This window comes from Stegodyphus dumicola, chromosome 2 (genome assembly GCF_044657685.1).
Source record: "Stegodyphus dumicola isolate Sdum_Otavi_A_Nest chromosome 2, ASM4465768v1".
Classification (NCBI taxonomy): domain Eukaryota; kingdom Metazoa; phylum Arthropoda; class Arachnida; order Araneae; family Eresidae; genus Stegodyphus; species Stegodyphus dumicola.
Genome location: NC_140769.1, coordinates 19,277,229 through 19,421,407, shown reverse-complemented (window position 1 = coordinate 19,421,407; position 144,179 = coordinate 19,277,229). Strand labels below are relative to the sequence as shown.

Here is a 144,179-nt window from a genome sequence, read left to right as displayed (position 1 = left end):
TCCTTTTTTTAGCGGAAAATAAATTCCCATGACCTCCTTTACACGATTTCCAAGTTTGATAACATTTGATCCAGTAGTTTTCCTTTTATGACCGTTTCAACTTTAATTATAACCACTCTGTATATTAATTTGAAGCTATGCGTTATATGTATACCATGCGTAAAATTTTCGCTTTTATGGAAAAATAAAAAATCGAAGCAAATATACTTAGTATAATGGACCAAAACTGAAAACATTTCCCCTCCCTCCAAAAATAAAATATTGAAATTTCGACCTTGAATTTATTGGGTTATCGAAATATTTAATTTGACTTATCTTCTAAGTCCTAGTTCCGACAACAATTCCGTCAAAAATTCCGAATTACTTAAGCTGAAGTAAAAGATTTAGTATATATTCACTGTATGTTAATAAAGTAATCAGAGTGTAATAAAAATAGATTATAGAATTTACGCTGATTCAACTTTTTGTCTGACTGCACAACTTGTAACGGAAGACAAGGTTTGTAGAGATCTGTTTTTGACATGCCTCTAAAAGTAGATGTCATATTAATTTTGTCTCTTCAATGTCAAAAAACTTTCCTTTGAGAGGCAACTTTAGTTTTTGGGAAAGAAAAAAATCACAAGAAGACAAATTTGAAGAACATGCAGGACGATTGAGTACACATACTTATTTTCGGAACACAAGCGGTTCTCCGACTGGTTATTAAATAATGAAAAGATGCATTGTCATGCAATACAGAAGATTTGGAATACGTTTTCTGGCTGAATAACGTAAGATTAAAAGTCATCTGCTTAATTCACATCCATTTACAAGTCAACTACTCGGGCAATTGCACAATCTTTTTGATCCTGAGCTTGTAAGACAAACCTAATATCACTGGATTTAAACACTTCTTTAATCTTCCGAGAACATTCCTTCTTTAGTTCATATTCCAAGAATATTAAGTGAATACAATTATTGCCCAAGAAATTGAATATTCATTTGCACTACGGCTTGGTAGTTTACTAACGAGTTAACAAAACTTAAATTCTGCTTTTTGTGTCTAAGAATACAACAATATTTTAAATATTTACAAATAAAATATTAAATTGGAGATTTAATTGGAGCCTTATCAGTTGCCTAGCATTTGAAGTTTGTTAAATACTAATTGTTTGTTGCGAAGTCTAACCCAGGCTGCATGGTTGGTTTTCGTAGTTTTCTAGGTTCTCTTTACAAAGGTTCTCTATGAAAGCATCTGAATCAAATAGCTCCCATGTTCTTTCTATGTTCAAATAACCAACTAACCTAGTTTAAGCGCGATTTCCAAGTGAAGTTACTAGTAAAATCCGAATACTCATTAAAAATCATGTAGCTAGCCAATCGGGAGTAACATGAAAGATATGGCGCCAATAATTGAATTGTTGTTACGGTACGCTGTTTCTAAACTTAGATGGTCATTCCTTAATCAAACAGCCCACCAACGGCCGAGCGGTAAAGACGCTGAACACTGGTAGTTCAGTCCGAGGTTCGAATCCCGTGAACGGGCTGGCCGCATGGGCGGTTTCGTGGTTTTCCCCATGTGTAACGTGTATACGAGCCAGTTTTCCTTAAAAATTCTTCCACGAAGGCATCCCTCCCTTTAGGCAGATAGCCCTCGTGTGCTTTGCCATAATTAAATAATACAATCCAATCCTTAATTAAATATAATTGATTTGTAAATTCTACTAGAACTGACGGTAAGAATTGAAGTGGAAATAAGTAATATGGTGTGCAATCTTGATTAATATAAAACTAAAAATATTTGCATAGAAAAATGTTTGCATTCAGACAGAAAGTTTTTTGAAATATTTGCAATTACTTTATAAGAAGGATTTATTAATAACCGTAATAGTTACTTATTATATTACTGATGATTAGGATTCAGTTCTTGACAATTACATTCTAAATTAGAATTTTAAGGATATAATGAAAACACGCTGTCACAAGAATACATTTTTAGGATAAAAAATGAGTTGATTTTTTATGTTTAAAAACTTCTTAAATTCATTTAATAAACATAGTCCCTCTGTGTTAATTGAATCCAGAACGTTGGTGGCGTTTATAGTATAATTATTCTTAGTTGTCCACAGAATCTGCTGACTTATCCTGCCATTAAGTAGCTGCAGATCATTTCTACATAACCATTGAACTTCCATTAATTCAGTCTCTAGAGGGTTGTATGTTTATATCATAATTTGACTTTTATAAAAAATGATTATTCTAAATCTTATGTTTCTATAAAAATATACTGTGCTTAAAAAATATGGATGATAGTATCATCCGCTCTTTCAGCCACTTCAAAAGCAACAGTTTGTTTAGAAATAAATTATGCAGTTAATGTCATAAAATTCAAATAAACATCAAACGAAAATTCTCAGTTTTAGACAATTCGATTTAAACGAAGTAAAGTAGCAGACGATAAAACGCCGAAGGTAAAAATTTACTCTTATTAGAAAAAAAAAAAAAAAAAAAAAAAAAGATAGAGAGAAATAAAAAAAAAATAGTTAAAAATTTGAATAATATCATCTATAATTAAAAAAAATAGCTTTTCATATAGTATTAATAAATATTTATTACGCATCCTTGAGAGAAAAAATGTCATAGAATTAATTTTACTTGAAATTTAAGATTAAAAATAGCTGTGGCAATTCACTGTGACAAAAATCCATAGACCACATTTGGCGTTATTATCGTTCAAAAAAAAGATGCCAAATTTCAAAATGCGAAAATATGTAAATTCGTGTATATCTTAGAAAATTTTGAATAAAAAAAATCTAATTTTTTGCAGATATGCTTAAAAATACACCTACTTTAAGATGATGGTAAAAATTTTATAGGTTATAATTCAAAAATTTTTTTGAAAAATTTATAAAAATTATTTAAAAATAGAAATTTAAAAAATAAAACACAAAAAATGGATAAATTTTATTTGGAATGAACCTAAATTTTGAAATGTGAGAGAAAAAATCAAAAAAGTTTAATAAAAAAAGAGATATTAATAAATATTTGCCAAATTCAATTAACATTGAGGAGCTAAAATTTTGAGAGCTAATATTTTAAAAACTACTCGCACGATTTTTACAAAATTTGGTATTCTGGCATAATTTGAGTCGTAGAATCGAAATATGGAAAAAAATTGGTATGTTGTTTCAGAAAAAGTCCGATTTTGTGTCAAAATACCTATGTTAGAATAGTGCTGTATATAAATCTAATATATATTTTAAGTCACGCTTTCGAGACATGAAGAACGCAATTTGAATTTTGTGAATCGCCCCAGTAGAACGGGATATAGCACTGTCCCATTTTTTTTTAGTCCAAAGGGATTTGAATCCCGAAGGACTATTAGTTTCGTTTTGGCATTTTGCGTCGGACTCATAAATGTCGGTTCACTTTTCCAACTGTTGCCACAAAATGTTAGAGTCCTGCATTATATTTGAAGAAATTAAATAATGAAAAATCTGCATAAATGTATGTATATTTCTCGTATTATGATAAAACAACGGTACATAGAGTCATCGAATTTTGAATAACGTAATCCTCCAACGAATATGAGCATGTGGAAGACCAAATTTGAAATTTGAAATTTGTTTTATGATCGATTTCCTATTTTTTAAAACTTTGACGAATTTTTGATTAACAAACTCGAGGATTTCAAAGCGAGCAATGGCAACGTTGTGCAGAAAAAACATTTTTATCCCCAGCGCGTGAGTCTCTGTATCGGAAATTCTAAAGATATGCTCGTTTTAAAACTATTTTGCGATATTGCTGTTGCACTGGATCTTATGGTTTAAGTGCGAGGAACATGATATTTAATAAAGAAAGGTAACACACAAAATGTTAAAAAACGCCCCTGTGGACGTAATTTAAAATCTGAAACATTTCAGTTTTTTTTTTTTTTTTTTTTTTTTTTTTTTTGAGCAGTGTGCCTTTCTACCTTCAGTTTTTGCGAGCTTCCGCATTCAGTTTAGGCATAACGTACATTAAAGCAATACGTTGTTAAATCCCAAGTAATAATTCTAGTTAATCCCATTTCTGAAATGGGACTTAACTTTCTTTCTTTTAACTTTTCTTTAAGAAATATTCTTCATTTATGTTAATAAAACTTTATTATCGCATTACTTACATATCACTGAGATGATATAACTGAAAATACAAATTACTATGCGCACTTCAAAAAAACTACCCTTCAAACATTACCGTTCAAAAATATTCTGTTGTTGCCACTCGGGAAAACATATTTAAAAAAAACATTTTTTTAGATCATAAGAAAAGATCATAAGATGAACCAAAATAACCCTTTATGTATGATGGGATTACAATGGAATTTTATACTGTAAATTGTTGCCACCAAATCAGACAATAAATTCAAAAGTGTTATTCACAAATGAGAGTTTTAAAGGTAGAAATTGAAATAAAGTACCGAGAGCTGACCAACTGTCAAGGTATTATCTTCCGTCATGGTAATACTAAGCTCTGCATTCCGATGAATGTCAGAAAAAGGTTACTGATTAAAAGCTGAGATGCTGTGTGTCCCCCCCCCATGTTCAATAGACATTGATCTCTTGGATTTCTATCTCTTCAGGTCACTTCTAAATTTTCTGAAAGGTCAAAAGTTTATTTTTTATTTTTATTTTTATTTATTTATTTGAACATTGTGAAATAGCAAAGTGCTAACCTTTTTACGAATAAATACAATGTAGTTTAAAAAAAAAAAAAGAATTTTTTCCCTGCCGCAGAGATAGCAAAAGATCATAGAACAAAATGGTGATTATGTGATTCAATGGAAATGTGATGTTTCTGCATTGCTTCATTTGCATTTATTATAAAAAATTTGCAGAACTTTCCAGCTGACCTATATATACAAGCATCTAAATTATTATACTTCAAACACATAAAATTATGAGCTCAAACAGAGCTAGCTGAAAGCTGTTTTGACATAATTATACGCCACTTGCACTACTGTACGCAGAAATGGTTCCACTACTGCAGGCTTTTGTTCACCAGTCATATGCCGCTTTACATAATTCAGTTGTTCTTCATCAAGACCCAGAAGCTCTTTTTCTGCATCGAGTTCCTGTAACAAATATCAAAATTCACAAATTCTGTAGTAAGTATTTTTTATGATTCTAAATTTAATTTATATTACATTATAAATGACTGTACACTAGACGCTAGTTAATTTCATTTGAAAATCAGCAAGGACTAGATTAAGTTCTGGATCAGAAATGTTTCTAAAATGTATCCAAACTCCTGTTTAAGAATTTATAAGGTTATAGGTAGTCTAATACTAGAACTTTAATCCTGCGACGTTAACTAAAGAGGTACTGAGTTATCGCAATGTCTAAAATTGCATAACGAGAATTACAACGGTTTTTAAATAATCTTTTATTGAACTGTACTTTTAACATAAAACGCCACCCCTCGTGCTACACATAACCACTGCTTACTGCAATGTAAATTTAATAAAAAGAGTCATATCAATTTAAATATTGCTCAGTATTTTAAGATTACATAATTAAGTACCAAACTACAAGATGGCTCAGATAATTTAATGGCGCTTAAATTTTCAAATATCGGCTGCAGGGAAATGCAAAGCCGAGACATATAAGGTTTAGTTGATTATGGCAAAGTACACTAGGGCTGTCTGTCTAAGGAGATGGATGCCTTCGTGGAGGACTCTCTATGGGAAACTGGCTCGTGGAAAACCGCGAAAACGCTACGCAGCCAGCCCGTTCGCCTACAGTCGAACTCAGATCGGAACTATCACTACTGCAGTGATTTTACCCCCAACCGGTGGTGGGCCCCGAGATAGTTACATTTAGATCATCAGTTACATAGTCTATAAGCATGTGAGTAGCAAAAGGTCTGATAAAATTATCTTCTGGAATGGTTTGGTAACTAAGAACACCTGAAAAATTTGCAACGTTGCAACTAAGTCCAATTTTGAAGAAACGTTTATTGAGTTTAGTAATGTGGTCAAATGATAAGGTTGATTTTCAAGTCATCGTGAATCAGTTTCTTCTGATCTGGTAATGGGCATTTACAGTTCTTCTCAGAATCTTCTTCTATCCACTTGATTGTATTTCTTGTGGAAGACTGCCTTTGATGCTGAGGGCCAGGCTGCAGATGCATAGCCCAGAATTGTCTTTATAATGCATATTTTGTTGAGAGACAGTCCAGAGTAATTTCTAAGAAGTACAGAAAGCTGCTATTTTACAATCACAGGCTGCTAGCCTTTAAATTAAGTTTACGATGTGATTGAAACAATATCCTAATTCCAATTAACAAACAAATGAGGTCAGTATGGATAGCTAACTTTCTTAAATACTTACCGAGCGTAGCAAAATCTCTCGGCAGCTCTTACAGAGCTTTGCAAGCAATTTACACAGGGAAATTGACAGAATCAAGGAAAAGGTTTCAATACATTCACGATTAAGATTAAACTCTTCTTTTAATTGCGCCGTTTGACATTCAAATTGCCTAATCCTGTGTTCTGAGCGAACATCGTGATGAGCCAAGGACGAGACACGCGAGAAGCCAATATCATGACGAGCCATGGGATAGAAATTAACGAAAACTACTTATTAGTAAATCTTAAAGCATAATTGTGACAATCTATTATAGCCTTAGTGTAAACCAATTGATCGATAGCATAAGCTTTGAACAATCTTGCTGTTAATTTTATTGAATTCCTCTTATGTAGTAATATTGTTGCGAATATGTACAACTTTTCCAAAGCTACAGTTAATAGATTAGGAATCCAGAATCATTCAGCGATGCATGTGGAATTATACAGTTTAATGGAATTATCGCATTCCCAGTGCATTTTCTCATTCTATAAGGGGATTAGCACATCTAGTTGGCAATTGGAAGAAAATTGGTTCTTAGTATCGTCACAAGACTGCAATTTGTTTTTGTATGTGTTCCTATCTCGGAAATACTGATATACTGTACACACTATGTATCACAGCAATGACTTGCTAGAGTAGGCAATGTGACAACAGGAAGGCGGGATAACTTTCACATAAGGCAGGATGACTTTCAATATACAGGGTGTTCCGTAAATGTTGCGACAAACTTCTGGGAGAGGTAGAGCACATCATGAGGATTAAGAATTGCATAGGAACCAAAGCCCAGAAATATCACTGTACGTCGCCAGAGTTGATTTAAGTGGAAAGTGAGGACTGCCTCATTCGAGTGGTAATTCACGCCTGCAACGCATATTTCAGACGTTCATCAATCTATCTTATATCGTCAATCATAACTATCTATATATTGTGCCATCAAAAAGGCAGGTCTTCCCATATACAACTTTTTCATTCCTACAAATTTCCTCAAGGACTTATGAAGACCATAAGACTGACTGACCCTCACGGTTAAATTTCCTCAAGGACTTATGACTTGATGTATATCACCCTGAAAAGCGTTATAAATCAAATCCGATTAACCAGTGGTGGATTCACCGATTTACAAATTAACAGGGTTTTGTCTAAAGAAAAACTTTCTATTAAATAACGATGGGAAAAATAACTACCACAAGCTATCAGAATAAAGCAAAATTTCTACATTAATTACATAAATGAGAAGCAAATGTCTAGAATAACACCAGTGATCACAGATTGTTAGTATGCAAATAGTGATGTGCTGTCGCCAGTAGCGCGATAAACAGTGTAATCTGCACACCCTGCAAAGTTAATTGTGTAACTAGCTTTCTAACTGACTCTTACTTTTCTCACTCCTTCAGGAAAAGTCAGTGATACGATAATCTCTATTGTAATATAGATATACTATTGTAATTCGTTAGTATTACAAATATATATCTTTCGATATATATTTGTAATACTAACGAATATTAATCTACACTGGTGTGCAAAACTTAAACAACAGCAGGGTTTTTTGCCATAACTCCACGAGAAATCAATTGAGAGACATGAAATGCAGAAATGAAGGAGAGTATTATGTACGTAAAGGAGGACGAAAGCATCGGAGCTGAAAAAGGAATACAATGCATACAGTATGAAATCAAACAAAAACAAGCTTTATTGAACGCATAGTATCGTGACTCATGATTGTCTATCCAAGAGGAAGAACAACAAGCAGATGTTCCTTAATATGGGATATGCCATCCCCTCACTACAATGGTTGCTTCGTACCGTCTCCGCATACTCGGAACCAGCTGGTGCAACATTTCTTCTGGTGCCCATTCCTCAATCAGCATCTGTTTGAGTTTTTGGGTGTTCTCCAGAGGGTGTAAGATACAATGCGTTTTCCCAAAGCATCCCACACATGTTCGATGGGATTTAAATCTGGGGAGTACGCTGGCCAATCCATTCTAGTGATATCTTCACTTTCCAGTAGCTCCTCAACAGCAAGAGTCCGATGTGGCCGTGCATTGTCATTCATAAAAATTAAGCCGGGCCAATGGCACCTCGGAACAGACGCACATGGGGAAGGAGTACTCACAATAGGTTCCTTAATATGGGATATGCCCTCCCCTCACTGCAATGGTTGCTTCGCACCGTCTCCGCATCCCCGGTTACAGACCCTCTGTCGAAAACGTGGAGCTCAGTTCGCCCGTTCAGCATAATACCTCTCCAGACAAGAACTCCAGGACTACCGTTACGGTGCCTTTCCTTGATGTTACTGGGATAAAACCGTATCCCGACCTCTCTCCAAATCAACACGCGTTGAGAATCGCTCCTGGTACTGAACCGACTCTCATCCGTACACGAGGACACGACTCCATTGATCAGTTGTTCAGATTTTGTGCTCTCTGCACCACTGCAAACGGTGGCGTCGGTGGCCAACTTTCAATGGGAGGCAGCGTTTACAACGGCGGGCGAATAGCCCCCTTTGTGAAGGCGTCTGGCCACAGTAAACCGCGACACTTGTCGCCCCGTTGCTGTGCAGAGTTGCTAAGAAATGGCGCTTGCTGACTGCTGTCGGCCTCTTTTCGCCTGCAGTACGATATATCGGTCATTCCCTGCAGTTGTCGTCCTCGGGCGGCCACCACCAACCTTTCTAGCAGCTGTATCTGTGGTTTGGTACGCTTTCCAAGCGCGCGAAACGACACTTTTTTTGATTCCGAACTCAGCAGCTACACTGGTGACAGTACGCCCCTCCTCCAGCTTTCCGATCATTCCTCCACGTGTGAAGTCGTCCAGGTGATTTCTTCTAGCCATATTTCACGAACTAATTCACTGGCACTTGCAGCGAATATGTTGAATTGCGTCTACGTCCTTCGTTTTATTCTACTGTTTAGCTACGCGCGCCGACATCACGCTTTTTGTGTATGCTCACGTAGCCTCTGACGTTTCGTTCCTGATATTTGCATACGCATGACGTTTCTACTGACTTACGTGTTCATTGTACTGATCTCCAGACCTCCTTTTCTGCAATTTCATGGCTATCTGCTAAATTTTTGCATTGTTGCTTAAGTTTTGCACTCCAGTTTATATTCATGTATTAATAAAATGTTTTTAGAATCTTACAATTTCTGTCTACAAACTCTTTTGGATTACATTTTTGAATTAAATCATTTTGCTCTCTACATTTATTAATTTGTTGTGAAATAGAGAGGCTAAAAAAAGATTTACAACAAAAAATTACAAGATGTGACAACAACAACAACACACACACACTAAAAAAACGATACTGGTTCAATAAATCACTGTACTTAAAGAATCAGTTCTCCGTGCCAATATCACCTTCAAAGTAGTTCCCTTCAGCATTCACACACGTCTGCATTCGGTGCTGCCATTGCTGGTAACAGTTCTGGAACGAGGTTTTTGGAAGGCCCTGCAGGAGATTCTCCGTTTTTGCCTGAACCTCTTCAAATGAGTAAAATGGGTTCCCTTTAAGTAAGATTTAACTTTAGGAAATAAAAAAAAATCGCATGGAGCCAAATCAGGTGATCCATCACAGTAATGTTTTTGCTGGTCAGAAACTGCTTAACAAATAGGGCCGGGTGAGCGGGTGCATTGTCCTGGTGCAACAGCCATCCATCATTCTACAACTGTGGCCTTTCGTTTCCTAATTTTTTCACGAAGTACTTCAATTTAGTGGTATTGATTAACAGTCTGACCACTGGAAACACATTCAATCATGACAAACGCCCAAGGGAGCGCCCAGCATGATCATCATCTTCCACACTGTCCCTTCTTCCCGAAAACCACTTATGCCATTCAAACACACGTGCATGAGACAAAGTTTCATCTCCGTAAGCCTAGTTAACATTTGCAATGTTTCCTCCGTGGCTGATTTCTTAAGTTTCACAAGAAACTTGATTTGCTGTTCGGTTTTTACATTAGACATATTTCCGGGAGAATGCAGTTACGCGTGTTCACTCAATGACGCAGTACTCCCCACTGGCGTGGTCGATTATGCCGAAACTGGTCGCATGGATAAAGGAGGTGTGTGGCATGACGTCACCAAAACAGTTGTTGCGAACTCCACTTTGTTTTCAAGCTACACACTTAATCTCCTTTTTTTTTTTTTTTTTTTTTTTTTTTTTTTTTTTTTTTTGCTGACAGCTGTTCGAGAATAAATTAATTCACTACAAAACAACACTTGGAAATTATTGATTTAGCAACAGGAAGAAAACAATAGGGTGTAAAGGGTCTTTCAAAACCAAGCTTAATGCAGAAGGGAAAACTGAAAGATACAAAGCCAGATCAATCGCAAAAGGAGTTAGCCAGAAGTTTGTATCAGACTATGATGAAACCTTTGCTCCTGTAGTAAAATACATAACTCTACGAGCTTTCCTACGTGCAGCTTCTTATAAAAACATGTCTGTTAGACATTTCGATGTCAAAACAGCTTTCTTTCACGGAGAACTAAAAGAAGAAATTTACATGACTCAACCTGAAGGATACTCAAAGCTGGAAATGAAAATAAAGTTTCCAAGTTGAAGAAACCTATATGTGGTTTAAAACAAGCCGCTAGAGCTTGGAATATAAAAATTGGAAAAATACTTCTAAACATATCATTTAAACAAAGAAAAGAAGACCCATGCTTGTTTTTCAAAACCATCAATGGAAATTCACATATATATTATATGTAGATGATATGATTATAGGAAGTGAAAGAGAAGACGATGTAATGGAAACAATCCACCAACTAAACGCTAAATTCGAAATGAAAAACCTAGGAGAAATCACGTACTATCTAGGCATAAACATCGAAAGATCTGAAGATGGAGCTTTTGCCATAAACCGAAAGAATAAAATTGAAGAAATAGTTAAAAAATTTGGACTTCAAACATATACGCCAATGAAAACATACTACTGCAAATTAGAAACTGAAGATTATTTTCTAGAGGATAATACAGAATATAGACAAGCAGTAGGGGCATTATTATACATTGCAACAATCAGCATACCAGATATAGCATGCGCCGTCAATCTATTAAGAAACGAAAAATCTCGGAATGTAGATTGGTTATACAGTCAAGAAAGTCATTCGATACTTTATACTATACAACTAAACACTTTAAGTTGATCTTTAAGAACTTATATTAACTGCATATTCAGACTATTATTGTATATTGTATGGCATAACTTTTAAAGCGACTAATATTGTATGGCATAACTTTTAAAGCGGAGGTTCCCAACTTTTTTTTGGTTGACACTGCATTATTTCCAATTCCAGACCACCATTTCAGACTACACAGGATCTTGACTGAAACAGATACAGGTAGAAGCTAGGCCAGCACCTCTGTAAGATTGAGTAGGATAGATATAAAATGAGTAAATAAGATATTGCGGTACCTAGCTAATTTTTAACCTTCCGCCGCAATTTACATTTTACAGATTGGGCAAATAACAGAACAACAAGAAAATCCATTAGCGGATGCATACTCAAACTAGGAAATAACTGCATTTGATGGAGCAGCAAGTCAAAACTGCATCGCACTGTCTTCAACTGAAGCAGAAGATATTGCAGCAGCTAACAAAGCACAAGAAGCAGAATGGCTGTTAAATTTGCTTAAAGATCTAGGACTGAAACAAAATCTGCCGATTACTATGTACGAAACTAACAAGTCACATGCTCACAGATGGGGAACTCACAGATGGGAAAAAATAGCTCCAGAACAAAACATATAGATGTCAAATACCACTACTTGCGTGAACTTCAACAAAACGGGATCCTGAGCCTAGACTGCTGCAGAAGTTCCGACATGATTGCGGATCTACTCACCAAACCACTAAACAAGCCTGTATTCGAGAAACTTCCAGAATCGCTGCAAATGGCGATGATGCCCATCAAGTAGGGCTGTTGGTATGCAAATAGTGATGGACTGTCACCAGTAGCGCGATAAACAATGTAATCTAGACACCCTGCAAAGGAATTAATTGTGTAACTCGCTTTCTGCCTGACTTTTCTCACTCCTTCAGGAAAGGACACTAATCTGATACTCTCTGTTATAAAACCCCCTTTCGATATATATTTGTAATACTAACGAATCTTAATCTGATTTTAAGTATTAATAAAATGTGTTCATGATCTTACAATTTCCGTCTACAACCTCTTTTGGATTACACGTTTCAATTAGCTATGATCTCGCTGATGCTGCGTTGGATACAAGGTAAGAGGAATCATTTTGTTCTCTAACTTTTTTTTTTAAATTTGTTGTGAAATAGTGAGGCTGCAAAAAATGTTTTACAACATAGATGATGTCAAAATAAGAACTGCTTTAATTCACAAGAGAACGTAGTTACATGTGATCCGGAATATATTAAATTGCTAAATCATCCGCTGAAAAAATAATTTAACCTTAAAATAAGTGTAAATCCATTAATTTTCTGTTTTCTATTGACCTCTGTCAAAAAAAAAAAAAAAGAGTAAGATAAATAAGTACTTTTTTTTTTCAAGTGTATTGTTCTTGCTTTCAATGCTCCTTTATTTTACTTAACCTAACGAATCTATTATCCAAATTAAATTTAAAAATTCCGCTAAACTGTTAAATGGTCTTTTTGTTGTCGATTACGATATGTTTTTTTTTCCCTCTCCGCTTAAATTTGCTGTTGGTTTAATCCTGATTTTGAAACATATATATTACATAAACATAGATATTACCCCGGATAATCGGGAATCCATTGCGTTCACTGAGAGTTAAGTCGAAAGGCAACATCTTTCGACTGGGTGATAAAACACTAACGTCCTCGTCTGATCTCAGCCTAACAAAAATAAGCAATTAAAATGAATTTTAAATTACCTGGTGATTTCCATATCCGCAGAGATATCCATTAAGTCGTGCATCTCTTGTTGATGTTACTGGATTTTCAAGAGGAAGGCTGTTATAAAATGTTCTATGGTAAGTACGAAGAAAATATTTCTGGTGATAGCTGCAAAAGAAAAAATGCATTTTAAACTTTTTTTAAGTTTCTTTTAACAAGAAAAGTTTAAAGGATTTCCTGATTATTATCTATATCTTTAGAAATACAGTGAAATACGAAATGATTGGTTTTATAAATAAGGAAATATCGCTATCTACTTTCGTTTTGTTATGGTTTGTTTTGTTTTTGTTACTTTCGTTTTGTTTTCGTTTTGTTATCTACTTTCGTTTATCGCTATCTACTTTCGTTAAGTAAGTGTGTAAGTGGATAATACGTTTAGCTGGTAACCGGAAGAATTAAAATTCGAACTCCAGAGACGGCAAATTCTTTTCATATTTCCTGTTGTCACAGAAACCTACTGTTCTTTATGCTAGTGCCCGAACTAAAATTGCGGTGCTCAATAACGCATCGTCATTTGGACTTAGTCAAATAAGAGATGCACCTCTCCTCAAGTCGCACTTTAAGTGGGAAAAAATGCAAAGAATTAGCGGATCACCTGTGCGCCTTCCGTGGTGTAATTGCACATCGAGGTGGCAACTAGAAGATCCGCAGTTCGAATAAAGAGGCAAGCACAAATTTTTCAAATTTAGAATAATGTAAATAGTCTTGAAAAACCTGATGTTCTGCCCATGTAAAATATTTTCTTCTGCATCCCCATTTAGTCATTAGTATACAGTTACTTCGCCTGGTGCAAAAGAGATGATTTTCTCAACGATTGAGCTGGAAGTGCGTTTAGTAGTTTAAGCATCAGGACATGGCCATACAAGACTCGAACTTGAGATTCAGCACTAATAGTGCGGTAATGAGCATCGAACTGGTGCTATCTATCTGTAAATTGCCATTAGCAACTTCAAAGAGAGCATTCTCTGATAGCAAATAATTCTAACTTTCAACTGTAAATGTGACTTCTAAAAAATTTCTATTACGGCAACGACACATGCACAATAACGATCTTAAGCAGGTGCATATTTTGCTTAATCGTTAATCCAGCTGTGCTTGTACTTACTCCGGCTTGTAAAAAGAATGTTGGAATCTATTTGCTGGTTTTAAATAATATTCTTTCCAAAATTAACCTTGCACAAATATTTTCCAGATTCGTTATTGAAATAATATTGTATGGCATAACTTTTAAAGCGGAGGTTCCCAACTTTTTTTTTCGTTGACACTGCATTATTTCCAATTCCAGACCACCATTTCAGACTACACAGGATCTTGACTGAAACAGATACAGGTAGAAGCTAGGCCAGCACCTCTGTAAGATTGAGTAGGATAGATATAAAATGAGTAAATAAGATATTGCGGTACCTAGCTAATTTTTAACCTTCCGCCGCAATTTACATTTTCAGAACACTTCAGGAGTGGCGGTGTCTAAGTGTCTCACACTCCTCTTTACCTGCCACTAACCTCTCAAGAGGATTTCGGTTCTCTGTGTGTTTAGAGTGCACCCTTACCACACGAATACTATACGTTTACAAACTTCCATGTCTTCTGAGGGATTCGAAAGTGGGCTCTACGGTACGGCAGTTAGCATCACTTACCACTATCCCATCTGGACTGCTCTCGGTTGAAGCAAGTAGGCACAGATAAAAGCTAGGCCAGCATCTGTGTAGTACCACAAGTTATTGAGGTATTAATGAACTGTAAAGTTTCCGCCCTCCCTTTTTAAGAGAGAACAACCCGGGGACTGTCCATTGGTCTCCAACCTATCGCTATAACTGTGCAGCTCTGCCCCAGTTTTGAGGGAGAACAGCCAGTAGGCTGTACAAGTGTTTTCCCATCCTTCTTTCTCCTTCCAATAACTTCTCGAGAGAAATTTCAGCTCGCCGTCTACTTTGAGTGCCCCCTTGCTGCTCAATCACTATACGCTCACGAACATCCATGCCTTTTCCGGGGCTCGAAGCTGGACCTATCGGTAGGTCAGTCAGGGTCACTAAACTTTATACAGGCTGGGCGGCGATTAAAACAAGCAGTAAATAAATAAATAAATAAATAACGTTTTGTGTCTCTTCAATAATTAGATATATTATACTACAACCATCAGCTACATGGACAAACATATCAAGGCCACTGAAAAATAAGTTATACGTTGTGGATAATAAAATCACTATGATGCATAATTGGATGCAAATTAGAGACTTCTCTAAAGAGTAATATATAACGGTCTCAAAGATGAATCAGTGTTATCTATATTACGAATATTACGATAACCGGAAAGCTATAAATCTTGAAACCCTGAATCTTGAAAAAGTTAGGAAATAAGAAAATTTTGAGCCCTTTCCATTATTCAAGGTTTATGAATTTAAAAAAATCGTTAGATGTTTCATTCAAAACTTTGAAAAGATCATGTTTTACCAGGTCTGTCCTGACGTCGAATAAAAATATTCATTAAAAAAACTGTGCTGTTAAATATGTTTTTCAGTAAACTCAGATTTAAAACTTTGTAAAATTATAAATGTTTAAAATTAAGTAAAATATTTTTCCTTTTATTATCAAATGAAAAATTCGAGATATTAGGATTCGGTTTTAAGAAAATGTAACATTCATCTCACTTCTACATTTATATCTAAGTACTGCTGTGTTTAAAAGTTCGGTTGATATGTATTAACTAAACTTACTCTTCAGCTTCGTGAAATATATTTAAAGGAAGAATTTGAGTTGCAACTGGTTTCCCAAGCTCTTTTTCTTTCAGTGCTTTGCTTTTTTCCGCAAATATCTTTTGTTGATCATTTAAATAAAATATTGCTGACATATACTGGCGTTTCTGGCAGCTGCATGGATCATGAAATATCCAGAAAAGTTGAAGGAGATCTTCGAAGGAAATTGCAGAACTATCATATTCCACTTCAATGGCTTCTGTGTGATCATTCCTGTAAAAGAAATATAATTTCAAATAGTATTATAACATATTCGATTTATAAAAGCTGGAAAATTTTGTGAGTGTATCAAACACAGTCCAGCAACCAATAATATGCAATGCATTTCGTAAGATCGAAGTTCAAAAAAATTGCGCAACTGATGTCAAATTTTTATTGTACTGAAACAAACACAAAGTTTCTATTTTTACTCCACAGTTCACAAATATTATGTGTGTTGATCTTTGCTGATACGGTGGATATCTATAAGATTTCTTTCAGGTAAACTGTTTAGTTCCCTATGTTCAGGTACCGTTTTGTTTTGGCAATATGTCGCAATCGACATCAGCGATACGGTTGCGGAGACTATGAAGATTAAGGGAGAATGAGCTATAAAGAAAATATCTTGCCTTCCCTCCAAAAGTTCACATGGGATTAAATCTGAGGACTAGTGTGGCCACTTCATTAACCTGTTATTTTCTCCTGCTTTTCACATTAGAGGCAAATTTTGATTGAGATATAATTATAATTGGTCTCTACCACAGATTTTGATCCCGATATTCTTCTTGCACTTGGTCGCTGGTTAATTTTGATAGAGATATGGTAATGCTCTTTGTGATAGTGAACCGGATAACTTTTTTTTTTTTTTTAAATAATCATCACCATTTTCATTCAACTGTGGCATCAGCCCGTTTATCAGTGTGCCAGCAATGACAAATATCTACCGTGTCAACAAAGGAAGATACAATTCAACGTTTGTTAAACAAATATAAGAAAAAGAAAAAAGAAAAAAAAAACTTCATAAAAGTATTTTTATTTTATTGCGTAAAATTTGATTGTCCGTTACATCGCTTATTAGTTCTAACTTCTTCAAACGTTTCACAGACTTTTGGACAACCCTGTATTATGAGAACATCGTGGTCTGCATTCCCACAAATAAAAAAGATCTTAACTTTAAAACCCAAGATTTCTTTAGATGGTTCTTAAGACTACTCTCTTCTTATTCAATAAAAAAGTTAAGGAAAAGTTGAGCCTAAGGGGCCTAACCGCAATTCTAACGCAACAAAATTTTACTGAAGTGAGGATAATTTGAAAACAAAAATTAATGACTAGTATAAAACAGAAGGCGCCGCTGCTATCTATATGCTAGAAACTGGAAATGAAATAAGAGTTTCTCACTTGCTATCAAGGTCATATTAATATATATAGCTTGTTTTAAGCAAGAGGTAAATAACACTGAATGGCGCGTCATGTTACTTTGCTGATTAACATAACTGCTGCCATTGAAAGAAGCTTTCATGAATAATATGAGTACAGATAATAGATATTGCTATTTTGTAATAACCTTGAATGGAAACAATAAAGCGCTTAGGGAAAAATTGCAACTCTCAGAAAGCTCTCACCACAGGGGAGGGGCTAGATCGTTTGCGGAAATAGCATTATATAGTAGCCTCCGTTAATTATTTTACCAATAAAAAGTTTCGATGCCGAATGATACTTTTTCTTAATCTTAAAAACGTCCTACTTCATGAAAAAATTTGTTTTTGTGCAGTATAATGAATACAAAATAGTAACCTTGATCTAAAATAGCACCTTTGAACATGTTTTCGGAAGCTGTTTGGTTTATAAATAAAAATTTCAATTAAAAAAATATAATATATTATTTATTCAGTTATATAGCAGTTATTTTGTGCTATTGCTTCATATCTAGTATCCCCCTCAGCAGAGTCTCCCTTATTGTATTTGACCTCCTGCACGGAAATATTTTCGACGGAAGCCAAAACTGGCAGAATATTTTACAGAAGATGCTTTCTGGTGTTCCCAAAATGTCTTCATTTTTCCCTGCGGCACACCTCTCTGTTTAGCACCCTGGGTGGTGGTTCTACTTGCTTCCCTTTAGATGTTACACTCCCTTAGAATATTAATGTAAGTCACGAATATATTAATGTAGATCGCGAAATAATACAATGATTGCTAATTATTATTTTAATGTAAATCACGACATTTATTGCGGAATTGTAAGCGTAAATCCTAGCCTCGAAAGTTTCCCTACTTTTTACTATTTACCCCATTACATGTTTAGGAACATTATCTTCTTCCTTCTCGAGATAAAATTACCCATTTAGTTTTAATACTTGAAAAGGTAAGTAGAATAAATTGAATGAAACTAGATTTATACCATGCTAATTTATATGCCTGAAAATATATATTACGCGCATAAGAACATTTATCTAATCCTCCAAACTTTTTTAATATTAGTAAAGTTGTTATATTTTACAAATTCAGAGCAGTAGTGATAACTAGGATAATAATTTAACAGCGAGGCAAAACAAAATTCACAGGGCTGTCTTTGGGAGAGTAGGTGAAATTCCTTAAATTTTCGCAACTTCGAATTTAGGTTAGTTTGGTAAATTATTTCCAAGCAAGCGATACTTATCTGCTTAAGGGGAAAGATGCCTTCGGGGAGAACTTTCTAATGAAAACTGGTTCATATCCAAGCTGCACACGTAAGAAATCCACAAAAACACCCACGCAGCAGCCCGTTCAGCGACTGCGGCCTGAGATTTATTGTAAAATTCCGCGGATTTACATTTTCGGGAGGGTGGGGGGGGTGTATCACAAGCGAAGCAATAACACGAGTAATTAGTACTGAATGAACATTATTTTGCATATTTTTAATTGGAATTCTAACTAATCAAATTCTGGAAACGTAATTAAAAATTGCTTTTTTTAGATCAAGTTTATCATTCAACTCAACGGTTTTCTTATACATTATAACCATACACATACAGATTTCTAGAAGTATTCCTGAAGTGCAGCAAAATATGAGGGAATTCAAAGTTTTAGTTTAAAATTTAGAACTACTCGTAGATTATACTTTGCAATATATTTTTGCCGACATTCTAACGGTAAATAGACTAAATAAAAAAATAAATAAACTATTGTGGTAGAAGTTATAAAATAATACGAAAAAACCTGAAATTATGGTAAAATCTGACAGTACGAAATTTTAGAAAACCTCCCAACGCTAACAAATTACTGAAATTTCTGATGCGGAAAATCCGTAAACATGCTATCATATGTGTCTACTTCTTCACACCATTTTGTAAAGAATATGCGTTATTTAAACTGACTTACTTTCTACCACAGAAACGACCTGGATTGAGAGCGGCTAAAATTTTGGAAACTGATTACCTAATGTATTCTTAATACCGGTTTCAGAAAAAGGCAGAAGTCATTCGAAAGGAAGATTACAGAGCTCACAATCATCCGATAAAACTCCTTTGAGAAGTTATTGATTCAACTGACATTTATCCTATGCACGCGGACGATATTTTCAGTACGTTCAGAGGTTCTTACGGTTACTCTTACGGTTACTATTCTGAGATGATTTTTTTTTTAATTATCAGAATTTTTATCTACAGATTGCACTTTATAATTAAGCAGAACATTTAAAAGATTAAATCTTATCATTAATATTATTATTTAGCATGAAACATAAGGGGAAAATATCATAAAATTTATTTACATGCAAAACGTAGTAATTCAAAAACAAATCAATGTACTCGTATTAACATCTTATAAATATGATAGTAATTATAATGACTTTCTGCAAGGAACTTGTAATTTCTATTATTAAGATATTATTATGTTAGAAGCTATATTACGCAAAATACAATTATATAAAAAAATCTTATAAATTTGACATGAAACCTGAATTATACCTATTTTCAACTTTCAATTAACCGGAAGACTGGGAAGGAAGTTCACGATTGCTTCAAGATCATGCTTAATCAGAGGGCGACTAGAAAAACGCAAGAAAAATTTCTAGCCCAGTATCATAATTAATTAGCCTACCAGCGGCCGAGCGGAAAAAGTCGCTAAATACTGGTAGTTCGGTCCAGCGTTCAACTCCCGATGAAGGGGCTGGCTACACTGGCGTTTTACTGGTTTTCCTCATGGGAAAAGTGGATACAAGCCAGTGTCCCATAAAAAATACTCTAATCCCCCGTTTCTGTGCAGTACCTAATGGCGGAGCACGTAATAATATATATATATATATATAAATTCTTCTATTAATTATGATATATATATATATAATTAATAGAAGAATAACATTAACAATTTATCTTCATGCACCAGCTTAATTTGGAGAAGTAGTTCATTTGATCATGTCAGTTAAATAAGCATTCGGAACAAAGGAAAACATTACCAATAACGGAAGAAGAAACATAATTTAGAATAAAAAAGTAAGTTATAACTGATATGTTGTGCATTTAACACAACTAAGGCGTTTAAGTACACTATCCTCTATTCAGCACAGATTTATAAAATAATTATAAGTTAGAATAACTATGAAATCTTTATTTAACAAGTTAGAGAGTTTGCCTTAACTCAACCACAAGTCAAAATTAACAATCTTCACAAACACTTAAAGTGATGAAAAAAGAAATTGCAAGAGTCTCATTTCTAAGTTTTTAAATATTTTGAAGCTTACCTATTAGACAATATTATCACGAGTATATCCCAAAAATGAATGTAACATGGCTGAAAAAGAATGAAGCGCAAGTACTATGCAAGTAGAGGACAGAAAACCACAGTATATGTTGCTGTATTGATTTTTTTTCTGAATCCATTTGAAATTAACAAAATTCAAGGTGAGTTTTCCCTTTCCAATATAATTATGACCCAAAAAGCATCTGGAGAATTAGAATTAATAGAGATGCAAGAAGATCAAGCTCTACAATTAAAATATAAATCGACGCCGATGACTGAATTTTGGAAATTTGTACCAGATTCGAAGTATCCTGAATTAAAAAAGGCTGCTTGTCGAATTATTTCAATATTCGAAACAACGCACTTATGTGAATCCTTTTATTCCAATTTAAAATTCGTGAAATCCAAACACCGATCAGTATTAACTAACCAGCATCTCAAAGAATTACTGAGAAGTGCTGTCACCAATTATTCACCAAATTTAAAAAAATTATCAAGAAAAGTAAAATAAATGCGTTTAATTTTTAATATTTAAATTCAATGCACATATTTTGCACTTTTATTTATATGATTTTAATAAATACAGATTCTGTAAAAAAATGTTTTTAATAACTTTTTTGCATACGTTTTAAATACGTATTTAATTGCGGCTCGCGAAAAATTTCAAATTTTGAAAAATGGCTCGGATTATTAAGGAGCTTGGCCACCCCTGGTATAGAATATGAACAAAAATAATATATCAAATAAAGAGTTATGTGATAATAGCTGTCAGGAATAGGTAGATTGAATTTACAAATGTATATGTTGCTTTTAAATTATCACTGTTTACGGAAAGATGATTTGATTAATGCAAGTACAGAATCTCTTTAACGCTTCTGCATCAAAACATAGGTAGAATCCTTTCTCGGCAATGTGTATCGTTTGGCTCCCGTTTGTTTTTGGCGCTGACGAGTTTCATTATGCAAAAGTGACTCTAATTTATTCTAACAATAATATCAAACAGCAATATTTTTAAGAATATTTACAAGTCACTGAATTCAAATTCGAGGGAAAACTTTTATTTATTTATTTATTTATTTATTTATCACAGCAATTTTTGCACCGTTCATTTCCTTCCTCCTCCCCCCTTTGTTCTTTAACTGGAAGTGCACAACGAAGAACAGCGTCCGGCTAGGAATGGAGGTCCACAGTTCGAAATTCCGACGAGGGCACCGTTGATTTCTCTTGTTTCCTGCATTCGAAAGATTTCTACATGGTTCTACAAGTAACGCCCAAATTAAAAATTTGATGCACGATAACTCGCCGTCACTAGGGTTTTGATTGGGTCCCTTGCTACCCTGTAGCCTTTTAAGTGACAAAAGATGTAAGGTATTTTTTCCCTCCTTACCGCTTGCGTTCGTGGTGTAATTAGAAGTACGTCCGGCCAGGAATTCGAACCCGGTGATGGCACTGCTCATGTTTTTTGCTCCGAAACAAACTTAATGACTGTTCAAGGTATTCCTTCCGCCTTCTTAGCATGTCTTCGTAGTGTAGTAGTCAGCACACTGGGTGCGCATTCCAGAGGTCCATGGTTCGATTCCCGGTGAGGGCATTGCTCATTTTTCATCTGTCCGCCTTCGAAATAACCAAATGTCTCTACAGTGGCGCCCGAACTAAAAGGGTGGTGGGTGATGATTATCTACACCCAGGATTTGGCGATTGGGTCCCCTAAAAACCCCAGTCGCCCTTTAAAAGGGGGGAGTATATAAGATATTTCTCCCGCCTTCGTAGTGTAGTGGTCAGCAAGCTGGGCGCGTATTCCAAATGTCCGTGGTTCTTCCTGGAGAGGGCGTTGCTCATTTTCCATCACTCCTGCTTCCAAAATACCTAATATCTTTACAACTGTTTTCGGAAATGAACACATTATATGCATTTAATTTTTTTTTAATAGCGCAAAAATCCGCAACCAGATTAATCTGCCCTCTTTTAATCGGGAGTCGAATGCATGTAAATTAAAAATTAATTAGCGTCTTTCTACGAATGTAGTTTATTTCATTTATATATATATGTTAAATATAGTATTCTTTAGTTTAGCTTTTTAAGTTATGATATTTCAGGCAGAGAAAGAGATATCACAAAAGTATGCATTCTGAGAAAAAGGGAAAAATAACTTTCAGTATATTTTTTACTATTGATAATACTTTACTAAAAGGTAGCTGTAGTTTTAGTGACTTCATATTCTTTCCTGCATGGAATTATTAGCTCAAAGGCGAAATTTGTCTAAAAGTGCTATTAATTTCGTTTTGGCATTTTGCGTTGATTAACTGTAAACGGCGAATCACTTTTTAAATTGTTGCCACCAAATATTAGAGCCATGTATTGTATTCAAAGAAATTAAATAATGAAGAATCTGCATAAATGTATGTATGTTTCTCGCATTGTTATAAAACAACGGTATTTAGAGCCATATGGGCATCTGGAAGCCCAAATTTGGAATTTTGAATTTTTTTTTGTTATCTATTTCATATTTTGTAATGCATTTATGAGTTTTTGATTAAGAAACTCAACAAAGATTTCAAAGTGAGCAATGGCAGCACCCTACGAAGGGGGAGGGAAGTTATCTCCAGCGCGCAAGACTGTATATCGGAAATTTTAAAGATATGCTCTTTTAAATATTTTGCGATATTGCCGTTGAATTGAATTTTATAGTTTAAGTGCGAAGAACGTGGTATTTAACAAATAAATATAACACACAAATCGTTAAAAAACGCTCCCTTGGACGTAATATGAATATTTGAAAGTTTTCAGATTTTTTTTATTAAAATTTTATGTTTAATTTTTTTTTTTTTTTTTTCTTGTTTCCTTGACTTCTTGAATAATTTAAAACATTTTCCCTCTACCTTTTCTAAATAAGAGGAAAATGACGTTTGGAATTTCAGCAATGACTGCTGTCTAAATATTTCGTGTAAAAATTCCAGAAGTAATTTTTGACTTTGCTAGCATAAATGGTTCCCAAGAATCAGCTTCGGATCCAGCATATTCGAAACATAACATAGTTGATGCTACATAAAGATACTAATAATTGAAAAAAATATTATTATCAATTCCAAACTAATCAGGGAAGTTTAAACAGGTTGCAGATTAAGCAGGTGCTTTCTGAAAAATGTTTAGTTTGCTTATAAGGGAATGGCAGAGAAATTACTATCGCGAACCATTGTAGAAGTACACTATCTCAGAAAATACCAAAATGGAGCAGAAAAATTAGTATAATAACCAAGGATGTCTATTCTAACCTCCTTGATAATAACAGCAGTGGTAGCAGACGACCCTGTCAGATTAACGCTGCCAAAAAATGAAACACTGTAATTAACTTTTTCACAGGAGCTTGAACTCAATAACATTGTTGAATTCTATTGCGAATTTTATTCGTTAATGTCACATATAACTTCCTTTATAATGGTGTTTATTCTTCTGTTATTCACCGCGCTTTAAAAAAAAATACTGATTTAATTTACGTAAACAAATGAACTTACCGTCTGGATTAAACTGCTTGAAAATGCAAGACGGTTGTTAATAGACTTTTTGTATTGATTGGGATATCTTAAACTACCCTCGAAATAACCATAGTGTTGAGTTAACTGCAGATTTCAACTGCCCCTTCTAAACAAGAGTTTACTTTCTATCTTTGTTTTGTTATTGTTTGTGAAGTATAGTCAGCCCTAAACGACAGACTGTGTTGCCTATATCTGTCCTCAGAAAAAGATTTACAGGTATTTAAAACAAATTACTTACGTAATATGTTGTCGAATGGTCAAAATTGCTGAATGCTGGTAGTTCGACTCAGATTCTAATCCAAGCGAATGGGCTGACTACATGATGGTTTTCGTTCTTTTGTGAACGAACGTGAATCTGTAACGTGAATACTCACCAGTTTGCAGTAGGAATTCCTCCACGAAGACTTCTCACTTTAAGCAAATAACTTTTGTGTGCTAGGCCATATCCATAAGTTAACCACAAGTGTAATGACAGCAAAAGTATACTCACACACTAGGATAATTCGGTGCAGGTCCAGTACCTCCACAGTATCCGACCCGGGTACGAAAGACACCGCGGCAGCATCCGAACCGTGCATCAGGAGTCCAAAAGCACGCTAATCCAAAGCAAGCTTTTTCGGTGTTTGTCATCTATCCTCTCTCACTATCAACAGCGATATGGAGAAACGCTCAAAAGGGACCGGTTTTCGATGAAATGTATAACCTTGTCCCGAATGCATTACGTAAGCCGCAGCCTCGGCAACATTTAATTGGTTAGAACGATACCTTGCTGAGATAGGAAAAATACCTCAAAGGAGCATTATCTATTGCCGTCCTTACGTGAATATCCCGGAATTAAATACTGTAAGATACAGTCAAGGTAAAAAAGCAGCAACCTCAGGCTTACATACATTTTAAATAAAACTGTTGATTTCGAGAAAAATCAGGTACAGTTCTCTCTTCTTCAGGAGCAAAATACTTTTGCAAAAATTTTTTGCTCCTGAAGAATTTCTGAAATTTTTTTGCGCTATAGCTCTGACAATTTCTGCTCTTTAAATCCGAAAATTATGTCACCGAATTTGGCTACACTAGTGAAAATACAAAATATTCCTAAAAGGTCTGCTGTTTTGGGCCCAAAATTAATTTCAAACCATGAAAAACGTTAAAATATTCTTTTTTCTAAAAATTATTGTAAGAACAAGAAATCCAGAGATGCGTATAAAATTTTTTTTCAGTTGGAATAAGCTTATAAAGATAGCATTTTTAACACCTCAAAAATACTCCCTTATTAAAAAATGCAAATTAAATCGATGCTTCCCAGTTGGTTTAAAGAATTTTGCATTAGTATTCAATCTATTTTCAGTTAAACGGATTCAGATTAAACGGAACCTATCAAGAGAATAAGGAAAGAAAAGAAAGAAAAATCATCTTTGTTTATTGTGGAACGATGGAAAAATTACTGCAATAAACCAACAACGTTAAACAAAACTGTCTACGGAAAATACAAAAAGGAAGATAAAAAGGGTGACTAACAGCATTAGTAGAATACGATGGTGTTTGGAAACTGTTTTTATTTACCAATAGTACGTAATTTAACTTTACATAATCCGGAATATATAAATACTGTTAAATAATCTGATAAACGTGAAAAACGTAAATTGCCCAGTCATAAAAAATAAATCAAACACCACCGGAATTCGAAAACAGAATCTAAATTCTAGGATGTTGTTCAAGGGTCTCTGGTAAATATTTTCTTCATTTATAATGAAGTTTATTCATCCGTTTTTAACTTTATGCTGTTTTATTTTGAATACTGGATTAATTTAGGTAACCTAACTATTCTCCAGATTAAACTAGCAGAAGATACATGTGAGTTGTTAATTTTTCTGTTAATTGTAATGTGGATTATTTTTTCTTCCTGTATTTTTTATTGCTGCTCTGTTAACCGGGATTTTGAAAAAGCCATTTTGTCCAGTAAAATGGGAGTTGACTGTATTTAACTCTGGTTTTTTATGCAAATTGTGATTTTTAGTCCAAAGGGGCTTTGTCCCTGAAGGACTATTGCTTTTGTTTTGCGATTTTGCGTCGAATCACTATAAATGTCCGTTTACACTTTTCAAACTGTTGCTACCAAATGTTAGAGTCCTGCATTATATTTGAAGAAATTAAATAATGAAAAATATGCATAAATGTATTTCTATTTCTCACATTGCGATAAAACAACGGTAAGTAAAGCCATTGAATGTTGAATGACGTAATCCTTCTACGAATATGGGCATATGAAAGACCAAATTTGAAATTTGGAATTTGTTTTATTATCGATTTCATATTTCTAAAACTTTAATGAATTTTTGAGTGACAAACTCAACGATTTAAAAGCGAGCAATGGCAACACTCTACGGCGAGGAAACAAAAAAACCTTTTTATCTCTAGCAGGCGCGGAACTGTGTATCGGAAATTCTAAAGATATGCTCATTTTAAAATTATTTTTCGACATTGCTACTGAACTGAATTTTATGTTAAGTTAAGTGCAAAGAACATGATATTTAATAAATAAAGGTAACACACAAAACGTTAAAAAAACGCCCTTTTGGACGTAATTTAAAATCTGAAACCTTTCATATTTTTTTTATTTATTTATTTTTATTTATTTACTTTCTTTGTAAGCGTTTATTTAGTTCTTTCGTGGTGTTTTACTGCGGGTGGAATTTTGTCATGATTCTTAACTTACTTCCTGATAAGCTATGGGGTCCTAATTTTGTATATATACTGTATCTCGATGACAATGAGTTGAGGCAATTTTGACAAAATCCGATTTAGATTTTTTTTTTAATTTAATGTTTAAACGGTTTTCCACACATATCTTTGTTAAACTAACTAACTAAGCATATTAAAATTTTAATGTTTACACCATTGAATATAACAGAAAAAAGATGTTTTAGATTAAACTCGTATGAAAATTGTAACTTAAGTTCTGAATTTTGGACGAATTTTTGAAAATCGCTCTATTTTTTTGACTATTTGAAGTTTATGATTTTAAAGGTTCAACATCTAAAAGTGTAACGGATATAAAATTTTGTAATCTTCACAGATTATAAAGAAACTTTTCGCCTACTTTCAAAACAAGAATGATACTAGAAAATTAATTGAGCTAATTTGTACATTAAAAAAAATAATCTTGTAGTCTGAAGCAGACAGAATTAAAAAGCTTTTTGAGTTTACCATCTTGGCGCACTTAATGACGAATTAGAAACATTCGTTTTTTTCATTTTAGCTTGAATAAAATACTTATTGCAACATAGTTATTGCATACAATTTCCAAAACTGAATATTCAAAGCGATTTCTTCATTCGCAGAATGCTGTTCAGTTACTTTTCTTTATTTTATAAATTTCTTATAATTTATTGCTTGCGTTTTAATAATGACTAAAAACTTCATTATTGATAATGTGTAACTGATACTAAAAAATAGAAAATAAAATGCAATTACAAAAAGGTTTTTATGCAGCGAGCTTTTATTTAATATGGGTATGATAATTTTTGAAATAAAAGGAGAAAAATAGTTTGTCATATACTTAATGGAAACAATAGAGTAAATAATTATATTTACATAATTCATCTACAGTGTTATATTGTGAATAATAAAAGCGTGGGCACCTAAATAACGAAATATATTAATTTAATTGCATTGTCAAATGTACAAGTCTTGTTAAATTTTCCATTAATTTATCGGGTTGGCAAGAAAGCAATTTCAGTTTTTTAACACGGAATAAAATTCATTTTTTCTAAACAAAAAATGAACTTTACTCAATCAAATACCTTCCATTCTCTTCGATGACCTTTTGCCATCTTTCTGTTAAATTCATGATTCCGTTCTCATAGAACTTCTGGTCTTTATCAGCAAAAATTCAACCAAATGCGATCTGAGGTTTTCGTTACTAAAATTTTTACCAGTTAAGAAGTTTTCTAAACTTCGAAATAAACGATAATCCGATGGTGAAATGTTGGGGTTATCTGGAAAATGTAACGTTACTTCCCCACCAAGTTCCAATAATTTCGTACATGTTGCTAAATATATGTGAAGTCTTGCCTTATCGTGGTGGAATACGATACTTTTTGATTTGCCAATTCATTTTGATTGCTTCCCGCAATTTCATAAGTTGTTGGCAGCAAACACCTGAGTTGACGGTTTAGTTGCTTGGAAATAATTCAGAATACACAATACCTTTGTAATCCCACCAAACTGAGAGCATAATCTTTTTCTGATGTAATTTAGCTTTTGATTTGATTTGACTCGTCAGACTTGGACCATAATCTTTTTAGATGAATTTTATTGTAGAAGATCCATTTTTCATCACTAGTGATAATTTGTTTCAAAAAAGGGTCGTTTACATTATGTTTGAAATGTGTATCGCAAATATTGATTCGTTATGTAAAGTGAATTTCTTTCAATTCATGTGGAAGCCAAATATCTAGCGTCTTTAAGGAGTCCAAAACATCTTATGTGATTTTTAACTGTTTTGCGTGATACATTCAACCTTTGTGCAATCTCTCGCACTGTTATATGACGATTCGATTTAATTATGGCTTTAATTTTGTCATTCTCAACTTCAGAAGGTCGCCAGAATATTGGTCACCTTTAAGTGAACGAAAGAAAGAACGAATGAAGAATCGCGAGAACGAAATTTTTAAACGAATTCTGATACGCGTTCTGTTATGCAATCAGCACCATAAACTTCACACATCTTTTTGTGAGCGTCAGCCCATTTCTTGCCTTTATGAAAATTAAAAAGGAAAATATTTTAAAAAAATCTTTGTTTTTGTCCGCCCCCCACACACACATGTTAAAACTGACCGTACGGTAACAGTTGTTAACAAAAATGCATGGACTTATTTTAGTTTCTATAGCAACCTATAAGTATCAGCTGCAAAATTTCCAAGAGAAAAAAAATTATAAGATTGACAAAATTGACTTTGAATAACAAAACGAACATAACGCAAACCAAATGCATGCAAACTTTATTTATGCAAACCAAAATTACTTTCTTACCAACCCAATAATTGCATTGTCAAATGTATAAGCCATTATCTTTTTTAATTTATCATGGGCGCCCTACGCTTATATAATTCGCGATAAAAATTGTAGATGAATTCTGTAAATAGAATTATTTAATCTATTATTCCCATTAAACTACATGATAAATTATTTTTTTTCCTTCTAGTGCATTAATTATCATATCCATTTTAAACAGCCCGCCAGCGGCCGAGCGGTAAAGTCGCTGAGCACTGTTAGTTCGGTCCGAGGTTCGAATCCCGAGAATAGGCTGGCTACGTGGGTGTTTTCGTGATTTTCCCCATGTGTAACGTGTATACGAGCCAGTTTCTCTTAGAAAGCCCTCCACGAAGGCATCCGTCCCCTTAGGCAGATAGCCCTCGAGGCTTTGCCGTAATTAAGTAACCTAACCTAACCATTTTAAATGAAAGCTTATTGTCAAAAACCTTTTTTTAATTGTATTTATTGATCATTTTTTTTTCAACCACAAGAAATGAATAATGCAAAACGAAGAAAATTACTTTTTTTAAGTGTTTTTTTTAAAGTTCTTTAAGTACAATTGCCTTCGGATTAATGTGATTTTGGATTAAGTATGGATGTTGCGCAAGTATTACCTCGATAAATGGAAAGCTAATTATATGAAATTTCATACCTAATTAGTATAACAGCTCATTCTATAGTAGATACAGAAAATATTAATTGTTCCAAATAAGTCGCAAAGAAAAACAACCTTTTGAAAAAACATGCTAATTTTAAAAGTTTCGTGAAGCAGGTTAATCTTTTAAATAGATTTGATGTTTTGTTATGAAACCACGTTTTACCTTGAAGTTAATTTTTCTTGAAGTATTTTTATTCTCAAATACTGAATAATCATCCTCGCTACGGTCTGTCGCCTCTGCTGTTGAACTCAAAGGGTGTGTATGAACACAAAACAAGAAGTTTCTCTTGGAGGAACTGAAGGAAAATGGGAGAAAAGTAATCCTAATGTTTGAAGAACAACTGAAAAAAAAAAAAAAAAAAAGCGAAATGCCTTAATTGCAAATGCTGTTCGAAGAACGGTAAGAGCCCACTTTACGTTATTCCTGTTAAATATAAAAGGTTTCTAATTATGCATTTTCAGCTCGCCAATAGATGGCGGTAGTGTTTATTTGTAAAATTTACGTCATATTTGTGTATATGTAGCAGTTTGGTCTTCGCGAGTAAACTTTGCATAGAATAACGCTTTCTCTTTATTGTCTTAAATTCGATCCGGTCTGATTTAATAGAGACTTATACTTTTTTTTTTCAATCCCGATTAACATTAATTCAGTAAAACACCATTGATTATCAGTCCCAAAATGCGTTACATTTACAATGGCATGTTATAAAACGATAATAACAAATTAAAGCTGCATGGGCGTTTTCTCACTTTCTCAAATGAATACGAGCCAGTTTCCCTTAGGCAGTCCTCCACGAAGACATTTCTTCACACCAGAGAATGGTGCTTAACTATATTTTAATGAATGCAAGGGTACTGTTACGCAGTGGTTGAAAACCACATTCAGTTTTTAATTCAATATATTTCTATCCAGCTGTATTTTAACCGATATCAGTAATTTAGTAAATTAAATTATTTCATGCCGCCCAATATGGACAGTGCTTAGCGACGCTGACTGCCGTAGTAAAGGGCTCGGGTTCTACTCCCAGAGAAGGAACGGTTGTTTGTAAATATATAGTGTTTGTGCGGCATGGGGCCACAAACGTTATACATTTACAACATCCGTGTGATCCGGATGAGCAAAATATGCGGCAAGCCACAAGTCCTCTTAAGAGCTTGGTGGTTGGGAAAAAGGTGCAACCTCCTACCTTCCCCCCCCCAGGGGCTCTCCATCAAAAAACTGATGGCAGAGCTGTGTAAAGTCGCACTGTCACCCAAGGCTGTTGCCAACGGACAGACGCAATCGTGACTCATTTCGTGGACTTCATCTGATACTGACAAAAACACAACAAATTACTTCATGGCTTAGCAACTGATTTAACACAATCATTACAAAAGTAAATTTATCATCAGAGATGGTGGCTGGTGGATATCCAGGCCTCCAGGGACCCGAGCTTCAAAAAGGTCTAGTACCTTGCAAAATCGGTACCACTTCATTACGGTGCTCTGACATAAGAAGATCAGTTTCTCTCTTGAAACTGATCTTCGGCGCAATTATGTCAATCCGACGCGTCAACTCCTTTTGTCCATTTTGTCATAAATGTAAACATCTGCATTCCTTTGAGAACAAGCCGGTCCTGCTTTCTGGAAGCGCAGATTTCAAATACTGAATAACTAAAATGGTGGTTGCCAAAACATAGGTTGCGTCGTGAAATAATTTTCGTTGATGACTGACAGATACTAGAATATTTTTTGTTTTGTTTTACAGCTATGAACATTTATTTACATTTTAAATTAATTTATATATTACTATTTATTTAAGTCATTGTTGATATATAATCATAGTTGTTTTTTTATTAATCAATTATAATATAATTTTCTTGAGGATTTCTTTCTTTGTATTTCAAGAAAAAAAAAAAAAAAAAAAAGCAGCTTTTTTTCTAGACAGTTTCTGGAAAGCTACTTTCTTTTTCCCAGAGCGCTTGTAGGTTGCGCTGCTAAAACATTGGGGAACACTTGAAAAAAGAAAACATTAATTGGAGAGGGATTTGAAACATACATTTACATTACTAACAGTAAAAATGCTTTACTATGTTTGAAATCCACATAAAACTTGTCAGCGAAAAGAAACTTAGATGGTTATTTGTTCTATTAAATATAATTAAATATAATTTTCTTCCTCCTTCTCGCGTGTCTTCGTGGTGTGATTGGAAGCATACTGAACGACTATTCGAGAGTTCCAGGGTTCGAGTCCCAACGAGGGCACTGCCATTACGTTCGTAAACAAAAGAAATGTGTTGTTAACGGCCGCTCACAGCCTCCTGTTTATAGGGGTGTTTGAGGGGGAAAGGATAGCAACTTTAAGAAAAATTACTGCTAGTGTTTTCCAAAGGCATTTTCCGGAAACTTCCAAAATGTAGCAAATTCGCAGGAAATTAAAAAATATTGCCGATTGAGGGGTAAAATTTCTGCCGGTGATTTCTGCCACCGTTCCTTCCTTCATGGTTTCTGCCAACACCAATTCTGCGTGGTTTCTTCCAACAAAGACAGAGTCAGTGTTGTTTCTGTCCATAATCTCTAATTCGACTCGAGCTTTCCTCCCAGTTTTTAGGTCAATAGACTCAGAACTAAACATAGTATATGGAATAAAAGCTATAATAATCCGCCATCAATTAAAAATTAAATAAAATACATAATAAATAAATATAAAAATAACCGTATAAAATGTACTAAATAATCAGATAAAAATAACAGAAGCAAATACACTACAAATTAAAAGTGTATGAAAACTCAATAGGAAGCAGATAAATAAAAACTAAAATTACTGCACTATATATATAAAGTTTTACAGAATATTATCATTTGTGATTCTCCTTAAACTCGACCTTCCTGGAATCTAAAAGTTCTGTACAAGTTTCTGATGATGATATATATTTACAGTGTCAGGTAAATGTGTTTGATTTTATAGTCATCGAAATATTCGTAGCATGTAAATAAAAATCAATAGAAGATTAAACATATTGCTGGAATTTGCAGTAATTTATTTAATCTGATTGTCAAGATTCTTTGGACACTTTTTATGAATTTTACTAATTTACTAGGGACATTAAACATTATCTTAATTCTTTGATTACAATTTTTTTTTATCTTCTCGAGTTATATGTATGTAGTCAAAAAGCTAAATAACAAAATATAATGCAGCGGAAAAGAAAAATTAAAATGCTATGCTTAGAAATTTTTTAAACATATGTAGCTTTGTATAAAATGATATAATTGTTTACTGTTATTTAAAATTAATGAAAAATTAGCCACGATTTAAAATTAATGCAAACCAAATTATACAGTTAATAAAAAAAAAAAAAAAGAAAAAGAAAAAGAAAAAAAAAAGAAAAAGAAAAAAAAGAAAAAAAAGAACGATATAAAATCTTTTTAATTGTTTACTTATCTTATTCTTACTACAAAGAGGACGTTTAGGCAACCAGTTAGTTTACTTTTTTGATTAATAAATCAAATGAAAATCCTATTTGCATAATGGTTCCAGCACCTTTATGCTGGGCATTACCGTAAAGGTTTTTGCGTTGCTGAGCAACTTGTACTAAGATGCCGGCATTTTTGTGATGCAGTACTGGTTTATAGCGACTTACGTAGAAGATTTCTCAACAGATTTTTAAGGCTACTATCGTCCGAGAAAATTCATGAGCATTTACAACTTTTTTGGGGAGGAGTAGAAATTAACTGCGGAGGAGGGAGCGACAATAAACTTCTCCGCTCCTAGCTCCTAGAAAGTAATGACACAAGGTTCTTTAATGCATTAATTAATGACAGCTACTTGGACGACTAGCGTCATCTAGTGTATGCTATGGAAGTGTAAAGTAGGACCTCGGATTTCGAGCTATTCCGCTATGTAATACTCATTGCACTTAAAACAGTTTCACATACATGTACTTCGCGTACTTTACAAAACACAAGCAATTTAATTTAAAAGCCCATTCAGGCTTTTTGAAAACTAGTTTAATTTTATAACGAATATTTTCTATGTATCACTTCATAATTAGGGCAAGTTTCTATTCTTTGCTCAAAATGAAGTGAAACATAACCATGTTATTTTTTTTTTCCTAAAATTTAATTGTTCTAAAAAATATGAGTAAAAATCAAATCGACTTGTTAATGAAATAGTTGGAAATAAAAAGTACATCTGGAATTATATGTTCTTTTCCATAAAAAAAAAAAAAAAAAAAAAAAAAAAAAAAAAGAAAAGAAAAGAAAACTATAGCGTATTCGAAATGATAAAAACGATGACTACTTCATCTCAGTGCTTTTTGTCATTTTTTATTATTTTTACTTGAATACAAGATTTAACTTTAGTCGAAGACTTCTCAGTTTTTGAATAAAATCCAAACGAATCCCCTCGTAATTTGAACGCCGGCATCTTAATTTATGACTATTTGTCATTAATTTAATTTTATTCGTTAATTTTTTTACATTTAATTTAGCTTTATAATTATTTATTTATTAATTTCCTGATGGCCTTTCGATCCAGATCCTATAATTTTAAAAATTAAGCTCTATTTAAATAAATTTTTATTACATAATAAAAAAGATTTGGGCAATTTATATTGTAAGAAAGTCTAAATCATGTACGTTTTTAGAACAATAAAATCAGACGGATAAATATGTTCTAATATCTAATTCCTTGGAAATTAATTTAAAATTTGATTTTTCTAGTTAAATCAGTATTTTCAACCCGGTAGGACTCGTCTCTCTTAAACATCGTGTTAGTTGAGAGGTTAATTATGGCACTAGCACAAAAGTTACCAGTTTGACAGAAGGGATCCCACTGAATATAGCGTTTTGAAGGAAAATAGCTTACGAATTCGGAGAGGAGTCAATTTTATGTATTTAATGTTTCTTACAATTTTCCTTTTTAAATATATATTTTATTTCAAAAACCCATAACTAACAATTAAGCAAAATAAGCCTGTGCTTAGAGCACCACAAAAAGGTTTTCATAGAGTCTACGAAAAGAGGCATCATAAAAATTTCCCATTGCCGGTTTCACCATGAAATATGTAGTTTAGAATTGGACTATTCGGTTCGGAACTTTTTGTTGATTCAAAGAACTAATTCATTTTACTGAGCGAATTTACTCCGTTCCAAAAACGAAGTTGTATCTCTTTTACAGTTTACGGATACCTCTTGTTGGATGGGGTTCTAGAAACAGAGATCTGCAGTCTGATTCGCGAAAAAAGGAGCAGAGCTCTTGTTAGAAGCGTGCCAGGAAAGCTATTCTCATTTTAGAAGGGAAAAGAATGTTCACCCCCATGTTAAAACTTAGTTAATTTTTTATCATTTCCCAACTTTTTGAGAAATTTTTCCGAATTTATTACCTGTTTGATTGTTTTCGCTTTTGCTCCAAACTTGCTTACCAGTTTCCTTACAGCACACATAGTTGCTGTGATGTTAGAGTGACGTCCAAACGTCACTTTGTCGTCACATTACATTTGTGACCATGATGCGACGTCTCAGATGTGATATTGATGTTAATGTCTCATCGATGTCACATACACTTCCCAGAAAGAATTTAATGTGACCACAAGAAAATTATCAATCTCTCCCCACCCTCACCTTTCATGACCTTGCTAACGTTATGCTTCTTTAATGGGAGGCATTCCTGTACGTTGACCTTGCTCAGATCACTATTTCTTAATGATCCAGGGCTCTAATCTCCCCCAATTCACTTTAACTGTTTCAATAAACCTTTCGAAATATTTTTTTTTTATGCTAATAGCTTGCGATTTTAGTTATGTTTTTTTCCTTAAAAATAGCGATAGTTAAAGGCATGTTTTTACTTGGTGTGATACTAAGAAATCGTGGAACTATATTCTGTGATGAATGCACACTCATTCTACCAAATCTAGAGTGATCAAGAGAGGTTGCCAAAAGAATTTAATACAGTGATTTCTGTCTTGTAGATTTTCGCGACCACTTTTTCAGTTGCATTCCTTCTCTTAACTGAACATCTCATCACTGCTTAAGTTTTCAGGTAAACGCAGTTTATTGCTCATAGATGTGAAGGATATCAGTTATAATTAATATATAACAATAAAAATGTAATTTGAAAGTTATGAACAAAAAGGAATAATGAATTAACAATCGATTCACTTTTTTTTTTTTTTTTTGTATTAACAAGAATGAGAAAGCAAGGGCATCAGCAATAGTTTGCTGTCATTTTGTCTCGCTGTTTAAAAATTTTAAGTGAAGGAATCAGTTTTATTACAGATAGAACCAAATTTTTTTAACTACCGTATTCAATTAAATTCTAGAGGAATTTTCTTGCCTCCGGGATAACTGTGCCCTTTTAGTTTCAGTAAGCTTTATTAGTTTAAATTCTTATTGCCATCTTCCCTGTTTTCTCTTATGTGTTTTTTTCTTGGTGATCCTCACTCGCGGTTCAAAATTTTCGCCTATACTTTCTAAACATTTTTTACTGTCAGATCGTGCCCTTCCTTCTGCTACAGACCTATAAAACTGTCCGTTTGATCATATCCTGATGTATGAGTAATTTTGGAAACCCTCCTGCTTTCAAACTTTACCGCAAACTCTGGAGCGTGCTTGAGTTTTTCAATCAGAAAAAATTCTGAATTTACGGCAATAATATAAGCAGTATAATTTTAATAACTTCCGCGTCGGTTTTTTTTAATTTAATTTAATTTTATTTTTTTCCCTATACAATAAATTTACCATTTGTATTTTCTTAATATAAATTCTGTCAGTTCTTTGAATTTAATATGGTATCTAATAAACAATTATGCTCCCAGTTTTGTCCTATCTTTCTCCATGGGAAGAGCTTTTATAAAAGCGACTTTAAATACTTCGAGTTTAAAATTCTCGCTATCTGGTTCTATAATAAAATATACCGATGCATTTGCACCAGCTCAGTGCTTGTCCTCAAAGTGCTGCGTTTGCTATGGTGATTTTTTGTATTTCTCTAACTGGATAAAGCATAAAAGGGGAGTCCAGTTGTTCCAAAAATGTGGTTACGGAACTTCTACCATCAAAAGTCGCTGTGGTTTCAGCGACTCTCTCATCATATCTACGACATATCCAATCCTTCCATAGACTAGCTGGTGCCGGTAGAGCTTGTTATGTTGAGGGGGCAGACTAAACGTTGAACTTTCTTAAGACATGCTCCTTAATATAGTTCGTGCGCTGTTGTAGAGTTTAGTGTTCTTTGCAACCATCCAAAGTGTCCAAACTCTTGGTAGACGTTAAGCGAATTATCACTAAGTAACAACTGAAACTTGAGAAGAGCGTAAAAGATCCTTTATTTAAAACTTAATAAGGACAGAAGGCACACTTTATGCTTACAACTCAGTCAAACCCTTTTGGCTGGATAACTAACAACAGTAAAAACAGGCTGGATAATTAACAGCAGATAAAGTAACAGTAACTCAAATATAAAATTTAATTTCAAATAAGCTAGTAGCTGAAGGCTACACAAATTATTGGTTGGTTCAAAGTTGGTTCAAAACTTAACCAGCATGGATATCAACTATCCTCAATTCTAATGCAAGGCCAAAGACTGCAAATCTTATCTATTTTAGCAACTTAGTAATATGGCCTTTAAAGGCAGAACACGCTATTTCATAAAATCTAGAAACCTCACGTTAATTACTAGCGAACTAAATTTACATTCTAGCTGGAAAATGGAAGGAAGAAGTGGCAGTAAACATCCAAAACATAAATAACTGGTTAATTAACATAAAGGAACTATTAGAAAATAATGTGTAAAAGAAATTTAATTTGTACCTTTTATTGCAATACTGCTTTGTATCGTGCTGTGCTATTTTTCAAAATTAATTTCATAAATTAATAACTTACTTCCAAGCGTCATAACTTGTATCACATTACAAATGATGCCGTACATCCATAACATAACAAACGATGCTATACTTCAATAACCAGGTTCTAGTCACATATAATTAATTTTTAATGAAGTTTTGTAATTATTGTAATTTGGGCAAATAACTTTTCACCTCTAAACTCTTTTACATGTTTCCTGTATACAAATTTCTGAGATTATTTTTAATTTATTACATTAGTTGTTTTCTTCCCGTAAATTATGTCATGTTTTTATGTATAACATATTCAAGTTGTGTTATTAAAGTAACCCAATTTCTTTATTAAGGGATTTAGTTAAAAACATTTCTTTGTTTAGGCTGTAGAGTCATTTGAACTTTTTGGAAGCAGGTGATGGGAATGGATGCAGGAGATGTGAAAATGAGCAATTCCCTCGCCGAGAATCGAACCACGGGCTTCTCGAATACGCGCTAAGCGTGCTAACCTCTACTCTACGAAGGCATGTTAAGAAGGTTGGAGAAATACATCATATACTCCACCGTTTAAAGGGCGACTGGAGTTACAGTGGACCCAATCGCCAAATCCTGGTGGTAAAAAATCATCATTCACCACCATTTAGTTCGGGCACCATTTAGTTCGGGCATTCACCGTTGTAAATTCATTAAGATTTTTGGAAGCAGGAGATGTGAAAATAAGCAATGCCCTCGCCGGGACTCGAACCACGGGCCTCTCGAATACGCGCCGAGCGTGCTGACCTCTACTCCACGAAGGCATGCTCTTGGCATGCCTTCGTTTAGGCGGGAGAAATACCTTATAAGGTTAGTTTATTAGAATATGGCAAACATACAAGGGCTACCTACCTGTGAGGAGGATGTCATTGTGGAAGACGTTTCAAGAGAAAATAGCTCGTATTTATGTGACATATTAGGAAAACCACAAAAACACACCAGGTAAAAGTATTTCTTACATGAGAGATAAAGGGGATATAATTTTGATGTTAAATTTTTAAAAGGGCACATTAATTATTTAAGAGATAACAGTATAAAATCAAGCAAATTATATTTCTTCGGTACTTATACAAGAAGGAAGTTAAAATATCACCTGTGACAAAAAAAGGGTTTAAATTTATATTACTTCTTATCCAGAAATACAAGTTATTTCATTTTACAAAGAATTTGAATTTGAAACTGTATTTTAATAGAATTTAACCCATTGTAGAAATTTTTTATGAATGTATTGAAAACTACTATAAATTGAAATAGCCCCACCCAGATGGTATAGTGGTTAGGGAAGCTTGACTGCGATACCAAAGGACCCGAGTTCGAATTCCGGAGAAGGCATTGATGTAAAATTGCCTGTCCCTTCATAGGATGTAGTGGTAGCCGCCTATTCCGTGCCTCCACAATAAAATGGCCGTCACTTCTGGCCTTAGTAGTGGCCAATGGCGTCATAGGCAAGTGCCCGTTATTTGGGAAAAAAAAAAAAAAAAAAAAAAAAAGATGGTAGGTGGAGGGTAACTTTAAGAATACATCAGATCTTAGTGCTCTTTCTTTTGCCGAACTTGCTTCTAGGCTCAAGCTCGAAATCAGTTCGTCATCGAGAATTGCTGCTGATGATAACTGGTACTTACACTGTCTTAGCTAGATTCCACAGCGGTCATCTTCGTTAGCAGAAATATGTTTTTAGACATAAGAAATTTATGCTTCATACCTCAAGTGCAGCTCTTGACAGGCCACTCTTTCGTATATCTTGTCATGCACTGGCTGCCTAAGACCAAATTTACTCTAACCGTGATTTTTCTGTTGAATGTCTCAGGTCTCACGTACCCATAGATTCGATATTATTGTCAGACCGAGTGAGGTAAGCCACAACAACATAACTAAGAACTTGTGGAAAATGATGCGTTTTTGAAGAATTCATCATTCGTTCTTTAATTGACTCTAGTTTCAGGTCTACACAGTATGTTATTCAGAATATAATAATATACTCTAGCGATGATTCGTACAGTGCCGGCCTACAAACTAAGAAATAATGCCTTTGACTAAAGCCAACTAGATATTTAGTTGGCCTTGCTTTGACTGAAAAGCAGTATTGTTGCGTGCGTACGGGTTCGTTATGAAATGAATGCACAAGTCCGAAGAAAAATGAACAAAAATTTATTATTATCACAACAAAAATGCTTAAATTTTCTCAAATTATCATGCAGTATTACAATATCTCACAGTAGTTATCTTTTAACTACTCAAATGTACAATAGAACGTAATTCAAAACAGCTAAAGAACGCTAATCCGCGAATTCGCTATAATCAACAACAGCAGTTTTCTAAACAACAACAAACTAAGCAACTCCTACGAACTGAGATGTTTTCCTCCTTTTATAATATTTTAAAATCACGCGCTAGAATTTTCCAGTACTTTCTCGAAATCAAAAAGAGATATTTATTTATTTAATACACGCGCTCTTGCATTTTCAATTTTTCCGGCTTAGCTTTCTTTTAATATTCGTCACGCGCTGCATTGCGCGAGATATAAAACCATTTAATTTATAATTGAACTAACATTAGCTTTTTAAATACCAAATTCGTAACACTATGTTACTTACATTTTTATGGGAATTTATTTTACGAATCTAATTCCACATACAAGCAATTGCCATTGGCTAGCCATTATAAACTTTACAGGCATTTTTGTGACATTGTCAACGTGTGATTTACTTTTATTATTAAATTGGAAAATGCTTATTACCCAGCTGTAACATCAACAAGTGAAATCGAATACATTTTACACTAAATCGCTAAGCTACAAAATATTAAATTGTTAGATGACTCTGGATTTTGTAATTTATTTTTGCTGTAACTCTTTAAACTTACATCTTAAAGCAAACTTTAGAACTAAATATCTTTTTAGTCACCATCTTTCAGCAGATTTTCATTTTTGTCTGGGAAAAATAAAAATATTATTACTGTCAATTTTTGTCATTCAGAAATTTCAATTTAAGTAAGCTTGGTACCCCAAACCATATAAAATAGGTTAATCCTGAATTTATCTACAGATATTGTTGTGATTTGTCATTATGTTTGTAAATTGTCATTTTCTATGTTTTCATCGAATTTCAAATGCAGACTTAAATTTTGATTCTTCATTTATTATTTTCATTATTATAAAACTGCTTTCTGTTATGCACCTACCACGCATTTCGGCAGCATTTTTAATTGCAAACAACAGTTAAGTTTGTTAAATTAAATTAAACATACGCACACAAATGGTTTAGTCCACAGATGGCGCCTATGAATGGGTTTAGGCATGTGTTTGCCTTTTCTTTCCCAGGCCCCAAAATGCGTGGCAGATGGAATTTTTATGGCCATTCTGTATAATAGGTGTTATGTGTGGGAGAACATACATAGATGCTCTTTGTCCAAGCGACGAAGATTACAGTGCTGAAAATATGCATATTGCGCATGCATGAAGAATAAGCCCTGCTAGGGTTAGACGCTACTCGAATAGCCCCTTAGAGGCCTTGTACACTTGACTGCTTACATCCTGAGAGATAATATTATAAGGTATTTCTCCCGCCTTCTTTGCATGCCTTCGTGGTGTGGTGGTCTGCACGCTGGGCATGTATTTCAGAGGTCCGCGGTTCGATTTCCGGGGAAGGCGTTGCATATTGCAACGCTTAATGAAGAGAGGAGTTCCACCTCTCTTTGGTCGCTGTGTACTTAGAGGCCTATGAGGGCAATAGAAATTATATTTGGAACATGTTTTAGAGACATTAGGTACTTTTTTGGAAGCAGGAGAGATGAAAAATTTGCAACGCCTTAGCCGGGAATCGAACCGCAGACCTCTGAAATACGCGCCCAGTGTGCAGACCACCACACCATTAAGGCATGCCAAGAAGGCGGGAGAAATACCTTCTACTGTAAAGGCGCATTAGGGCCAAGCATGTGTTCTTGTAGGAACAGAAAATCGGGGACATACTGATTTACAAAATCCTTAAATCATTAATCCTACAGGATAATTCATTTGCGTTCCATGTAATCACAGTAACACAACTATAAATAACACCATTCATTATAAGTATTTCTCCCGCCTTCCTAGCGTGCCTTCGTGGTGTAGTGGTTCTGCACGGGCGATTGCTCATTTTTCATCTTGCCTGCTTCCAAAAAATACCTAATGTCTCTACAATGGCGCCCGAACTAAAAGGGTGTTGGAGGATGATTCTCCCCACCCATAATATGTCGATTGGGTCCCTTAAAACCCCAGTCGCCCTTTAAAAGGGGAGTATATAAGGTATTTCCCCCGCCTTCTTGGCATGATTTCGTGGTGTGGTGGTCTGCACACTGGGCGAGTATTCCAGGCGTCCGCGGTTCGATTCCCGGCGAAGGCATAGCTAATTTTTCAACCTCTCCGACTTCCAAAAACCTCCTGATGACTCTACAATATCAATTTTTTTAAAAATTTTTAATTATTGCTTCATGTAAATGATGATCTATAGAATCATCAGCTTGCGAAAACTCTGTAGGTTTTCACTGATTCCTTTAATTTCATAACCCATTTCAGGATCGGAAATAGGATATTTAGTCTTCCAATGTTCCCTTAAAAAGCTTTAGAATTTGGCATTTTTAATTCCTGTTTTCTTCCGGCTAAGATTATTTGGAAATGGTCATAATAGTAAGCAAAAGATGAAACACTTTTTGAATGATTTTTTAAAAGTAAAACTATAAGAAAGCATGTTCTTGTGTCGTTTCCTGTATTAGAACATCCACCCATCGAGAGTGCTCATCAGCGGCCGAACGGTCGCTGAACACTCACTGAACGTTGAATACAGTTCGTTTCAGGGTTTGAGTCCAGGGGAACTGTGTGGCTCTATGGGCGTTTTGGTGGTTTTCCCTTTGTATAACGCGGATGCCAGCCAGTTTGCCTTAGAAAGATCTTCACGAAGAATATTAATGTCTTACGCAAGGTAGCCCATGTGAACTCTGTCATGATCAAACGATCCAAATCGTCCGTCAAGAAGGAATAACATATATCTGGCAGAAAATTAAAATACTAGACGAGGTACTTAGATAAATATTACAAGATATATTTACGTAAACTCTAATAATTCATTAAAAGCCATATAAAAGAGCGATTAGGCTATATAAATTAACATTTTTTCTTTATTTGTATTACAATTAAAATTAAATTTGAAGCAAAGCACAAGGGTCTATGAGGTTTTTAACAATAGAACAGAAACATGTATCATAATATTTGCACGTTTGGTTTTGTTCATATCAAAAGCCCAGCCGAAGAATTTTGCATTTGGTAACATTAAGAACAAACAAAATAATTAAACCTTGTTGCAAAACTTTATTTTGGCTGTCTATTAAAATAACATATGCAGCAATTTTGCATTTTGGCTACTTATATAACTTCATAATCAAAATTAGCAAATAATTTACAATGTATCAAATTTAACAAATAATTCAACAAATTTTAATCAAGTTCCCTTATTCTTTTGATACAATACATTTAATGATTTTCAGAACTATTGAGACCAAAGAGCTCTGTTATTTCTTTTCATATATTCGCTCTCTCTGAAAACAAAATATTTTTATTTTTACTAGTTAAAGTTCATTTCTCTGCAAGAATTTCTCTTCAGGCTTTTCCCTCTATTTCAAATTTCTTCTACACATATATTAAGTTTTTTGAAAATTTTGATAGTCTACTTTTGTAAGTCTGTTATTCTCACCAGATGTGAAAGGCGTGCAACAAAATGCAAAATCAAGTACCTGTTTTTAATGAATGCAGCGATTATTATTGTAATTGACTTCAGTCTGTGTCAGATGTAACCTGTATTCTGTTGACAAACTTAAAAATGCGAAGTTATTGTTGAATAGAAATGCCTGCCGGTGGACGAGTGGATAAGACGACTAAATACTAATAACTGAGCCTCATTTCAAACAATACTCCCTAATAGAAGCCTCCTCTTTTTATTAAAGGATATTTTTTCAAATCACTGAAAAAGGGTTATGTCCATAGAATTTTCTCGATCTTCCCCATGTAGCATAAATGGAAATCAATTTCCCTTAGTATGTAGTATGCTCAAGTAGGTAACACTCGTATGACTTTTGTCAACCAGAAGTCCATTCTCTTTGATTACAATTAAATAAAATGGGTCTTAAATCCTTAAAGAAGACAAATGTTTTATTTAATCCGGTTTAATTTACAAAATGATTTCATTAAGAATTCCTCAAGGAATTGCCAGACTAATCAGTTAATATATAAAAAACAATCGAGCTTTTCAGGTCAGAATAGGACAAGAATTGTCAAAAAGAAAATACCTCAAAGCTCAGGGAGTAGCTCAAGGGTTGGTACTTGCACGGACTTTATTTAATTTATATATAAACTATATCCCAGAATCACTTTTGTATTAAACAGCCAAATATGGTGACGAAACCATTCTTATGTCACGTTCACGAAAATCACAACATGTCATAGAACATTTATATTTTGGAATTAACTTCATAAATGTCTGGTGTAAATTATGGAAATTTTAAATAAACACCAGGAAGAGCAAAGTAGAATCGCCAGCATCAAATGCATTATTTCGATCGCGAAGCACTCGAGTTTTTTGCAAATCCTTAAGAAATTAAAATATCCATTACGTAGACTTTCAAAAACTATTCGTGACCTCCGCCGTCTTCAGTTTAGCTCTGAAACTACGGTCAGAAATTTAAACGGCAGCTACACAGCTGAGGGGTCGATCGACATTCCCGACGCGTCGATCTCTGTAATGATCGAGACGATGACACGAGTCTCGATCTTTGTCCAGTTGATCCCAAAAAAACGACCCGTTCTTCCATCTCGACGGTGCCCAGACGCGTATTTTTACTTCCTCCCTAGGAAACACAACCCGCGACTGAATTTGTCGATTTATGGTGTCTTGGCGAAATTGTGTGGCTAGCGCATGCGCAGAGATAGACGAACTATCGTGATGATATGTCGTATTTTGTAGCGTGATACTTATCGCCGATGTTAATAATTTATTCATTTTAATAGTTTTTATTTAACTCATTCCATCTTCCTTTGCTTCCGTTGTCTAGTATAAATAAATTATATTTGTAACATATATAAACACTTACCAAGTGTGACATATTTTCCTTTATATATCTATGGGGACATATCATGAGTGCTATTATATTATATTCAATTATATTCATAAAAATATGTATTTATGTTTTAAAGGAAAATTCAATCTGAGAAATATTTTAGCATGTAAGAAATGTTAATCAGAATCAACATAGTTAGGTAATATATTTTGAAAGATCATTTTAAGTAATTATTACATTTATAAGTGTTAGGTTTATTTTAGATTTTTAACATATACTTGAATAATTGATTATTACTATCCCTTTAATAACACATTTAAATAAATTATAAATATATCTTTTCTTACTTAGACATAAGTAATTATCATATCTGTAACTTTTTCTTCATTAAGAGACTGTTAGTTTTCACACTTTAAAGAATTCTATAATTTATAATTTAATAACTTGCCCTAATAAGACATAAAAATATATTTCATAACTCTTAATGATAGTGTTCCATTTAAAAACTGCTATTAGGAATGTAGGTACTTTTTTTCTGTTATATGGGCACTGCAAAAAACAGTGTTAAAATATGTGATGACTTGCTGAAGATAGCAACAATGTGATCAGCTAAGTCATCTTGGTTTTATGAGTGAACTGAGCCAAGTATTCATGTGTTATTATTTGTTTATTACACTTTCTTATTCTCATTAAATAAATATAATTTTCATGCCATCAACTTGGGTTGTGCATTTTTCCAATACTAACCGTAGTCTTTGTGCATTGGACTGCAATATATAAAGCATTTGTAATGAAATTTAGAAAATGTTCCTTTTGATGTCACTTCAAAACAGAAGATGTATTTTATTTCCCAGTCCTCTATGAAAGCATGCAGAACATATTTATCGGGCCCTGTTTGATATTCTCATTCTGAGCATATGCCACAGAAATTTAAAAAAATTAATAGTATAGATCATGCACGATGTTCAATCAACTTAATTTAATGTCTGCTGGACTTGTGTTTGGCTGTACTAAGCAGCATTTCCTAAACAACAAAATGTTGTTCAGACCATGAACATCCTTGAAAAAGAAACTGTCACTTCAATTTTTTATATCCCTGTATAACATGGCTTTATATTGACTGCTGTTAGAGATATTGTACAAAGTCAAAGATCTAAAATATTCGTGACATTGGCAATTTCAGATTTGGGATTTTGCTGCATATTAGATCTGAAGTTTAAATCCAGGATGATGTTAATAATAAAATTAAAAATATGAAATGGTAATTTATGAAATAAAGTATGTATGACCTAAAGGGAATCAGAATGTACAAAAAAGAAAAGCTCAATATTTATTTGTTTACTTTATTAAGCATTTATTTCAATGTTAACTTGTTTAATTTTTTTGTGCTTCTTTAATTCTATAGAGAGAAATTCTTGTTCAATAGCAAAGTTGTCCGGGATTTACAAAGAAATTGAGGAGGAAGCAGTGAAATTATTACAGAATAAAGGGTAAAGGGATTCCTCATAGCTGAAAATTTTGTAAATATAATCCTGAAATGATGTGTTTTACCAATTACGATACACCAAAATAACGTTTCAATCTTAGATCTTTCCCAGAAAAAAATCTCCGATCTCGCACTTGGTTTGAAGGATCGTATCTAAATTTACATAGAGCTGTAAAATTTATGTACCATTGGTACCATGACTGACCTCAGTTGAGGTTTGTAATATGCAATACAGTTGTTGATTGGAACAATTATATGCGGAAATTTTTTTTGACCATTTTATATCTAGGTATGTCTCATGCTTGTTTCTGAAGTCTGTTAATAAATGTTATTTTATCAAATCCTAGTTGATTTCTCATTTAAACTACAACAGTGCACAATCCTAAAATCCTAAACGATTTTTTTAAAAAATAATCCTGAAATGATGTGTTTTACAAAGACCATAAGTTTGGCATATTGTTGCTATTTTAGGTTATGTGCTATTAATATGTACTACGCACTTACAAGAAATAACTATCTTGAAATTTAAAGTTTGAAAATTATGGCAATTATTTTAATTAATAGTGTCAAACTGATATAAATACAGAACAATTTTCAAATTTTAATTAAAATTAGATTTTTCAATAAATGATGAAAGTAATCATTTTTATAAACATTTTTATAAACAAAATGGTATAAAGCAAAGAACCATTTACCATTAATTTAAATGGGAAAAGGTTCTCGGATTACAAAACAAAGCTTTCGAATTATATTAAAAAAATTAAAACTACTGAAATATAAAATGATGCAATAAATACGAGTATATAGTCTAATTAGTAATACTTTATTATTAATTAGCCCTTAAAATTTAAAACGGCAGCAAGTGCATTATAATTGCAGTTGTTTGAGTAAAGATTGTGTTTGGTATCCTGAGTTGTCAAAGATCCGATCTAAGGAAGAACAAGGATCATTTAGCAGTATTTTGCTATTATTTTGAGTGCGTACTGTTCCTATGATTTCTATGCCTGTTTGCTCATAGTACCGGCAATTCAAGTTTATATTATGTCAAAGTTTGCACAAAATATTAAAAATAACCTATTCGATATGCAAAAATTCGTTTCCATACATGATCAAAGCATTTTCAAAAAACTGCCTTAGATCAGTATGTTTTCTTAAAATTACGTCTTTCATTTCCGCAGTCATTACATTAAATAAAAATGCTAAATAATAATTTCACATTTTCATTCTAGAAAAATGAAAACCTATGCTTTCTTATAAAACTCTTAGTTCCTTCTGGTAGTAGATTTAAGACTTCTGTAAAAGGGAAGTGGCATAAAGGGTATATGTGATAAGGATTTAGTTATTATAGTCATACAATTCAGGAATAATAAATTTCCAAGTATTAAAATATTTACTAATTCTAAATATTTAGGGATTGGGTGGGTTTTCTACTAAAAATACAAAACTTGCCATTTTTCAGATATAATTTCATTTTTTCTTTCAAATGATTGTTCACGTAAGAGAGATTTTTAAAGAATGAACAAAAAGAAAAATGGGTAAAGTGCAGAATCGCCCACTTATGTCTTTGGCACTTTTTACAAGAATAAGAAGAATTGGATTTTTGTCAATTTTCTTTGATATTTAAGTGAAAATAGGTCGATGTGTACACGGATACCGAGTATGTGCAATTCTTAAAAACGCGCCAAGCAGTGGGTGATTCTGAACTTTTCCCAGAAAAATTTTTTGAATACCACATATATTTTTGTTTTGATGCACAGCATTCATATGATAAATCTGTATTTATTTTGAAACGTTTAGAATGAGAATAAAAGGGGTACAGGTTGGTGGCATTTAAATTTCTCTTTACTTTGTGGTGTGGGTGCACTTTAAATAGCATGGAACAAAAAGTCTTCAAGAGTTAGTGGGAATGGAAGAGTGATAGATGATGTTTGCCTCTATCTCCCGGTCATTGTTTCAAAATGAGACAGAGCTGGGCACATATAATGTCACCAAAAATGTGCCCAAAGTTTAAACTAATGACAGACACAAAAAAGTGCACTCTTGGTCTCAGTGATTTCGTGGGCTTAATCTGATGTTACTGTCGGAGGAGTCTGTGATTATATTTAGAATTTAACTAAATCAAAAGTTACTATGTGTTATTAATTGCTTCAGCATTCAATTACTTTATTATTAAATAATCAATTAGTTAAGTGATTTTCCTTCTATCGTGTCTGAATAATTTTAGATTCTGAAGCTGTCATTTCAATATACATATAGAAACAATAAATTTATTCATTATTCCATGATGTAATGGATTAATTAATATGCTTAACAATTGCAATATAAAGTGTTTCAGCTGTTACAAAAAAGGTCTTCAAAGCTTCTTAACTAGGGCAATTAAAATAATGCCGATATCTTAAGTAAAATTCATTGTACGAAGTATGAGGTACTGAATATCACGAAAATTAATAAAACATATTGCCAATTAGGTTGAACAATTCTATGTTCAGATACATGTTTATGAGACTGCCTTTATCGTCACCATTTTGACGGTATTTACTAACAGTGAACTCTGAGGGTGTATAGCAGAATAAAAATATTATATTATGAATTTTTATTTTACCGCCACGAAAGTAGTTGATGAACACTTCTTTCACCGAATCAATTGGGCATAAGCAATTCCACGCTTCAGCAACAGCACATCGATGTGTATGCCGAAATGAAACTTTAATCAAAACGGGCACAGATTCTTTTTAACATATTCATCACGACATCTTGCATACTTATTATTTTTTAAAATTCTGACATGCAAAGCAGCTAAACATTCTTTATTTCTGAAACTAGCCTCTTTCTTATTTAGTCTTGCAAGTTGACACACATAATCTTAAAAATAAACTTTGCTCTTTCTGATTTGCATTGTTTTGTTTTGGAAGATACAATCCAATGCACGTGGGAAACAGCTTCAAAATGTATTTTCCAATTCTCCCATCTATCTTCACTATTAAGATCACATCTGATCTCAAAATCGAAATTCTCTTTTCCTCCGAACTTGGAAGACACGACTTCGTAGGAATATCCATCAAATAAAATTTTATAAAATTCATTTTTCGCTTCCTTTGACATACTCGCAGTCATCACAAATTTGAAACATAAACCGACAGCGTTATTTCCTTTTGCGCATGCGCTTGGTGTCACAATTTCGCCAAGACCTGATAAATCGCCAAATTTAGTCGCGGGTTGCGTTTCCTAGAGAATACCAAAAATTCAAAATGTTACTTGCTGATCCTTGATTCTCATTTACTAATATCATTCAGTTGATTCTGCTTGCCTTTAATATATATACACGGAGAGCTTATGATGAATAATATGAATCTCATAGGAGTGCGAGGGCTCTGCAAGTACCGCTCACGAAAGACGCGCAGTGGCGTAGCAAGTATAACTGGCGCCCGGGGCAAAATACCTTTTTGGCGCCCCCCTTAAAAACTTTCAGTAATATAATAAATAGAATATATTCTCAATAAGAAAATAATGCAAATAATAATAAAATGCTGAATCTGCCATAAAATACTCAAAAATATATTAAGAATAATCACTACCTAACTACTAGCCTTGGATTAGGAAATGCATCTGTGTCGGCACAAAAATCAGACGTACGATGATCTAGAATTAGTTAAAAAGGTGTTATTTATTTTACATATTTATATAAGTGTTTTTAAAAAGTACAGTTTTTAAACAATTAAAAGTTTAATATACATTATAGATAAATAGATATGTGGCAACTTGCCTACTACAACTCAATTCTGCCAGTCTGGTAACCCATAGCAACCAAAAACAAAATAATATTTATTCTATTCAATTGTTATAATTATTTAACGATCTGTCTCAAAAAATTGTACTACCATAATTGGTGACACGTATTTATTACGAATAGCAACCTTCAATGTTGCACGAATATGGAGTTTATATGTCAAAATTCTGAGCAGCAGTAAGTTATCCAGTGTGATGAGATGCAAGTAAGACATTTCACCTGTCATTTCAAGCGTTGTGCCGCATTCCGGCGATTCAACATATTTCTGTCATAATTTCAGCGGATATATGTATCGTCTACTGTATTTGAGCCGCCAATTTCTCTGATTTCAAGTACCAAGAAACTGTGTCACTATATACATAGTGATTATTTTTCTATAGATATTATTACTGTGCATATTTGATTGATCTAAAGTGGATGACAACGATGCTGCTTTACAATTTTCGCGAGTCGCAAGCCACCGCCTTTTTGTCGCCGAGACCCATCGTTATGGTTCATTCAATTTTATGCGCAGTTGAGTCACATTACTGCCGACGAAACTCAATTTTATACAGCGATCGCCGCGTTAGAATCAGAGGTACTGCAATCAGCTCGTGAAATAATTCTGAATTCACCGGTGACGGACAAATACAAATCTTTAAAAAAAAATAATTTCTGTTTATGAAGAATCCGAGACAGAATCAAGCAGTTATTGCACGATTTACGGTTGGGTGATATGAGGCCTTCTCAATCGCTGTCTAAAATGTAAAATGTCTAGCCGCCGGTAACCTAACGGATAACATTCTCAAAACAATATGGATGAATAGACTCCCATCTAACATGCAAACCATTTTAGCAGCCAGTACGAAGCCACTTAAAAATCTTCCCGAAACCGCTGATAAAATTCACGAGCTGACAATTCCAGCTCAAATAAACGCAGTGCAGGCTCCTGCTATTGTGGCGTTACAGGCTCAAATTGATGATTTGTCCAAACAGGTTGCTCAGTTAGTAGCCATCAAGCTGAAACATTTCAGCGCAACCGCTCCACATCACGTGGTCGAAATACACGTCGTAGCCCACTGAGGAAACGTTATGAAAGCCGGGTATTCATAACCCGAGTATTTGTTTTTAACCACCACAAATTTGGAAACAAGGCAAACAAATGCCGCCCACCGTGTCGTTATAACGACCAGGGAAGTTGCTCGAAGTTGTGAACGACAGCGGCCGGAATTTTGCATGCCTTTTCGTTATCGAAAAGAATTCGGACTTGAGGTTTCTTGTAGACACCGGGGCTGATGTTTCTGTCATTCCACCACATTTTCACGAACAAAAGCGCCTTACCAACTTACAACTTTATGTAGCAAATGGAACTCCTATTCAAACTTTTGATGAACGCCTGATATCTGTTGATTTAGAATTGCGCCGCAACATCCAATGGCCATTCATTATTGCTACTGTTTCAAGTCCTATTAGTGGCGCTGACTTTTTTCAAAAATTTTCTGCTTGTCGATCTTAAGAATCACCGTTTGATATATTCCGAGAGTAATTCGCATTAGTCAAGATTTGAGCATTAAACTGATTTCGGGTAACTCCCCATGGCATCAACACCTCAGAGAATTCCCTACAAACACGCACCCAGTTATAGGTATTTTCGAACCCAAGCACGATGTACTACATTATATTGAAACTACTGAACCTCCAATTGCAGCTAAACCAAGACGCTTACCTCCGGACAAGCTTAAAGCTGCCAAAGAAGAATTTCAATACATGATAGAACAGGGAATTTGCCGTCCTTCAAAAAGTTCATGGGCTCTATCTAATTCGGAAACGAAATGGTAACTGACGCCCGTGTGGCCATTATCGTCGGTTAAATGCAGCTACAATTCCTGATCGTTACCCAGTCTCTCACATTCAAGACTGTATGCAAGTTTCAGAGGGAAGAGCTATTTTTACAACCCTTGATCTTGGGCGGGCGTATCACCAATTGCCCGTTAACCCAGCTGATATTCCAAAAACTGCGGTTATTACGACTTTTGGACCATTTGAGTTTCGGGTCATGACTTTAGGCTTATGCAATGCTGCTCAAACATTCCAACGCTTCATGAATCGGATGTTAATCGGCCTCGACTTTTGTGTACCTTATTTTGATGATGTCTTAATCGCCTCCTCTTCAGAGCAAGAACACCTACCACATTTGAGAACAGTTTTTGAACGTTTTCAAAGGTACGGTGTCGGTCTTAATCCTTCTAAATGCGTTTTTGGCCAACCGAGAGTATCCTTTCTTGGTCATGAAACTTCCGCTGATGGTGTTCGACCGCTTCCAGACAGAGTCACCGCTATCCCCGATATACCCGTACATCTTCAGTGAAGGACTAAAGAATCTTGCTATGCTCAATTTTTATCAACGTTTCTTACCTTATGCAGCGACCATACAAGCTCCTCTAAATTCTTTTTTGGTTTGAAGCAAGAAAAACGATAAACGTGTTACATAACCTGGACCGCAGAATCCCGCGAAGTGTTCCAAAAATGCAAAAATGATTTAATTTCGGCAACAAATTTTGCAGTATCCTTCCGCATCTAAACTATTATCACTCTACGTTTATAAGGTATTTTTCCCTCTTTCCTAGCCTGCCTTCGTGGTGTAGTGGTTCTGCACGCTGGGCCGGTACTCCAGAGGTCCGCGGTTCGATTCCCGGCGAAGGCGTAGCATATTTTTCATATCCTCTACTTCCCAAAAATAACCTAATGTCTCTCCACGTTGACGTTGCTCAGCGTGGATCAACAACAGCTATAGGAGCAGTTTTACAACAGAAAGATCAAGAATTATGGAGACCACTTTCACATTTTTCTAAAAAAAACTTTCACCAGCACAAACCAAATACAGCACTCACGATCGCGAATTGTTAGGAGTTTATGAAGCTGTCAAATATTTTTGACATATGCTAGAGGAACGCGTTTTCATGATCGTAACAGATCACAAACCCTTAACCTATGCTTTTCAACAGCGTTAGGATAAAGCTTCTCCTCGTCAAATGAGACACCTAGACTTCATAGGGCAATTTTCAAAAGATATCCGTTATATTGAGGGTTCGCAGAATATTGTTGCAGACACCTTGTCTCGTATTGAACAACTAGCCGTTCCTTCGCGAATAAACTTTGCTGCCCTTGCGGATGAACAACACCTGGATTCAGAACTACAAACCCTCTTGAAAAGCATATCTTCCACCAATTTGTCATTTACTTCATCAAAGTCTTGAAAAGCAAATTTATCATTACTTCATCAAAGTCGATCCTTTCAAATTTTTTTCCTTCCACACTTAAAAATGCTAGATGGCTTAGGGGATCTTGTCCCATTGTTGATTATAAATATGTGAAAATGTATTTTAATTAGCTGAACGAACGTTCATAGCTAGCATTTGATAATGAAATAGTAAGTAGTATTTTAAGTGAGACTCTTAGGTTTGGAAAAACATTTTCTCTATAGATCTGTAGTGGAGTTTTAGGTTCCGTTTCTTTTCTACTGCGGAGTAACGTCATGCAGTCACATTCACTGCTCAAAAATAATTAGGGGATGTTGTGGGTTTGGTATGAAATAACCATATAATCGACAATCTTTTTGAACAAAAGGAAATAGAATAGATTATAAAGGAAAATTATATTGTTTACAAAGTTGGGAATAGGCAAATTTAGTCTGTGACGTCGAAAACTATGTGTTTAAGATAAGGAGTGACAAGCGACCTGCAGCATTCCTTTTGTAGTAGGAGATTTAAAAACAATTGAAAAGTGGTGTGGTGGTGTATTTAATTATGGCAAAGCACACTAGGGCTATCTGCCTAAGAGGAGGGATGCCTTCGTGAAGGACTTTCTAAGGGAAACTGGCTCGTATACACGTTACACATGGGGAAAACCACGAAAACACCCATGTAGCCAGCCCGTTCGCGGGATTCGAACCTCGGACCGAACTACCAGTGTTCAGCGACTTTACCGCTCGGCCGCTGGTGGGCAACAATTGAAAAAGAGTTGACTGTTTGTAGCAGTCAGTCCGATGTTTTAGCAAGATGACTTAGTTGAATCGGTAGACTGGAAGGCCATCAGTCCTTTACAGCAGAGTCAAACGCAATCCATTGTAGCGGAAGCGTTAGGATTTTCAAAAAATGTTATTTCCAGATTATGGAATCGGATTTTGGAAACTGGATATGTTTGAGAAATTCGGGACAAGGTCGTGTTATCGTTTTAAAATAAAAAGCGGGAGATATACGTGCATTTCGTTTAAAAAAATAAAAATATATCTCTACTTTGGAGAAATAAAATGGTCAGAAAGAACGTTTTGGTTGATGTACTGCAAACATTTTATTACACATCTTATCAGACAAATCAAGAAAATAAATAATTAATTATATTACAATAGTTATTAATTTTAAATATATTTTCCAGAAATCGCTCAAAATAAAAACTGAAATTTTCCGGAAAGTATTGTTTGGAAACCATTTGGCGCCCCTCTAGGAGCAGCGCCCGGGGCATCATGCACCCCCTTGCCCCCCCGTCGCTACGCCACTGAAGACGCGATATTTGCGGGTCACTTCAAGACAGCTGTTTTGGGAGTTCCATGATTCAGACTGTCATGACTCAGAACTGCCATGATTCAGAACAATACGTAACGTGTTCTTTCCTCACCGGCAACAGCAATCGAGATGAACGTCTACTGCGCAGGAGCTCTTTATTGGCAAACATCACCGAAAAGAAAAGATCGGGAACAATTGGTTCACAATACCAGTTGTAGATAGCGGTACAAGTCTAATACAAACAAGAAGTGACATTAACATACGTCCGCTGCAAGACTGACATATCTGTTGCAAACAACATTTTCCCTAAGGGAATGATATAGAGATTCAAGTTTCTTAAAATATGTTCTGTCCGTAAATTAAAAACGTCCATCGAAGACATCCTCCATAAAGTATGCCAAGAAAGAGGCACGGCTTATTTATTATTATTATTATATTTTGAACAATGATCTTTATCAAATTTTATAAAATTTGACTGAGTATTATTAATATATATATAATTATACTGTCTGTAATCATGTTTTATATTTGCACTCGTGTAAGGCTTAAAAGAGAAAGATAAAAAAAGAGATGATTTTATAGAAATGCAAAAATAGGTATAATATCTGATTTTGAAGTTGTTGCAGGATTATTTGGGGAAGTAATAATTGTAATTTAGAATAGTAACATATGGGTTTTAAAATTAAAGTTAAACATGACATGAAAACAAAAATAACCAGTTTTAGAAGGAAAAGCCATTTTCAGCTCCAGAGTTATTTACGCCTCTACTATTTCATCAGCTATAGAAAATATATAAATGTCTTATTTATACCGAAGCTACCTTTAGAATGTCGTTACTAACGGTAATCCTTAGCTGACATTATATTTATTGAAACGCAATTTTTAGCTATATGCGTGTGCTAATACTGAGATAAGAACACCACAGAAACAATGTTAAGTGTGATTTGTTCAGTGCTAAAATTTAAATGCATATTCTAAATTCAGAGGGAAACTAATAACTTCTACAGGAGAAAGAGTAGAAGAGAAATCTGAAGCTTAAAAGTAAAATCAACGCTTGAGATTAGTCAGAGTCTTTTCTAAGTACTCTAGACTATCAAACAGATCTTACATATTTAATATATATATATATATATATATATATATATATTAATTCATTATTGTAAAAGTAGTTTTCATGCTTTCTTTTTTTGTTGTATTTGAAGGTATATCTGATATGTCAGAAATGCCTGTGGTTATTGCCATCCATCTGGCAACAAATTGCCATCATGTACAAAGTGAATGTTAAATATTGTATAATGAATGGTTTTAACCTGATTTAAACTATTTCTCAGGTGTAATGTTAATTAAATCATTGACTTTCTCTGTGACAATCGGTTGTATCATATAATGTAATCATTCATTGTGTCGGCAGTTACGCAAAATTGAATCGAGAAGCTGTGTCGTAGCTAGATTGTATGTGTTGCGTTTCAAAAGGGCTGAATTCCTAAAACCATAATTATATTTGTAAGATCGGTTTTCCTTATAAATCAAATATCTCTGTTAAATTGAATTAATTAATATTTATTAGGGTGTTATTTATATTAGATGATGCTTAAACAAATTTTTGTTTGATATTAAAATATTGATCTTTTGTAGTTCATCATAAATATGGTACAGGAAGCACTTACAGTTTTGAAGCTTTCGTGTTTTGCGTGAACATTTGTGTTTGTTGTCATTAATATCATACTCTCAGATTATTCATTTTTTAAAGTGTTTTTCTTCTGTTAACTATATTTAAATGATTGTTACTAGATTTTTTCCTTCAGTTTTATTTATTTTGCAGGTATTTCAAAGCTCATTAAGATGAAAGTGCCTGTGAATTTGTATTGAGATGGGCATAATTTTGACTCTGTAGTGGAGTACTGCAGCATTGATGTAGATAGGTAAGTTAATATATAGTTTGAGTCAGTATCAAATTGTTGTATACTTATTTTTGACCTTACTGTTAACCAAGATTTTTGGTTTTTTATCTATGTTATACTTCTGTCTATTATCAATTTTTCAAATGAATATTGAGAACTACTCTTATGTGTGCCCTCAAGTCGCCAAATATTTTTGCGAGAAACTCCATAGTGCCATATTACTATCTAAATTTTTTGTCTACATTTCGAACTTTAAGCCTAAATTGTCCCCAAAAATGCGCACATGCATAAACCACGTTTTGAACACACAATTTAAGCTAAAAATCCGAAACAAAAACAAAAAATTTAGATAGCAAAAACGTAAAGTTTCTAACCAAAAGTATTTGACTAGAATCATGTGCACAGTAATGTATTTTAATTTAAAAAAATCTACAAATTGTGTAATCTAGGCAGCGAAAGAATCTACGAACCACGCACACCTCGTTTTAATAAATTAACAAAACAACAATAATTTTCAAAGAATACCACGTACACAGCGTTTTGTTTCAACTTTAAAAAATATCTACGAATTGCACAATCTAGGCAGCGACAGAATCTACGAACACTTCGCTTTAATAAATTAACATAATAAATTTCAAAGAATACCATGTACAGAGCTTCAGTTTCAACTTAAAAAAAACACCTCTGAATTGCACAATCTAGGCACTACGCACTAACCAACAAAATAAACTAAAATTGATTTCAAACAATTAAAAAAAAAAACAAGGACAGAAGTTCATACAAAACAATAATGAATATAACATTCTACAAAATAAGAACAAGAATAAAATAAAATGCACTTACTGTGAATAAATACTTTTTCGAGCGGCAGAATACCAATTTCAAGCCGCCACGTAATCACTATCGTATTTATGTGACAGCCAGACGCACTATCCAGAAAATTCATACTATGGTTCACAAATCTTCAAAACCTTCTTTTCCTAAATCCTTGTAAGATTTCCAGCCATCCAAAAAATAGTTGTACAAGGGTCAGTCCACTCTTTAATACACTGCATTAGTGTTTCCTTACTTCTATCATGCACAGCCACCAAAAATAATCTCCCAGACTCTCTTGCAACCACGTCTCTCATTGCAACTTATGCCATTTCAAAACGCAAACCAACGAACAATTAAAACACTCCAGCAAAAGAGTATTCAATGTGAAAAGGGTTACCATACAACACGCAATTGTGCCAAAAACCAGCTCAGAACACATCACCACATTTGGTGATCTTAGGGTACATATAAGAGTAGAGCCGAATATTGTAAATATATGCATGTACATTCAGACAATTTGTATTGAAATCAGAACACACTTCTCTTGTCCACATTTTTGGGTGCTCTTATGTTATTGGGATTGGATTAAGAAATGTATGTATAGATGCATGTGTTTATGTTCATATATGTGTTCGTATAAACACAAGTACATATGTGCATACATATATATATGTATGCACATATGTACATACACCACATATATTCACAAATATATTCATCCATATATGTATAGATATACATACCTTTCTAAATTTGGTCCTACATTAGAGCTTTGTCTGAGCATGAATGTCAATGCTCAGTTCAATTAAGCACATTTATGCAATAATATATATCAGCATCATCCTTGCAACATTACAAAATATGGTAGTTTTAGCTTATAATGCTTTTGTTATACTATTTGGATATAAATATATTTCAGGATACTCTTTGGAGATTTTTTTGTGCCATTCCTGTGTACGTCTAATGCCTTCCCCAGTCAAATGGCGTCCGAAACATAATGCAATAAAACATAATTAAAACAAGAAATATGTAATCTCAATAAACTGCATTTTAAACTAAATGAGGAAATAAATAACAAGAATAAAAATACATGTTATACAATCTACTCAATACTAAAAGAAAATATCAACTTACCTTATTTAAAAATTTCTGTTTTTTCATTATATGAGACACATGGAATTCCTTTGAAATTTACAGATGCACGTTATATGCCAGATGTAAAAATGATTGATTTGCAGATGAAGGATAAGATGAACCTATAAAATTTAGATTTCTCTGTGCACCTAAATGCTGTTTAAAAGAAATGACAAATCTTATGAATTTAAAAATTATCATTATTGGAGAACTGAAAAATTTGTCATTTTCTTCCCATTTTATTTTCAGACACATCACTAATTCTTTTCATCTTCACTACCAATGTTAATATGATCCATAAGTAAATAATCATCTTTGAAGGTTTTACTAAAGTATGCAACCGTTTGACCTTTTTGCGTTAGTATAGCATCCACTGCGTATCTCCAGATTTTCATCGCCTTTAGAAAACATTAATATCGATACTTAAATTAATACTTGTTTCAGTTGTTTGAAAGCAATATTGATCTCTGCTGATAATGTAAGTTGGACTTTTTTTGTTTCAATTGTAACAAGCCCTCAGCCATTTTAGCAAAGTCCTTAATGAAAGCCCAATAATATTAATGCATGCCCAAGAATAAAGGTAACTTCTTTGTAGTATTAGATGGAAAATAATTTTTTATCTTATTATTTTAGAGTTTTTAGACTCAATACCTTTCTTTGATATTTTATATCCTAAATAACGGAAGTTTTTTAGCTGCATATTTCAGGGTTCGTACGGTCCTTAAGAGTCCTTAAAAGTCCTTAAGTATTTTGGAATCGATTTTTGGTCCTTAAAAGTCCTTAATTTCGGCCAAAATCGGCAGAAGGTATTTAATTTTAATCATCGGAAATAACCGTCTGTTTTTTACGACTGCCATTTTGAGTGTGAATTAGCATTTTGGAGGAATATTTTTGGCGATTCAACTGGCAGATATGGTTATCTTTTGAATGGGTGAATGAGTTATAATTCGTTCCTATTTCTAATATAAATCGTGGGATTTTCGAGTTTTATAGTAAAAGAAGTGCAACATAAGTATTTTGAAATGATTTAATTTTTTCTAATGAAGAGCTCTTAAACAACTTTTGGCTTTTCGCGATGTGAATTCTTTTATTAAACGACTCTGAATTCGGCGACTTATCAGCATTTTGGCGATTTTCAGATCAGTTTCTGTAGAAAATTTTTAATTTCGAGATCTGGGAATTTTTCGACATTTTTTTAAAGCATCGTAACATGGATAATTTTCATTAAAATAGTGGTAAAATATTGAAATTATGTTTAAAAAATAACATTAAAATAAAAAGTTTTTAATTTTCGCTGTCATATTATAAAGTTTCATTTTGGGCACTTATTATACAATATTTTGAATCTGCAAAATAAGCAAGGTATACGAAACAGTTTTAGCAAAAGCAAAATAGCTATGTAAATAATTTAAATTGTCTTTTTAAATTTTTTCATGGTAAGAGTTTTTCCAATGTAATTGTCTCAGAGTATTGAAAATTATCAGAATATTCAGTTTTCTCTATAAAATTAATTTTACATCTTTTCCCTCTGATATTTTTTCTCAAAATATTTCAGGCTTTTTACTGTTACAGAATTTTTCTTTAGAATTTTAGACATTGCAGCTTAGAAAGTTTAGAAGGATTTGAAGGCAAAATTTATAGACCCAAGATTCTAGAAAATAATTACAGAAAAATGTCTCCATGCTATTAACACGTAACGAATGTATTTTGCAGAAAGTTTGCAATGTATTTCTTACTTTTTGGAGAAGGTCTGGAAGAACAAAGAAAACATAATATTTGAATGTTTTACTTCTGATACTAGAATCTTTTTCTTAACACGTTTATCTTCCCTTTATTTTCTCTAATTTTCACTAGACACAGACATGGAAAATATCAAAAATGCTTTTATTCTTATCAGAAGGACAGGCATTATAGAAAGAAATTTTTTTCTTAGTAAAGAAATTGAAAACTGACAATTTAAATGATTCATATTATATATCTGAATGCATCATACACAGGGCTGGCGCTAGTCATTTTCCCACCTGATGCAATCTCTGCGGATCCTAAATTCTGCTTCCAATGCCTGCTCTAAATTCTAAAAGTTTTGCCATTTCTAGATTTTGTTGCTTGGTGTGTCACTAAATTCTAAAAATTCTGCCACACCGTCTCTGTAACCAGCCCTTACCATATATATTTCATATTGCTTCTGAATGTTCATATTACTAAAGATATAAAATTAGCAGCTTTTTCTATGCTTTCTAAATTTAGTGTTTTTAGAATAACAGAAATCTTTAATTTAAATTCTAAAATGAAAATCACTTAGATAGTTTTTAAACTGAGGTGTATGGAGTGTAAGATAGAGTGTGTTTTTGTTTTCCGCATACTTGCTGCATTAGTTCCTGTCCAAAATGAGACAAAAAAATATCAACATTAAAGCTAACTATTAATTTAGAAGTAAATCAACAATCTTAATAAGTCTAACTGTTAGTAAAACGTAAATAAAATGTCACTTATCTTCTTTCTAATATGTCCAACTACTATTATAAGTGTAAAATATTTAATGCTACTTGATAAATTTCATAAAGTTTCATTTTATTCTATAACTTATTAATAATTATGTTAATAAAGTTATGTTTAATAGTAATGCATCCTACTTTTATGTTTAGGACGGTATTACAAAAATGAAGTTCAGGCACGGATAGTATTTTTAATTGAATTTGTCCAGTTCTCATTTGCTCATAGGTCCTTAATTTTTTCATTAATGGTCCTTAAAAGTACTTAATTTCCATGTGCAGAAAAGCGTACGAACCCTGATATTTGCACTTGGAGGCATTTACTTTTAATCCTGCTTCATTCAGAGGCGAAAATACTTCGTGTTAGTCTTTAGTGTGTTCATCACTCATTTTGCTAATAATTATTATAATGTACTTTATTTTCTCCATAAATAACTGATAACAGGTGGCAAAAATAACTGATAACAGGTGGCAAAATGATGTCTGCTGAAAAAATCCACATAAGCCAAACAGCATTTGTAGAACAAAAATGCTGACTTTCTAATAAATGTGGTTTTCAGTTGTGTCTTCTGGCTTTAACCTAAAGAAATATCCAAATGTTAGATCTGAAGTTGTCGTGAACTTTGTCGATTTAATCTTACAAATAATCTTTTCAGTAATGGGATGGGAATAGGCAGGTTACTTAGTTTAGTTAAGTTTTCATTAATCAACTGCAAAATGCCACGCTTTAAAGTTAGTTGGTTGGAGATTATTTTTCTTCTTCTAGAGCATGATGGGGCTAGCATAAGAGCTACTTATTGGCATCATAATTTTATTTTTTAGCATTTCCTGAATGTGATCTTCTATTATCTGTTCTTTCACGTTATTGTAGGGATATGGCTCTGCTCTTATAGGGCCGTGTTACTGGTATCAATACTATGGCTTACAGTACCACAATCTGAGTGTGGCCTAGTTGCTTGTCAAATAAGGTAGAAAACTGAATTTCCAAATTTTCCAGCTTTGCCCTTTTCTTCTGCACCCAGACCTTATATCCATTTTCTTTATATCTGGCTGTAAAATAGGTTATTGAACATTTAATTTGGCACCAGCTGTTTTTAAAAAATCCATACCTAAAATTATTGTTTGGAGATTTTCATATCAAGGAGTATGACCTTTTGTTGTTAATTTTTAACCTGCATGTACAATGCTACCTTATATATGCATGTGCACTGCTTACCTTATGTACGCATGTGCACTGCTTACCTTATGTACGCATGTGCACTGCTTGCCTTGAGTGGCAATAATTTTGGCTCATACATGCTGTATTGAATAATCTACCTATACCTTTTAAAGTATTTACAGAAAAAATTCCTGAAAGAAAATTATGTTGAGTTTCAGTAGCTATCAGTGCATCTGCAGGAACATTATTTAGCAATATCTGCACTATTGTCAAGCCAAAAAAAAAAAAAAAAAAAAAAAAACAGTCAGTATTTAACTGAATTTAAGATAGATTTTCTTTCCTCCAGGGTTACTGTACTCTCTTATCTTCAGTACCCTTGCCTAATTTATATTTTTCGTATTACTTTCCCCGTTTTCTCTTTTGCCCTTCATTTTGGTGGCCACCACTCTTGGCTGAATCTTTTTTCCTATTGTCAAAATACTTATTCTTACCAAACTGTGGTCTTTGTTGAGGTGCAGGCCTAAAACTTTGCCCATTTCGCATCTGGCCATATCCTACCATGCCTGTCTTCTTCACCACATGGCTGCTTTAGAATTTTATGGCAAGTTCAAATAATTTTCTCAATTTAAAGAAATCTTTTATCTGAGGCAGCAACCTAGGTAGATGATTTGTATAATCTCATCAGGCCTCTTCATGTACAACAAATTAAAACTTTTAATTTTTCGCAAGATAAACTTAGTTAATTCGTTAAGTTTTAACTGAAATTTGCTAAAGAGCTTTGACTCTATCTTAGCCCTATCTTTTACAATAAAGAATGCTGTAATAAGCACAGTCTTAAATCCCTTAAAAGTATAGATGTTGCTCTTTAGCTCACCCAACACTAATTGACCAGTGCATTCATACGAACTGAAAGGCACAGTTATAATTTTCTGTGCTTTTAGCACTGGATACAGCACAAAATGCAAATTTAGCTGCTCAAGAAAGTTAATTACTAAGGTTTTGCCATGAAAAGTCACTGCAGGTTTTATGGCATCCCGCATGGTATTCACAATGCATCTAAATCCTTTCATGGGACTAACTGATGCTGGTATAACTTAAGACATTGAGGGAGCCAGACTAAGAATTAAATTTTGAGCCATGGTTCTTACAGTTGTTCAAGAGCCAGAGAAGAGTTTCAACTTCTTGGGAAGCATGATTTATTTTCAAGACTGAAGCTAAACCTAAGCAACTTATCAATCACTATGTACAGCAATCAGACAGACAGTGTAAGAAGGACGTAAAAGACCCTTTTATTAAAACTCAGTAATTTGACAGAGGGCACTTCTTGTACTTACAAACCATGGCATAACTAAAAAAGTAATGGGTAAAAGTGTATTTAATGGTACCCCTTGGCGATTTTTGGCGGCACATGGATACCAAGCTTGTGCAATTCTTTGACTTGATATTTTTGTTTGCATAGTGGCTATTTTTGTGCTACAAATTGCCTCAACACAAAGCCAAAATAACAAGACAAAGAATTGCACAAACTCCGTATCCACCTACACATCAACCTATTTTCACGTATAAAAAATCCCAAAATTGCACAAAAATGGCATTGTGCACTCCCTTCACTTTATACATGTACACATTGACCTATTTTCACTTTAAAAAAATCTCAGAATTGCACAAAAATGACATTGTACACTCCCTTGAGTTTGTCCATGTACATATCAATATATTTTCACTTAAAAAGTAAAAGGAGCACCCAATTCTACAGTAGAGGCAGACAAAAAATACATAATCTCAATAAACTACATTTTAAACCAAACGATAAAATAACATAAAAAAGGACACACCTGTTATGCATATAAGACTACACAAAGCAAATATCCACTTACCTTATTTAGAAATTCCTGCGTCTTCAGTCTGTGGCACCCAAAATTCCTTAACAGCATCCCAAAACTTCCTATCTGAATTCGAATTATGTGAACTCAAATCCGTATATTGGCGTCGCCACATAAATTCAGAAAAATAAGAGTCAAAAATATCATACGTAGTTCCAGACTGTCCGGAAAATGGCTACTAAATAAACCTTCACACACCAGTCAATGAATGCACTTTTCCCCTTTCATTCCAAATCGTACAGAAACTTCAAAGTAATCTTACTACATTCAGCCATTCTATTGTCTAAGCAATGAAACAAGTAATTTATTTCCTAACAACACACACCACAAAAGCCCTTACAAAACATCCCATGCTTCAAAATTTCCCAGAATAATGCAAACGATTAGGTCATAATAGGGTTTCCATAACATTCAACTACTCAGGTTACCATAAATGGAACAACAACTTGGCGATAAATGAAACGGCAGTTTCGTGATAATACAAAGTCTACTCTAACCAAGTAATGAATTCAGTTTAAAACTAAGTCGTAAGTAGGCAGATAGTACACAGAACAAATAATGTACAAATTGTCTCAAACCTAATACTAGAGTGACAAACCTGAGCGAGAATAAACTCAGTACCTCACACAATTGTGGAAGTGATTTTACTAGTAATGAGGCCTTCAGCAGGTGGAGCATACTCTTATTCAACATTCTAACCTTCCTTTAAAAATACTGTCTCATTTTGCGTCATTTGAATATGCGTGAACTAAAATTTGTATTCTGGCAGGAAAAGAGGAAATGAGAATAACTGTAAAGGTTTTGAACATAAAATAACTGATTAGTTGGAAATAAATAACTCTTTACAAGTTTTAAGACTATAGAAACTTCATCTTTAATATCTTGCCTGTTTGAATCACATACAGAATGATTGTGTTGCTTAGGTTTTGGATTGAAAAGACCCATTACTTCTGGATTCTGTTGAATTCAGCATGCTCAGTTTTACTGCTGCTTGTTCATTATTTATTTATTTATTTATTTATTATTATTATTATTATTATTATTATTATTTTGTATATACTAGTAGTAGTGGCCCATAGGCTGCATTATAGCCCACAAGGTTTTTTTTTTCCCAAGGTCCTTAAATTTATTATTATTATTGATTAAATGTCTGACCCTTGTGGATTTTGTCTATCTAACTGTCATAGAAATTTTTGCATGTGAAGATTACATCAAGGTCACAGAGAAATTCTGAAATACTACAATATATTCCTATTGTACTGGAATATATTCCTAAATATGTACATGAGTTGTTGTTCTCTCTCTAAATGATGACTCCAGATAAACAGGAAGAAATTAACAATTTATTCTGAAAATTAATTCTACCCAGCACTCTAAATAATTTGAGCAGAACTTGGATATTAAAATATTACTCTTTAGCATGAAAAATATTGCCAGTTCAGTATTCTCATTTTATATTTGAATAGCAGCTATGTTTTCCTGCTATCTTCAAGTAAATGCCTCTGAGGGCTCTTTGAGTTGAATAAGTATCAAGTGATGGGTCCAGGAGAACAGTGTGGGAGAGAGACGTGGCCTTACGTTACTGACGTGATTAGAGACGTGACCGTGCGAGCTGAGACATCTCATTGTCTGAGAGATTTCCAGGGTGAGTGGCTGAAAATACACAATTTAACAAATATACAGAAAAGGTACAGACAGTTGTCATCAATACTTTACACATATTTACGAAAAGTAAAGTCTTTTGACTAGTGCATGAAAATTATTCAAATTCATAGATGCAGAGCAATAATTGTTTACAATGTCACAAACAGGTAAGGTGACAAACAAGTAAATCAAGTTTAAGACTTAAAAGGATGCAAATAGATGTAAAAACTGTGTATATACAGCCAAAAGTCTTTAATCTGGACGTCCATAATCCGGAATGATCTATAATCCGGACCTCAAAGCTACAAACTTTCTGCACATGCGTAAACGCATTATGCGTTTACGCATGTGCAGAAAATAAATGTATTATGCACATGCGTAAACGCATAATGACGCATGTGCGTTTAATGTATAACAGACGGTATAAGCTAAGCTAAAATTATCTAATTATCTATTTCCGTTAATGTTGCAGATTGCATTGTTCCTTAATCTTCTAACTGAATCCGGCTTATTATTTTTTGCAGGCTGTTAGAGCAATTTTATAAAAGTAAGCTTGAACTTTCGATTATCTCAAAAAGAATTTCCGATTCCGGAGCTGCCAAAGGATCCACAAAACGAAAGCATGTTTCGATGTCCATCAAACAAAAAGTGGAATTGCTGCAAAAAATGGATAAAGGCATATCCTTTGTTTCTCTAACCATTCCGAAATCTGTTTATCAATTTCACACTGCTCTGCGGGGGAGGGGGGGACATCGCGGGGCGCAATGAACTGGAAGTTGATCTGTCAGCACTATCCTTATCTTCAGGGCATATGTTTTTATTTTATTCGGCTTATAATTCCTTACTAAATGTAGTATTTCATATCGATGTACTCCGTTTTGATATGATTTAAATCAAATTCCTCGTCATTATAAATACGAGGGCTATCCAGAAAGTAGATTACGTTTTGGAATAAAAAAATAAACAAAGTATAGGAAACAAATTTTATTATATACAGATGAAAGCCACACTCAAATACTACTTTTCTACATAGTCACCATACAAATTAAGGCATTTATCGTAGCGATGTACGAGCTTGGAAATTCCTTCGTCGAAAAATTCGGCCGCCTGCGCCTTCAACCACTTCGTTACCTCTTCTTGCCTTCCATCTTGCACAAAACTTGTGGTAACCAAGCTTTTCGCTGATGATTTCGTGCAACAAACTTCGCGAAATTTGTGGAAAACTCAAAGAAAGTTCCGTTATTGTGAAATTTCGATTTTCACGGACTTTAGCATCGACTTTTTCGAGAAGTTCGGCGGTCACTATGCTGGGTCTCCCACTTCGATCTTCGTCGTGAACATTGGTTCGGCCATTTTGAAATCTTATGACCCACTGACGCACTCCACCTACAGTGATAATGTTGTCCCCATACACTTCACGAAGCTGCCGATAGATTTCTATCGGTTTACAGTTTTTTGCAGTCAGAAACCTTATTACTGAGCGCACCTCGCAGCTCGCGGGATTTTCAATTAACGCAGACATTTCAAACCGTCACAGTATCTGAACGGAGCACAGCACGAACCTCTCACTAGCACGGCTAGATGCAGACTGAGCTGCGCAACGCTCTGACCCCAAGATGGCCGCGCTAGCCCCGCCCCTAGCGGACACAGACGGAAACGTAATCTACTTCCTGGATGGCCCTCGTATCATGAATAAACATCAAATGATTTTCTGGTTGCAATTTTCTAATTTCGACTATGCGTAATGTATGCTTTATGCATGCACGCATTGAAAGAAATGTTTAATAAAGTGAGTAAATAAATATTAAGCTTTTTTTTTTTTTTTTTTTTTTTTTTTTTTTTGTAAATTGTGATACCCTTTAGATCATAATTGCTCTTTATTTCATAAATTACAGTTTCATATTTTTAATTTTATAATTTCTGCATGCCATCTTACCAGATTAAAATTGATGATCTATAATCTGGAATCGCCGAAGTCCTGACGAGTCCGGATTAAAGACTTTTGGCTGTATTTGCCGCATGTAAAGTCCTGTCACGTGGGTGGTCACACACCCAAGTCTAGGGGTCAGGGAAGTGCTGTTTAATTTTGCAGTTCATCACTTTTTGAAAATGCAAAGTATTATGTATAGAGAAAATAGTAATTAGATAGGTAAGTCCATGCTTTCACTAATTAGAAATGCAGCAAGAAGTTGAAGGAATTTGTCCTCATTTAGTATTTTGTAAAATAGATATCAATGTAGTGAAATAGTCAAAATGGATTCATTTGTTTACAATTTTACGCTACAGAAGGATTTTCGATTTGTAATCCATGGAAACTTTCCCAGAGGGTCAGTTGTTCAGAAGTTGGTGCGCACTAGAAAGTGAGCATTAGTAATGATGCATAAAAGTCTATTTTGTACCACCTTGAGTTTATTAAGATCTATGGTGATAGCAACAGCCCAAACAAGGGAGGTGTAAATCGTGATGGGTCTTATCATGGTTGAGATAAATAATTCTGTTTTTTGCAAGATCTAACTTGCAAGTATTTCTCAATGCTGGGGTATAGACACTTCATTACTTTGAGAGCTTTCCTTCTCACGTGCTCTATATGACTAGTCCATATGAGCTTGTCATTAATGATAACATCAAGATGTTTGGTTTGAGAAACAATAGACTCTGTTTTGCTAAATAAGTTTAAGTTATCTTTCATGTGCATATTTCATTTTTTCCATCTGATGAGTAGGAGGTATGATTTCTATGCATTAATTCTGATTTTCCAAAATTTACACCATAGCTCGATGGAGAGAATGTTGCTCTTCACCTTTTTGATGGCATGATTTATTTTAGTTGACGTCAGGGCAGTATCATTAGCATGCAAGGATTGAGCTGTTGTTTAAGTTTTGATGCTTTATGTTCCTTCAGGTGAGTTTGAAGTTGGGAATAATTTTCATGATAGCATAATCCAATTTTGAAGAGGCAATAATATATGGTGTTGCTACACTAGACCTCTGGCATGATGCTATTAGAATTTTGTCTCTTAATTTCAAAGCAGATCCTAATTTTAGTTTTTGTCTAAAATACTTAACCCATGTCCTTAAATTTACTGTAAGTGGCTGAGACAAAATCATCAACTAACATGTTCAGAACTTGAAAAATATGTGTTCAACATGCTTGCGAATATAGAATGTGAGTTCTTCTACTTTTAGACAATTTGGAAATAAGTCAAATTTTTCTATTTCAGAAAATTTGGACTACAGTGTTTTTCAAAGTATTTTAGAGATAATCCTTTCTTCCATCAAAAACTGGACATGTGAATTTCTCTTTGTTCACAGAAACCATGTCAGAAAATTTTTAGATTATTTTGTTTGCAATCTTGTTTGCATTTAAAATCAATAACATAAAAATACAAAACACATTAAAACATCATCAGTAAATTATGAAATACAGAAAGTACTCAGTAAATCAAAAATCATAAGGCATGCATGCTTTATGATTTTTTGGCTTGTAGACTGAGGAGCACAATTTTAGACATCTATTCAAAACACGGAAAATTTCTCACCCAGCGCTTGAGAGACATAACTTTATGCTGACAAACTTCCCTTTTGAAACTTGCACTCAGTCCTCAATAGTAACTGCTCACGGAATCAACACATCTTAGATGATAAAACTTTCAGGGTCTTATGGATGTTTTTACTCAAAATCATTGGGGTTTCCCCACACAGTTTAAAATCCTGCTGACTCATTGTAATGAACCAAACAAATCTTTATTTTCATTTCAGTAAACATGTTGTGGCCATTAACAACTTGGCACACTGCTTGTGTGTATTTCAAAATGTTAACATTTTTGATAGTTTTGTAGTAAGAAGAGAACAGCATGCGGCAGTCCAGCTAAACTGAAGTGCGAATAGAAAACAAGTGCAGCTGTGTTCAGGATGAAATCTTAATTCAGAATAATGAGTTTATTTTTGTTCTCAGTGCATTTGATTGAATAATATATACTGCTGTAAAATTATTATTGGATGTTTATGTTTTTATTCCATTTACATCATCAGTGTTATGTACGTGGATTAGTCTCTAAATAACACAGTGCAGAAAAAGGTTACTATTTTTAAAATAGAGAGGGGGAATATCAAATTAAGTATTAAGGGTGTTAATTTAAATTATTTATCTTACATAAATATATTGCCCAAAAATAAAAGTATATAAATAACTAAATAAATGCAAAATACTACAATACAATGCAATAAAAAAAGATGTAAATACTTACAGATATATACAACAACGTTATTGCTCCAAAGTATAACTTAAATTGTCCCTTGAAGACAAAGATTTTTAGTGAAGTTATTACTGGCTAAAACTATTTCATAAAAAGCAGTATTTTGACTCAAAAATATGTCAGATGAATTTCTTTTCTAAATTTTGTACAAATTTAATGAAATCTAGCTTGAGAATTGATACAGGTAATTATGCTAAACCAAACACTTACGTCCATAATCATAAAAAGTTGGAAAAATTAGATAATTTTCTTAATTAACATTTTCTTCAATTTTCTGTATCTCTTTGGTGTTTGTAGTTTAATTTGTGAATTTGGGGGCATTGTAATGCAAAATCAAATTAGTTTTGTCTGTTTATCATTATTATTTGACTAAATCTGAAGAATTATCCCCTATAAACAAAAGTTCCATAAATAATGTCAAATTGTTTTAATTTCTTCAAAATTAATGTCATTGCCCTTTATGTTTACTTGTTTCTGTTTTAAACTTAGAAAATGAAGTTATTATTTGTATTCATTATCAAACAAATTGTTGAAAAATAACATCTACTATATTTACTTGAACATTTTATTTTATTAAATGCCTGGCCGTAGACCATCAGGTCATCAGGCAACGAGCTGTCCAAACTCTTTTAAGTGCAGAGCACATGTCCAGATGAGCAGCGTCCATGACTTGTTCAGAATCACACAAAGCACATAAAGGTGAGGAAGTCGGATTAAAATGAAACAAAAGAGCACCAAGGCAGTCATGTCCAGTCAGTAGTCTACACTCAGCCACAGCATTAGCATGAGGGGAGTCTGAGACACAGTCAGCTTTCAATAGCACCCTCCATGATTTATTTTCAGAAGCACTATCTGCAGCATTACGAAAGGATTTTTTATAAATTCTATTAATTTAATTTTAGCGGAGTGAAGAGATAGGTCTCTGGAAGACTTTGTAGCAGATCCATACTTTTTTTTTTGCCAGGTCTACCATCTCATTTCTCTCTCCAAAGGCCACAATGTGATGGCATTCTCTGGAAAGCAATCTTTGTCTGAATTCTGCTCAACAACTCCATGCAGCTCTGGGTATGAGCACTCTGTTTTTATAAGTTATTCGCTAAGGCCTGAAGAGCAGAACTTAAGTCCAATAAAATTGCAGCCTTATCAACAAGAGAGAAACAGGCAGAAAGCTGTTGAAGAGCTAAATGGATGGCCTTGACTTCACCATCAAAATGTGTCGTATGAGAGCCAACATGTACGTAAAAGGGAAACAGATCACAGAAGATGCCAGCACCAGCGCCCTGGGAGAAATCTGAAAGGGAACCATCATTGTAGATATGAAGCCACTCAGTATGATGATATCGAGTATTAGTAGTTTCCAATGCGATTGCACGAAGAGCCGTTGGGCATAAGTCGTTTTTCCTCACATTCAAAGTCCAATCTGACATCGTGAACCATAAACTCCAGTCTATTTATATGAGATAATAATTCGTTAGTGATTTCGTTAATTTGCATTATATTGAGCATTCTCCTGGATGCATTGAATGAAGCCCTTCTGAGTTTTTAGTTGACATACTATGTTAAAATCGTATTCACGCCAAAAAGAAATATTTGGGGGTCTAATAAGTGTGTTATAAAGGATAGCTGCATTCCTCCGAACCAGGTTAGTCATTGGCTGTAGGTCACAAAGCAAATATAGTACAGGAGTAGTTTTAACACTTCTAGTGAACAAGCATGAAACCTAGTTTTGAAAAACTTCAGACATTCCCAAGATTCTACTTCAGGCAGAGAAAAGCACTTCATTGCAATAATTTAAAACTGGCTGGACATAAGTCTTATAAGTAGAGTCAAAGGTAGCTCTGCCACATCCCCATTTAACACCAGCTAGTCTCTTAAGAATGGAGAGTCTCCTAGCTTTTGAGATGACGTATTCAGCATGCTTAGCCCATTTCAGTTTGTTAACAAAGATGCAACCCAGATAAATTGAAACATCATTATGCTGTAAAGAAGAACCTCTGTAAACAAGATCGGAAGTGAAAGGCTGTCTAAAGTAATATACTGATTAGTAGTCTTCCCCAAGTTTATAGTCCTATTATTCTCCAAACTCCAGCTCTCCAGTTTCTAGGGAGACTTATTCAGGATAGTATTTAGCTTGGATTGACCACCTTTAGATGCATAGCAGCAAATAGCAAGATTGTCTGCAGAAAGGACAGCGTTAGTTCATCAGAAGTCAAGATACTTGGTAGATCACAATAAAGATATTAAATAAAATAAGGCTGATCACAGTGCCCTGTGATAAGCCAGTTTCACTTTGTTGAAAGTTGTCCGCAGAAAAGGCAGCGTTAGTCAGTTCATCAGAAGTCAAGCTACTTAGTAGGTCATCAATAAAGACATTAACCTCTTAAGGACCAGCACCAGGAGAACGAAGCACAGTCATGGGACTAAAGTGGGTCGTTGCCATCGGCCTGCGCATTTTCAGCAGTTAAGCCTAATTTTACCAAAAAAAAAAAAAAAAAAGGTATAAAACCAGCATTTTGATATTATGACTTCAATTTTTGAAGTTGCATATTTAATGTATATTAATATAAAAAATATCACATTAATAGAAATAAATTAAACAGGCAAAATACTAAAATCATAACTATACACGCAGAAATAAATACTATAAACATGAAAAAAAATTTAGGTAACTAAATTCCAATTTAAAAATTCTGCTGTGTGTGAAATAACTCAAAACAAGGATCGACACACAGTTTTGCATTGCATATTTTGCACTCAAAATACGTTGTTTGCTTACGCTTTTCCTTGGTTTTAGCACGCACAACGCATCTTCTCCTACCTTTATTACTTTTCCGTCAATGTAAATTGTCTTCCAGTTAGACAGAAAGGTATAGTGTCTGGTGATTTTGGACAAATTTTTAAGTACAGTCTCCTAGCCATGGCTAACAGAATGAAAATGAATATAACCCAACAAATGTTCCAAAACTTCTTCAAAAGACACTCAGGAATATTTCATCCTCATACCCTCTGTGACATCAGGTATAAACCTGATGTATATTAATTAGATTGTTAGATAACTTCCTGTTTTTCTAAATCGAAAACAGCGTCCACGATGACTGGAAAGTGATCAAGGAAAGACCCCCTCCAACTGGCGGAATATCTGTTACTGATCACGTTAATATATACATTATATATAATTACATTATATGTAAAGTAAATATATTATATTCCAAACTATAACCGCTGTGTCATTATACATAATGACCTTTTTCCTGAGAAATGCGAGCAAGGCGCATTACGCGTGGAGGAAGCTGATAGTCTTTTCCCTTCTGTAATAATGTTACTTTTTAATTAACCAAGAAAGCTTATGTTAAGTATCAAAATTAATATACTGGTTATTATAAATTAAGGAAAAATCACAAAAATACCGATAACTCCCTCAAAAATAAGCCAAACCGTGTAAAATTTGAATATGGTGCCAAGTAAGAGTAGCTGAGTAAAACTCCAATATGGTGCAACATCTGCGAGGAGCATAAAAGCCCATGTTTGAGAGCAAGCCCACATATTTCACTGTGATAGTGACATCAGAAATCTGAGATAGCCAATTCGTGACAATGATCTCCAGGCATCATTTGCCTTCAGAACTATGATAGAAAGCCTATGGGAGACTAGAGGCAGGACAAAGTCAAACAGAAGTGGCCAGATGGCTAAATGTGAGTCTTTCTGGGGTTCATAGACTTTGGAGGCAATTTCAAATCACAGATTCGGCACCTAGGGGGTTCAGCCAAGGGCGGCCAAGGAAGACTGCTATGACGAGCGCCGATGACCGATATTTGACATTATGTGCACTCAGGAATAGAACCGCTACTCCCGACTCTTCTTAGATCTTTCCTTGCTGCAGCCACCGGAAGGTTGGTGTCAACGTCAACTGTGCGTAGAAGGTTTCATTGAAGGTGGTCTGTATGCGAGGCGAAGAACATTTGCGTGCCGCTCAAGTCATGCCATAGGAAAGACCGTTTGTAGTGGGCACGACAAAATGTCCACTGGACATCTGAGCAATGGAGGGCTGTTTTTTTTACGGATGAGTCCAGGTTTAGTCTAGAACGTGATAGTAGGCGTTATTTGATATGGAGAGAACCTGGAACCCGTTATCATCCGTCAAACATCTGTGAAAGAGAAGCATATGGAAGAGGCAGTGTCTGTGTCTGGGGTGGCATCTCTTTGGGTGGACGCACAGCCCTCCATGTTTTTCCAAGGGGAACCGTGAATACTCATGTTTATAGAGATGACATCCTTGATGCTTATGTGCGCCCATATGCCGGGGCAATAGGTGATGCTTTCCTGTTACAGGAAGACTATGCAAAACCACACAGGGCTTGCATTGTATATGATTATCTTCAACAGGAAACAATTATGCACATGGAGTAGCCAGCTCAGTCCCCGAAATTGAATCCTATCGAGCACGTTTGGGATGCTTTAGGGAGACGTCTAGTCGCTCTCAATCCACCCCCGTAGACCCTAGCCACGCTTGTAACTGCTTTGCAAGAGCAATGGCTCTCGCTTCCTATGGAACTGATAGATCACATAATTGAAAGCATCATACATCGCTGAATGTGCTGTATTGTTTCTAGAGATGATTATATTCCATATTGAAGGTACTTTTACTATAGCAAACTGACACCTTCGATTTGTTCATTTTATACATGTGCTAATTTCTATACTACCATAATTGTCTGGTAATTTCTTTTTATTTGATACCTTAGTGTGTGTTGTATATTGTGGGTAAGTTTCATAAAATTCTACATGTAACTTTTTCAGTAATCGTGATTTTTCCTTAATTTATGTTAACCAGTGTAGAAGGAAAAAAAAGAAAAGAAAATCCTAACGAAATAAACAATAACAGCTGTGCTCCTTTAATTCACAGGCGCATTTATAAAGAGCCATGATTTCCAGTTTGTTTATTTCAATTAATCTCTCAAAACCAGAACCACAAAACAGAAACTAATGCTAGTACATGAATGTCAAATGCCGTATGAATCAACCCGTGTGAAAACAATTATCACTTAGCTCCATTTACTGGCTCTTAAAAATTCAAATAAATCGCTCCGTTTTAATGTCACGTATACACGATGCTGGGCTCGTAGGAGCAGAATCGTTGCATCTCGTATACGGGGCGCTGGGCTGGTAGGAGTGGAATCTTTGCGTTGCGTGTACGCGATGTTGGTCTTGAACGGGTTAAATAAAATAGGGCTGATCACAGTGCCCTGTGATAAGCCAGTTTCACTTTGTTGAAAGTTGGACACAGAATCACCAAAACGAGTGGTAGAGAAACATTGTGAAAGAAAACTCATGATCTAAGAGAGCAAGCATATTTCTGCATACACACAGGTTTTGTAATTTCTGGATATATTTGAGTCGCCAAATGTTATCAAAAGCCTACAAACACAGTCAAAACAGAGCATCTCTGATCAAGAGCATCCTTTGTGGACTGTCTCGGCAAGATAACCTGTTGGTTTGTGGACATCCATTTTCTAAATCTGGCCTGAGTAAGAGATATAAGGTTATTAGACTCAAAAAACCAACTCAGACGAGATGCAATCATTCTTTCCATGACCTTGGATAAAACACTAGTTAAAAAAATGGGTCGATAGCTAATTAAATTATCCGGAGGTTTATTATATTACTTTTAAATATAGGGATGATGATTTTTTTGCAAATTGCTGGAAACTGTAGTTGTAGAGCTCCGATAATACAGAGAGTGCATTTCTGCCAAAGTGCCTCAGGAAATCGGAGTGGAAATTATCTGGACCTGAGCTCTGGCCACTCTTGGCACCTCTAATAGCTTCTGTAAGTTATGCCTTGTTGAAGTCTTGATAAAAAATCTTGTGTCCACAATTACAGAAGAGGCGGAGTGACGGAAGTTGCTGATCTGTCTGAAAATAAATACGTAATAACTTATGTAACTTTTGTTTTCTATACCATAGTGAAATATTGCATTTAATTAGGTAGTTAGCCTTTCATTCTAATTTGAATTACTGCTGCTGTCGTCAAATATTCATCAACATTTTAATTTCTCAAAATATATCTTAAGATATTAGGTGGGTCTTATTTTTGAGTAAATATAGTAATTCATATATGTTATTAACATCTTTATCTGTATGTCCAAAATATTTTGTTTATGATATAGTTTTTCCTAATGCATGCAGGAAGTAATTTTTTAATATTTTACAGATGCCTGCATTTTAAAAGATTACATATTTCGCGATGGATGTAGTGGTTCAGGATGACATTGATGACTTTTTTCAGTGACTTCTTTCTGTATCCTGTATGTATTAAGCAAAACATGGATAAAAATCCACAGAAAATAAAAGTGAACTTTTCGTCCTCACTGTCATTTGATCATAGAATCTCTGATGGTCAGCCAGCTTGGTCAAGAAGCAGTTCAGTGTCATCTTGTTCGAATGACTCCGCTGTATATTGCAGTAGCCGTCATATCCAAAGTTCTAATATACATGTGGGAAAACGTGTAGGGAATGAATATCATTCCGACATATCGAAACGGACCAGGCATTCATCTGGATCATCTGTTTCGAGTAACATGTCTTGTCTCAGTGATAAAGATGTGAAAAGATGTTCTTTAACAATATCACCTAAATTATTAACAAATAATCCTATAAGAAATTTAGAAGTGAGGGACAGTGATGCTTGTCTTTTGGCTTGTTCAGACATTAAATCTAATAATGTAATTTCACAGAAGGAAAAAGTGTCCTGTTCTGGTAATTCTGATTCTGTATTACCATTGCGTCATAATCTCAGGAGAAATATCAGAAAGAAAACATGTAGTTGTGATTGCACTGCTACATGTACAACTTTAGTTGTTAGACGTTATAAAGAAATTCGTCTAAAGAGAGTAAAAGAGGAAACAGTAATTTCTAGTACAAAAGTAAAAACTTGTATGCAGGAGAATTCTTCAAAAGAAATGCATAACATGACTTTTGGAAAAAATGTATCATCAAAATCGGAAAGTGGGAGAAAACGTAGATCAGAAGTGGAAAAGTTATACGATTCTTTGCATGAAATCGAATGGGCCAAAAACTTTTCTCCTGATAATATTCTTAGACAAATTAATATACGACAAGCTGCGTCTTGCTCTGCTTTTGGGAGATCTCCTTCTAAGCCTAGCACTTCTAAACCTCACAGAAAATCAAAAGGTAATGTAAAAAGTAAACAAAATATAGCAAATGATAAAGTTCCTTCTGAAAATTCTACTTCTGAAACTCCCAACCCTGACAGTAATCATAAAAATGAAATAAGCTCACCTGGTGTTCATATAACCCATGCTAAAAGTGATGCTGCTGTCACTGATTCTTCTGTTTCTAAAAGTCAGCAAAAAACCAAAAAGTGTTTATCCTCAAATTTACGTCCGTCAGAGAATGTGCTTACTGATTCTGATGAAACGAAATCATTTATAAAAGAAAATTTTGTGTCTCATGTCAGTTCGCAAGATGATTCAAGTCCTAGTGAAATTTCCTGTTCCAAGACATCTGAAGCAATCTGTGATAAACTTGTAAAGACAACGAACAAAATTGAATGTCTTGATGATGCTCAGCTTTCTTGTGCATCTGATGACTCAGTCGTTTCAGGAAACACTATGGAACTAATTGCAAAAAATTTCTTGGATTTTGACTTCAAATGTCATTCTAGTTCGGGTAGTGTTTTGGACTATTCTGTTACTCCTACATTTTTTGATATAGCAGAAGAAGGAATTAGGACTATTGATGCATGCTTTCGAGAGGTAGGGGCTGAAGTGGTAGTTTCCACTTGCTATGATGAACAATGTGGCTTGCCTCTTTTAACTTCTGTTAAAGAAAGTCAGATACCAGATAAAAGGTCATTTTTAGATGAGGGTCCACCTGTGTTAGAACCATGCATAGTCCTGCAAAATGAGAATCTTGCTGGAAGCAGTAAAGAAAATGAAGCTATTTTAAACCACACTCCTGATAATTATTTGGAGCACAAACTTGGTAAAATGTACAATAAAACTGCAAATAATAAAAATGGACTGCGTAATGGAAGTAAAAATTCAAACATATGTAAAATTACTAGACATACTGAATTACTACAGCTGTGGAAAAAACTTCGGAGCATTCATTCAGCCAATAAATTTATGAATAATCCTGTAATAATTTATGCTGCAAAACGAATTTTAAATAAATATGTAAAATATTTGCGTTATAGGGCAAAATTACACCGCTTGCCATCTTTTAAAACATGCAGGTTCTCTGAGAAAAGTACAGAACAAATTGACAAGTCAAATTTTGTATCTATTAATAGAACTTGTGAGAAAAGTACAGAAAAATCCAATGTATTAAATTCACTACCTGTAAATAGAATTTCTTGTGAAAAAAATGTAGAACGTAATGATTCTGCTATCAATAGTATTTCTAATGAAAAATGTACTGAGCAAAAATTAATTTCTTTTGTAAACAAAAGAACTCCTGATGAAAAAATTATAGAGCCTTTAAATAGTTTAAACTCTTCTGTTAAGAAAAAGGAAATAACAGAGCTTGAAAATACCAATGAAAAAAATGCACAGCATGTAAATACATTAAATTCAGCTTCCATCAATAGGACTTCTAGCATCATTAAAGAAGAAATGTCACATAAGAATCATGTTTCAATAACATCATCTTTTAAATCTCAGGAGTTAGATGAAAGAAGTGTTCATGAACCGAAGAAAAGTACAACTTTTTTAAAGACGTTCAATGGGAAACTGGCACTTCAGAACTATTCAGATGGTATGGTATTTGACCGTTGTAAGAATGGTTCTGTATTATTTCATTCTGAAAAAGAACCCTGTAAACCATTGCCTGGAACTTCTAAAACAGAAAGTGTGACATCTTCGTCAACTTCGAAAAATGCAGGATGTAGTCTTCAGCAGAGAGAGCATGCTGTGTCTCCTTCGTCGTATAAAGCTGTGACTTCATATACATCAAAAGTTGAAAGTAAGTATTTCAACACTGCTATTTCTATCAGGAACTTTAAAGTATCGGTACTTCTTGATTATTGGAACTCAACCAAAATGTAGCACCTCTTACCTAACTCTTTCGTTAACCTCTAATGGTCTCATCGTTTCTCGTCCTTTAGCTAACACTTGTCTCTTATTTATTTCAGTTCCATTTTGATAGTGTGGAGCTTAATGTAATATTTTATGCCTTGATCTTAGGTCCAAAATGTAGCAAAGTTCTTGCCAACTTTTATTTGGCTATTCTGGTATTTGGCTATTCTGGCCTTTAGCTAACACTTGTCTCTTATTTATTTCAGTTCCATTTTGATAGTGTGGAGCTTAATGTAATATTTTATGCCTTGATCTTAGGTCCAAAATGTAGCAAAGTTCTTGCCAACTTTTATTTGGCTATTCTGGTATCTGCATCAAATACTGCATATCTTTTTACATTCTGATTGGTAGCTGTTCTGCTATTCCAATTGATTTATTTCATTCACATTGGTTATTTAACAATAGAATACAAAGTCTTACATTTTCTATTAATGGGTAAAATGCCATATTTCTGAAAAAAATGCAATATTTTAGTTAATTGACAAACTCCAGAACCTCATTATAATTTGTTACCAAAAAATCATATATACACTGCAGAAAGAAATATTACATTTGAAAAATTACTGTTGAATTTCAGAACTGCAAATCCACATGTATGCTATGCACATACCTGGATTTCGACATAAATGCTTTTCAGTGGAATGGTATAATATTGCTTCATCAGTACATTTTTGTAAATTTTGGTGGGTGTGTGGATAATCAGAAAGTACCAATACATTTAAAGTAATGTCAGTATATCAGATAATAGCAGTATTAATTTAATAATTATCTGAAATAATCTGATTATGTGAGAGTAATGAGGAATGTTCAAATATAAAAAGGAATTTGTTAGCTAAATTGCATGGAAATTTATTGAATATAATGTAATGGTTAACCTTCTCTGGCACAGCATGTTGCCCAGTGTAGGCACACATAAAAAAATTCCACAGAAAAATTGAATGGAAAAGACGGGGATACTCAGATAACCGGCACTTGGCGAAATTCCTGAAATCGCGTTTGCCAACTTGGGTGATACGCGCCATAAAGTGGGAGGACAGTTTAGATTGCTAGTTTAGATCTTCACTACGCTAGGGAGAAAGGGAAAAGGGAAGGGATATTTTCTTTCTATAAGTAAATACTTTGCTTTGGCTGTCATGTGACTTTGCAGATAACGTTGTGCATATGCTCATATGCTGTTTGTCGTTGTGTATGATCATTCACTATTTAATTATTTTATTGGCACAGGTTTCTTCCCTATATCGGGCTCAAGAGGGAAATTTTGTAAAGTGTCTTTTGACGTCATTTCCCACTTGGCGTCAAAAAAATCCTTCCAAGGATTTGGTGATTTTCGCCAATTCAAGATGGCGGGAAAAAATTACGCCAAGTGCCGGTTATATGAGTCTTTCCCCGATCTCTTTATTCTATATTAGTTTTAAATTCTTACCTTGAAATCTTGTTTAAATTGAGTGATTTAAACAAGAATGCCCAGAATGGGATTTCTGAAACACCAGACCATCAACTAATATTGCTGTTTCACTGCAGAATTTTTTTCTGTGAGACCATTTCAGAAAGCTGGGTGCACAGCTGTGTTTCATTTTCCCTTTTTATGTGGGGGAGGGAAGGATTGGTTATCAACTAAGGTATTGTTGGGATGTTTTTCTGAAGGTCATTGGAAATTTTATCAGTTAGCAGTTGATTTTCACTTGAGCAGTTATCTTTTTTCTCTCGCTTTTGTTGAAAAAAGTATTCTTAGCTCTACAGTAATAAATTAATAATTTTTAGCAAGTTGTAGATGTTTTTGAGAGTTTCGAGTTGTAGATGTTTATTTCATTTTATTTTATAGTTTATATTTTCGTAACTGTATGTGTAATAATAGTTTCTGAAGACACGAAGTTCCATAATGTTGAACACATACCAGTGAAGTGTACGAGAAGGTGTACATGTAGTATCAAACAGGAACCCCCAGATACCAGTACCGGTACATGTGCAAAACATGCAGTATTGGGTTATTCTTCTTCAAAGGTGGTGTCACATACTTGGAGAAATACCACAATGAAAAAAAGTAGAGGAAAGTGTAAATATGAAATGTAAATATCATGAGCCAAGTTACCTTTTTTTTTTCATTTATATGCATGTAATCATATAACTAAGAAATGCTTTTTTTTGAGGGAGGTGCAAAGTAGCAGGCCTTCCCATAGTGCCCTCTGGGTAATGCTAAATCATCTATGGTAATCAGAATCTAGTGTTTTTTAATTGAAAGCAAAACCTTTTACTCTATTATGTGCTTTCCAAGTCTCAGTGCTCTTTTCAAAGCTCCATTCATTCAGTGAACCTGCCTCGGGCACACCCACAAAGTTAAAACAGTAAGCGCTATCTTTATAAAATTTTGCCTATATACTCCTCTAGGCCTAAATAGATTGCCTTTTTTTTTTTTTTTTTTTTTTTTTTTTTTTTTTTAAATTCCAATTTTAAAAGGTAACGTGCCAAAAAGGGTTAAATTTTTTTTTTTTTTTTTATGTAATTTTCTGCCTTTACAATACACTTATGCTATCACTAAAAAACATTTTATTTCTTGAATAACTGCTTGGCATTCTTGCATGGCATCAGTAATCTGCTCATTAAAACTTGAGTTTCTTCTTTGCTAAAAATTATTAATTTATTACTGTCTTTAATTAATGTTTCTACATTACCATTTAAAATCCCTAGTGATTTATCTTATAGCAGTTATCCAATTGACCGATATTTAGTGATTTATCTTTTAGCAGTTATCCAATCAACCGATATTTAGTGATTTATCTTATAGTAGTTATCCAGTTGACCTGAATCAGTGTACCAGTGGCATTCAGCTTGTTTTCAGTGGATGAAATTCTTGGCTGACAAAGATGTTGTTAACTTTCACCTGTCCTTCTGTAATAGAACTTGCACTAATCATACACTAGATTTTGGAAGATTTTTAACTGGATTTTTTAAAATATTGAATGATTCTGAGGCATAATGCAGCTTGTTTAGTCAAAAATCTAGTTTGACATGCCTACAGTGGGTGGATGATAAAAAGAAATATTAGCATTACTGTTGCAAAGTTCAGAAATACTTTTTTTGTCCATTTTGTGTGATTATTTAATCACATGAGCGAAGTCTTTTCGATGATGGGGCATAAAAATTCCTGTTTATTTTTAAATGTTACATGTGTTGAAATTGGCATGTATTTGTAAATTATAGGTGAATATTTTACTTCTGTCTGTAATGTGATACAGAGTAGTGCCAAGTGCCCTGATTCGTGTAGTGGTTAGCATTGCTTGTTGCCTTTATCATTGGGTCATAGTTCAAATCATGAAAGCCACTTGGTTGTTTGTAAATATATAATGTCTTCAGGTCATGGGGCACTTAAAATATGCACATAGTCCTATGTTACAGTCCTTGCATTTATAATATCAGGTTTTAACAAGGGTTCCCGCCACTGCAAATATAGTCTGCACAAGCAGTTCATATTGGCATGTTTGATTATTATTATTATTATTATTATTTTTTACTTAATATTTTGTTGTTTTCCTCATGCAAATTGGTTGAGAGGTTAATCAGTGATAAACTAAAGTAGTTGCGTCTGATTGGTCAATGACATAGTATCGGCGGCATATACACTGAAATGGTGAACACGAGGAAATTCACTGTTTTTTGTCATTTTTAATGTAAAGGCTTTTGTTACAGCCTAGTTTATTTGATTTAAGTTTATAAAATAAAGATTAGTTTTATTTATTTTTAGCAAGTTTTTTATTTTGGCAAGGCCAAAGTATGTTTATGCTTTTGCTCCACTGCCAATATATTTTGTCAAACAGTGTTTGGCATTAGAAAGAGAGAGACTTACTTTAGGACACTGTGTTGTGAAATTTGTAAAAAATATCATTATCATTAAGTACAAGGTGCTTGAAATGAAACTATCATACAACCAGATAAGAACCATCATTTACTTCCAGTTGTGTTGCAAAAAGTCAGTCAGAGAATGTCACCAAATCATGTGTACAGCTGTAGGTACTAATGTTGTATCATGTGACATTGTGAAGGTTTGGTAGCAAAAGTTCAAAAATGAGGACTATGACATTCAAGAAGCAGAGCACTTTGGCTGACCTACTGATGTTGATGAGGCCCACCTGCAAGAACTTGTGGAAGAAGATCAGTGTGCAGCCACTCAAGAGCTTGCTAAGGAGTTAGGTATTAGTGCCATTTCCATTAGTCATGATACGCCTCACATAAACTTGACATACAAATTGATGAGCTGACTCAAGCAGATAATGGCAGGCATGTTCGGGCTTGCACTAATTTGCTAGAACGTCAACACAAGGACAAAATTCTGGATCGTCACTTGTGATTTACCAGCTGGAATCTGTACCCACTCAAATGGGATCTTTTGCCACGCCCACCATATAGCCCTGATATCGCTCCTTCGGACGTCTAGCTTTTTTCACCCCTCCAGCTACATCTTGCTAGTTTGAATCTGATAAATGAAATTAAATTTTGAATAAATCATCCTCAAAGGTCTATGTGACTTAAGTGGCCAAAAAAAATAATGTCTTTATAATAGAAAATATGATTGAGATACAATAACACACCGAACAAGTATTAATTTTAAAGTCAAACGACAAGAATCAGCATTGTATTTTCAAATTTTCACAGGACTAGTTTTGGTTTTACTGAACTGTCAGCCTCAGCTGCAAAAGCACAAATGAACAAGATATAGTGTTTAGATAAGATGAGAAAGACTGGACAGGAGTTAAGGTACTGGCACCATCTGTTGATGAAACGAGAACTAAAACTTAATTTCCTTAAAGTTGAAGGCAAAGTTGAATTGGAATTAGGGTCGTTAACTAGAACAGAAAGGTTTTTTTGAATGTGAAATGTTTCTAGAAAATTTTTTGAATATGAAATGCCTCTCTAATTCACCTATGGAAGATGTTTTTTGAATAATTTTGGCTACAGAAAAATTGTAAGTTGGATTTTCGAACCAACGATCCTGGGTAACAGAAGACTTCTGAGTTTCCTTTTTTCTAACATATGCCTCATGTTCCTTAATGCGAAATTTTAAGGCTCTCTTTGTTTGACCAATGTAAGTTAAACCGTACCAGCAAGCAGTCCTGTAAATACCCCAGGAATTCATATCTAGGCTTATTGCGTGTGTTTTGTTGTGAACCTTCAGATGAATAATTTCTTCTAACATTGAATTATGCAGACCGACAGTCCTGTTTTGAATACCCCTGGTGAGGAATTTACTGTAAACAAGATTCAACAAGTATTTTACCGTGACCATTAGCCAGAGATCAGTGGCGTACTGAAGGACGGGCAAGGGGATCTATTGTGCACTGGGCGGTGCTTGCAGAGAGGCACCAAATGGTTTCCAAGATAGTATATTCGTTATATTATGTTACTTTATGTTTTTCGAGAGACCACCAAAAAGATATCGTGCTCCGAGCGACAGTTATGCTCGCTTCGTCATTGCCAGAGATGTCGATATATTTGTTGACAGATTAAAACCAGCATATTTGCTGTTAACTGAGGTGAACATTCTGCATCATAAGCAGTCGGATAGTGCACAAACATTGCCCAATGAAAATCTGACTACACATCAACAACCTGAAAAACAACAATGAAATTTGCCATACACAGAAGTTCATAAAAAAACTACATGCTCTGGTAGATATGCAAGTTTTTCCAACGCGTTACAAAGATTAATTACATACTATTCATTATTGTTATTTCGTATTAATTTCATATATATTTTTATACTTTTTATACATTTATATACATGTATTTCCTTTTCACATTTATATACATTGAATGTACACTGAAGTTATTGTTATTAAAAGTTATAGAGTATCTGTTACTGGAGAAGGAGTGATGTAGCAGCTCCCTCTATGTATATTATCTTTGTTGTTGTGAGGCAAAAGTCCATGGTTCACTAATCACAAAGGTTTTTGCACTGTTGCAGTTAAGTGTTTTTCACAGTCTGAGTTAGTGGGACACAGAAAATAGGCTACCTTATGTAAGTCTTTTTTTTTTTTTTTTTTTCTTTTTTTTTATTATTATGCAACCGAGTCGAGTTTCTGTAACTGCAGGAAATTTCCTTGAAATCCAGGCTGACATCAGTAGTTATTTCTTTTAGCAATCATTGCCAAGTAATGGTCTTGAAAGTCTGTCTTTTATGGTTTTGACATTTATATGCTTTTAGCTACTTTTGGTTCTCTGTAGACCTGTGTAAGTGTCTGACCTGCTTCCATTCTTACAATTCATCAAATATCTTCTCAAGGACATGTTCCACCTTCTACCCGTAAAATTATCTAACTACTCATACAGTGCTTGAAATTAGAATTTGAAGCATCTGCTTGCGCTCCTTTCTACATATGCCGAAAGGACAAATGCAAAAGTAGGCATATTTCTGTCTGGTTAAGGTGAATCCCATTGGACTACATGATAATGTTGACTTTGAAGTATCAGTTAACTGCTTTTTAGTAAACTTAATAGAATTAACATGAAACAATATTTTTATAATTGATCCTTTTTCCTGTTATTGCCAAATTGTTCTGAAAATTTAATGCATAATAGATTACATGAAAATGTAAATCTTTTGTATGTATCTGGCCAAAAGTATCTGGGCACCCAATGGTACAGACTTGGAGAGCCTTGAGGCATATATTAATATGATTTTGGTTTCCCTTTTGCATCAATGACAGCCTGCACATGTCTAAGGAGACTTCACCAGTTTTGGATAGGTAGCCATAGGATTGATTTCCAGCTGTCCATCACAGCTGAAGTGAGCGCAGGCAGTGAGGATGGTCTATTTCGTTGGCTATGTAATCTGCTTTTTAATTCATCCGAAATGTGCTCTGTGGGCATTAGATTAGGACTCTGAGAAGGCCAATCCAGTTTTTGAACACCCATTTTGTAAAACCATGGCTGTACGAGTCTTGATGTGTAAATGGAGCAGTTATCCTGCTGGAAGAGAAATGGGCCTTGCCCCAAAATTATTGCCATAAAGTTAGGACAGCAGCATTGTCCAGGATGTTCGCATACATCTCAAAGTTCATTCTTCCAGCCTCAGGAACTAAGGGACCCAGGATAAACCATGAAAATCGCCTTACACTTAAGTGACTGCCTCAATGCAGCCACTTAAGTCACATTTGGCAGGCATTCACCAAAGCCAGACACGTTCATCGGGCTGCCAGATCGTAAAGTGAAATTCTTCAATCTAAAGAACATTTCCCCACAGTCCTATGATGGTAACTCTGTGGTTCGACTGGGTGAAATTACCAGAACCGACCATTTATGAGAGGAGACCCGGGGTTCTTCCAGATCTCTAGCTAGACAGCTTCGGCGTGCAGAGCAAATAATCAGTCTTCACATAGATTGGAACCATCGTATATTCGATCGTAGGTTTAGGCTTGGCAGGAGCCATAATGGTACTGTCTTGTCTACGACCTTGGCCGTGGGGACGCTGCATGGCTGATGGTGTTGACCATCTGAGAGGGGTTGGCTCCTCTTGGTTGGTGTAGAGGGACATATGATCTCGTGATTTATTTTAAGCATCCATATTTTTAGTACCACGAAAGGGAGTGGTGACCCCGCTCATGGGAACCATATCTTTGAGTCTGAGTAGTTAGAGTGGAGATCGGTCTTCGTGTAGATTTCTTCGTGATGGTCGCCCGTCCATCTCTGCTCTGATGAATTAATTTTTGAGAGAGGTTTTTCCTCTGCAGCGACCGGGAGCGACCACTAACCTTTTCAGAGTTCTGCAGCTGCACTCACCAACTTTGTTTGACTTGCCACTTCGTTCTTCAGTAGTTTCACTGCATTGGCGTTTCCACTTCACAGTTATATTACTCACAGTGGATTTTGTTTTCTGTAGAATGTCTGAAATTTCATGAATTGATTTTCCACAAAGAAGCCATCCTACTTTATTGCCACGATCAAATTAGCTCCTTTAAGTTACTTATTGTCTCATTAAATGCATAAATATGACCTCACAACCACTACCACCACTTTTATAACTTTCGGTTTCACATCAAATTATGTCACCTGCCTGATCCTTTTCTCTAGGGGGGCTGTCTGGATACTTTTGGCCAGATAGTGTATTTACAAGGATGATTTAGAGCATCTTGTTGAACAGTAAATTATTTGAAAGTGTATTACACTTTTTATTTTCATTTCCTGTTTTTGTCCAGTCCACTGTTCAGAAAATTTAGAGTAGATTTTTTAAAAGCTAGCTTGTATCTTCATTTCAGGCCCCCACAGCTCTAGCTAGTTCAAATTATGTTCGATTCCAGGTGAACGGGCTTGCTGCATGGACATTTTTTTCTATCCATAATGTGGATATGAGCTAGTTTTCCATGGAAAATCCTCCACAAATGCATCCCTCTTCCTTATGTAAATAGCCCTAGTGTGCTTTACCATAATCAAAATAAATCAAACCTCGAAATCTAATTCTTTTTTTCTTCCTTGCTACTATGCCAACAGAAGAAAACCAATATGAGCAACATCCCACTCCAAGCAATCATTTATTAAGTCAGATGGGAAAATGCACCACCATCCCAAATCACTGAAGTGTTGAAACAGCCAACATCAATTCAGTGAGACATTAGAGTAGTCAACATCAGTGTAACATCCGTCAAATGTGTTGTCATTGATCACGGTGTGATGCTGTAGCCAGCAGATGTTAGAAACTGGCATGGTGGAATCATAGTTAGGAGGAAAATCATTTTTAAGACACATCTGTTTTTTGAGTATTTTCCATTCCTAAACTCTGAAAGGGATTTCTTTAAAATTTACTGATATTATATCATTTCAGATTTCATACGTTGTACTGTATAGTGTTGTTGTAAAATGATAAAACTAAATGCATTAGTGATTTTGTATTTTATTCATTTCAGCAGATGAATGTACAAAACATGATGAAGATGAGAGTGTTCCACGTCCAACATCATTTGGCTTTTCTTGTCATTACAAAACAATTCGAGTTAATAGAAATAACAGATATACACAGGTTGTGTTAAAGCTTACAAGAGGAAAATCAATTTTTCTTACACTGGAGGTATTTTTTGTTTTATGTTTATATTAAATTTGCATGTATTTAATATGAAATGAAGATTTTAAAAGTGTGTTTAATTAAGAGTATTGCAGAGTTGCCAACTCTCCCGATTTAGGCCGGAGACTCCCGATTTACGACCGCTCTCCCGCCAACCCGATTTACAATATATTTCTCCCGACTTTTTCTTATTCTTAATATTTCTCACGATTTTTATGGAACTTGGCTTAATACTTCGTTATATGAACAAAAAAAAAAAAAAAAAAAAAAAAATGTTATTTTGGATGTCTGAAAGCTGAATTTTCTCTAGATTATATCTAAAATGAAACCTTGCGAATCAGATGAGAATTTCTGCTTTGTGATTGACAGCATACGTATCCAGAAACGTCGTTCTCCAGTTCTCCAATGGGCATCGAGCTCCACTGCATGTCATCTGGCATATATTAGCCAATGAGCATAAAGCAAGCTCAAGGCAGTTGGCCATTCTTTCGCTATTTCGTTCATTTTGTCCCGAGTTGTGTGAGTACACGTGCTTTTAGGAAATAGTTTTAGAAATTATCATCTTTTGATATGTCTGCGAGAAAGGTGAAATACTCGTGCACGTTTCAAAAATCGTACACAGTTGACTTTCCTTCCATTATTTCTTCAAGGAAGTGTAATAAATTTGCGATGTGTACCATTTGTCGTTGCGATTTTTCGATTTCGCTTGGTGGAAGGGCAGATGTTCTCAAACATGTGCGTACACATAAACACAAGGACAACATGAATTGTTTTGAAAAAACGAAAAATTAAATTTTTCTTCGGAAACAAAAGACCAAAAAGTGATTAATGCAGAATGTCTGTTCTCTGCCTTTTTACTGGAGCACAACCTGCCACTGAATGCATCGGATCACGCTGCAGCTTTATTTAGAAAAATGTTTCCCGATAGTGAAATCGCTAAGAAATACTCAAGTGCAAGGACCAAAACAGGTGCAATTGTTAAAGAAATGGGTTTGAAAAATAAATCTTCAGTTATTGATTGCATTAAAACAGCTCCGTTCTGCCTCCCTACGGATGGAAGCAATAATACCAATTCAAAACTGTATCCAATTGTTGTTTCTTTTTTTAATCCAGAGTCTTCAGAAATTGAGTGCAGTTTACTTTCTGTCCCCACTTTAGAAGGACATTTGACAGGCTTTAATATAGCACAGCTAATTATTAAAATTTAAAAGAAAATGCAGTCCCTCTCAATAATTGCTTAGCACTTGGTGCCGATAATGCACCAGTAATGGTAGGCTTGATGACTGGTGTTGCAGGCATTTTAAGAAAGGCAAATTCAGATTTGCAGATTATGAGGTGCACCTGTCACCTCTTAAATTTAGCAGCTGAAAAAAGGGCAGCTTCTTTACCATTAAATGTGGATGAACACATTGTTGATATTTATTATTATCTTGAAAGGAGTTCTAAAAGAAAGGAAAAATTGAAACAGTTCCAACAGCTGCATAATACTGAAATGAGAAAAATTTTGAAACATGTGTGTACACGCTGGTTGTCTTTAAAGAAATGCTTATCTAGAATCCTCGATCAATGGAACCCACTTCTTGCATTTTTTAAAGAAGAAGTAAATGCTTCGAGAGTTAAGATAAAAGGCTCTATTGAAAGTTATAAGTACCTAAAGTAAATGAAGATGTAGTTACTACTTCCATTGTTAAAAATGGGTTTGAGAAAAATAAAGTAATTTCTGCATCATTCAGCAATTCAACTGGCAGTTCTCAAAATAATACTGCAAAATATAAGCGTAAAGCTGATACAAATTTCTCTCAAAATAAAAAAAAAATTGCTCAACACACGAAACATTTTCCGATTACTGTAAGTTTATCTTGTGAAGAACGAATATTTATGTTTTTTTCTTCGGACCTTAACAAAGCTTTTTGCTTTTTTTTACAATTCATTTTGCCAGCATTCGATGTTCTGAACACAATTCTACAAAGCAGAATTCCATTAATTCATGTTTTGCAATCAATGATTTATGATCTGTTTAAAGACATTTTATCAAAGTTTGTAAAACCAGTCTGTGTTTTGTCTTGTAATTCTATATATGATGTGATTTATGGTGAAACAGAAAATCGGAAGAAAGATGAAGATTTGGTAATAGGAGCTGCAACTACAAAAGTAGTGGAAGAACTTTCAGAAGAAAACAAAAGTAAGTTTTATCTTCATGTTAGAAGTTACTTCTGTCGAGTATGTGATTACACACTACATAAATTTCCAGTCAACGATGAAGTGATTTTGCATGCTAAAGTTGCTGATATTTCTGCTCTAGCAAATGCATCTTTTTCTGATATAAGGTAATTTTTAGAACAGATTTCCTGTGTTACTTCGTTTAGTCATGAAAGATGATGATATTGATGTTGCTACTGATATACTTCAGTCACAATTTTGCAGTTTACAATTAGAAAACTTGGATGAAGTTATAAAATCAGCTAGGATTGACACCCAGTGGAGGTTAATTGGAAAATTGAAAGGTGCTGATGGAATTTTAAAATATAGTGAACTCTCTAGAATTATGTTGGCCATCTTGACAGTTCCCCATAGTAATGCGGAGTGTGAGAGGATTTTCAGTATTGTTGCGAAAACGAGAACTAAATTTAGATCTAATATTAGTGATGACACATTAGAAAAACTTTTATTAGCGAAAGCAGGCCTAAGTGGCAATTGCTATGAACAAAATTATGAAGTTTCTTTCTTAACGAGAGCAAAATCTGCCACTGTCCATAACATTTGTATGAAAACTGATTAAAGTGCCTTTTTTATTTATTTTTTTTAAAACGATGAAAGTAATAAAAATGTTTTTTATGTCTAAGGTATTTTTGTTTTGCTTGCATTTAAGACTTAGTAACTATTTAAAGTTAATTCATTATTAAAAACTATATTTTTATCATTTAAAAAGTCTTTTTAACATTGTGAAAAATCTCCTGATTTTTGAGTGTCATAGGTTGGCAAGTATGGTATTGTAAATGATGGTACTCTATAAAGTATGACATAACTTGACTAAATAATACATCAAGAATAAAATTATATTAACCCATTAATGCCCAGCATCCTCATTAGAGAATGGTTAATGAAATGGCTAGAGTTCTTTGGTTTGATTGGAACGATTTATTTTTCCTTTTTAGTAATAGTAGATGACATCACTATAAACAACCCACAGATTTTTACAGATCTGGTATTACTTGTAATTTCATGATTTAGATTGCCATTTTGGGATTTTTCAAGCCTCGCACATGCTTTTGTGCAGGTACATCAACTAAATCAAGGTCAGGCATTATATCTATTGTTATACTTTTCTTAAGAATTCTGTGTTAACATAGGATAGTAAAATGATTGTCTTGGTACATATTTGTTCTGTTTTAAACTGACTAATTCACCTGAATATGTTCTGTGTGACTCTGGACGAGACGTGACTGCTGCTGATCTGAACATGTGTTCTGCTGTAAATGATTTGGATTGTATTGTTAAAACGTATTGGAGAGCTCGTCACCTAATGATCTAACTGTGAATGATCTAGCATTTATTTAATAATAATGATAGTAAAATAGTCTGTTATGTTGGAATTTCCTTTTTAAAAAATGATGTCTTGTTATGCTGTACTTGATTCAGGACACTTTGCATTAGAGTCAACCTTTTGTTCAAAAATCCATAATCATTATTTGTTTGTTATTTCATATTTTTGGGACTAGTAGCTGAATTAAGAATTTTAAAGGAATTACTTATATTTTCCATAATTTTAAGAAAGTGTTATGTAATTATTATGTTTCTTAGCATTGAAGAAGCCCGAGAACATTTGTTCTTGAAAAAATGAAGTGGATATAATTGCAGTTCCACTGGAGGTTGATGCCTAACTGATGAAGATTTTGATGATGAGATTGCAACTGTACTTAGGGTATCTAATATTGCCAAAAGCTGAAATCGATATTTCAGAAGCAATGAAAATTATGCAGAACTATAACCTTAAAATAATAAATATATATATATATAAAGGTCAACCAAAAATAAAAAAAGTCAAAAGATGATTCTAAACTAGGGTCTATGGTCAAAAGATGATTCTAAACTATGGTCTATGGTCAAAAGATGATTCTAAACTATGGTCTATGGTCAAAAGATGATTCTAAATATTCAAAATTTAATGATGAAGTAGGGAGAAATACTGAACATTTTATAAATTAAATGGACCAGTTAAGTGTAATCGAAATGTTTGAAACATTTTGTAGTGATGAAGTATATGACCTTATTCTAACTGAAGCACTTAAGTATGCTGCTGAAGTAAAAAAATAATTCATGCTACTCTTTATCTGAGGAGGAAATAATAATATTTATGGGATTTCTCATATTTTCTGGCTATCACAAACTACCAAGTGAAAGAGATTTTTGGCCAGAATATGAGGATTTTAAGCATCAACTTAAGTCGAAATCAAAATCAAAATAAGTCAAAATTTTTGTACTAAATTGAAAGCTCTTATACACTTCAAATGCAGTAGTAAAGTCGAAAATAATAAAACAGGCAATTCTTTTAAAATTGGGCATTTATTAGATTTACTAAATAAAAACCCTCAACGATGGGGTGTATTTCAAGTACATTTATCTATTGATGAAATGATTATACATTATTAGGGTCAATATTCTTTGAAGCAATTTATGAAATGTAAACCACTAGGAAATGAATACAAATTGTGGACAAAATGGATATTGTAATTTTTCTTTCAATGGAATGTAAAACAAGTTCAAAGACTTCTTTTGCTCTCCAAGTTATTTTCATTGCTCTCCCAAGTTATTTTTGAAGTGCTATCTATAGTGAATAATCCATTTAATCATACGGAGTTTTTGATAACTTTTTCAACAGCAGTGAGTTGTTAGTAATGTTGAAAGAATCTGGTTTCATGCTTATGCCACTATAAGAGATAATAGAATGGCTGAATGTCTTCTGAAATCTCAGAAAAGACACAGAAAAGAAGCAAAGAGGTTTCTACGATCATCAATTTGATAAGGAAAAAGAAATTCTAATGGCGAGGTAGAGTGATAACAAATATGCTTATTAGCCACTGATTTTGAAAAATAAATCTTGTGGGTAGGCGAACACTGCATTGATGCAAAGGTCGGGGGGGGGGGAGAAAAAAAAACTGTTCCTCAACTGAAACTAATACTTGAATTCAACACATTTGTGGGAAGTATTGATCAACACGGTACTTGGAAAAGCATTTTATTATCCATATAAGGAGTAAACAGTTATATTAGTATTTATTTACTAGAATATATGATATGTCTATTATGAATGTTTGTGCCTTGTACAAGATTGTTTATCAAAATGAGATCAATAAACAAATGTTGATAAGAGATTTTCTCCATGAAATTGTGATAATCTACTTGAAAAAAGGTCTAAATAATCATTTAGAAAGGTCATTTGTTTTCAAAGCCATCGTCTTTGGCAGTTGATTTTAATGATATTCACTATGATCCTGTAGAGCATACTATTTTAAAGAAAGGTAAACATCAACTGAAGAATATTTATCAAAATCATGAACATTCTGCCAGAAGTGTAATATAATACTGTGAATTTCTTGCTTTCCCCAATACCACACTAAATATAACAATTACTTGCATATTTTAAATAATTTTTGTGTTTTTAAATGTATTTCACGTGTTATACATTCTCAAGTATTTTGTGTATGCATTGAATACTTGATCTGTAAATTTTTTTAGATAAAATTTATAGTATAAACCTAATTCTAAATTCAATCTATATATTTAAGTGTTGAAAAAGTTAAACAGTTTAAAATAAATCCTATCCAAAAGTTTAATAAAATATTTAAACTTGGCCATTATTGCAGTTTTTATTGCTCTTATTGCTACTCCCTAGGCCATTATTGCAGTAACTAAGTTGACTAACTTCACTAACAAAAATATTTTTTCATTGAAACACCTAGCATCCTCAAATAAGGACAGGCTGTAATTTGAAAACTAATACAAGAGTTGCTTGAATTTCATAATTTGTATCATCAGAAAATCATAATAACTTAGATTTGAGATATTTTTTTAATTAGCAAAATTAGTTTGAGCATTAATGAGTTGAGTGGGGATTTTATATTAAATTATTATTTATTTCTCAATAACCTTTACATGTCTTCAGTATAATGGCTGGTAATTATATATTCTGTTTTTATCCCTTTTGACTTTCAACAGCCATGTTTCTCATTTTTGAGTAATTTATGGTAGCCTTGTGATGCTGTTAGCCAAGCATTTTCTATTGAAGGTAATCATGTCCTGCTGCTTGGAGCATTTTTTGCACATCATTAAATGGCTCTCTGTTAATGTATTTTCATGTGATTCTTTCATCATGTACATTCTCATGTAATGCACATGCATGAATATCCTACACAAAATGTGATTATCTTCATCTTGCTGTCCTTTGCAAGTGATTGTTAGAAAGATGTTAGATGATGTTAGTTAAAAAATAATGATCAAATCTTGAGTACCATCAATCACTGCAAACAGGATCTTAATTCTGCCGCAATACTGACTTTTTTTAGAGATTGTTTTATGGTGCCATTTTTTTTTAATTCAATCTTAAGTTCAGGCTTATGTGACACTGATGATATTTCATTAGTAGCAATGTACTGTATAAGAAATTATTTTCTTGATTGTTTGATTTTTCCAGGTGCAGGCCACTCACTACATGAATGTACCATTTCTATACATATACATTCACTGAAACACTCTCTTTTTATTATTACATATTATTAGTTAAAACTGTTGAGCCCCCCCCCTTTTTTTTGTTCCAAATTATGTATAATTTTCTGTTTAATTCTTTATTTGACTTTTTTTTTTTTTTTTTTTTTTAATTTTTTGATACATAGAAATATACAGGCTGTATATAGTAAAATCATATTCTTTCACATTTTGGAGAAGAAATCTTTATTATTTTACATAGATGATGACACTTTTTCTAGTTAAACTAGTGCTGTATCAGTTTGTAAAATTTGGTCTTTTCATTTTTATTGGATGGAAAATTAAGAGGGGAAAATTATGTGAATAATTTAATTTCTGAAGTACAGTAAGAACATTCAAATAAAAAGTATTCATTTGTTAACTACTAGTAATTATCACAATATTTTTTATTCAAAAGAAACTTACGTGGTAATATTATCTAATAAAATACTGTTGCGAAATGTCCAGGCGCGGTAAGATAGCTTTCCCGCATGTTTATAGTAGTACGACTGCAAAAACGTGTTTTGGAGCTGTCCTGACAATACTGGCCAATAAAGTGTGTTTCGATACTTCATCAAGTAGTATTGTCATCATTCACTCCAAATCCTCACGAACCCCATGTGAACGTGAAGGAAGAAAATAACATAACAACTGGTGCCAGGAAAGAAAAATGCAACAATTCCTCCATTTCTGCTTCTTGTATCTTTTTGCTTGCTCTTATTGCTACTCCCTAGGCCTGAAATCATTTTAATGCTTCCAGAATTGCTGTGTATGTAGTTTGTTACAGCTTGCAAGTCATTGGCATCGTCTGTTTGGAAAACACACAAAACAAACAATCATCATTTTGTTTGTTTTGTGTGTTTTCCTACATGCAGTAATCTTCAGAGCCATCATTAGCATTAGATAGCCCCATTCTCTTGAAGCTCTTCACTGCTACTCAGGGCTCGTACAGTCCTTAAAAGTACTTAAAAAGTCCTAGGTCCTTTTTCCAAATGATTCTGGGTCCATAAATGTCCTTGATTTCAGCCCACATCAGCAAAAGGTCCTTAATTTTACTCATCTGATATTTGAATCTGTTGTTTTACCACTGCTGTTTTTGAGTATGAATTAACATTTTGGAAGACTCTTTTTCTATTCATTGCTAAATATATATTTGATGGGATTTCAATTGAATTCTTGCATACTTTTTAATTGAGCATGAGGCCCTTTCTCAATTGAAACATTATTTTGAATTTATTCCTTTTTTGTGAATGAACAGCTCAAAATATTTAATCAAAAACATCTTTTCACTTTCTGAGATATTATTTCTTTTATTAGGGGATATTAAATTTGATTTTAAGATCAATTTGTGTAAAAAAAATTTTATCTGGATATTTGTTATTTTTTTTTAATTTATTTATTTTACAAGTATAATAAAATTGGTAATTATTGTTAAAATCATAATAATGTATTAAAATTGTAATTAAGAAATAGCATTAATATAAAACATTTTTATTTTCCCCTGTCATGTTTTAAAATTACATTGTTTTCCATTTTGGCAACTTAAAAATATTTTGATTCTGAAAAATAAATAAGATGATAAATAACACGAAACGCAGTTTCTGAAGTACTTCTTAGCAAATGCAGAAATGCTACTTTAGTTATTTTAAAGCTGATTTTATTTTTCTTCTTTTATATTTTTCCATTAGCTAACCCCATGTAGTTTTTTCAGAATATCAAATGTGTGTCGGTTTTCTTGTAAAATTTCACTGTACACTTTCCTTTTCTGAATTTTTCATTCAAAAATCTTCTAGCTTTTTGCCGTTACAGAGTTGGCAGGGATAATCACACCTTGGAATGTTTAGAAGGATTTCAAAGTGAGATTTATGCATATATGCTTCAGAAAAATATGACCAAATGAAAGATGTTTTCATGATATTAACACATAATGAGTGTGTGAAATGTAAAGGAAATTCGTGATGAATTTCTTAATGGAAAATTTTTGGAAGAACATTGAAAACAAAGTTATTTGAGTTTTCTGTTTTTGATCGGAGAAGTCTTTTCTTGTAATATGTTTGAAAACAAAGTTATTTGAGTTTTCTGTTTTTGATCGGAGAAGTCTTTTCTTGTAATATGTTTATCTTCCCTATGTTTTCTTATCTTTTAACTAGAAACAAGCATGGAAAATTGCAAAAATAGTTCTTGTAACATGAACAGGCATCTGTAGAAATAAATTTTTCTATTAATAAAGAAATTGAAAAACTTGACAGTTTTAAAGATCCATCTTATATGTCTAATTGCAGCATAAACAGGGCATTTTGACATTTGGTGCAATCACTATGGGTCCTAAATTTTGTTTTTTTCAATTAATTCCCTTCACTAATAGGTCCTTAATTATTTTGTTAATGGTAACCTGTTATTGCTTCATCAGTTTAGACCCCATGCAACTAATCTGTGCGAGAAAATGAAATAATAAGACAGAAACAATCACTACATAGACAAATCCATTTAAAAATTTAGGAAAGCTGTCTTTCTGAACATCATAGGGAAAGGGAAAATTATGTGAATATTTTAAAAAATTGCAGAACTTTGTGCTTAAGCTAAGGAAAAAAATATGCAAGTAAATGCAGTACTTAAGTGTTGTTAACATATTGGAAATTTTTGTTCTGAGTGTTTTAAGTAGTATGTATACTGCATTTTACTTTTAAAATGTCTAGTTAAAAATGGAATGTTAATTATATACATATGTGTCTTGATGTTAAAATTGTTTTAGATTAGTAGTCCTTACATAATGCAAAAATTCCTTATTATACAAAAAAGAGCATGCTCTTTTGTGCATAATTTGAAAATTTTTCCTTTGTGCTGTGTTACTGAATTTCTAATCAATCTTTCTTTTCAGGCATTAATAGAGCTAAGGGATGTTATAAATCGAATTGGAAATGACAGTAACTGTCAAGTCCTTATATTAAATGGTATTGGTGATTCTTTCTGTTTAGGCCTTGATTTAAAACCTCTTGTAGGACCTCGTAAAATTAAAGCATCAACGGAGATGGCTGTAGCTGTAAAGTAAGTTAATTATATTGTGTATTCATTAATTTTGAGTGGGTATCTATTATTTTAAACGTATGCAGCCATCAGTTCTCCCGGTTTTTCATCACATCTCGCAGGAAATGATTGCATTTCCCTGTATTTAATTTTTTAGTTTTTACTTATGAAAATATTTCCCTGCAATGAAGGAAATTTATTGAATTAATGGAAATTAAATTCTGCAAATTGCATTCTCCTACACCTGTAATGAATTTCAGAATAATTTTTCCCATTAAATTTTGATTTCATCTGAATTGTATTATTTTATTATCTTTTTCTTATTACATTTTATGTATATTTTTCTTAATATTTATTTTCATCTGAATTGTTTTAAACCTGTGTAGAACTTTACATGAAGAATAAAGTCTATTTAAACCTTTTGTATTTAATTTTGTTTTACTATAGTGTATGGTACATTCTAAAGTTTATCCACACAAATACTATGTACATTAATTATTACTCCCTTACTTGGGATTTTCTCAGTATGAAAAAGTATAAGAATATTAAAAGATTGAAATTAACCACAGAATAAAAAATTTAAGATATCTAATTAAATATTAATATATTTTATAATCAGAACCATGAGTAGTTTGTTTGTAGTTCTTTTGAAATGATGTTATGCAATGGGAAAACCTACCGGCTTTCACACAAAAAATCATCCTGTTTTTCAGATTCCAAGATTGGCAGCTATGATGTAATAAACACTGTTTACAGGTGTATTATCCTGTATTTTTAATAATTTTCACAATCTGAAAATTGGGGAATCGAGGAAGAATCAAGTGATGTGTATACAAACGAGAAGTAAAAAAATAACTTTCCCTTCCATTTCAAGAAACCATAAAACAAGAGGATAGTTTTAACAGTGCTAGTGCAGTCTAGCTGAAAGATTGGATGAGCAGGGCATTCCATGCCTGGCAGGTATGTAGAGTAGACATATTTTGCAGTTGTGGACAAAGAAGGAGGTTGTGCTGTATAAATAGGTTAGTGAGACATAGGATGCTTCCACAACAAGCTTGTGGAATATGTGGTCCTGGTGTCATGTCAAAGCAAATTGTGTTGGTAGTTTTCTGAAGAGTGTGATCATTTGCTGCTGTATAAATGGGTTAGTGAGACATCGGATACTGACATCCATAAGCTTGTGGAATTTTTGGTCCTTGTGTCATGTTGAAGAAAATTGTGTAAGTAGTTTTCTGAAGAGTATGACCATGTGCTAGATACAGTGAGATCTGAGTGAATATCAAGAGCCAATGTAAAGGAGAACAGGATATGATTCAAGGAGTGAAGAAGTGAAAGCAGCTGTGAAGCGGTTCTTCCTTATGCAGAACATACATTTTTTTTCCCCCAATAAATTTTTTAAACCTTGTTACGAAATGTAATAAATGCATTATTGGTGATTATGTAGTAAAATAAAGTAAGCCAACTTCTTTATGTTTGCAGTCTATTATTTGAAATACTTGAATGAAAACACTGCCCATTGCAGCTTAGAAAAACTTATTTTTCAACTCCTCCTCATGCATCATTAAGCAAATGAAGTTAATATATTAACTGCATTATTATTAACAATATAATTTTTTATCTTATTATTCTTTAGTTTAAAATATTTTATAATTTTACACTTCATAAGGAAGCTTCACAATTCTTGATACTTCACAGTTTACAGTCCATTAAAAGCTGTCCTTCTCTGGCATCTTTTTTTTTTTTTTTTTTTTTTTTTTCTCTCTGTTTTTTTTTTTAATAACATCAAATTTGATTCAACTGTAAATTGTGTTGTTGTGGCGTTAATGCCATTCATTGCAGGGTATTTCAACATCCATTTTTAGATTTGCTGTTTAAATACAGTGATATAATTGGGACTGCTTCTTTGTGTACCATTAGTCTCCAAAAGTTTGACACTACTTCCACTCATTTAAAATAACTGCAACATCTTCACAAATACTCCATTTACTAACTGTGGGCACCTCGATTCAAAATTTCACAAAGTTTTTGACCATGCAAATGCCAAAATAACTCTAGAGTATCAGTAGTAATCTAAGGGTCAAAAATGGACCCCAAAGAGACTGAAAGGGATATTCGATACTTGCCGTTGCTTATGCGCTTTGGGGAAAAGAGGGAAACATGTCTTGAAGACTGAATAGGGAGAGATTGCTGTCTTTTTATTTTCTTCTGCGTCCACCACAAAAAAAAAAAAAAAAATTCATTTCATTTACTGTTTCAGCCATTCTGCAGAAACACTGCTGTACAATTTTTCATTCACCATCTAATCCACCAGACTGAGGTAGAATTAATTTTTATTCAGGTTCTCATTTTATATTATACAATCACCTGAAGTTCTGTTTACTTTTTTTACCCCCTTCTTCTTCTTGGGAAGGAAAATGTTGATCTTACCTGGGAATTCGAATAAACAAGTAAGAAATACAAAAATTTTTAAATGATACACAAAAAACACCAAGACAAGAAAGATGAGAGTATATAGTCAGATTGCTTATTATTTATATTACACAATTTATTACATTTTGGTTAGTATGATACTCGTATCATATGGTTTTAAATGAAAGACATGATTTCAAAAGGTACATTGTAATGAAAAAAAAATTAGGTCTGACTAGAGCTGTAGTATGTGCAGAATGAAGAAAATATTTATATTCAGATCAAATGTATTAATATAATCTGTTGGAAACAAAATAAAATTATGAGTACTAAAAATTTCATGCCAAGTAAGAATGAGGTAATGTTGGTATTTTGTTGTTATTTGACAACAGTGTTCAGTGGTAATTCTCTTGCTTCTACCATTTGTGCCAGTAATGCTACAGAAAAGAATACAGATTATTTATAAATCTGTATGTAATAGTTGATAAATTATCAGGAGTTCCCTTGGCCAATATATCAACAGGTAGACCTTTAGCAAAAAAAGGTTGCTTAATGTTCTTCAGGTTTCTGTGTGGATGATCCTGGAACATCTCCAACAGTCATTGCATTTGATGTGCCTGCACTTGATGTTCTGTCTGAATTTATTGATAATTTCACTGAACCAGTTAAACTTGAAGATCCTTTTTGGATAGCAGCATTAATTTAAGAATCAATGAGATTTACTGCTTCACCGTTTATTTTTGTGAATCTATTGCCTCTGTCATAAATTTCATCACTGTCCCTACTTTCATCTTCACTAGGTACTGTATCTGAATCTGAAACCATAATCATCAATCAGTTCCACCAACTGCCTTTTTCTACAATATAAAGTTATTCTCTACTTATAATATAAAACTCGTAAACAATACATAAAATCGCAGAAATGTCTAAGCAATGAAAGTCGGCTGATTTATGCAGGTGTACCTCCAGATTCTGATTTAATGCATGATGCTGCTAAACATCAACATAAAATTTTATATGCGTTGGTAATAGATAAAATTGTCATTTTTCTACTTTTGTCATAGCTATATAATACTAAAATACTTTTCAGAACAGCAGAAGTCAGTTCGATCTAAAATATAATTTGAATGTAATGTACATAATTTGAAAATACGATGCAGTCAGTTACCTTTCTACATAAATAAAGTATCTAATGACAACTATGATTATAACAGAACAGTGTGCAAAGACCATATATAAATATTTTCTAGATGCATAATGTTTCCAATTTAAAAAAGATATCTGCCTGTAAAAAGTAATTTTATGTTGACAAATAGCAACACCTTTCTGTGTAGGCTTGTAGCAACAGAAAGGAAGTGCTTATGTTATACATGAGCTCAAATCAATCTGAAGTGTAGTCTTTAAAAATTGTCATTAGCCATATTTATTTTATTTTCCATTGTTTGAGTAGTAGCTGGATGCCTTTTCTCTAAAAATGAGGCAACAAAGAAGTGAATGACTGCTCAACATCATCTCATTTATTTAAACTTCTGCCGATACAAGAAATGCTACTTAAGCTAAAAAAGATGGTAACCATTAAATGCAGTGTCTGAAAAATAAGCTGTATGTGGGTTAGAGTTCCCAGCTGAAACCCTTGATCCTGTTTGAGATCACATAAGTCATGTACTGGGCCAGTACTCGGCTTTTTTTTTTTTTTTTTTTTTCTCTCTGTCTGTCTGAGAACCCCTTTAGGATAACAGGTTTATTTTGCTTAAAAGCTGATATTGTTTGCTGTCTAGTGGGAAAAAAAATCTATCTGTGCACCATGGCAAAATCCCAGGAGGCCTGGACAAGCAACATTATATAAGCAAATATTGAATTCCCCAGTGCAAGCTCCTAAATTCTGGTGCCTGGTGCCTCCAATATTTTGGTGCATTTATGTACTGCCTCACTAGTTGTACCATTCTAGTTTTTTGTTGCTCTTCAAAAGGAGCATGCCATAGCAGAGATACATTATCTTTTAAACGTTAGAGTTACATATGAATGTAGACCTGATTTACGAGTCTCTGTCTATTGTGGAGATTCTTAACTTTTTTTGTTTACTGACCACTTTGACAGTAAAATAAGGCAATTATGGAAGAATATTTTTAAGTACATAAACTGAAATTGCAGAAGAATTTTTATTAAAACAAATGGAAAAAAAGTAATAAATTATTACAAATGCATATAATACGCAAGAGATTGTGAGTTAAATTTTATTTGTAAAACATATGTGAAAACCATTGCTGTTTATCTTGGATGAGAATACCGAATTATGAATGAATGTGTGCCCTGTTCTTCAGTAGTTATGTCAAATTGTTTTGATAAGTTATTGTGTCCATTCTGAAATATTCCTATGCACCCCTTATTAAGAACCCATGGTGTATAGTATGATGATGACTGTTTTTGGAGGTTAGCATTATAATATAGAACTTTTTTTTCATTACGTCGAACAAGGCTGTCGAAGAATACTACAGCTTTGCAGTGTGCGTGTAAAAAAGCTATGTACTTAAAAACAGATAAAAAAATGGCTCTAAGAGTGTGATAGGATGATGCAGTATATACTGGTGATGTTTCTTATGCATATGGCTGCATGCTACATTCAAATTCATAAAACTTATAGAATGTGAAATGTTTGAATGTGTTTCTTAGTTTTTTTCCAAGTCTTCTAAATGCTTTGGTTTGCATTTTTATGGTTTAGCTGATCAAGATTTAAGTTTCATGTTATACAAAAGTCCTTCTTAGCATCATTGCCAATCTGTGCTGTAGCTGGGGCTTTGAATTCAAGTTTTTTATCTTAGACATTATTTTCTGTCCAACTCTTTATTTTATCAGATAAATAAAAATTTATTTTAGATACTAAAGCATTAGAATTTTATTTGAAAGAAAACATTTCGTATTCCAAGATTTTAACTATGAAGAGTTTCTCGTATGTTTCTATTGAAATCTGCATTTCCCAGTTTTAATTGTAGAAGATTTGTTTGATTGATCAATAATTATATTAAAAATTATTGACGATGTTTCTTAAATTTAACAGTTTCTAATATTGTAATGAAATCTTACGCTTCTTTTATATTTTGCTGCAGACAAAAAAATGCCCTTAGTAACTTAGAAGAAATTTGCTTTAATGTCATGATCTTAAAACTGTGTTCTGTGGAACTTTTCAAGCAACCCTTGTAGGGGTTCTTTCTGCAAGCTAAAATCAAAATTCAAGAGAATTTTTTAATATCACATGGCCTGCAAAACTAACTTTAAATACTTGATTAAATAATACTTTTTATTTTCCTGTTATTATCAACTGTAATATGAAATTCATTTTTGTGGGTAAAATTATAATGAACTAATGATTTTCTTTTCAGTATCCGTGTAAAGTGCATGATACATTTTCAGTGTTTTTTGGATATTTTAATTATCAATTAAATATTCATTTATCTCAATGTATGGTTAAAACTTTTTATTTTGTTTATTTCTAGGGAATTAATTGAAGCCTTATCAGATTTCAAAAAACCTTTAGTAGCCGTTGTGAATGGCCCAGCTTATGGGCTTGGACTGACAATACTTAATCATGCGGATGTGACTATAGCCAGTCATACTGCTACGTTTTGTATGCCATATTCATTTCTTGGCTACATCCCCGAAGGTGGTGCAACTTTAACATTACCTCAGGCAGTTGGTGCAACTGTAGTAAGTTATAATAATATCTCTATGATAATTAAAATTTAACTGTTTAAATTATTTGTTGAATCATATGTAATAAGTTATTTTTCTACTATAACAGTTACTGTGAGGAAAAAAATTGTAAAGCATGAAAAAACATATGGCAGAAGTTTCATAACCGTAACATAAATGTTACAGAAAAAAAGTAAAATGTAGCAAAATTACATTAAACTTATATTTTGTGTTCAATTTCTCACAATTATTTTTTGCATATAATTTCTGGTACATTCTGTCTTACTATTTTTATAATTGCTTTGGAAGGTCTTTTGTTGCCTACACGATGGTGCTATGTATTGTTCTGTTAGATACAACCAAAAGTAATGCCAAGTAGTGTATAATATTCATCCAAGAAACGAACATTTTACTTCATTAATAAAATATACAAAAATAGTCACAATATGCTTAATATACAATGTTGGCCATCCGAGATGCAACATCAGGAAATAAGCATACAATTGATTTGACATTTTTATCATGTAGACTTTGACAGAACATGCAGTAATAGTGTAATGTATATGCATATCTTGTACCAGCAATACCACCTAGAATCACTATAAAAGTGTATAACAGCAGGTTGTGTAGGTGTGAACAATAGATACTAGAATTCCATAGTTTCTTATTTGCTGTTCTTTTATGTGGGTAGTTTTGGTGTGTCTCTTTGGAAGAAAAGGGTAGTCATTCAGACTTTTTTTCGGAGTGTGACGAAAGAAGAACTTTGACATACAGAGCCTGCAGATTAGTTTTCTAGGAAATTAATAATCATGCTGAATGAAATCAAGCCACAGTGGTAAGAATGTGAAATCAGTAAATGAAGAAAAGATTGAATGATTGCATCAGGCTCGTCACACCAGTGAACAAGAGAACAGGCATCTTGTGTGCTAGGCAATTATGGGTTACACAGAAATATCAAGCACTGGAATGAGGGTCTGCTGCACAGCAACCTGTATCAGCATATCTTGCTTGATGTTGTTTGTAGAGGTAGAAATTTTTGTTATATGTCCATTGGTGTGATTATGTTTGACTTTACACCACAAGCATGTGTGTCTGCAGTGATGCAATTAGCAATAGAAATGAACAAATGAATGGTACAAAATTGCATTGTCAGTATATTCAATGATAACTACTATATGTTTGAAATTCTGAAGCATCTTGTGATCCCATATCTTCAAGGCTGATCAAGTTCGAACTGCACGATGCACGACTGTACATGATATGCAATGTTCAGCAATTCTTGATTTAGTATAGTTTCAATAAATTAATAAAATAAACAATTTTACCAAACATAGTTAAAGAATAGAGGATTTTTCGTATTGGTTAAATTTTTTATGACATTTCTTTTTTAATATGTTGGTTGGGAAATCCGATAAGCACATGAGCTGCTTTAAAGCTTTTAATTTATTTACTAAGACAAGTATTCAAAGCAAATTTATAATTTTATGTGTAGATTAAGTGTGTAAATGCATAACCTGTAAATGTTTACTAGTTTAGAAAATAATATGATCGATGATGAAAAATATAACAAACTGAAAACTAATGTATCTAATTGCCTTTCATAAATTGCCATGCCATACACTTAATACACCAGTTAGTGTGCCCCTGTCTGCTTCGAGTATCGCTGATTACTTGAACACGGAATATCTATCGTAGTGTTTAAGCAGAGTTGCCAACTCTCCCGCTTTAAGCGGGAGACTCCCGATTTTCGACCGCTCTGCTGCCAATCCGATTTACAATATATTTCTCCCAACATTTTCTTATTCTTAAAATTTCTCACGATTTTTATGGAACTTGGCTTAATATTTCGTTATATGAACAAAACAAAACAAAAATAAATAAATAAATAAATAAAAGTGATTTTGGACATCTGAAAGCAATTGAATTTTCTCTAGATTATATCTAAAACAAAACCTTGCGAATCGGATGAGAATTTCTGCTTTGTGAGTGAGAGTATATATATCCAGAAACGTCCTTCTCCAGTTCTCCAAAGGGGATCGAGCTCCACTACGTGTCATCTGGCATATATTAGCCAATGAGCACAAAGCAAGCTCAAGCCTGTTATTTGGATGTTCTTTCGTTATTTCGTTCATCTTGTCCTGAATTGTGTGAGTACGCGTGCCTTCGAGAAATAGTTTTAGAAATTATCATCTTTTGTTATGTCTGCAAGAAAGGTGAAATACTCGTGTATGTTTCAAAAATCGTATACAGTTGACTTTCCTTCCATTATTTCCTCAAGGAAATGTGATAAATTTGCGATGTGTACCGTCTGTCGTTGCGATTTTTCGATTTCGCATGGTGGAAGGGCAGATGTTTTCAAACATGTGCGTACACAAAAACAGAAGGACAACATGAGTTGTTTAAAAAAAAAATGAAAAATTAAATTTTTCTTCAGAAACAATGGACCAAAAAGTGATTAATTCAAAATGTCTGTTCTCTGCCTTTTTACTGGAGCACAACCTGGCACTGAATGCATCGGATCACGCTGCAGCTTTATTTAGAAAAATGTTTCCCGATAGTGAAATCACTAAGAAATACTCAAGTGCAAGGACCAAAACAGATGCAATTGTTAAAGAAATGGGTTTGAAAAATAAATCTTCAGTTATTGATTGCATTAAAACAGCTCCATTCTGCATCTCTACAAATGGAAGCAGAATGGAGCTGTTTTAAAACTGTATCCAATTGTTGTTTCTTTTTTTAATCCACTCTTCAGAAATTGAGTGCAGTTTACTTTCTGTCCCCACTTTAGAAGGACATTCGACAGGCTTTAACCCCTTAAGGCACACATTAATTTCTAATTTTCGGTCAAAAAATCACCTATTTTTTTTTCTTGCATAATCATATTCTCTAGTGCATTTTAAGACATGGAATAATTTCACTTAAAGTTGTCTTTTGTTATGCTCCTTTGTATTAGAAAAGACAACATACAGGGGTACAAGTATAGGCTAATTTAAAAATATATATATATATTATACAAACAAAGTGAAAACGATTTGATTACATGTTTATTTTGAATTTCAAGTTATTAAAATCAAATTAAATCAAATTTTCATACTTGCAAACATAAAATTGACTAAAAATTCAGTTTGGTATGATATACCATGAAGCATGGTACTGTGCAAAGTCCAACATTACAGTTCCTACAATAGTATCTTGTTTCTTTCCTTATCTTTTTACCCCTCTCATCTCTTTTACTGCAACAAACGGTGCAATTTCTACAAGGGGCCGCTTTCTTTTCTGTAGGTGGTACAAATTCGGGAAAGTGCCTTTCAGTTAGTCTCAGAGGCCCAGGTTGATAACCAGGCCGACCTGTTCTTTTGGGTAACACTTTTGAATGGTATTTTTCAATTAATTTTTCCACAAGCATTTTACGGAATTCCAAATGGTCCTGTTTTCCTCCATTTTTTTTTTTTTTTTTTATATAGTACAAATGAATTCCATACGGATATATCCACAAGATGGAAAAATATTTTCTTATAGTACCTTTTTCCTCATTTTCTTGTTGTTGGGTAATCGTGGAGATGCTGATCAAGCCGATCAACGCCTCCCATTGTATCGTTGTAATCAATTACAACTTTCGGTTTCTTTATTTGAGTGCCATCATTGGCTGTTTTACTTGTATTTTCCTGATGTGTGTTATGGATTGTTGAAAGCAAACAGACATCTTTTTTGTCTTTCCACTTCATCGCCATTACTTTTCCTCTCTGAAACGCTATAACATCTCTGTTTTTCAATTTTTTATTTCTAATTTCAGATGGAACTCCTTTTCTGGTACTTTTCAGAGTCCCGTAGGTATCTGTTTGACGTTTTACCAGGAAATCCGCTAATTGTGGAGAAGTATAAAAGTTGTCAGTCGTCAAACAGTACCCTTTATCTAATAACGGTTCAATCAGTGACAACATTACTTGAGTTGATACCGGTATTTCTCGATATGCATCGCTCAGATTCGTTCCTTTTCCGGTATATATAATGGATGAATATAAGTAACCGGTTTTTGATTCACAAAGAAGGTACATCTTTATTCCGAAACGAGCTCGTTTCAGTGGTATATATTGCTTCCATTTCATTCGCCCTTTATACAGTAGTAGACTTTTGTCTATCGTGATATCTCTTTCCGGTGTATATAGAGAAGAACACTTTTTATTTATATGGTCAAATACAGGCCATATCTTATTGAGCTTGGGATGGGGGTGAATCTCAGCATCGTAAGTTTCATTGTTAGAGAAGTGAAGATATCTTTTTATCTCAGAATAGCGACGAAAGCTAAGGAGCTTCGGAAAAATAGGTGATTGAAAAATTTCAACTTTTGACCAATACATCCTTATCTCAGGCTTTCTAATTATACCTTGTAGTATAGTTATGGCTAAAAATATGTATAATTCTTCCATAGTAATTGGTGACCATAGGTTCTGTGATGATCCTGGATGTTGAAATGCATATCTGTTTGTTTCAGTTAGAATTATGTCCATGAGAGAGTTATAAAAAAATAATTCAAAGTATGACAAAGCATCATCGTAATCCGTCAGAGTAAAACAACAGCCAGGGTTAGCTTCAAATCGAAATCTCGGTGGTGCAACGTTTGATTGATTTATACTAATTTGATACCAATTCCTTGCTATATCCAAAATCTCGTTGTCATTATCTTCCGATTCACTTCCATCACTCAAGAAATCATCACTCTCATCGCTGAAACTGTCTGATAAATTGGCATATTCAAAATTGTCATCGTCAGAGTCGCTCATTATCAGATAACTTTTTTTAAATTACAAAAACACTTAGTAATATAATTTGCAGTTAACTGCTTACTTTTATTATATTTATGTAATAAAAATGGATATATTACCTTTTCCACACCAAACGACTACTTTATAGCAAAGAATTCCTAGCAAACTTATAGCTAATCATCAAAATTCGCCACGTGGTTTACACAAGAAAAATGCTGAATAGTGGTGCCATCTATGTCAAATAAGTTTAATTATAATCTAGCCTATTTATTTTTACTGGAACGGATCTCAGACAAGCATTAGAAATAAAATAACACGAAATACAAGGGCGCCCGTGTGACACACGGGCATATGCAAATTTGCCGGAAATTTTCGCCCGTGTGAGACATGGGCAAATGCGTTAAGGGGTTAATATAGCACAGCTAATTATTAAAACTTTAAAAGAAAATGCATTCCCTCTGGATAATTGCTTAGCACTTGGTGGAAATAATGCACGAGTAATAGTTGGCTTGAAGACTGGTATTGCAGGCATTTTAAGAAAGGAAAATTCAGATTTGCAGATTATGAGGTGCACCTGTCACCTCTTAAATTTAGCAGCTGAAAAAGGGGCAGCTTCTTTACCAATAAATGTGGATGAACACATTGTTGACATTTATTATTATCTTGAAAGGAGTTCTAAAAGGAATGAAAAATTGAAACAGTTCCAACAGCTGCGTAATACTGAAATGAGAAAAATTTTTAAACATGTGTGTACACGCTGGCTGTTTTTAAAGAAATGCTTATCTAGAATCCTCGATCAATAGAACCCACTTCTTGCATTTTTTAAAGAAGAAGTAAATGCTTCGAGAGTTAAGATAAAAGGCTCTATTGAAAATTATAAAATACCTAAAATAAATGGAGATGTAGTTACTACTTCCATTGTTAAAAATAGGTTTGAGAAAAATAAAGTAATTTCTGCACCATTCAGCAATTCCCTTGCTCTCGCTGCTACTCTAAATGTCCTATCCCTTTCTTGCCTTGTTTCTCTTTCTTCAGTCATTTCCCTTGCCCTCGTTGCTGCTGTAGTACTCTTGTTATTTTCTTGCCTTGTTTCTTTTTCTTAAGGCATTTCCCTTGCCTTTGCTCCTGCTGTAGTACTCCTATTATTTTCTTGCCTTGTTTCTCTTTCTTTGGATGTTTCCCTTGCCCTTGCTGCTGCTTGTAGTACTCCTTTGTTATTTTCTTGTCTTGTGTCTCTTTCTTCGGGCATTTCCCTTGTCCTCGCTGCTGCTGTAGCACTCCTGTTGTTTTTTCCCTTGCCCTCTCTGCTGCTGTAGCACTCCTATTATTTTCTTGCCTTATGTTTCTTTCTTCAGGCATTTTCCTTGCCCTTACTACTGCTGTAGTACATGTGTTACTTTCTTGTCTTATGTTTCTTTCGTCGGGCCTGTCCCTTCCTGCTGTTCTAAAAGTCCTATCCATGTCTTTTCTTGATTCATTTGCCCGAGATGATTCTCCACATTCTCTATCACTTTCTCGTCTTGCACGCAAACATTTCTTTTTTCTTGGTGGCTGAGGCATACTTCAAGAATCTTCTAGAAAAAAATTCTGAAAACATAAATGTAAATTAATGCAGTTTTATCACTTTTCTCTCAAAGATAAACATTAAATTTAAAAACTGCACAAAATTTTACTCTGCAGAAAGAAAAAAAGTTCTAATAAAAATGTATTATATATAAAAAAACAATAAAATAAGCAATATCCCTTAATATAAATATTAATTATCCTAATAAATTAATCGACTTCCCATTGCAACATCTTAAGAATTCAAATGGTATAAAGGAAGTAAGAATTTTATTTCCTAAAAAAAGTCATGCAAAACTTTTCAGTATCTTAAAAACTTTGAATTAAGCTATAAATAACATAAAAGAAATACATACACCCAAAAAAAAAAATTCTGAAAAGGAAAGTGTAATTAATATATACAGAGTTGCCACGCTACCTGGAAAACCGGAAGAACCGGAAAAAGTCAGGGAATTCGAAAATTGACCAAAAAAGTCAGAGAAGTTCATACAACGATACCGCCAAAAAAAGTGATTTTTGTGCCGATGTCGGAAGAGGTAACTTTTTTGGCGAATTGTGTGTCACGTGAGTGTCATTCGTGCAGCTGGCATAAAGCCAATTTTCGCAGCTCCAATTTGATTGTCTTTTAGAAAGGCAAAGCAAGTTTCTCGCAACTTTTGGTTTCCAGTATTCTTGAGAATCGCATGTGCAGTGCATGAACTAAAGAAAGTACTTTTTCTCGTATAAAACAAAATGGGTTTAATCCTAGTATACGGTACCATGGAGGTTAGAATCAAAGAATATGTATTGTAAAGAAGCAAAACCTCTCTGCAACAGACGTGGCTCCGTTCCATCATAGAGGAAACAGCTGTGCATGCGTGATATATCTGTCACCAAAGTTTGAAACCAGTGTCGAAGTTCGAAGGTCTGGTTATCAAGCGTTCATAAAATGAATATCGTTTGAAATTTCTTCAACCACTTGTGCTAAAAAGACATGCCACGCACGTCGATATGCTTTTGTCTCAAACCGCGATCAACGTGAAAACCACGTCGATAAGCATTTATCGCAAAAAATGAAAATAATGTGGTGCACATGTCGCCTAACAACGAGATTGTTTATTTCTCGAGTTACAGCTCAGGATTGCACTCGCAGATGCGGAGCGGCATAAATGAGACACTTTAGCGCTTGTTATATTGTAGCGCATGGCACCGCAATCATGATGTTTAGTCTTAGCACAAGTGGTTAAACTCTAAAGGAAAAGAAAATATTTTTGGCGCAAGTAAATTAATTCATGGATTAGTTATTTTCAGGGGAAAAAAAAAAAAAACTATGAAAATCCGTTTTTAAAATTATTGCGAAAAATCCAAAAAGAAACGTCTTTTGATAAAACGTTTCTTCTTCGATTTTTCACAATAATTTAAAAACTGATTTTTGTAGCTTTCTTTTTGTCAAAGAACGTTTCTTCTTAACATGTGTTTCTAAATTTCGGTACATATCGAGGAGAGGGAAATTCTGGCCGCCAGGTTTCGTCGCCAAATCCCTTGGCAAATTTTCCTGCCGCATTCTAGCGCCCTAATAGCATTTTACTTGTATGGAACCTTTTCTTCTTTACATAGACGTTCTTTGGTTAGAATAATCTCCATGTATGGTACAATGGGATTTGGCGACATGATGATGCGCAGTAAACGGGTCATTTTGGTCTTGGCGACAATTTTCAAAGTCGTGCCGAAATCTTACCGTATACTAGAATTTTACCGCAAAATATTTTTAAACCTTTTTTTTTTTTTTTTCTTTTTCTTTTTCTTTTTAATAAATACCTTGCCATTTTGCAGTAAAATAAAAAAATAGTAATCAGTCATCTAGGCTAGCCCATGTAATATAACTATATTCGCTAAAATATCATTGATTATTCTAATTCAATTTTTAAGTAATTATCTTTATTTTTATGTTATTCGTATAATTTAATGTCGCTTTTTCCCTCTAAATTTATTTATTATTAGTAAATAATATTTCCAAATTTCAGGAAATTATTTCTGGCATAATCCTGAAATTAATTCTAGCAGTATGATGACATACCATCATGAAATTTAATGCACATATTTTTTCCTTATGTATGCTGCGAAATAAATATAAAATACCCCAATTTATTAAAATAGATTTCTTTCTTTCGTTTAGCTGCAGAATGTCTGCAAAAAAAGCCTTATTTTATTCCAGATTGGAAAGATTCTAATCTCAATCTTCAGTGGAGAAAACAACAACTATTATAATTATATTTGTGTTTTCAAGTGTTAAGGTGCTTTTTGAATTTACCTAAAATCTAACCTATTTAGCATTGCGTTGTGATTTATAAGGACCGGATTAGCCTCGTGTTGAACTGGTGATGATCATAAGTAATAATAAAATAAAATGTACATTTGTTATCCAATGTATATATCTTAAATTTTATTAAGTTTCTTAAGTGGAAAAGCAAACAAAATTATCAAGCAAAGTATACCAAGAATAATTAAGAATAAATGTCCTCTAGGATTTATTGAATAATTAAGTGAATTTGCTACACAATACAAGTAATAGCATAATTAATTTATCTCTTAGCACAGCCAACGTACATTACGCTGATAGACTGGACAGGGTTCATAGCGGTCCTTACAAGTGCTTATAAGTCCTTATATTTGAAAATAAAATATAAAGGCCCTTATAGGTGCTTACTTTTTCTTTAAAGCCCTTATTATTATTATTATTATTATTATTTTAGTGCTTATTTTTTTGCTTTTAGTGCTTTTTTTGATGAACGTGCTATTTCTCCCCGTACCAAAGCCGAAACTAAATAAACAACTTTTCTTCCTTACATGGAACGTCAGATGGTGAATCATACTCCCGGAAATAGCTTTTCCCCCTTTCTCCGCATTAACGTAACCTATGGTACGCACGAGAGTACAGACAGATGCACGTCGTTCTATTGGTCAAAGAATTGCGAAAACCGTAGAAATTCCGGTACATTCGGTATTCTTTTCCTCCCACCCAAATACTACACACGTTTGAATTTCTATCAAGATTTTAATAATTTACATTCTCGTTCTGCGTGGTCAGTTCATATTCGTGTTTATTATGATCGTTATGCTTATATTGTGAGCATATGTATGAATATTTATAATATAGTTGCAGTAGCTACTGAAGTGTAGATAAACTTCCAAAAATGGGTTTATTTTTACACAGATTAGCTTTCTAATAAATAATATTCGGAATGGCTTAAATAAAACGAAAGTAATCGAATAGTCAGAAGATTTTTTTTCCCAATACATTATAAAGTACGGATGTTGGGAGGTTCTCCCCTTTCTCCGCAGAATCTCTAATATTGAAGCAGCTGACTTTTTTTTTTTTTTTTTTTTTTTGCCACTGTCCAATCTGGATTGAATAGGACTAAAAGTTTTGCGGTCTATCCAACCCAAGCAAAGAATGATTCTATTCCGGAAATTTAACGGTCTGTTCAAAATTAGAATCAAAAACACCCCAGATTAGTAAGTCTCTTTCTTTTCCTTTATTTAGTTCTTTATTGCCCGAATACCGGCAGCTGTTGATTCCGATTGTGTAATATCACGTATGGAAGAATTATGCCGCACGTATTGCGCAATAACGTTTGCGGTATTTTGCAGAGATAATTAATTTTGATGCTCAGCCTGAGATTTATTTATGAACACTTAAAAGAGTTTTACTGTTCTTTCTAAGCAGAATATTTCTCACTTTTGTTGGTCTACTTTTATATGAAGCACATATCGGAATGTCAAAATCATTTATTTAGCCGAGCAATCTAAAAAATGGCTACTATCTCCCTTCCTCCTCTGTTTCCAGTTACACTCGACTATATGGAATATTTGGCAATTTCTGAGTATGCGGGTTAGTTAAGCTTTTACTGTTAAAGGATGACTGCATGAAGCAATTTCCCCTCTTTTGATTTCAGAAATGTTCCTCTTTTTTACTTAAATTACTTTGCTTGGAATATATGTTAAGGGAAAACAGTTATGCAATGGAAATTTAGAAAATGTTCAGAATTTTGATTAAAGTTAAATTCTTTAAATGCATAAAATAAGTTGTGTTTATTATTAGGTGCCAAGCGAATACAATTAATATGGCTTATTATTATTTATTTTCTATATTTTGAACTGAAATTTCATCATTAAATCTTGTAATATAGTTTAGTTCTGCATAGTGTTTTTTTTTTTTTTTTTTTTTTTTTTTTTCTCATTGTAAACGAATTATGTAAAATGAACTGTCATTTAAAATTTAGGAAAAAAAAAAAAAAAAAAAGTTAATTGTTTTCCATGGTTGAGGTAATGCTTATTCTTTTAATAAATATTGCATTGCTCATATTTTGAATTGCAAATCTAATTTTTCTTTTAAGGTTATGCAGTTGTGTATAATGTAATTAGACAGGTGCTTATTTTTTTTTTCTTAAAATGTGCTTGAAAAGTGCTTATATGTGCTTATTTTTTTAACTAAAATGTGGCTATGAACCCTGCTAGAATTTTCTTGAAACATTCCTGCAAAAGTCAGGGAATTTTATTCTCCTGTTTGAGTGGCAACCCTGTATATACCTCATGTAATATTTTACCTCATATTTTCAAGAGAAAATGGTCAATGGTCCAGTATACAAAATATTGAATGAAAAACTGTTGCCAAAAACCACATTTCTAAAAGAATGAAATCATTTGTGGATGACATAATGCAAAATGTACAAACCTCTTCGCCCATTGTGTAATAAAGAGAGAAAGGGTGAAAAAAAGATTCTTTCTGTTGTGTTTCGCAAGACACATGCGCGTCAGAGTAAGAAGATCGTGATGTGAGAAGTGTATTAGGAAGCTTTATTTAAAAAAATTACAAAATATTATTTTTCGAAAGTTCTTTTTGTAGAAAGGATTAAAGTTAAATGTGCCAAAAATCAAAGGAAAATAGCCAGTACATTTTTTAAAATCAACTTTAAAAAAAAAACCCTGTTGAAAAGATATTAAGCTAATACCTTTTCATAATTTTTTGCTAAATAAATTCGTATTTAATTGGTTTATTAAAATATGAAATTTATTTTAAGTCATATAATAGCTAAGTGCCTACATTTCATGACGATGTGAAAATGGAATGTGTTGAGTAAAATCTTGCTTTCCTGTAGCTTATTATGTCTCAAAATGATGCAATTTCATCAAAAAACATAAAATTTAAAAAAAAAGAAAAATTCTCGTTTGAATTTTGAAAAAATCGCTTTGAGGTGCACTGGTTCTTGTCTAGATGTAACTGTGTATCCCTGGGTCTGTTAGTTTATGCGTAGCACAAACAAAAGACGCACTCACACAGACAGACAGAGTCTTTCTTTTATTATATGTAGAGATTTTGTGTGAATTTAAGGAACTTTTTATTAAAATCTGAGAGGCAGAGTTTCCAGCTCTCCCGATTTCCCACCAACCCAGTTTATGACATATTTCTTCTGGCTTTCTCATATTGTTAAATTTAATAAAACTTCACTCAATACTTTGTTATTTGTGCCGAGAAAAGTTATTTTCGGCATCTGAAAGTGCTTAGTTTTCCTCTAGATTGCATATAAATGAAAACCAAACTTGTTTCATCAGTGATACATAATGGCATGCTTCTGCTTTGGGTGTGAGAGTATATGTTCAAAACCGTCGTGTTCTAGTTCTCCAGTGAGCATCAAGTGCTGCTATGGGTCATCTGGCGTACATTAGCAAATAAACACAAAGCAAGACAAAAGTTATTTTTTCATTCATTCGCCACTGAGCATTGCGAGATTCATGTGCTTTCGAGAGAAAGCTTAAGAAATTTCGATCATCTGACTTAGTTAAGTTTAAAAAAAGGGTAAAATACTTATGTACTTTTCAAAAATTGTACATGGAAGATTTTACTTCTATTATTTAGTAAAGGAAGTGTAATGCATTTGTGACGTGTGCAAATTGTCTTTGCAACTTTTCGATGTTGCACTGTGGAAAGGCCCATTTGTCATTGCGACTGTTCGATTTGTCCTGGTGAAAGGCCAGTGTTCTTAAATATGTGCATACACAAAAACACAAGGTTACTGAAGCACAACCTGCTGTTGAATGCATTGTATCATAGTGCACTTTATATAGAAAAATGTGTCCCAATAGCAAAATTGCTAAAATATCCTCTAGTGCAAGGACAAGAATGGCTGAAATTGTTAAAGAAATGGTTATGCAAAATAGATCTTCACTTACTCATTGTATCAAAAGTGCCCTATTAAGCAAAACTGTATCCACTTGTTTCTTTCTCTAATCCAGATCTTCAGAAATTGAGTGTAGTTTACTTTCTGTCCCCACTTTAAAAGGACATTGCACAGGTTTTAATATTGCACACTGTAAAATTAAAGGCTATATTGAAAGTTATAAAGTACGTACTTATATAAAACTTAAAAAGAAATTTTGTATGGATAATTGCTTAGCATTTAGTGTCAACATTGCACCAGTTGGTAGGCTTGGAGACTGTTGTTACTGCCATCTTAATAAAAGAAAATTCAGATTTGCGAATTATTAGCTGCACTTGTCACCTCTTAAATAAAGCAGTTGAAAAAATGACAGCTTCTTTGCTAATAAGAGTGAATAAACACATTGTTGATATTTATTATTATCTTGAAAAGAGTTATAAAAGGAAGGGAAAATTGAAATAAGAAACGAATATATACACACTGTTATCTTTAGAGAAATGTTTATCTAAATTCCTCCACCAATGGAACCCACTTTTTACATTTTTTAAAGACGTAAATGCTTCTAGAGTTACAACATATAAACTTGGATAAAAGTATAACAGCTGCTGCATGGATTGACACTTTCATGTAGTTAGTTGGAAAACTGAAAGGTGCTGATGGAGTTTTCAAGTACAGCGAACTGTCCAGAATAATTTTGGGCAACTTGATTGACAATTTAACAATTTACTGTAGGAATGCAAAGTACAGTAAAATGTCTAGAATAATTTTAGCCATCCTGACATTGCACCATAGTAATGCAGAGTGTAACAGGATTTTCAGTGTTTCTAATACAAAGACTAAATTTAGTTCCAATAATATTAGTAATGACACATAAGACAAACTTTTATTAGCAAAAGCAGACCTTTCATTATAAAGAGTTTCTTTCATAATGAAAGCAAAATCTGCCACTTTTCTTAGCATTTGTACAAAAACTTATTAAAGTACCAGCAGCTCCGCTGCCAGCCTTTGTCTGGCTTTTAAATGTACCGGAAAAATGGCTGAAGGCAACACCAAACATTAAATTTAAAACCTGTGTAGAATTTTACTCTGCAGAACAACTTCATAAAAAAAAGTTATTACGTATAACAAAATTACAATGAAATAAGCAATATCCCTTAATACAAATATTAATTATCCTAATAAACAAATTTCTCTTTGCAAAATCTCAAGAACTCAAATGGTATAAAGGAGGTTAAGAACTTTGTTTCCTAAAAAAAATCACTCAAAACTTTTCAATATCTTAAAAACAGTGAAATGAGCAATAAATAACATAAAAGAATTTAAAAAAAAAAATGTTTTTGTAAAGCAAAGTATATATATAAAGTATAGTTAATGATATTTTATCTTATATATTCAAAAAAAGATTACAATGAAATAAGCTATATCACTTAATACAAATGTTAATTATCCTAATAAAAAAATTAACCGACTTTCCGTTGAAGAAAAAAATCATGCAAAACTTTTCATTATCTTGCAAACAGTGAAATAAGAAAAAAATAACATGAAAGCAACTCAAAAAACATCAAATTCCGTGCAGAATTTTACTCTGCCGAACAACTTTATCAAAAAATAAATAAATAATAATAATCAATAAAAATGTATTATATATAAAAATGAAAATGAAATATGCCAATCTCGTAAAAACAATGACAAAAGAAATACGATGAAAAATTGTTGCCAAACCCATATTTCTAAAAGAATGAAACTATTCAAAATTATGCGATTTCATCAAAAATCTATCAACAACAATAAGACAGAAAAATTTTTCCCAAAATCACATTTTTAAAGATGTGAGAAGTGTACTCAGAAGCTTCATTAAAAAAATTCTTTAAAAATACAAATATCATTTTTCCAAAATTCTTTCTGTAAAAGCAGTCGCAAGGATAAAAGTTTAATGTGTCTAAAAATCAAATAAAAATAAACTATTTTAGAAAAAATCCCGTTGAAAAGGTGTTAAGCTCCTTTTGTTAAATAAATTCGTATTTAATCGATTTATTGAAACACAAAATTTATTTTAAGTTTGTATAATAGCTAAGTGCCTGCGTTTCATGACAATGTGAAAATGGAGTGTGTGGAGTAAAATCTCGCTTTCCTATAGCCCATTATGTCTCAAAATGACGCAATTTCATCACAGAACATAAAATTTAAAAACATGTAATTTGAATTTCGAAAAAAATTGCTTTGAGGTGCACTGGCTCTTGTCTAGATGCACCTATGTACCAAATTTCATAGTCGTGCGTCTATTAGCTTACACGCAGCGCGAACGAAAGACACACACACATACAGAGACTCTTTCTTTTATTATATGTAGAGATTATTTATCTATTAAAATATATAAATAATAAAAGTGTTTTTTACATGTAAATATTTTTCTAATATTTGAATTTAAGTCTTAGTAAATTTTTCAGATATTGATTAGTTACTATCTAAAGTTAATTTATTATTAAAAAGTATATTTTCTTTCTATATATTTTTTATTATATAAAAAGTGTGTTTGTTGTTGAGAAAATTCTCCTCGTTTCTTAAAAAAATATTTCCTTATTTTTCAGTGTTGTAGGTTGGCAAGTATGCAATAATATAAAAGTTTTGCATTGCCACTCAGCAAAATGTACACTTATATTTCAAATTTAATTGGACAACTCCGCAATATAAAAGAACTGTGTTAATACCTGGCAAAACGCAATATATTTTTCTTTCAGATTGATCAAGAAATTAGGCTGTATAAAAGAAATGTGTTGCTTGCATACAAATTAAAATATTTTTATGTTTCATCCAGCAATCGGCTAATTCTGGATACAGAAAGGCAAGGATTTTTGTAGAAGAGAGATTTTGGTTAATTTCAAAGTTCCTCTCCCCTGATAAAGTTACATTGAGATTAATTGAATTCCTCTCTATTTTCGTTCATTTTCATTAAACTTCATAAATTTTTTGAGATTTTGCTTGTTTGAAATGTTTTGGTTTTAACATTTAAAATTCTTTGTTGCATTTATATGAATATTTGAAATTTATTAATTATGAATTTCAATTTCTGGTCTTTGTGAAATATTAGTTCTAAATTTCTTACTTTATGTCTTTGATGGTAATTTTTCTGCAGCTTAATGCATGAAAATACCAGGCATGTTTGTGTTTTGTTTTAAAAAGAATTTTTTGTAATTATATATATATATTTTAAATCAGGGTCTAGCCACACAATCGTCTAGTAATACAAAAAGTCAGGAGAAATTATTTATAGTTGATAAATTGAGCAATACATGTTTTGTATTGTTCACAGTCATAAAATTTAACAGTGAATGATTTGCAAGTGCACTATTAATAGTTTCAGATGTCACAGTGTTTTATTGATTTTGTCTGCATGCAAAGCTAAAGGGCTGGTTCTTCGACTTCTTGCACCTGAAATCGGAAGAGCCTGATCATATATCTGGGTTCGCTTGCTGGTCTTTAGCTGTCAGAGTGTCTTATTCAGCCTTCACTTCATAAGCATTTGCTCAAAAATAAAAATTAAAAAAAAAAACAACTTTGAAGAATTGTGAATTAGATTATGTGAGCCGAGTTTTAATCTTTTAATTGGTAGTTATGAAGTTATATGCATTTATATCTAAACTAATAATATAACTATGGCACACTAAACTAAATTATAGTATGCGTAAAACATAAGCATAAACTAATTTTTTAATCATATGTACATTAAGTGTAATTAAATTTTTAGCAGTTTTTGAATATACGTAAATAGTAACCCATCGACAATAAGCATTGATAAATGTCTACATTTAAGAAGAATTGTTTTTGCATTAAAATACTATTAATGATGCTTTTGTTGTTAGTCACAAAATAATTTACATTATAGAAATATTAAATAAAATTATGCAAGTACATTTTCAGAAAGCATGCTAAGAAATTGCTTATTCATCTGTCTGATTAAAAATTATTGAATGCTAATAAAGATTTCATAATATTGGGTTTTAATGAAAGTTTCCTGCCCCCGCAAATAGTGTCTGTGCAAACAGACATTGGCATTTTTAATCATATTTTGTCAAACGATTTTTTGGCATTTTGTCGGCGGGGGGGGGGGATTTTTGGCAATTTTGTCAAACTTTCAAGTTTGAAGTTTCTGTTTAAAAGTAGCAGACTATAATCTGCTCTGTCACTTCAAAATGGTCTTCCCCTTCCATCTAGCTAATTGCTATGAACTTCTTTTCAGTTTGAAATATCTCATGTACTTTTTTTTAACCCTGTCACCGTTATGGATGGAAAATTCCTCATGAGATCATGGCTTTCATATTCATTACACACTGAAAATTTCACCAGCTTTTAATGTATCCAATTTCAGGTTGCATATATATTCAAATAAAAGGAATAAAGGTACAAAGTGAGAGCATCATTTTCTAATTGTAATCAAGAAAACACTTGGAGGCCATTACTCATGGAGGGTTATAAATAACACTGCTCATAACATGTAGAGGGTTAAACTCATCATATTCCAATGTACAACTTCCAAATACTGTTGAAAGAAAAAAATGACTTTCAGGGAAACTGTTTGAACTGTGGAAAAAATGGTTGATATTTCAACCAAAGACATAATCATAGATCATATAAATGGAATATATTAGCATGAATAGAAATCGATGGAGACTGAAATGAAAAGACATATAAATAAGATGTGTGTAAATGGTTTGTTATTGTACTTACATTCTGTTTCTTTAGCCACCAAATCATCAGAGGTTGATGATGCTAGCTGCTTAAAATAAGAGTTTCAAAACAGACTGTTTAGTTAGTTATATATTTTTATTTTAAAAAGTGAACATTTTAATGCATTTTTTAAATAAATCTTTATTTCATAATGTATAATTATTTGTTTGAAAAACAAATATGATTTTATTGCAGGCGATGGATTTGCTTTTGAGGGGTCGAATATTAACTGCTCAAGAAGCCCATACTATAGGATTAATAAATCACGTTCTTGAAGCTAAACTTGTACCTGAAGAGCTGGTCTCAAAGGTTAAAGTGCTGGCCGAAAATTCACTTTCTGTAAGTTATACATTGAATACTTTTTTTAAAACATTTCCCTATTAAATTACATTTTGAAAATAATCAAGATATTCGTTTTAATAAAAATCTTGCTGTTTAGTATTATATGTTGTATGCTTAATCTTTTAATTGGTAGATAGGGAAAACACATAATGCTTCTGAGCAAACATGTCAAATAAAAGTAACCTTTAATTTGTTTAGTTTATATTTTTATAATAGCACACCATTCTTCTACCAAAATGGGGAGGATTATTTTCTGATGTCTGATGATACAAAAATTCAAATTCCATGATAATTAATTATTAATTGGGAATGTCTGAGACAAAGTAATAAAAGAAACTATTTTTAAACCTCTGAGCTGTCTGTGTTTTTTGATCTGTCATGAAGACCTTATTTAACCCTTTCAAGACGGGCGTCCCATATACGCATTCCCTAAGAATGTCTCTTACAGCCGGGCGTCCCATCCACACATCGCTAGACATTGCATTCAGAGGATGGGTCGTGCGTATACGCATTTTAAGCTGGAACGTTTTTCTGAAGGACACTAGATGGCATTCTATGTCTACTTTTGAAATGAACACAGTTTTAGGTTCCTGACCTTGAGTTTGATATAGTCTGTCTGACTTTGGTATTTTACTCATCAACTGTTGCGATGGTGGGGGGAGGAGGAAAAGCGTAAATAGAAGTGGGCTCTTTAAAATTGCATGCTAATATAAATATTCGCATGTCTGTTTTATATCCAATTCCTTTTTTATTCTATTCTATATGGTCTTTTAGGGTTAATATGTGGAGTTCTGTTACATTTTGCATTGCCTTCAGATGTATTTCCGTTTCTTCTCTTTTTATTTTGGAAAGCCTCACCTCCAGTCTATTATGGCAGGAAGGCGCATTTACTAACACAGATATGAGTGATGATTCTTTTTTTAAAGATTTAGAAAGTGATACTTTTTCTAAAGTGATACTTCTCCATGCTTTGAGATTTACCACACACAGGCTTCATTTTAAGTTTTGTTACTTCTTACTGTAAATAGTCTTTATTGTGTTGTTTTATTAATTTTAAACTTTATTGGTTAATTTTATCAATTATAACTTTAGAATAATTTGAATAGCGCTTCCGAAACTTATTTTAGAAGAAAGAAAGTTTTTAAGTATATTTCCATGTAAAATAAAGAAAAAAACACTATTAAATGCTAATTTTAACATATATAAGAGCTCAAGTAATAATCTAAAAGGATACCAAAAATTACGATGCTAGAAGTGAAACTTTTTTTTTTTTTTTTTTTCTGATTTTTTTTATAAAATTAGGCTTAGCGATCTGTCCTGTACAGTGACTGCCTTCGATTCCCTTCCGTCCCGCACGAACGTCTTAAACAAAGGTTCGCCATCGTGAAAAGGTTAAAGAGCCTTTATTAGCTAAATATGTACATTTACCTATTTTAGTCTCTATTTTCATAAACCAGGGTTCGTATGGTCCTTAAGAGTCCTTAAAAGTCCTTAGATTTTTTGGAATCGATTTTTGGTCCTTAAAAGTCCTTAATTTTGGCCAAAATCAACAGAAGGTCCTTAATTTTAATCATCTGAAATTTCCGTCTGTTTTTACGACTGTCATTTTGAGTGTGAATTAGCATTTTGAGGAATATTTTTGGCGATTCACTGCCTTATATATGGTAATCTTTTGAATGGGTTCATGAGTTATAATTTGTTTCTATTTCTAATATAAATGATGGGATACTCAAGTTTCTAAGCAAGAAATGAAACATAAGCATTTCGAAATTCATTTTTTCTAGTAAAAAGCTCTTAAACAACTTTTTGCTTTTGGGGATGTGAATTCATTTATTAAACGGTTCTAAATTTGGCGACTTTTCAACATTTTGGCGATTTTAAGATTAGTTTATATAGAAACTTTTTAATTCCAAAATCTGAGAATTTTTCGACAATTTTTTTTAAAACATCGTAACATTGATAAATTTTATTAAAATAATGGTAATATATTGAAATTATATTTAAAAAATAACATTAAAATAAAACATTTTTATTTTTCATTGTCATATTATAAAGTTTTATTTTGGCAACTTATACAATATTTTAAATCTGAAAAATAAAGAATGTATAATGCTATAAAGCATAATTTACGAAACAGCTCTTAGCAAAAGCAAAATTAGCTATGTAATTAATTAAAAATGTCTTGTTTTTAATTTTTTCATAGTAAGAGTTTTCCCCATGTAATTGTCTCAGAATATTCAAAATTTCTCAGAATGTGCATCAGTTTTCTCCATAAAATTAATTTTATACTTTCCTCCTACTTTTCTCCATATTTCTGGCTTTTTTTTTTTTTTTTTTTTTTTTTCCTGTTACAGAAATGGTATGGATAATTTTTCTTTAGGATTTTAGACATTGCAGCTTGGAAAGTTTAAAAGGATTTGAAGGCAAGATTTATAGACTCACAATTCTAGAAGATTCGGGAAATATGTGACAAAATGAAAAATGTCTCCATATTATCAACACATAGTGGATGTATTTTACAGAAAAATTTCTTAATTTTGGGAGAACATCTGGAAGAACAATAAAAACATAATATTTGAATGTATTACTTCTGATACTAGAATCTTAACATGTTTATCTTCTCTTTAGTTTCTCTACTTTTCACTAGACAGAAGCATGGAAAATATCAAAAATGCTTCTGATCTTATCACATAGGCAGGCATTATAGAAAGGAATTTTTTTATTAATAAAGAAATTGAAAACTTACAGTTTGAAAGATTCATCTAATATTTCTTAATGCATCATACACATAGCTTGCACTAGGCATTTTCCCACCTGATGCAATCTCTGTGGATCCTAAATTCTGCTGCATACTGCCTTTCTAAATTCTGCTTCCAATGCTTGCTCTAAATTCTAAAACTTCTGCCATTTCTAGATTTTGTTGTTCGGTGTGTCACTGAATTCTAGAAATTCTGCCACATCAGCTCTGTAACCATCCTTTACTATATATATTTCATATTGCTTCTGAATGTTCATATTACTAAAGAAATAAAATTAGCCGTTTTTTCTGTACATTCTAAATGCATTTAGTGTTTTTTAGAATAACGGAAATCCTTAATTAAATTCAAAAATTTTAAAATGAAAAGGAAACGTGTTGAAAAAAGGAACTGAGTACATAAAGGAAATTATTCTTCAAAGATATGTGCAGTTATTATTATGTAAATTACCCAATTGTTTATGATTTCAACCTTTACTATAATTTCCAATTTCTATTTCTACATATGATAGAGTTATTGAGCCAAATTAAATTACAATTAAATTGTATATTTTTGACCACTAGTCCACATTATTAGTTTGAATTTGACTGTTCTTGTTTAATTACGTCACCGTGAGCTGTAATTGATTTTGTTAGCTTCAAAACATACCTTTATGTTCTAAGTTCTTTTTAAATAAGAGGCTTATTTAAACCTTTGTCTGATATTGTGGTTAATTTCAGACATAGCGATAATATGCTTCACGTCTGTCGGGCGTTTTGGACTATTTAACTTTTACCAGATCAATTAAACCCTCATAGGTACATTATGGAGAGGTTGATAAGTTAGGAGATGAAGCATTCAGAAACTAGTGAGAGCATTGGTTTGCATATTGAGACAAATCTCTAATTGTTAGAAAAGATGCTTAAAAGAGAAGGAAATCAATATATACATTCAAATATGACCAACTATCATAAGTGTAAAATATTTAATGCTACTTGTTAAATTGCATAGTTTATTTTATTCTCAAACTTATTAACAATTATGTTAATTAATTCATGTTTAGTAATAATGCGTACTACTTAGGGATTTATTTTATTTTTAGGATGGTATTACAAAAGTGAAATTCAGGCATAGATAATATCTTCAATTGAATTTATTCAGTTCCCGTTTGCTCATAGGTCCTTAATTTTTTTCATTAATGGTCCTTAAAAGTACTTAATTTCCTTGTACAGAAATCTGTACGAACCCTGTAAACTTACAGTCATTAAAATGCATTTATATTATTAATGAAAGTAAAAAAGCAAAATATCTTAAATTATAAGCTAGTATATAACAAGTCACAAAAAAATCTCATGACCGGATAAAGTCGGTCATGGCACTTAGAGGGTTAAAAGAAGTATACATTGAATCTATGAAAATTATTTCAAGGTAACCATAAACTTCCCTGAAGTAAGATATCCTGAGCTTTGCTTCCTTCCTGTGCATAACTGGAACACAACACGCACACAGATAAACTTTTTCTGTTATTATTACAGATTTATAGGGTTAATATTGTATGCTGAGTGTTTGGGAAAAAAGTGATGTAAAGAATACTATGCATATCCAAAGTTAGTATGTTATTGTATTGTGGTTTATAGAGCTGGAAAAAGGACGTATAAAATAGTATTATTTAATGAAATCGGTGCAGAGCAGACTTGATTTCTTTACATTTGCATGCCCAAATTATGGAAATGATAGTACTAGGTCACACCAGTGTTGCTTTCAAATGCGTGAAATGAGACAGAGTTATCACCTCAACATTATGCAAGCTACAAATGGTGCTCAGCTAAAGGTATAAAACTTTTTGAATTCTTTCCAGCTGTGTAAGCCACAACATGATAAAAATGTTAATTCCAGATATGTGCTTATCTTTTTTCATTTGTTCTTTCTCATACACTTTGTATATTGATTAATGTGTTGATTTTAGGACTGAATTTTTTCAACAAACTCTGTTGAAACTCTAACATGATGTGTATTCAGAAACTAAGTACCGTTTTGAAAAAAAAAAAAATAGTAAAACAATTTTTTCGAATCCAATTTTATTTTTACATGAAAATGCATGTCTTAAACTATTTTTCAACATAGTTTCTGCCAATGATCAAACGCTTGTCATAGCAGGTGACCAGTTTTTGTATACCATCATCAAAGAAACTTCCCGCCAGTTTCGATAACCACGACTCCACAGCATTTTTCGTGTCATCATCAAATCCAAAGCGCTTGCCACCATGCTCGCGCTTCATGTGCAGGAACAAGTGATAGTCGCACGGTGCAAGTCCGGGCTGTACGGCGGGTGATCGAACTGCTCCCAATGAAACTGTCGAATTAACGATTGAGTGACACCAGCAGTATGGGGCCGAGCATTGTCATGGAGCAACACAATTCCTTTACTGAGCATTCCTCTTTGTTTGTTTTGAATGGCACACCTTAGTTTTGTTAAAGTCTCACAATATCATGCTGCATTAATGGTTTCACCTCTGGGAAGAAATTCAGTAAGCAAAATGCCTTTCCTATCCCAGAAGACAGTGCACATGATTTTTTGTGATGACATTGTCACTTTGAACTTTTGTTTTTTCGGAGAATGAGTGTGTCTCCACTCCATCAATTGTTGTTTCGATTCTGGTGTGAAATGACACACCCAAGTTTCATCACCTGTCACAATTTGGTTTAAAAAGTTTTCTCCCTCATCACTGTGCTGCATGAGAAATGTCAGGGAACTACCAAGTCGCTTTGTTTTGTGAACATCAGTGAGCATTTTTGGAACCCATCGGGAACACAGTTTGCGATAATTCAAGCGGTCAGACACAATTTCGAACAAAACAGTACGTGAAATTTGTGGAAATGCCTCTGAAAGAGTTGTCATTGTGAAGCGGCTGTTCTCATGAATTGCTTCATCAACTTTCCTTACCAAATTATCGGTGACAACAGAAGGCCGACCACTCCGAGCCTCGGCGTGGACATTTGTTCGACCTGCATTAAAAATTCTTACCCACTTTCTCACCATTCCATCACTTATCGCGTATTCACCGTAAACTTCTGTCACTTGACGATAAATTTCGGCCGGTTTAACATTCCTCGCGTTCAAAAATTTAATCACGGCACGAATCTCACAGTCAGCGGGAGAACTAATTGTCTTAAACATTTTGAATGTGCACAGCAAACTGAAAACACAACATAGAGCAACCAAAATGGCGACAATTGAAAGTCAGTGAACAAGAAAGACTAGTGCACATGTGTGGGACGCCTACCACAGCGCTGCGACGGCGCTAGAATGAAACGGTACTTAGTTTCCGAATACGCTACATATATAGCTTAGGTCTTTTTGAAGCAGGAAGCTTGAAAATATGCTCACCAAGATTCAAACTCTGGGTCTTACAACTGCTAGACAGATGTTCTACCACACCCATCACAGAAGTACATGGTATGAAAGGCGAAAATTCATTATACTCTCCATAATCTGAAAGTCTACTGGAAGGGAGAAGAATCAGTTGAAAAATATAGATGGTAATAAATTATCATCCTCCATATTGAAGTCAGGCACCATATGTAGAGTTTTTAGAATTTTGGGGAGTGAAATCCATTTACAGAAATTAATTTGAATTCAATTATTTATTCAGTTTTATACAACCAGTATCTGCCATTATGAATTTAATGACTAACTAGAAAGAAGGTTTTTATTTTTATTATTTATTTATAATGCAATGTATTACAAAAAGAAGTGTACATCCAAAAAAACTGTTTCTATTACTGGACGTGACTTGTCATTTTAAGAGAAGTTCAGAAAGTATGATGGCAATAGTCATTTGAAGCAGTCAGAATCTTTATGAATGTACCATATAATATGTAACACCAAAAGGAAAACATGTAAAACGTTAAATAGTTAATAAATGTTTTTTTTATATTTAGACTTGTTAGAAATTCAGCCCTGAAACTTGAGTTGAATGGGAGAAATATAACAAAATATCTGTATTTAAAGTAAATTCCATAATTTCATCTCTAATGAAACAAACTATTTTGTGAATATTGGTCTCTAGTTGAATATTCTACTGATCCATAAACTCTGTTTATACATTTCTGATTGTTGAAATTGCAGGCCTGCAAAAGAAGCATTCTGATTAGTAAGAAATTTATGCCACATGTTTCTTGGGTGTTGCTAATAAATAGCTAGAATTTCAGACCAATACAACCATGTCAAAGGCAGAAAAATCTCTATTTGGTGAAGCCATCTCAAGCAGAAGTATGAGTTTTTATGTGTCATGGCATCTATTTAGAGAAGTTTTGGATATGTTTGTATCGTAATGCTTGCCATAATTCTTTGATCTAAGTGTACAATTAATTTGTACTGATTCCTGGAAAGCAACATGCCAGTATCCAAGTGACCATATCCCATACATAGTTAGTCATTATTATCTGCCAAATTGGTTGTGTAGAAAAGAGGCAGTTTCTTCTCCTGCAAAGAAAGCTCGAATATTCTAGACAACATATATTGAATACAGTGAAATACAGAAAATCTGCCAACTCTTGAAGTCTGCGTTGCCTCTCAAAATATAAACATTTAGTTTCTGGAAACTGCAACATGGAGTACGAAATATCAAAGAAAAAATACTTACTGGATAATGATGTCATAATTATTGAATAATAATGAGTCATAAAGGAAATACCAAACTATTGACATCATGATAAGAGTTTTTTCCCCTCCAATCTACATCGAGGTAAAAATGCAGACGATTCACTCAACTCTTCTTTCAAGTTCACGATTCACATTGTTGTACTTTCTTAGCTTTGTTATTTCACAAGATTGTTTAGTGCTGCTGTTTTTATTATTATCCGGATATTTAAAAATATTTTCAATTTCAGCGCTTTTTAATATAATGACACATAAGAAACGCACTCATGATTTTACTGCTTGCAACGTCGGAAAACGTAAACACATTGCATTGACGGTAATGCAAAAAGTGGAAATTCTGCAAAAGATGAAGTAGGTGCTACTCCTCGGTTTATAGCAGAATCGTATGGAATTGTGACACGAACTGTGTATGATATAAAGAAAAGCTGTTAAAATTTTACAGCAACAGTGATTCTAACGCTGGAATCCAAAACAGAAATCTTTACATGAGGCGAAATTGGCAAACCTCAATGCTGTCCTGTACGAGTAGTTCCAGCAGCGACGGAGTGATGGGGTACCAATTTCAGGATTGCTTTTGAGAAAAAAGGGGAAGCATATTCATGCTGATTTAAAAATAGAGGAGCCTAATGTAGATGAATAATATAATATAATCAATTTATATATGTAAAAATAATTTAATGCATATAATAAATTGTTGTAATAATGTATACAATAATTTAATTGAATGTATCTAATACACCTTATTTATTTTGCACTTTTAGTCTGAATATTATGATTTATCTTTTCTGTCCTGAAATCTGCAAAATCTTAAAATCCTCATAACCTCTGGATGCAAGCTTTGCAGATTTCTGGACTTCTACTGTATTATCTTGTAAGAATAGTGCCAAAAAATATGTTGGTGGAAGGATATGACTTTTCCTTCTGTCAGTAGTACAATTTTGGCACTATTTTCTTACAGACTTTTATGACTTCTCTGACACAGTGATTGTTGAAAATCCATGTAATTTGCAATAGCAAGGATAGCCTAGGAACAACTTATGCTTTTGTCTAACTGTCGTACCTGTAGTTTGTCCACTATGATGCTCTAAAATGTTTGATAGAAGCTAGTACTCGCATACTGTATGATTGTTAATAAGTCTATTACTGTTTGTGTTAAAAGTGGGACATATGAAAATGTATGGCCCAATATGCAATATATTATCTGTACTGAGATAGCCTGAAACAGTAGTCAAGGGATCATGCCTCAAAGGAAAGCTTATTCTCATAATCACATCAAACACTGTTAAATTATGGAAACAAAGTGCACTCTCATTAGTTTGTATCATAATTTTGTGGAAAGGCAGCAATGTCTCATAAAATCTTCCTTCACACAGTCCACTAATTTGTTCTCTTTGGAACTCAAGTTTGTTAACATGGTCCCATTTGACATCAACAAGGCTTATTAATTCATGTAGGTCAGTTTTTAGCTTCCTGCTTATGATATACTACTTGCCGGCTTCTTCTTCAGCCTTTGCTTAGGTACCTTACACAACCATTCAAAGGATACTGTGAATTCAAGGATGCATGTTCACTTAGCATTTATAATAATTTGTATGTAATGCTTTGCATCATTTTTTACAGTTTCATTCTGTTCTAATTTTTTCATACTTTGTGCAGGTTTCATATATGTGAATGTACTCAACAGTTTGTAACGAATTAAAGAGGATAACATTAAAACAAAATTTGAAATTAGATAGTGTTTTTCTGACCATCTTTAATTCACTTAGGTATTTTTTTTAATTGCATCTCCTCTTCATTAAAGAAGCAGTAAATGAGAGAAAGCATTATTACTTTACATAAATTTGTCAAATTTGAATGTTATTGTGCTTGTGTGTCACATTCTTAAAATTCTTTAAAAAGTACTTTCTTGTCATCAAGGAATCCTACAGGCACAGTATTATTTTACACATGGTACAAAATTACATGTCGGTTTTCCCCCAGTGTGTTTGATAATTCTGTATACAGTCAAAAGTCTTTAATCCGGACTCGTCGGGACTTCGGGGATTCCGGATTATAGATCATCAGCTTAAATCTGGTAAAATGGCATGCAGAAATTATAAAATTAAAAATATGAAACCGTAATTTATGAAATAAAGAGCAATTATGATCTAAAGGGTATAAAAATTTACAAAAAAAAAAAGCTTAATATTTATTTGTTTACTTTATTAAACATTTCTTTTAACACACGCATGCGTAAAGCATACATTACGAATATTCGAAATTAGAAAATTGCAACCAGAAAACTATTTGATGTGTACTCGTGATATTTATAATGATGAGGAATTTGATTTAAATCATATCAAAGATGGAATACATCAAGATGAAATACTGCATTTAGTAAGGAATTATAAGCTGAATAAAATAAAAACATGTGCCCTGAAGATAAGGATAGTGCTGACAGATCAACTTCCAGTTCATTGCGCGCCGCGACGTTTCCCCTCCTCCCCCACAGAGCAGCATGAAATCAATAAACAGATTTCGGAATGGTTAGAAAAACAAGGGATATGCCTTTATCCATTTTTTGCAGCAATTCCACTTTTTGTTTGATGGACATCGAAACATACTTTCGCTTTGTAGATCCTTTACATATTAGTAAATATATATCGGAAATTCTATTTGACATAATCGAAAGTTCAAGCTTACTTTTATAAAATTGCTCTAACAGTCTGCAAAAAATAATAAGCCAGATCCAATTCGAAGATTAAGGAACAACGCAATCTGCAACATTAACTGAAATAGATAATTAAATAATTTTACCTTAGCTTATATCGTCCGTTATACATGCACAAACACATTTGCGCATGCGTGAATGCATTATGCTTTGACGCATGCGCAGAAAGTTTGTAGCTTTGAGGTCCGGATTAAGGACTTTTGACTGTATATAACTGAATTTGAAAATGCGAATTTATCACTTAACTAGTCACACAGCCAAGGCGGCTATAATCCGAAAATTCAAAGTTTCCAAAAAGACATGACAAAGTAGTCATTTCTGTATAATTTTAAAATGTTCCTGCCACTTTGTACCTAGGTTCTTCTTTGTTCACTATATTTTTTCCCTTTGAATAGCCAGACACTTGTTCAAAAGCATTTCATAAGAATGGTTTAATCCACTGGTATTTTACTTGTTTCATAACAAATAATGTTGTCTTGGGTGTGCCACAGAGATAAGATCAATTTCATATCCACAAGGAGGAGGAGAAGAAAACATGTATATAACAACAAGGCCTTTCATGGGAATCAAATCCTTAACTTTTGTTTCAGCCTAGCAGTTAGCCTCCGCTAACCACTGTACCATCTAGGGAAATTTTTCCAATAGTAGTTTAGGCACATTTTAAGTTGTACATATTTGTTTTTAAATATTAAGATGTAATCTTGAACATTTATATATGTGGTGTAATTGCATGGAGATTAAGGCTTTTAAACCAAAGAAATTAAAAATCTTGGTGCATCTAGAGGTCTTAGAATAAATTTAAACATCATTAATTGTACAAAGCTGCCAGCAACTGCAGTGCATTCCTTTTACCCTCAGACCTCGTTTTTTCTAATTACTTGATACGCTGGACTTTAAAAAAGAGTTGATTGTTATTGGCTGTGCAGTGAGTCTTTCCATGGACAAAGTTATCAAGCTGATGCATGTATAGAAATCTGTTGTGTTCTTGATCTCAGTGTGCAAATATTGACAAAATAGCTGTAAACGGAAGCAGTTTTATTCAAAAGCCTAAATTGGAATGCAAATTAAAAACGTTTGTCGAATTTTACTTAGCTAAAATGAAACATTGTAAATCTGCAATTGTTGCAAAATTTCCTGAAATTATGAAGCTACCTGCATCAGGGAAGGGTATTTGATTGGGACACTATTCATGGCCAAATGTAAGATGAATCCTTGAAGCAACAAACAACATATTTAAGTAAAGACAAAAATGAAAATGGGCTCTGGGTCAAGTAAACATGTGATATACTTTGATATGTCATGTTTCACCGTCTTTTCGATTTCTAATTATATGTATTCTTCACAGAAAAAAAGGGGGGACTGTTCTATATCTCCCATTCTATTGGACTGATTGACAAAATTCAGCTTGCGTTTTTCATGTCTCGAAAGCACGACTTAGGATATGTATTAGATTTATATGTATCATTGTTCTAATTTAAGTATTTTGACACAAAATCGGACTTTTTCTGAAATAACATACCTTTTTTTTTTTTTTTTTTTTTTTCCAAATTTTGATTCTACAACTCAAATTATGCCTAGATATTAAATTTTGTAAAATTTGGTGTGAAATTTACGGAGAAATTCAAAAATTTATGTTGGCGGAATTTTTTCAGTTTGAGTTAAGTATAATTCACTTGGCAAACTTCTTAATATATGGCAACCAATTTTCCTTTTCCTTCCATTATGCCGGAGGGGAAAAAAAGGCACTTCATTCCTACCTTTTTACATTGTGCATGAGCGGAAAAAAAGGTCATACCATTTCTACTTCCAAATAAATTTAGCAAAGTGTCTAAACCACATTTCATGTTTTATCGCTTTTAACAAATATGCCAAATTTTGAAACGCGCCAATATATAAATTCACGTATATCTTCTGAAATTTTGAATAAAAAACTCATTTTTCCCAGGTACGCTTAGATATTTTAAAATTTTATAGATTATAATTCAAAATTTTTTGAAAAATTCATAAAAATTATTTAAACATATAAATTTTAAAAATAAATCATAAAGAATGGGTGAATTTTATTTGGAATGAACCTAAATTTCGAAATGTGAAAGGAAGAATCATATAAGTTAAATAGAAAAAGAGAGATTAATAAATATATACTAAACTCAATTAACATTGAGGAGCTAATTTTTTAAAAACTACTCGTGCGATTTTTACAAAACTTGGTAGTTTGGCTTAATTTGAGTCGTAGAATCGAAATATGGAAAAAGAATTGGTATGTTATTTCAAAAAAAGTCTGATTTTTTGTCAAAATATCCATGTTAGAACAATACTATATATATTTCTAATATATATCCTAAGCTGCACTTTCGAGACATGGAAAACACAATTTGAATTTTGTCACTCGGCCCAGTAGAACGAGAGATACAGACTTGTGCCCCCCTTTTATTTTCGCAGTGTACATCTAGAGATTAGCAGGTGAAGCCCTTGTTAAACCCGCTATTGCTCATGACGGATTTTCCTGTATGATTTGGAGTTCCATGTAATGGAATTGGCAAGGATTACTAATTATCTTTAAAGGCTAAATAATTCCTTAAAGTACATTTGATTCAAATTGAGATTGATCCAGAAAGATAATTAGTTTGTTTTATTTCAGGGGTTCTAAACTTGGGAGAGGGGATTTCATGGTTTTGTAAAGAGAATACAGTCAACCCAGGGGGGGCCCAAGAGCTATGCGCAGTGCAGGGAGAAAGTTATGCCACATACGCATGACATCATGTGGGTGACAGCGTTAGTTCTTGGCGTTTATTTACTTTCGTTGCATCAACAGTTTGATTTGATTTGTGTTGTTAATTTGCTATTATACCTAAGCAGAAGTGGCAAATTGTGCTATAGCGTTGTGTCAGAATTATACACGTTAATACGTTTTTTGTCGGAAAACACTTTTTACAATCAGATAAAATAACTATTTTTTTAATGAATTTATGTAGTTTTCATACATAACTGTGATGTAATTTTACATTTATTTTTCATTTTACTGCTATTTTACATTTAAATTGAAAAATTTCTCATTTTAAATCATTTTTTATCATAATCTTCATTTTGTGTATGAGACTTACATCGTAGTGAGATATTTAAACTCAGTGTCATGTTTACCAATACTGAGTACCTAAATGATTAGTTAATAAATTTGCGTATCCAACTTCATTCACATGTTTTGGTTACTTTCTTTACATCCCAAACGTAACTCTATGTATTGAAGCAGCGTCTGGGTTAAGCTTTGCGAACTAAGTAAACTGATACATGCCTCACCGTGAGGAAAGGACAATTTCTCGACCACACTATGCTGCAAACATCGAATGAGTGAGTGACATATTTCCTTCAGTGTTATTTAACTGATGCATACAGGTATGTGTGATGTAATTTAATTGATATAACTTACACATGCTTGAACCTAAAGGAAAACAAATCTGTGTATAATGCTAGAATACAAATAGCGAAAGAGAAAGTAAGATATTCTGCTCAGTGTTATTTAACTGCTGCATATGTTTTAATTTTGATTCAATATAACTTGTTTTTAATTATAAGAGAAAGAAAAATAATTCAATATTGAACACATATTTCGAGTATAACAAAAGTATTTTAAGAAACAATCTAATAAAAATACATTAGTGATTAAAAATATTGAATTTGTGTACAGACTGAATTGAAATTAAGATGTGGTGGTGTATTTAATTATGGCAAAGCACACTAGGGCTATCTGCGTAATAGGTGTGATGCCTTCGTGGAGGACTTTCTCAGGGAAACTGGCTCGTATACACGTTACGCATGAGGAAAACCATGAAAACACCCATGCAGCCAGCCCGTTCGCGGGATTCGAACCGAACTACCCAGTGTTCAGCGACTTTACCGCTCGGCCGCTGGTGGGCCGAAACTAAGATGTAAGGCAAGTTTATTATTATTATTATTGTGCTTATATGTGTAAGAAAATGTATTTTAATTGTTCCATTTTTAATGTATGAAAGGAAGAATAGGATACCAATATCGAAGATTATTTACTATAGCAAATAATCACGTCAGGATAAATGTTATATAGAAATCTTGGGAGTGTAAGGGATTATAAGAGTACTTTTAGATTATACTGAAAATATACGCACTTCTGCTAAAATCTGAAGTGAATCAGTATGAAGTGACTTTTCACTTTAAAAAGAATGTGATAAGTATACTATTTAAAAGTATAATGACGGATATTAAGAAATTTGTAGAATTTTATGGTATTTAAATATGAATTTGTTAAGTCAAATCTTTTTATATATATTTTTGCTTGAGATATGTAATTTAAACTGAAAATCACGATCATATATTTCTCATGGAAAGTGCATGAGCAATGAAAATAAATAGAATAATACTTTTAGATTATGTTTTTACCATGGTCTTAGCAGTTATGCCATCATGTGTTCTGTTCAACAAGATTTATTTAGTGCAAACAATACTACGAAAAATATTGAAAAATACCTTGTTTTACAATATTTATTTCCCTTAATTAACTTAAATATCGTTTTTCATTTTCTAATGCTTTCCTTTACGAAAAGAATTTAATGTTTACAATTATTTTCAGCATTCGTACGAATTCTGTGCATAAAATAAACATTTTCTTTAACAAAATACTTAATCGGAAAGTATATACCCGGTATTTTCAGGTATATCTACCACATATAAAATGATCATTTTGCTTTAGTTTACATTTTTTCCATTACAAAAATCATGTAGCAGACGCGTCGGCCGATGCGTCTTGTCTCCCGGGTGACGTCACTACCAGCAACCAATGGCACGCTTTTTCCGTTTCTGGCCTAACCTTAGTATATTAAAGAACCTTGCAGTCAACCTTTTATGTAGCTGTTAAGTATTTAGTTTTAGTTTATAAATATAAAAAACTATTTTTAGTCATGTTTTGATTTTTATCAAAATTTTCATATTTTTGTTGTTTATAAAACACATGAAGAATGATCGAAGCTAAATGTATTTATGTATTTTTTTAGTTTTGAATGAAGTGGGAGAATGATAAAAGGCATGCATGAGGCAAAATAGGTTAAGAACCACTACTTTATCCAATTCTGAATATTCCAAACTAATTCAGAAATAGAGTAATTGACCTATGGTATCTGGTGGGATTCCCTATGTTAACTCCATCTCATGTCATAGCATCTCCATATGATTATGCACCTTTTCCATGACAGTAAGAGTCAGTGCATCCAGCCTTTGTTCAGGAATCATGTAAATGAAGTAAAGCACCACCCTGAGTATTTTATCAAAAAATTTGGACGTTACTGAATGTATGTGCATATTCTTAAGAACAAGTTGAAGAGTATATTCTTGCTGTTCAAGGAATCACAAGCATAAGTTACTTTATAAATGGTACAAGATTGCCATTAATTTGTATGTGATTCATGTATCTATTTCTTGATGTATTTTGGCATGAAAAAAGAGTATGTACCCTATTGATAAATAAAATATAATCTTTATAGGTTTTAAAATTATTTTGTCATTTTTTAAATGTGCAATATATTGATAACACGTAGTGTTAATTTTGTAGCTTGATAGCTATAAAAAGTTGTTTTAAGTATTAATTTGTATTTACATGAAAATACCTTCTTTCAGCATTATAATTTTCTAACATAACATAATTGCTATAAAAATTCGTTGCTAACATTGAGTAATTTATAGTTAGTAAATATTTTTGAGATGTTATGGTCTTTAATTTTTATTGTATAGGCCTTGGAGACAACGAAAGCTTTGGTGAAAATGCGTCTTCATCTTGAATTAAGTCAAGTTCTTGAAACAGAAGTACAGATGCTTCCTCGTATGTGGCTGTCTGCTGCTTGTCAGGATGCTCTGCAAAATGCATTACGTACTGGAATTCTGGCCGAATGATAATCGTTCTTCCCACTTTTTTGCTGTATGTGTACCTTAATGTGAATACAAATCAGTAAAACTATTTTAAATTACCAATTTTCTATAATTTTTATACTTTTCCTCTGAAATCTATTCAAGAAACTTGAATATTGTGACAGTTTCAAAAAATTACTGTCTAGAATTAAATTTGCATTTTTAAAATCTAGAAGAGGATGAACTTTTAAAATAAAATTACGCTTTATATAGAGCATTGTATAAAGTTTAATCACATAAATGAAATATATTTTCCTATTTATTAAATGAAGAAATGTTATGAATATTCCAAGAATGATTATGCTGATGCAGTTTTTGTTTCAGTTATGCAGGCTTTCTGGGGATTGGTTTGACTTCTGTAGAAATTCACTTTCTATGTATAATAACCTAAATTTAGGAACATAAATATATTTCTTAAACTCATTTGAGTATTTTTTTTTCCTTCTATATTAATGCTAATTTTGAATTCAGAAGTTTTCTGTGCTGTTACCTCAGTAATTATTGGGAAAGGAGAATATTACATGCAACATTCATTTATAATCATAAGAAGACCATTTGTATTGTATATATTTTTGATAAAAAGTTAATCATTGTACATTGTGTTTTTGTAAATGCCTGATTAAAAGAAATGGTAGACTACTAAACAGATAATGTTCTGTTCATACACATTTGTTTTTATTTACATCATTTCTTTGTACATATGGTTCATTTTTTTCATAATCTTAATTCAGTTAAATTTATGATCTTTCAAAAAAACCGACCTCTATATGCGTGGTTTTTATGTATATCATCTAATCATTTATATTTGCCTGTGTAAGACGTCATTGGCTGAAGTTAAGGTATATATCTAAGAAATATTGTATGTAACAATATATTTTAAAAAGTAACTAATTCATTATATTTATCTATAACATATATGTAAAGTAAAAGGATGTCTGTGAAGATAGTTTTATTATTTTGACGATTTGACAATGATCACATGTGAGTATCTAACGTCCATTATGTAGGCAAGATTTTCTTATATGTATTCGTAATATTGTCACAAATAACTTTACTTGAATAATTTAATTTTGGACTAGCTTTAATAAAGAAAGAATGGTTGCAATAATAGGTAAAATTTTAATAACAGTATAAAAAATACTTTTGTAGTTGCATTATTTGTGAATAGCTTTTTCTTCAAATACATACAAGAGCTGACTGAGAAGTTTTAGGGCTGCTTCTGTTTATTTTTTTTAATATTAGACCTGGCAATCCAGAATATTAGTACATTGATGAGTTTGAATCTGCAACTAGATTTTGTGGCCTTTGAATGTCTAGTCACAGCAAGTTAAAATAGCTTGTAAATTTTGTGAAAATGTAGAAGAGCTGTGAATAAATTTTGTGTTGAATTAGAAGAGATTGCTAACAGAACACTTGAAATGCTTCACTTTGCATATGGTGCTGAAATATTCAGCCATGGTTGAGTATTTCAAGGCAGTAATACACAGGTAATTGACAAAGCACATTCTGTCAGATTATCCTCGTAGGTAATATATGTCAACCCAATGGGCCAACAGTTATAACTATTTATAGAAGTAACAGGGTATCTCTGAAGTCTTGATCCAATCTCAAAATGCTGTATTCACTTAAGAGGGAGAAAATATAAATCTGTGTTATAAAATGAAAGATAATTCTGGTTGCATTAAATTTTTACCAAAGTGTTCAATATAACCTTTCTTGGCACATAGCAGATGTGATAAATACATGGTTAAATATGGTAATAATAAACAATGAGCATTTTCAATGCAGCATTTATTGAAGAAAAACATGACCTCATGGTTTGAACAAGTAATAGAATACTTCTGTCATATGTTGTGAAGCTTAGAAAACAGAATCATAGAATTATATTTAGAACTTGTAATGCAGACTTGCATTACTGATCTAGTTTGGTAGAAGTACATGTTCAGCTGATGAGAATGTCAAACTACTGCTGCTCACAAAAACGATTGCTACTCACAAAAAAAATAATGTGAATCGATCCCCAAAATTCTCTACATTTTTTTATAGTTAGAGGATTGTGTGGATCCTATGTGTTTGATGACTGATTTTGCTTTTGTTGTTTCTTAACATGTTTTATTTATCACAGAATCATGCTTTCAAAAAAGATCTTTCATATTATTTTAGATATTTATGACAGTAAAAAAAAATTATGTTATTCAAATTATTTCAGGTGCTTGACTTCACATTTCACATTATGTCAAACTTCTTGCTTTCCTTTTTGATTTTAACTTGCTGAACCCCTAGATAAGTTGCATGGAATACCATTAAAGACCATTGTCCTAAACTTAATAATATGTGATTTCTGATCTTTCTAAGCACTGAAAAGGCAATTATATGAAAAGAGGATCTCTTCAGATGAGGAGGTGAAATACACCATGCCTACAGTGCTGAAGATTTATTTCATGTTTTTGAATTGTTCATAAAACACAGTGAAAAGTGTAACTGGACAAGGAGGTCTTAAATTAAAAAAGAAGGAAAGTAAAAAACTAGAATTCCCATAGATTTTTCTAATTTTGAATAATAGGAACAGTCTGAAAACTTTTCAGTCAGCCTGCATATAGTAAGCAGTTTCATATTAAATGTAGTGCACACTTTTAAGTACTGTATATTACCACATCTGAAAATTTGTTCTGCTGAAGGCTATGCCATTTCTTTTGTTCTCCTTTTGAAATATACTTCTGGATATTTATTTGAGAATAATGACTGTTATTTTCATCGTGTTTGGAAATTCCATAAATCCAATTATCAAATGGTTTTTAAAGAGGAAGATAGATAAATATGCTAATTATTTAAAGAATAATCATTAATTTTATAATTTTTGTTTTGGATTAATTCCTTTATTGTTCTGAGATCATTTTAAGTTAAAAAAAATAGCAGATTAAATTATTAACATTTTTACATAAATATAAATTAAATATTGTATACTATCTCCCAGAGTTTTTTATTATTATTATTATTATTATTATTATTAAACTAGGTAGTCTGATAAACAGCTGTATTTCTCTATTAGAGCTTCCATTATGGGGGAAAGTTTTATTCCGAGCGTGCAATGTGCCTTGTTATCTTCATGTGTAATAAATATTCATAATGTGAATTAAATTACCTGCAAGCAGCAGTTTCAGATGTATACTGAGCTCTTTTTTAAATAATCATGTAAATTTCATTGTGCAGGACTGTAAATAAAATAAAATGTTGTATCAAATAAAAAGCAAATTGAAATATTAAGTTCATCACCGTTTATTTAATTTTTAAGTTTTATTAGAATACAGATTAATAACATAAATTTGCCATGTATGCAAATTATTGTTTATTGTATTAAAAGATAAGGAGGAGGGAGCTAGTTCAGCATTTAACTTGATTACTGTGCTCTAAAATTGTATATGTTTAAAAACAAATTTTAAATGTCTGAGGAATGATAATTAAAATTTGATGTATGAATTCTGTTTTACTTTATCATCCTGTGAAAACATTGAATGCATAAATTAAATGGCTCAGTCTCAAAAATAAATATAGATGAAAATTCTATGTGTTGCACTGTTGAATTACGTGGATGAGACTTATTTAAAGATAAGCTGAGCAGAAAGTAAATATACTTCTTAAAAGAAAATAGTGTTATTTAAATATAGGTTTTGGGTGCTTCAGTGATCAGATCTATACATTATTTGAGAAGGTCAAACTTCACTGTTTCCTTGTATGACAACATGCATTTTATATGCACAAACCTCAGTTTGTCCCAAATCACATATCACTTAAAAAGAATATTGAGGTAACAGTAGTAGATTGCCATTGTAAGAGATGGTCCATTAGACAGCAGGAGCGAAGTGGACTAATTCCAGATTCATACATTAGTGACCTTAGATGTGACAAGCATAAGCTGTACACCCTGGGGAAAATGAATGCTGTGTGGGCTCAATTCTGGTGACCGCTTGTACACTCTTAAATATCATACATAGTGAATGGATTAAGTTTGCTTGATGATCAGCCAGTATTTTCACTACAATGCAACTCCAACTGTCCTGAAGGGATGCTGAAGTTAATTTTCACCTTGTGGTATAACATGTAGTTTGTATGTTGCATCCATAGTTCTCCAGGCCTACCAGCAGCCAAGCGTTAAAGTCGCTGAACACTGGTAGTTCGAATCCCGCAAACGGGCTGGATGCATGGGCGTTTTTGTGGTTTTCCCTATGTATAACATGTATACGAGTCAGTTTCCCTTAAAAAGTCCTCCATGAAGGCATCCCTCCCTTAGGCAGATAGCCCTAGTGTGCTTTGCCATAATTAAATAAACCAAAACCATAGTTCTCCAAGGCAGCATGTAGTCATCATCTTCAGTAAGAGATTCTGAGCGCCACCTGAGATAACCACTGACCTGACTTTGTTGTAAAAGTCTTACAGTGTTAATAGCCATCCTGGCAGAAGAGATTATTTCTTCCGTATAAAAATATAAATATAAATGTTACATGGACGTACAAGGCCTGTGTATAAGCATAGATATGTTAATTACAAACTTTGTCTTGTACAAGTTACATATGATAGTTACATAAAATCATGACAGTTATGTGCACATTTAAACAATATCTGAATTCATATTTGCAATACTTTTACTGAGATAATCAAAGTAAACTTGTAATTCATTTACACATTGACTGGATTTTCAATGTCATTTTTAACTGCTTTACAATTTTATTTTTATCAAGTACATACAAAATTGATAGTAATATGCTTACATTACAATAGTTTTTGCTCTTACAATCCTGTTACTATTCTACGGGTGAGCTATTTTTCTAGTGTTGATTTTCAGTTGTTATAGTATTTTGATTTGCTATTAAAATTATGCTGCGAAGATACAATTCTCAAGGGAGGAAGAGACTCTCTTAGTACCTTGCTGAGCATAGCCTCATCACCTCCTCTATCTTAGTTTTCGTCTGCTTGTTGCCAAGGGTATTTTCCGCCCATTGCGGCTAGTATTCACTGCTTGGCATTTTTAAATGCAGTTTACCGGTTTGTAGGCAGTTGAAGAGGTAGTGATCTGCATCACCTATCGCACTACATGTGTACAATTCTGGGGCCCACCAGCGGCCGAGCAGTAACGTCGCTGAACACTGGTAATTCGGTCCGAGGTTCGAATCCCACAAACGGGCTGGCTGCATGGGTGTTTTCGTGGTTTTGCCCATGAGTAACGTATATACGAGCCAGTTCCCTTAAAAAGTCCTCCACAAAGGCATCCCTCCCTTAAGACAGATAGCCCTCGAGTGCTTTGCCATAATCTAATAAACCAAACCAATCATACAATTCTGATGCTCGTTTGCCAAATCTCTTAAGATAATGTGGGAAGGGACCATGGCCAGTGTAGAATTGAGTGTTTGCTTTGCTGTATGTATTAATTGAGCATGTGGAAAGAACTTGAAGGTTCTCCTCCCTGTGCTTTCCTATCAATAGGACTGCAGCACACTTACTGCATTTTTAAGTCTACTGAAGTAATTGGCGTCAGATTTTGTAAGCATGTCCGCCGCTTCGTTGCTAGTAATACCTACATGAGCTGGAACCCAGATCAAGATAGGTCTGTCATCTTGTGAGATAATTTGAAGAATTTTCTGAATATCTTGCACCAAATGACCCCGTCTTATGCCCTCGGATGGACTCCAAACTTGAAGCTGAGTCGCTATATATATTGACCTTTATTTCTAATTGATATTTTGCCAACTTGATGGCTGCTTTTAATGCAAGAAGCTTTGCTTTAAAGATGGTATTTTTGTCTGCCAGTCATCTTTCCCAAATTTTAACCACTTCTCCTTCTTGGAGTACACAGTAGGTGCAGCTTATGCCCTTCTTCGTCTTTGAGCCATCTGTATATATAGCTAATGCTTTCTCATTTGGTGGAGTGTATTGTGTATGATAAATCTGTATCTGCAGGGTGTCCAAGCATGATTGGCTTGCGCTTCTCATGGTCTGTGTGGTAGAATGTCTTTTGCCACAGAGAGACATTATTTTCCAGGCGCAATGTCCTCACTAATAATGATTCTCTCTCCACTAGAAGGTCCAATGGAGGGATACCCGCCAGCACTTGCAATGCTGCAGTTGGGGATGTTCTGTAACCTTTGCATATTATCAAAAGTTGCATTCTTTGGACGGTGAGAAGCTGCCTCCTCATATGGGCGGTAAGCTTCCTTCCCCATATGGCAGCCTCATATAATATGATCTTTTCTGAGATTGTTCTGTACCAGCTTTTGAGCATAGTGATTGGAGTGTCCCAATTAGTGCCCTTTTGTTCTAACCATGGAATTGCTAAGCTGATTTATTTTCTGCTTAAGCTCTTTAATGTGAGGTACCCAGGAAAGCCTATTGTTAATTATAATACCTAGGTATTTAAGGTCAGTGACCTCTTTTATAGAAACTCCATTTAGCTTGATGTTGGGTTCCTATTTCGTGCTCCATGCCTACATATAAACAGTTGTTTAGTTTTATCTGCTGAGATATTTAATTTGTGCTGATTTTCTCAGCTTGCAAAAGTATTGACCACGTTTTGTGTCTTTAACCTAATGCCCGTGCTACCAGA

At 33.3% G+C, this 144,179-nt stretch overlaps 2 protein-coding genes across 7 annotated transcripts; one reads left to right on the top strand and one right to left on the bottom strand.

Annotated features, from left to right (window-relative positions):
- Positions 1–4,810: 4,810 nt before the first annotated feature.
- Positions 4,811–24,899, bottom strand: LOC118197863 (peptide methionine sulfoxide reductase-like). Its single transcript, XM_035369417.2, has 4 exons — positions 24,728–24,899; positions 15,971–16,222; positions 13,235–13,364; positions 4,811–5,092 (listed from the first exon to the last, which is right to left on the bottom strand). Exons 1-4 carry the CDS (start codon positions 24,865–24,867, stop codon positions 4,934–4,936), a joined length of 681 nt encoding a protein of 226 aa, XP_035225308.1. The 5' UTR covers positions 24,868–24,899; the 3' UTR covers positions 4,811–4,933.
- Positions 24,900–55,900: 31,001 nt separating this feature from the next.
- On the top strand, positions 55,901–141,061 carry LOC118197865 (uncharacterized). Of its 6 annotated transcripts, none has more exons than XM_035369421.2 (9): positions 55,901–56,170; positions 56,490–56,589; positions 65,522–65,697; positions 76,162–78,935; positions 87,940–88,100; positions 97,714–97,880; positions 103,760–103,970; positions 121,399–121,542; positions 137,411–141,061. In XM_035369421.2, exons 4-9 carry the CDS (start codon positions 76,214–76,216, stop codon positions 137,567–137,569), a joined length of 3,564 nt encoding a protein of 1,187 aa, XP_035225312.2. In that variant the 5' UTR covers positions 55,901–56,170; positions 56,490–56,589; positions 65,522–65,697; positions 76,162–76,213; the 3' UTR covers positions 137,570–141,061. The 6 variants fall into 6 exon arrangements, with proteins under 6 accessions (XP_035225312.2, XP_035225311.2, XP_035225313.2 ...); XM_035369420.2 differs by having other exon boundaries at positions 65,519–65,697; XM_035369422.2 differs by lacking the exon at positions 65,522–65,697 and having other exon boundaries at positions 87,943–88,100.
- Positions 141,062–144,179: the final 3,118 nt, after the last annotated feature.

Bases quoted from the DNA above. Each gene is read 5' to 3' on its own strand.
- LOC118197863 (XM_035369417.2), bottom strand. From the start codon at position 24,867: ATGACAAACACCGAAAAAGCTTGCTTTGGATTAGCGTGCTTTTGGACT. The intron at 16,223-24,727 runs GTGAGTATACTT...TTTCTTTTACAG, and splicing joins GCACCGAATTATCCTAGTGT to GAATGATCACACAGAAGCCA. The intron at 5,093-13,234 runs GTAATTTAAAAT...TATTTGTTACAG, and splicing joins GCGGATATGGAAATCACCAG to GAACTCGATGCAGAAAAAGA.
- LOC118197865 (XM_035369419.2), top strand. From the start codon at position 76,214: ATGACATTGATGACTTTTTTCAGTGACTTCTTTCTGTATCCTGTATGT. The intron at 97,881-103,759 runs GTAAGTTAATTA...GTTTATTTCTAG, and splicing joins GAGATGGCTGTAGCTGTAAA to GGAATTAATTGAAGCCTTAT. The intron at 103,971-121,398 runs GTAAGTTATAAT...ATTTTATTGCAG, and splicing joins AGGCAGTTGGTGCAACTGTA to GCGATGGATTTGCTTTTGAG.